The sequence below is a fragment of the Phocoena phocoena genome, chromosome 6 (genome assembly GCF_963924675.1).
Source record: "Phocoena phocoena chromosome 6, mPhoPho1.1, whole genome shotgun sequence".
NCBI classification, from domain to species: domain Eukaryota; kingdom Metazoa; phylum Chordata; class Mammalia; order Artiodactyla; family Phocoenidae; genus Phocoena; species Phocoena phocoena.
The window spans coordinates 88,206,480-88,342,327 of NC_089224.1; the positions used below are offsets into that span (position 1 = coordinate 88,206,480).

Consider the following 135,848-nt stretch of genomic DNA (forward strand, 5'->3'; position numbering starts at 1 on the left):
TGAGTTTTTCAGATATAACTATTCAGAGGTGGTTTTTCTCTCAGTCTTTTTGCTACATGCATTTGCTTTCTAAAGGGTTGTAATTCTTCCAAAAATCAACATAGAGTAATCTTTACCAAACTTAGGGAAAATGTGTTAAACAATGAGTAACACCCACGGTTATTGAGAGGAGTATTTATATTTTTAAAGTTGATTAAAATTTGTAACAAGTCCTTTGAGCCAAACTGAAAGTTGTAATTACAGTATTTAAGAATCCATTGAGCATTTTAAAGAGGTCTGGATTTGTATATCCCTTAATTTTTGAAACTTTTACTTTCTCATGTTGACTTTCTTTCGTTCACGTTTTAAGTATATTGTGTTATGACAACCTCCCTAGAAGTGACCATTGCTGCTTATTACATTTGAATTGCTTTCTACAGAAAGCCCTGTGGAATAGGAACAGCTCATTCTCTCTTAAAGTTTACTGATAGGATGTTTTTTGTTCATTGTAAAACAAATCTAAATAAGGAATTTCATTTGAACTGGGTATTGTTTTTTCAGAGGACATTCATATCTATACCATTGTCTGATGACATATTTTAAAGACTATAATGAAGTTTAGAGAATGACATTGTCAGTAGATATTCTTTTGATTCTCCAAATAAATATAATTTTGGTTTTTGTCTCTCCTAGAGATTTTGAAAGAAATTTTTGGATGTCCCTACAGCAGGGTCGTTCTAGGACCTAAGGAAACAGGAAGTTATAATTCTTTTTCATAGAGTTAAACCTGAAAACAGTAAGTTAGTGGTGGAGCTTTATGTGAACTGCTTTCTGTGAACAGTTATGTATATTTTAACAAGATGACACAGAAAAAGCCAGAAGTTCTTGTATTAAAAACTCTCACTGTTACGTCTGTATAATCGTATCCTCTCTTTAATTAAGTGCCTGCTTCCTCTAAGCATGCTCTTGCTCCATCCCCCATGCAGTGTCAGCTGATATTTAAACCAGAGGCCATTATATTATACTGGTAAGGGGCTTCTATTGCAGGGGCATGAGGAAAAGGAAATATTAATCGGGCTGGAGGAGTGCATATTATTCTTCCTGTGCGCATGTCATCATTTGAAACCCTTCATATAAAGTTTTCTAATATTCATTTGGAAAATTCATTTGAAGTAATACTATTATACCTCAGAATAAGAATCTGAGGTTTTCCTTTTACTGTGCTTCTTCTTAAAAGTCTCTAAAAAAAAAAGAACAAAATGTGTGTGAGGTTTTAGCTTAGTTGATTTAAGTTTATTTGTGTTAAGTTAAACTGGAGGAAGTTTCCTACCCTTATTTTCAAACTAGAAAATAGTCTAACTGTAGTGCCTATTTACATAGTCTCAAATTAAGGTAACCATTAACTTGACACACAGTATATAACATTCTCTTTGACATTTGAATTAAAAAATATTGAGATTTTTTGCACTCAATTGAAGACGTTATGGAAAGTTGGTATACCTTTTCAAATATTCTTTATTGTTTTTTTTTTTAACTCTTCGTTTTGACAGGTCAAACATGATTGATTTCTGTAAAAGAAATGCATGAGAGGTTGACGGTAATGTATGTTACCACAGGTGTAAAAAAAATTATGTTTTATAAAAACATACATTTAGTATTGCCTTTCTCTTTTAGCAGTTGAATCCCAAAGCAGTTTTAGTAAACTGGGTAAAGAAATGAAGGAATTGCCTTAAGCACTTTAGAAAAAGAATTCTTTTACAATTCATTTTGACTCTTTGGACTGACTGTCACATACATCTTTAACTTTTCATAAATATGTATATACCAAGCATTTACTAACTGAATATACATACACATTTAATATACAGTAATTCTTTGAATGTTCCAGGTGTAGGTAAACAAATTGAAAGTATTAAAGGCGTGCCTGTCTGTACATGGCTTTAACTGATGGCACCTGTACCATTTTGACAAACCATGAACTGCTGCTGTACAGCTAGACTTGACCGAATTTGTTCTGCAATCATTTTTTCCCCATGTTATCATCTAAAGAGACATACTGGCTTGGCTTTATTTGCTCATTTATGAAATTAAGGTGTGTACAGTATCGTGTATAATTTGAATTTTTGAGACTGATCCTTGGTGGTATAAAGAATAAATAATTTGTAATGAAATCTTTTAATTAGGCTAAGATACTCTATTCCATGACTTACCTAGAATGATTAGTTTTTTTATATATACTTTTCCCATAAAATTATTAAGTTACTTAGATAGTGTCTTTTGGAAACATGGGAAAAAATTGGAAAAGGATATATATGGAAAATGATTGTTTCAGAATATTAATTTTAAAGAGACAGTGTAGACTTCTATAAAATATGTGAATCTAGGCTAACTAAACTACAGACTATATGTAAAAATCATCATGATAATTCTTTTTAAAAAACTCCATATTTGTAAGGTCAGTGTTCATTCATTGGCTAATTCATACAACAAATATTTAAGTGTCTGGGATATGACAGTCATACTTCGTATTTGGATTTCCCAAATTAGTGAAGTGTGATTTTCTGTGCATATAGTAGTTTTGCTGCTTTTGCGTGGTAAGACATAGTTTGCATCTTAAAAACAATGTTTTTGCTAATAAGTCAGAAATTTTAAAAAGTAAATGTTAGAGTTTGTAAAAAAAATTCTAATTAACTGCATATAAAATGGTTCACTTATATGTAGTCACATAAAATGTGTCTGGAGAATTTTCTTCCTTGATTTTATTTTTACACCGGATATATTCTCTTAGGGAAGTGTATGGTCAGCATAAATTTACTCAACATCCAAATAACCATAAAGTTATTTGTTATTTTTAATTTACATTTCATAATGCCAGTACTAGAGCACTTATAAGAGATCATGAATGTTTCCTTAATCATTGCAGAAAGATTATTTCATATTCAGCATAGTTTTAGTTTTGTGTATATCTTACAGTATTCATATTATGCAAATATTTGTGATCTTGATATGTCACATATGATAGCTTTGTTACCTGGAATATTTGATTAATGTAAATACTTTAAGTTTTTTGAGTAATTTGGAGGTTAAGTGGATTATATTTGGTATATGTTTTTGTTGAAAAGATATTGTTGGGTATTCCATATAAAGGTTAGTATTGGCTTATAAATATTGAATAGATATCAGAGATTGTCATAGTACTTTTCTCCCCAGACTACTCACTTATTAAATTTAAACAGTATTTGTTAGTTCTGGGTCAATATAAGGTCCTGACTTTTGATTTGTAATCATTTGAGCTGTGTTAAATTGATATATTTTCTTTCTTTTTTTTTTTTTTTTTTGATATATTTTCTTAATGGTACCCGTTCAATGTAAGTTGGTCCTTGGGAAGGGACATATAGAGGATTTCACAGTATGTAGGACAGCAGGTAGGTGAATGTGTTTGCTTTGGCTTGGAGCTTCTTAAGTTTGGGCCAGTTTTAAAATAAGTCAAATTGTAAGTGATTGATAAAAGGCATTTTTATTAGTATTGGAACTTTTTGGAGAGTCTAAGGGTTATGAAAATGCTTTTTTTTTAAACATTTCCAGTATCTCTAAGGTACCAAAGCATTGAGTCTAATTTACCTTTTAAGGAAGACTCTTTAAAATCAAATTTATAACTAATTCATACTGTAAGATAATAGTAGCTAAAGTTGGAGTAATTTATATTAAAAACCATTAGTCTAAATTTTCTGGATGTAACAAAAAATATTTTGGCTTAATTTCTTTTAAAGTATTTAAAATGAATCACCTTAGCTCTACCATATACTAGATCTGTTATCTCTACCTAAATCATTTATCATCTTTGGGCTTCCATTGCCTTACATAAAATATTGTAACTTCTTCAGCCTACCTCACAGGGCTGTTGTGAGGAATAAAATGAAATGGAGTGTGTGAAATTGCTTCAACAACAGTAAAATGCTATGTAAATGTAAGGTATTACTTTCAGTTAATAATGGACTTAAGTGTTTGGATACCTCTAGATGCCATTTACTTTGACAAAGCATGTGTTTAAAGTGGTATCACCAGGACATGAAACATGATTTTTTTTTAAAAGAAGAAAGCCTAATTAAAATATCCTTTAGCATTTTTAGTTTATGCATGACTTGTGGCCTTTTTGTATTTTCTCATCAAGCCTGTTACTCTATTAAGACTTACAGAACTGTAAAAAATTTCCCACAGCATTAAAGTGTGTCAGAGTAGAATAGTAGCATAAATGAATGATTTAAGCTATATTTCCATCCCAGCATTTGCACTTTCAATTTATGACTGCTCAGTGCCACATGCAAAGACTGAATTTGGCCTAAATAATTCTTTCCAAAACAACAGTTTTGGAATGGTTCAGCAGTTTGCTGTCATCAGATAAATGATATAAGGTGAATATGCCCACTTAAAACATTTGACAACTTTTGTTGCATTGTCATTTTTTTAAAACATGATGAGGCATTTCAAAACTGTCAAACTGGATATCATTTAGTATCTCTCCTAACCTACTTGTTTTGCTTTAAATTGAATTAAATGGTTTACAGGTTGTCTTGATCCACAGATTGTTTGGTGTTTCTATCATCTGGACATGGTTTTGCTATGCAGTTCTGATAATAAAAATTCTAATTCCTCAGGTTTAACCTTTAAGTTAAGGATGACGAACATTAATGGACTACTTATAATTAAGCAGTACGCAGTGCTGCAAACTAGTGTTTTATAATAAGCATTTTGCCTCATTTTCCTTGGAAACAAGACAAAGCTTTTAAAATGTTTTTTTAAACTTTAAAATAGAGTATTCAAAGTGGAGTAACTTGTATGTTGAAATGATTGTATGTTGTGTATAGAATGACCAAGTTAAGTTCTTTAAAAAGCACCTGGAATATCTCATCTAAAAATTAAACCTTTTTTCCTGCTATCTTTTGCTTCAGTGCTTGCATTTTTATCCACTCTCATTCGATATCTACAATGTGCTGTTGAGCATGAGAAGATAAAAGTGTCATAGTACTTTTGACCCCAAAGATTTTTATTTTAGAGTAGTGCTGTTCAACACAATTGTACACAATGATGGAAGGTTCTGTATCTGGGCTGTCCAACACAGTAGCCACTAGCCATAGGCAGCTGTTGAGCACTTTCCATGTATGTGGCTAGTTCAGCTAAGGAACTAAAATTTTTATTGTAATTTAAGTGTAAAGAGCCACATCTTGCTAATAGCTGCTGTTTGGTACAGTGCAGCTATAGATGGAAGATGAGACATGCTATAAGTAACTATAACATAAACCGGGAACTTAGTTTCTGTCTTTGGAGCTTGTCACATCTTGCATTACATTTTGGTAGATGGTAGCTAGGAGGGAACCAGAACCTAAGATTTTTTTAAAATTTATATTCTAACTTGAAACCAGTTTAGGAGAAAAAAGAAAACCAATCTATGACCAGGTGAGGCTGGATCTCCTGTAACTAAGATCATTTTCACCAAGAGAAGAATGAAGAGATACTGGATAGTCTTGAGTCACAGGGAGAGGAATGTGACAAAAGATATTGAGAAGCCAGTACCCTCATATAGAAGATGGAGTGTGTGAATGAGTGCAACATTTCTGGAGAACAATTAAGTAATATCAAGGTATTAAATATACATACCTTTGAAAAGTTTAATTCCATTTCTAGGTATTTCTCTTACATATATACTCACAAATAAGTACTCACTGCAGCATTTTGATAGCAAAATACAAACAACCTAATTGTTAACTGAACAATGGGCTTACCAAGATTCTGAAGGCTCCCCTTTTCTAAGTTGCTACACAAGTTGTTATATACTTGTCTACATATATTCTGCATGCCTCCCTCCCAAAATGTTATAAATATGTAGACCATTATGGGAATTGGCTGCCTCAATTAGAGAACATTTTCTTTGGTATACCAGTCCTACTGTGCCTCACTGGATCTCGGGTGAGAGCTCAGGAAATTTTGTGCCTTCTACTTTTCTGTCCAAGTGCTTCCATTACTACACCTCATTTTACATTTATACTCCATGGTACTAGTAGTATGTTTATGCCCATTTTGCACAAGGTCATGGGATTAGATTGTGATGCTCCCAGGTAACCCTACACAGCTGATACAGAATATACTATTAATGGAAGCGTTTTCATGATTCTATGAGATAGAAAAAGCAAGTTCAACAGTATATATAGCGTGATACCATGGGGGGGGGTGTATACTTCGACTTGGGCAAGAGGGGTTCCCTGCCATGATCCTCACTCTCTGGCTGTGCCTCTCCATGGAATGAAAAAGTGAAGGAGCTAAGAAATCACGCCCACTTGCAGTCTGTGTTCCTGGCTATGAGCCAGATAGCTAGTACCCCATAATTCCCTGTCCCACCAGCCCAAAGCTTGCTTACACAGCACATGCAGGCCTCTTCCCCAAATCCATCCTGCACTGCACTACAGGTGTATACCCCTAGACTCAAGGGGAGGCAGTTTGGGAGGAGTGTGGATGGGGCTTGGATGTGCAGACTGGGGTGTCCACCTTCATGCTTACCAGGACCCTTGTGGCAAGCTGTAACTAGACGTTAAAAGGAAAAAGACCCAGGGACTTGTGGGGAGAACCTGGTTCTCGTGTTATCACCTTCCAGCACATGTCTGAGAATTCAGTTTTGAACCTAGATTTCTGTTCCTTGAGAAGAAATGTTTGTCAGGATAGAAGTGTGTGTATGTATGTATGTATGTGTATATGATTGACTCTTACCTATTTAGACACTTAAAATATATGTCAAGTTGGGCCTCCATTTCTACTCTTGCCCCGGGCCCCACAGTGTTAGGGTGGGCCAGGATGTGTATGTGCTTCAGCATCTGAATAATTTTTTAAAAGATGGATGTTTGCTTATACTAGAGGCTGTTTTTACCAATCCTTGTACCCCTTCTCCAACTGGACTGGCTAACCAGGTTAAAGCATACTGACTAGGATTCACAGTGAGTTGAAGGCTCACAGCTGGGCTCCCCCTTGTATGCTGGAGAAGTACTGCTCCCACCAGTTGCATGGTATGTATACCTCTAGTTAGTTGTTTGTTCCCAAACTTGTTATGCCAGTGGCATTGTTGTAATTATATAATTTAAATATTACATAAACCAATGAAATTCAAGTGGAGGGAACTTTAGCGATGAAGAGCAAGTGGCTGATAATTGTAAATTACAGAGGATTGCAAAAAGGAAATATACACATCTGGGACTCTGAGTTGAGATTCCTTCACTTGTATTGTAAGTTCCTGGTCCACTTGAAAGAAACATACCAGAAACTACAGGTGATCTATTATGACTGTGGCTTATGTAAGAAAAACTAATCAGTTGATCCATACTTAAAAAGGCCATAGTTCAAATCAAAAGACTGGCCAATGTTGGGAATTCCCTGGCTGTCCAGCGGTGAGGGCTCTGTGCTTCCACTGCAGGGGGTACAGGTTCGATCCCTAGTCAGGGAACTAAGATCTCGCATGCCACGCAGCGCAGCCAAAAAAAAAAAAAAAAAAGATTGGCTAATGTAATCTCTGCTATTACTGCATTTTTTAAAGCTTTACATGAAATAAGATTTGTTATGCCCTTTATGAACCTGATAATTTTTCCCTTTTCTTGTTATCATGACAATTTTCAAACATACGGAAGAGTAGAGAGGCTATTTATAATGAACACCTTTATGCTCATCACCTAGATTTATCAGTTGTTAACATTTTGCCATGTTTGTGTCATTTTTTTGTTTTAAAAAGTTTCACTCGTAAGTAGTACTGTAATATGCATCAATGATGACTTTTTCTTTTAAACACAGCCACATTCCATTAACATTCTTAGCAAAATTAATATTGTCTAATGGCCCAGCCCATATTAAAATTTCAGTTGTCTCAAAAATGTCTTTTTATGGTTGCTTTTTTCAAATCAGGATCTAGACAAGGTCCATGCCTTGCATTTGGTTATGTCTCTTACGTCTCTGATTTTGTATTAGTTCCCTCACCACCTTTTAAATGCCATTGATAAAGAAACTGGGGCATCTGTCTTGTAGAATGTCCCACATTCTGATCTATTCTCTATAGCCTTTGTTAAATCTAGAGTTATGGTTAAATGCAGGTTCAATTTTTTTTTTTTTTTTTGTGAGGTATGCGGACCTCTCACTGTTGTGGCCTCTCCCGTTGCGGAGCACAGGCTCCGGACGCGCAGGCTCAGCGGCCATGGCTCACGGGCCCAGCCGCTCCGCGGCATGTGGGATCTTCCCGGACCGGGGCACGAACCCGTGTCCCCTGCATCGGCAGGCGGACTCTCAACCACTGCGCCACCAGGGAAGCCCGCACTTTCAATTTTAAGGCAAGAATCCTTCACAGGTGGTGCTGTGTACTTTCTGTTGCGTCACATCCGCAAGTGCATAATGGCAGGTTGTCCCACTTAAAAAGATTGATCAGCGTGTTCAGGTGGTGCCAGCCTAATCCGTCTATTGAAAAGTTCCCCATCAGCGTTTCAACTTAATTTTAGCCTCTGCTGATGAGGGCTGTCCTTCATACGTCATTAGGAGTAGCAATGATTGTTCTATCATTCATCATTTATTAGCTGGAATTCTCATTAGTATTTTGGTTACACTGAAATCCTGTTCCAATAAGAAAGGCCAGATAAATGCTTGATATTTTTATCGAGTTTCAGGATAGTGAGGTGGTGCCCTGGCAATCTTCAATCATGACTAATGAGTTTCATTTTTAAGGAATCATGAAGTCAAGAATTTCATATATTTGATGTGTCTGATCAATAGCAGTTATTCATTTTGATGTTCAAAATTTACCATCTTTGGTCCCTCAGGTTAGCACCTGTGTCCAATGATCCTGTTAATCTTTGGTAACTTCCTTCCTCTGGGTGCTACCTACTTTTTTCTTTTCCTTCTTCTATGTCTTTTTTTTTTTAATCTTTATTGGTGTATAATTGCTTTACAATGGTGTGTTAGTTTCTGCTTTATAACAAAGTGAATCAGCTATACATATACATATATTCCCATATCTCCTCCCTCTTTCATCTCCCTCCCACTCTCCTTATCCCACCCCTCTAGGTGGTCACAAAGCACCGAGCTGATCTCCCTGTGCTATGCGGCTGCTTCCCACTAGCTATCTATTTTACACTTGGTAGTATATATTAGTCTGTGCCACTCTCTACCTACTTTTTAAATTAACCTACCAACTACCAGTTCTAAGTAATCAGAGGACTCTACATAAAACTGAGTTCCCTAAAACTGAGTTCCTCTGTCGAGTTTATGATTAACCTCTCTATCCCAAACCTTACTTCCTTTCTTGCTCCACACCTCAGGATTGAGGAGTATCAAAGAAAAAGGGGGATTGTAACCAAGCAGGACCCTATGGGGCGTTCCTGGGACAGACACTCCCACCCACCCCCATGTCCTCCACCTGCCTCTTCATTGTAGAAAAGCTTTAGTCTCCCAGAACTCCCCGATTCTCAGAAGGCTGGCTCAAGAGTGAATGATTAGGAAAAAGGAAGATGTAGAAACAAAGAATAGCTGTTGAGCTGGGAAACTGGCAACAATTTAGACTATAAACCAGTCACATAGAATCATCAAACTCCCGTTTCCCTGAAAGAGATAAATGAAGGTCTGACACACAGTCCTAAGTTATTTTAACAGGAAGCAGACCCCCACCAGATAAAAACTGCTGACCACAAGCACGTAGGCAACATACTGGTCGAAACCAGAAGATTGGTGATGCTGGAAACTTCACCTTGATGCCAACCAATCCAAGAACTGTGGACGAGCTGATCACGTGCACTGCCCCCTCCCTCACACTGCCTTTAAAACCTCTGTCTCCTAACTAGCCGTTTGGAGATGGTCTTAGGACATCAGTCCATCATCTTCCCATGTTGCTGGACTCCTGAATAAAGCAACTTTTCCTTTTCCACTAACACTTGTCTCTGGAGTACTGGCCTCATCTGGTTACATACAGCATAAACTTGTATGTACACAGAAAACTTCTGGAAGGAAAAACAAGAAACTGATAAAGATCATAATCCCTGGGAAATGAGAAGGAAAAGGACTTTTCATTTTATACTTTTCAAAAAAACAGTTTAGATTCCATGTGCTTTATTGAACATACATAATGGTACGTGGCGTTGTGCTAGAGGGCACAAAAATGTATATATCATGCAAGTTGGAAACCAAGTTAGCCCACTAAAAATAATTCAGGGTGTAAGAAAATGTATATACAACATATATACTACTACAATAAATGTATGTTATGTATACCAGCATTCTCTACTATTATGATAAAATGATTTCAAAATGCAAAAAAAAAAAAAGTTTAGAAAACAACTCAAATATATGAGGGGAGTATTATCAGTTTTCACCATGGGCTGGTAATAGTAATTTTTGTAGAAAGAACTTCAAATTACAGTAATTTGTTTAGTGCTTTATAGTTTTCAAGATTATGTCAAAATTGATTCATCTGTGATCCTTAACAATAATCCTTTGGATTACACAGTTAAACCACCAGGTCCGGAATTGAATGTGTATATTTCTAGTCCTTAAAACAGTCCGCGGGGGGCTTCCCTGGTGGCGCAGTGGTTGAGAGCCCGCCTGCCGATGCAGGGGACATGGGTTCGTGCCCCGGTCCGGGAAGATCCCACATGCCGCGGAGCGGCTAGGCCCACGAGCTATGGCCGCTGAGCCTGCGCGTCCGGAGCCTGTGCTCCGCAACGGGAGAGGCCCCAACAGTGAGAGGCCCGCATACCGCAAAAAAAAAAAAAACAAAAAAAAACAGTCCGCGGGAGCTTGCACGTCCCACAGACACCTCAACCTCAAGAGCAATATTAACTCGGCTACTGTTTCCCAATCTATCTCCCATCTCACCCGATGGTACCCAAACCAGAGTTCAGGGAGTTATTCTGAATCCCTCTGCAAAGCACACTCAAAAATTATTCGTTGTTTATCTGAAATTCATATTTAACTGGCATCCTATATTTTATCTGGCAAACTCACACACTTTGGGAAACACAGCTCAGCTGGTGCCTCTCCAATTCTAGGAGCAATTCCTAAAATCTCAGATCGCCTCAGTGCCCTGCTGTAGTTGTTACCTAGGCAACAGATAAAAAGAGCTTTGGCTACGTGTCTAAATCCCCAAAGCCAGGAAATCACCGGGCTCCGTAAACTTCGGTGAGGAAGCAGCGTTGGTAGTATACCAGGCGAAGGCCAGGGCTAACGGCTGCGACACCGACCAACCGGTACGTAAAGGCTCCGCGCTTGACGGCCCCTTTTGCAGCGGTTGCTGTGAGTGCCGTAAAGCGGCGTTGCCGCTGGTGTTGGCGGAGGTAAGGTGTGAGAGGCGCGGCTTGGCCTCCGGGGATGGGTGGGCGCCTCGGGCGGGTGTCGCCGGTGGCTCGGGTACCGTTACTGGGCATTCCTCCAGCCTAATGGGCACTTGCCTCGGCCCAGGCAGGCCATAGGTCGAGCGCGCTCCGGGCGGGGGATACTCAGTGAGGCAGTCCACGAGCACCTCGGGGTGGATGTGCGCTTCGGCGTCCCTCCCACGCTCTTGGGCTTGTCAGCAAGTAAAATCCTCATCCTGGGACAGGTCCGGTGTTGGAGGCCGATCGAGACCCTTGTAGGACCCGGCTGGGGTAGTGACGTTTGAGTAGGGTCCTGAGAGCTGTCTCAGGATTTGCAAGAGGATCTCGGGGGCAGGGGTCGTCGGGAGGGAGGAGAGCATTGCAGGCTGTGGGGCCCGTGTGTGCAAAGGTGCAGAAGCATGAAAGGGACTACCAGGTTTGGGCAGCACTGCGTGTTAGGGTAATGGCTGGAGGAATGGGTGCGGAGACGAGAGGGCCAGAAATGTGGCGGGAGCTACCGTTGGGTCTCAACTGGGACGAACCTTGATGCCCCATGAGGGAGTGTGGAGTGCTTCCTTGGGTAGTGGGGGAGCTACAGCAGTTTTCTAGAGTGAGGGTAATTTAATTAACCATCCCTTTCTTTTATGCTTTCCCCCTGGGTTCAGCTTTCAGTTCAGTTGGAGGAGTATTTACTGAAGCGTCCCTTTTGTGTGCCTAATAATGGAGTGGACACAGCTAGCCATGCTAAATGAAGTTTCATATGAGAGAGAGAGATGACCGAAGCTTTGGATAGGAATGTGGGGAACTGAGTTAAGATTTCATCACCATCACCAATTTCTCAAGTAACGAGAGAAGTCGCTTCTCTCTGGGCCTCAGTTTTCTCAGATGTAAACGGAGGACCTAGATAACAACAGGTTCTTTCTACTTTTGAAGATAGCAGGTTTCAAAAGAATAAACATCAGCCTATGAACAAATATAAAAGTGAGTGATGGAGCAGTGCATTAGGAATTGGGAAAAGTAAAAAAGGCTGGGATTGAGCTGTACTTTGAGGATGGATAGGGTTTGAGTCATCAGGAGCTATCTCTGCTGAGCACCATAGATAAAGATACAGAAGACAGGAATAGGCATTTTAGAGTATATTTGCGGAGGTAGGCTTTGAGAGGATGGAGGATTTGGGAAGTATGGCACTAGAGATTGAAGGAACCCCAAGTGGAAAGAAAATGCAGTACATTCTGAAAAGGAAGAGAAAAGGAATGAGAGAAATGTCAACAATATACAGTACTTGATTTCTTGGATCTAGGCGATTGTTATTTTGAACCTGTGTTTCTCAAAAGTGAATTTAACTTCTGTTGATAAAAATGAGAATTCTATCAGAATTTTAGCATGTGATAATGTATTGGGAGTAAGGTGATGCAGATTGTAGCTTTGCGTTGCCAATAACTAGCCTCTTGGGCTGTCATTTATTTCTTCCAGATCCTATTCTCCTCTGTAAAATGATGTTCTTGGATTAGGTGGTCTCTCTTCTCTAAAACCTGTAAAACAGGAGTCTGTGAGGATGGAGAACTATTCTCTTTGAAGGGGGCAGGGAGATAGTAGATGGAGAATAAAACTGTTAACTTTGAGGTGTAGGAAATAGAGTTGGTTATATAGACTGATGGGGTTTATAGACTGAAACTTAAGTGGTAAGTTTTCTCTCAGAGGTGGTATTTAAAATCTTGAAAATGAGTTTGCTTTGAGGGAGAGATTGTAAAGAGTAACTATAGGGTGTGTGCATAGATAGGAGACTAGAGAAATGATTGAAGGAGACATGTAGATCTCAGGGCTATGAGCTAGGACTCCTTTTCAAAAAGGATTACATTTTGGGGGCCAGCATTTTTATTAAAATAATTTAACAGTATTTACAGTAAATATTAATATTAAGCAATCATTTTTGGGAACTCTAGCAGAAAATAATTCAAACAGATACAGTCTTCATGTTCTGATCGTCTATTCAGAAGTAATATCATTTACATGCTTATTTATTCAACAAATACTTGTGTGTTTCAGGCACTGCTGTGTGCTAGGGATGTACAATGAAGAAGGCAGATATTGTTCCTATCGTCCCTGCATGTAAAGGCTGTAGTGTCCAAATCAGTGCTTTTCAAATTTTAATGCAAATATGAATCACCTGAGGATCTTAAAATGTAGATTCTGAATCAGTAGGTCTGCAGTATGGCCTGAAAATTCTGCATTTTGACACGCTCCAACATGATGCTGATGTTGCTCGTCTGAGGACCATACTTTTAAGTAGCAAAGATCTAGATCCTGTCTAGCAGGTATTAAGCCACTACTACTGCTTATCAGCTGTTTTTATTAATAATTTTATTGTTTTTATGAAAATAATATATGCTCATTATAAAAATTTTGGGACAATATAAAAAAAGCATAAAGAACAATGTGAAAATCATGCCAATCCCCACACCTAGAGATGACCATTATTTTATTTTTATTTTTTTGCGGTACGCGGGCTTCTCACTATTGTGGCCTCTCCCGTTGCGGAGCACAGGCTCCAGACGCGCAGGCTCAGCGGCCATGGCTCACAGGCCCAGCCGCTCTGCGGCATGTGGGATCTTCCCGGACTGGGGCACGAAAGCGTGTCCCCTGCATCGGCAGGCGGACTCTCAACCACTGCGCCACCAGGGAAGCCCCGAGATGACCATTATTGATATATTGGTGAACATCCATCCAGATTTAATGTATGTACATATATTCACACTTTATATTTTGTGCTAAGTACTTGATGCTTGCTGAGCCCTATGTTTGATTCTGTGTGTTTGATTAGCTTTATAGTTTTACTAAGATCAACACCCAGATATCCTCAACCAAGCAGTTAAGTACTTGCATTCTTGAGGGGAAGACTTTACTCAGTTAAAAATAGCTTGGTTTAACACTATTCTGTTACTCCCAAAATTGGAAGATAGTAAGATAATTAAAGCTTATAATGTGTGTGGGCTGTAGGATTTGTTAATTGAGCCACAGAATGAGGGAATTTTTTTAAAGTTTTTTTGAAACTTAGTACTTTTTTTTTCTCATTACAAAATCAATCGATATTCACATTGGATAAATAAAAAGGAAAAAGAAAAGCACCTACAGTCCTTCCAACCCAAAGACAGCCACTGTTTTTACACTGGTGTGTATGCTACTAAGGTAGCTCTTAAATGACCCATGAAATAATGTATGTAAATAATGTTTAGGTCAAAAGAAATCCTTGGTTCCTCAACTTTCTGCTGCCTTTGAAATAAACATAATCTGTTGTTTCTACTGTAGAGTCTTGTGACAGGGAACAGCTAGCAGATTGACTGGTGTCTGTAGGATGTACATAGGGCTCAGTGATATTTGTGAACTTAATGGAAAAATGAATGAATGAGGGAACAAACCAAACTGACCTGTGTGACATAAACTCTGGCTGTCACTCTTCACCTGCAGTTGCTCGCGTTCACCACTTACCTCAAATACTTTTGTATACTCTTCTGGGCACACAGAGCTCTTGGGGCAACAGAGGTCCATCGTAAATCTTTTAAAATCTATGTCTGTGCTTGAATTCTACTGTGGAAGACTACAGAATATGGAATACTGGGGAATATGGAAACATATGATAGCCTCCTGTCTCAAGGAACTATAACTAGTTAAGACTGACTGCAAAAATAGTACACATACACAATGCTGTGTGGATATAAAAGAGGGAGACTTTAGTTGTCTGAGAGCAGAGGGAATTACTAGTAGGCTTTTAAGGTGACAGTTATTAATTATTGCTGGCATTTATTGTATAGTTATCATGTTCTAGGTACTGTTCGGTGCTTTACATGTATTAGTCTGTCAGAACAGCCCTGTGAGTCAAGTACAATTTATAGATCCACTTTAAAGATGGGGCATAGAAAGATTAAGTAACCTGCCTAAGGACGTACATATAGGCTGCAAGTGGCAGAGCAGGGTTTGAACATAGCAGTCTGTCTTCGGAGCCTATGCTCTGAACTACTCAAAAGACAGTGAGGGGGCAGAATGTGGGGGAGAAAGCACTGTAGAGAGAAGGAATAGCATAGACAAATGCACCGAGGTGAGCAAGCACTATGTTGATGGGTTCATTTAGGGGATTAGTACTAAATAAGCCATAGAAGTGCTGAAAGCGGGGGAAAGTGACACAAAGTGGTACTATAGAAATGACTGGACTTTGGTCCCTAAGATGGGTATTTTGAGGAAAGCCTGGTGGTAGAGTACAGATCTTCCTCAATTTGATAAACCCATCGTAAGTTGAAAATGCTGTTGATACACCTAACCTACCAAACATCATTAGAGTTTAGCCTAGCTTACCTTAAACGTCTTCAGGACACTTACATTAGCCTACAGGTAGGCAAAGTCATCTAACACAAAGCCTACTTTATAATAAAGTATTGAATATCTCATATAATTTATTGAATACTGCAAATTAAAAGAGGAATGGTTATAAGGGCCAGTTGTTTCCTCTTGTGATCACGTGGTTGGCTGGGAGCTGTGCCTCACTGCCACTGCCCAGCATCGTGAGGGGTTATGTGGCATTTATTGCTAGCCCAGGAAAAGATCAAAATTCAAGTGCGGTTTCTACTGAATGCTTGTCACTTTTGCACCGTTGTAAAGTCAAAAACCATAAGTCAAACCATCGTAAGTTAGAGACTATCTGTACTCATGTAGGAGGCTTTCTATTTAGGCAGAGTTAATAAGCCTTTAAATTAGGCTAACTATACTGGAAATGGGAAAGAAATAACAGCTTGTAGAGGCACTAAGAAGAATGTAAGTTTGGTGACTCAGATGTGGAATTAGAACCACAAAAACTTTTGTTTTGAACATAAATATTTAGGGATACCATTAACAGAATAGAGGGGCAAGTCATGAAAGAAATCTGGTTTGAAGGTGGACAGTGATTTGTTTTAGGTGCTGGTGGAATGTTCAAGAGGACATCACCAACAGTCTGGTGAAATATTTATAAGTAGTAAGTAGCCAGTAGATATGGGAGGTATATCTAATAAAGTGATTAGGAGCAAGAGAATATAAAGAGAACATCCATCCAGATTTCATATCAAACACAGAATAGTAGGTATATTAGGCAATGCCACTTCCTTCACCCTTTCACTTTGCCCCTGTAGTATCAGTCCCTTCCTATCTTCACTTTCTTTCTTATCTAGGTCTTTCATTTCAGACACTCTCTAAAAACTCAGTACTCCATAGCCATTTCAAAAGGAGTCACTATATATTTATGATTTTTCTGGAGTATCAAATGGAGAGATTAATTTTTTAATCTTCAAGTGTCAGCGTATTGAGAGAGGTTACATTGCAAAGGGTTAAGAAGTGAGTGAGTGGTAAGCAGATAAAGAGACTTTTTAAACCCTTACAGTCTAACCTTTGCTTCCAGGCTACTGATGCTCTTTTGCAAATTTAGCAATGAAAGGAAAGGAAAAGGAGCAGCAGTATTTAAGGAAGATGGATAGCATCTGTTGCTACTGGGCTGTTTTTTTTGGCTTAGAGCAGCTGAAAATGTTGATTTTTTTTTCATCTTAACTCTGAATACCTCTTCAGAAGCATTTTCTCTTTATGCTTTCCAGTCTGCTGCCTTATCTCAAAACATGCCTTTGCCTATTTAGACTACCCTCCTTCTTCTCTGTAGTTTAGCCTCCTGTTTTATTTTGCAGTGCAGGGCATATTTGAATCTCAGTTCTGTCTGATTCATACCACCTATACCTTCCTCTCACTCCCCAGTGTTCCTGAATAAATTGGATCTAGCAGCATTGAGGGGACCAGGCTAGCACACATCATCTTATGAGCCTAAGTTCGGTGTCAGGGCTGATTATTTCTTGTCCAAGGGCCTCTGATATCGAGAGGTGATCCAGAAGGCAGTAGTGGGGAGAATTGGGATAAGAAAGTAAGGCCGTTTGACATTCTTTCAGACAGATCCCTACCAAGATGATTCTCAAAAAAGTAGTTGGAGAGGGGATGTCAGGTTAAGCCAGGTGCCAAAGTTTTTTGTGCCTTTATCATCAAAGAACAAATGATAATGTGAAAGGGAAATGGGAAGCTGAAAGAATATGAAATACTGCTCTTGGCTGTAGCAAGAGCCTGAGAGCTATCTTGAACTTCCCATCCTGTATATTTTTCCTTCAAATTTGTATATGGCTTTTATCTACCACTGTTTTTTTCCAACCTTTCTCATGCCTTGACACAAAGCAAAATTGATAATAAAGGGCAAAAGAAAGGGTAAAAGAATGTGTTTGTTCTTGGCTGCAGGTGACAGTCTTGGACTCTAGCTACCCCAGGCTCAAAAGACTGAGAGGATTGATAGCTCAGACACCCACAACCCGTTAAAGGTTCAGCTGGGAAGCAGATCTGACCATTCCTGTCTTCTTCATTGCCAGATTCTAGTTCATGCACTAGTTAGAGCCTGTTTCCAAGTCATCTAAGACTAATTCTGTGCTGTAATATACCATACTTATATTAACCTTCTCATATTTGCATTAGAACTTGAAGATACTTGGGTACTTAAACCTGGTAACTCCCCTTAGAGTCCCCGTTACATCTCCCCGCCCCCTCATTTAAATTTACATCTCTGCGGTACTCTTTCTTCTTTGCCATTATTACTATTTTCTTTAGGAAGCTTTACCTAAGTATATGTAAGAAAATACATTACTTGTCTTCTCTAGCATTTTTATTATGATAGCTAAAATGTCACATGTAAAGAGAAATGTATACACAAATAATGTTTTTATTTTGGTTCTATGCTGTATTTCTCCATATGTTATTTTAAAATGTTTATTGTTCAGGAGTTGGAACCAAGTATAGGCTTTAAGCTCTAAAAAAATCACTTTTTCGTATTTCATATTCTGTTTTATTATGAAAGTTTCTGTAGGACAGAAAACTTTTTAAAATAAAAACTTCTTTTAAATAGTTTTGTGTTCTCTTGAGCATTGTGCAATGTCTTTGAGTATACAGCACACTTATTTCTTGATAATAATTCAACCACTTTTAGGCTGGTAGGGGAGATGATTCATGCATTCTAATAGCTATAATTCAAAATAGAAAGTAGTAAAAGCCTTAGGGTTAGTTTCCTCTCCCTGTGCTCCATAGTAACCTGTATTTACTCCATGACCATTACACTTGAAATTGTCTCTATATTTATCTCTGATAGAGTCTATCACAATTTAGAACAGTGGTTCTTAATAGATGTGAGGGTGGTAAGGATTGTGCTTGTGATTTTGGAAAAAACTTCCCATGCTGTTCTTTAGCACATCATACCCTCTACCACCATTACCATCACCATTCTTCTTTTGAAAACTCTTACATACTCATCTCTAACATCTTAGAAGATAGGGAGCTGTATCATTTTCTCTCCAGCTTAGCATTTTATTGGCATCTCTGCCTGTTAAGGTAGACAGTAAATATTTATTCCCTTCAAGAAGGTAAGACTAGGAATTTAGAGCTAGGAGAGTTCACTTCTGACTTTGAAGAGCATGAAAGATTTCATAAAAGAAGGGTCACTTGAGAGGAGTGATGAAAAGAGGTGTAGAACTGGTTCTGTGGAAATGGATGCGAACATTTCAGACAAGAGGGAATGAGTATAAAGCAAAGAGGCAAGAAAGGTCGTGTGTATTCCAGGAATACCTGGGCAAAAAACAAAGAGTGTGTGAAGTGGGAGAAAGCCTAGAAAATTTGCGTGTGTTCAGTCAGATTGTGAATACCCTTGAATGCCATTACAGTTGACCCTTGAACAGTGCAGGTGCCAACCCTCTGTCGACTGAAATAAAAACACACAACATGAGAGCTGTGAGTTTCAGTTTTATTTGGGGACTTACTGAGGACTATAGTCTGGGAGACAGTCTCTCAGATAGCTCTGAGTAAGAAGAGGTGGTGGGGGAGGTCAGTAGATACATGATTTTGGCAAAGGGGTACATGCACTCAGGCACACATGTCTGTAGAAAGTTGCTGCTAGTCACGAGGAACGCATATCTCAGTTAATGATTTTAGTGCTTTTCTAAGTATGGGAAGATGGAAGGGTCCAGGTTCATAAACTGTTTCTCCTGAAATATTTCTAAGTATTTAAGGGCCTGTTTTGCCTGTTTCCCCAGAGCACAGAGTGCCTAATCCTCATCTTCACCCTGAATTCCTTTCAGATGTGTTGTAGGTCAGCAACTGCAGTGGCTAATGACTTGATTCTTGTAGAACTGGATGGTGGGCACCATTCTTTATTTTACACCTCCCTGCAGTCAAAAATCTGCATGTAGCAGAGTCAGCCCTCCGCATCTGCAGTTCCACACCAAAAGATTCAGTCAACAACAGATTGTGTAATACTATTTATTATTGAGAAAAATCTGCATATAAGTGGACCTGCGTAGTTCAGACCTGTGTTGTTCAAGGGTCAAATGTATGTGGAATTTGAGCTTTATTTGTAGGTGGTAGAGAACCACTGAAATATTTTGATTATGGTGTAATTTGATTCATTTATCAGCAACTTGGTATATCTGTCAATGTATAGGTGAGATTATGGGTAGGCAGAAAGTGGAACCTGGGACATCAGTTACAATTAAGACATTTGTACAATTAGAGTTCAAATTAGAATGACAGTGAAGAAAGAAGAGGGAGTTGGTGCCAGAGGGATTTTAGAGGTAAACTCAACAAGCCTTGGCCTCTCTTTTTTAAAGTATCACATTATTCATTTTAAAGTGGTAACTCCATTCCTAATGAAGAGATGGTGCTAGCAAATAGGAATGTTTTGACAGGCTAATATTCTTCCTTTGCAATAACTGCCTTGGCATTTATAGAAAATAAGTAATGAAGTAAAGTTAATTGGATATCATCTTGATAATAAAAATGTAGTTGTGATTGATATATTCTGGAGGTTTATTTCATTTAAGAATTAACTGTAGTTTAGAGATATATCCAAAGAAAGAACAAGATATTAATTTGGACTTTATGTTTCTGTAGTGGTTTATATAGGCCTTTCTTTCCACCTGTTAATTCTGGCACAGAAAAGGCTGGACTATATAGCACACTCCAAATGCTACTTTACATTTCACTAGGAATCAGTGTACAATATGTTGATGCACTATTTACTACAACTACAAGAAACTGAGCTGAAATACTGAAAATGAAGGATATTCTTTTTGTTATCTTGTGAGCTGTCCTTATCAGAGTACATATTTGACTGTTTTATTTTAGCAAGGTTTAGCTGACAGCAAAACTAATACCATCATCAATATTGTTTTATGTTGCTAGTTTTTACAGTTTTAGGAGATAGAACGTGATCATGATTTATTCAGTTATCTTTGCTTTATGCATTATCTGTAAATCAAGTAGATTACTCACGTCACTGGTGATATTTCTCTTAAGTAGTTTGTTGACTTTATATAATATCATGTAGTGTTTGCTTTATATAGGCTTCCACACTGGAAGCTCGTTTGGATTGTTTTAAAACTCTAAGACTTCTGATTTAAAGACGACAGAGTAAAGACATTTGTGCCTTCTTCTATCTGAAATTACCCTGAAACAGCAAGGAGAATGAGAGACAGAGATGTACAGTTGACCCTTGAACAACATGAGTTTGAACTGCTATATGTAGATTTTTTTTAAATAGTAAATACTGCAGTACTATATGACCCCTGGGTGGTTGAATCCACAGATGCAAAACCGCATATATGAAGGAACCAGATACAGAGGAACCACATATGTATATGGAGGGCCAACTATATGTTATATGCAGGTTTTTAAGTGCAGAGGGTTGGTGCCCCAACCCCTGCATTGTTCAACTGTAATTACATCTTTGATGGGACTAGAGTCCTGTATCCCAAATTGAAATATTTGAGAAATATTTGTCAAATGTAAGCAGAAAGAGATTAAAAGAGCATTCTGGCAGAAAGAGATCTCAGGTAGAACTGACAGAGCAACGAGAAATAGGTCTTCTGTTTACAGTGGTGTCAGGATGCATAGAAAAGCAGTGGGAGAAGCTTCCTTGGAATGTTTGGCAACATGAACTAGCAGGAAAGGAAGAGCAAATGAGAAAGCATACAGATACACAATCTTTGCAGGAAGCACTCTCTTGGTGAGGCAAGAAGTAATGGCTAAACAACTTTCTCTTGCTTGTTCTCACATACATTCTCTCTGTGTCTCTCACGCACACACATGCACAGAACACCCTGTATCATAAAGAGCTTTCTTGTATACTAAAGAGACTACCGGGGCTTCCCTGGTGGCGCAGTGGTTGAGAGTCTGCCTGCCGATGCAGGGGACACGGGTTCGTGCCCCGGTCCGGGAAGATCCCACATGCCGCGGAGCGACTGGGCCCGTGAGCCATGGCCGCTGAGCCTGCGCGTCCGGAGCCTGTGCTCCGCAACGGGAGAGGCCACAACAGTGAGAGGCCCGCGTACCGCAAAAAAAAAAAAGAGAGACTACCTTCTAGTCCACAACATAGCCTTGCTTCTTCCTTCCACAGTCCTTTTGCAAATAGTTGGCCTGAGTGGAGTTCATGTCATTCAAAGATTAATAATAATAAAAAGGAAATTAGCACGGCATCTACACAAAACTGTTACAAGAAGAAAAGCGAAAAGAAATGGAAAAACAAGTGACAAAGAACCCATGAGAAAACTGTATTGGCCTAACAAATTTAAGGAGACAATCACTTCTTTAAAGTAATAGAGAAAGTTAATTGGCTAGAAAGAAATAGTAAGACAACAGTAAATGGTGAGTAATAATTTGGCAGAAGTCAAGAAAGAAAAGAAAAAAAAAATCAGAAATAAAAGGCCAGGACTTCCCTTGTGGCACAGTGGGTTAAGAATCTGCCTGCCAATGCAGGGGACACAGGTTTAAGCCCTGGTCTGGGAAGATCCCACATGCTGTGGAGCAAATAAGACCGTGCACCACAACTACTGAGCCTGCGCTCTAGAGCCCACAAGCCACAACTACTGAGACCCGTGTGCCACAACTACTGAAGCCCACATGCCTAGAGCCTGTGCTCCACAACAAGAGAAGCCAAGACAATGAGAAGCCCATGCACTGCAATGAAGAGTAGCCCCTGCTCGCTGCAACTAGAGAAAGCCCGCGCTCAGCAACAAAGACCCAACACAGCCAAACATAAAAATAAATAAAGAGTCAATGAGAACATCGAGGAGTGGTCCCTCATAAAAAAAAATAATAATAAAACGCCACATACGAAGCAAAAAGGAGAATTAACACTTGAAAGCTCAGTAAGGGATATGACGACAGGCTTTTGAAAGTTGAGCAAAGTGAAATGGGAGTGAAAGGAGATGAAACAAATGCTTAATTGTAGTTCTGGAAATAGAGAACAACATTAGAACAGAAAAGTATTCAAACATATAACTTAAGAAAACTTGCCACAGAGAAAGAAATCTTGATTCTACAGATTGAAAGTACACATAATGAAGAAAAACTAATGTATAGTCATTAACATCATTTCATAACCTAGTTTTTAAAAAATTGGATTGCAAAGATAAGGAATGTGTTCTTTGCTCATCCCATTAAAAAGATCAGCTTATCTATAGGGGAGTGCCAGGGGAAGGATCAGATATTGTCAAGGGAGTATTTAGTATTGCAGGACAGTGGTACAAATTCTATAAGTCATCAGAGGAAAGAAAGTGTGACCTCAAAGCCAAACTATTAGTTTACACCCGTTTTTTGTTCTTTTTTTTCATAAATTTATTTATTTATTTATTTTTGGCTGCATTGGGTCTTCATTGCTGTGCACGGGCTTTCTCTTGTTGCGACCAGCGGGGGATACTCTTCCTTGTGGCGTGCGGGCTTCTCATTGCAGTGGCTTCTCTTGTTGCGGAGCACAGGCTCTAGACACACGGGCTCAGTAGTTGTGGCTCAGGGGCTCTAGAGCTCAGGCTCAGTAGTTGTGGCACATGGGCTTAGTTGTTCCACGGCATGTGGAATCTTCCTGGACCAGGGCTCGAACCCGTGTCCCCCGCACTGGCAGGTGGATTCTTAACCACTGTGCCACCAGGGAAGCCTGACACCCATTTTTGAACAATGTAGGAACTCAAGGTAAATAGTGCCCACAAGTCCTAAGGAGAAGATGAATACCAGCCATCCAGTAGCTGAACAGAGATGATACAGCAAAAGGATTGGCAGGGAATATAGTAGGAATAAGGCTAAAAAAGCTGTGAGATTTGTATTGCAGAATGCGATAGAACAATAGCAAAGTAAACTAATAAAAGTCAGGATTGAAAGAGGAGAGATGCAGAAGGTAGATTTTCTCTTATTTTTTAGCTGGAGAACTAAAGACATACAAAGTTTAGACATCAAGTAATAGAGGTGTTAGTAGATTTAAAGGAATAAAGATAAACATTTGAACTGAATTGAATATGTTTGACCAAAATCAAACAGTGGAGAGGAGGTAAGAAGAAGTAGAACTATATTAAATTTCTTGTTCTAAAGAAATAGTCAGATGGGACCAAAGATGAGAGAACAAAAATTTTTATCGTGGCTTTTTTTACACTTGCAGAAAATGAAAATGTATATGGGATATTTATAAAAACTGACCACATCCTACATAACAAAAGACAAAGAGCTATTATACAGGTGTTCCTTGACCAAAAACTTAATTTTTTTCTATGGAAGTGGTTCTTAGTATGTTCAGCAGCATCAGCATTGCCTGGGAACTCATTAGAAATGCAAATTCAGAGGGCTTACCCCAGTTCTATTGAATCAGAAACCCTGGGGGAGAAGCCCCCCAGTCTCTTTTGGTCAATTTTTATAGATATCCCATTTATGTTTTTTGTTATTTGCAACTGTAAAGAATGCTATGATAAACTTTTTTGTTCTTTCAAGTGTGGTCTCATATCTGATTATTTCTTTAGGATAGGAAATTATCAAATCAAAGAAGTTTCTGTTGAACTTTAGATAACTTTTTCTTGGTTAATAAAGGTGAAAATTAAATACAGGTTTTTGTCTCTTTAGAAATATCTTTTTGTTCACAGGAAACAAGATTATCTTCTTACCCAAAAAGATGAAACCAAGTGGGTTACTTTCAAAAGACAACCAAGTGAGCACCGCAGACTAATGAGTAGGATCAATAAGAACGTGATTTTGGCGCTTTTAACTTTGACAAGTTCTGCATTTCTGCTGTTTCAGTTGTACTACTACAAGCACTATTTATCAGCAAAGGTAATTTTTTCCCTCCTTTCTCATTATTAGACTTCATTTTAGCTGTATATTTTCCTAACATACTTCCCTTTTGCAGTACGTAAAATTAATCACAGTTTTTAAAATCCGTGCAGAAATAGTTCTTTGAGATTCTCATCCTTGTGAGTGTGGCAAGCACTTCAAAATTACAGTTAAATGTTATTAATAACATGCTAAAAGTCAGAGGTACCAGGTTTCAGTGATGTTGAAATTTTCTGATAGAGTTATGTGAAAATTGTTATTTTTCCAAACAGATCATCACTCATTGGAAAGAATTCAATGATAAATAATTTTGATAAAATATTAGAATTAGTTTATTTTAGTACAGAGTATATTTTAATATAGTGTCTAACAGGGAAGTGTAGTGTTATAACTTACCTTTATTATAAATCTATAGGTATAAAGATGTAGAGACAATAATTTGGAATCTGGTAGCTTCTGAAGATCATACAGAAGTCCAGATAAGAAATTCCAAAGTTGAGAAGGTATTCTTGAATTGTGAAAAGTTGCCAAACACTCCCACTGGGGTTAATTATAATAATAGCTACCATTATTGAGAATTGTGCTAGATACTGTCTATGCTTAATTTAACCCTAAAAACATTTTGGGGGGGAAATATATTTTTGTTTGTATCGTCATTTGATAGTTAGAACTATTCTTCAGAACGATTTACTTCCCTTTCCCTCCCAAAGGGGATGATACTTCCCTGCCCTAGTTAAGCTTGACCATGAGACTTACTTTCACTTGTGGAATGTTATAGACATTTGCAGAGATTTCAAATGGGCTTGTATGATGTGACTTGCCCTTTGTGCTCCCCTGACCTGCCAGGAGGAGAGTGTGCCCTGGGTAGATGCTGACCTCCAGCCTGAGCCCTGAATTAGATGTATGGAGCAGACCAAACATAGCTGCCCAGCTGACTCATACATCTATGAGGGAGAAAACAAATGCTTAAGCCTTCAAGATTGAGAGAGGTTTATTATGCAGCATTATTACATGAGGTTCCTAGACCTCATTTTACAAATATGAAAACCAAAACTCTGACAGAGATGTTAGATAACCTACCCCAATTACCCAGTTTCTAACATGCAAGCCTGACAGGTGTACCTAACTCCATTCTTTCCAGGCTATATTATTTTAAAAATAATTGACAAGTACTGAGGCTACCAGATGTCTTGGCTGTTGACCCAGTGAATGTCTTTGTGTTTCGTCTTCAACCTTTGCTGATTATTTTCTTAGGATAAAGTCCTAGAGTGGAATTTCTGGGTCTAGGATGTACATTCTAGATTTTGTTACATATTGCAAAGTCACCTTTCCTAAGGATAAGTAGTGTGCCTGATTTCCTATACCCTTTCCAAATATGGGAATAATAACAACAATAACAATAATTATGGCATCCGTGTCATGCTTTTGAGATGCTTTTGGCTAATAGTAGCTTAAACACATAGAGGGTTATTTGTGTCTTATACTTTTCAGTCCAGAGCTTCCAAAATTCTCTTGACATTTCCCTAGTGCTACAGTCCAGGCTGGAGGAGGAAATAGTGCATTCTAGGAGGCTTCTTCTTTTGTGACATGGCCAGCAGATTCCCAGCTGTAAGAAAGTCTGGGAAAGCAAGATTTTACTATTAGTTTTAATGCTGTTGTTAGTTAGGTTTTCCAGACTTTATATTAGAGATCGCAAAGGAGAAGGGTTTTGGGAGTGGGTGTTAGGTCAACTTACCTATCGTGTCTGCCATAGCAGTTCACGTTTTTTGGTGTGCTTATAGGCTAGGAACTATGCTAAGCAGTTCACATATATTTAATTCTTAAAACAACAAATTGAGTAGATCCTGTTGTCCTCATTTTCCCAGCAGAAAAAACTGAGGTTTAGAGAAACTTACTAAATTTGTCCAGTGTCACACAATTATTAAGTGAGGGAGATAGAATTTAAACCTGAGGAGTCTACCCCAAGAGCGCTTGTTCTTTATATTTCTGGTATTTTTGATGTTCAAGAGCCGAGAGATATTAAACTCCATTAGAGGCCATTTCTTTCTAATGAGGTTAAACATCTTTCCATATGCTTTTTGGTTCTTTTTATTTCTTTATTATAATTTCTTTTTATTCCTATCTGCATATTTTTCTGATGTTGTTGTCTTTTTCTGCAGCTGTTCTTTATAGTTTTAAGGATATTAAGCGTTTACCATATATATTTCAAATATCTTCCCCAGTTTATTAATTTGCCTTTTACCTTTATATTCACGATGTACCCCCTTAATACACTAGTGTTCTATTTAATTTCTAGGTAGACAGGTATCAAGATCTTTCTCCCTTAGGGTATCTGGTTTTTATGTCATAAGTAGCCCAAGATTATGGAAATATTCACCTGCATTTTCATCAGATACTATTTTATGTTTAAATTTTTATGTAAAATATAATTTATTTTAGTATGAGGTATGAGTTAGATATTTAATTTACAGTTTTACCCAAATGGTTAATCAGCTGTCCCAATGTCACTTATTGAATGACTTCATTAATTTAAAAATCCAATCTTAATTATATGTTAAATTCATGTAAATAACCCCTGTCCTGACCTTCTTCCTTGGTAAGCGATGTGGCATAGTTGTTAAGAGCATGAACTCCAGCCCAGGATTAAACCTCATCTATCCTGCTTATTAGCTGTGGGATCTTGGGTAAATTACTTGACTTCTGTTACTTGACCTCTACTTCCTCATCTATGGAATTGGGACAGTAACAGTACCACCTATGAGACTTGTGAAACTTATATGAATTAATATTCATAAAGCGTTTGGAACAGTGCAAGTCACATAGAAAGAGATCAGTACATATTAGCTATTATTTTTATTATCTTCAATTTTATAATGAAAAATAGTATTTGTTGTATTGAGTCCATGACATACAAACTGCTTTAGTAATAAGTGCCATATTCTTTAAACAAAATAGAATATTTTGAACAAAATAAAGCATTAAATTAAATAAAGTGCAGTTAACCTTTATATACTATTAAATTTGTGAAATTTGCATTATCTGTACTAGAGTTCTTGTTTTTTATGTTTAATTTTAATAATAGGTGGAAATTACAACATCTAAGTTCTAAATACCAAAGGTTATTTTTATTTTATTGCAGAATATGGAAATTATATTAAACAATTCCTAGCCAAGTAATTTTGCATTCTTTAAGATGGAATTTTATAACTTATTAATTCAGAAACTTTTATGTAAAAGTCATGTGTTGGGCATTTTGCTAAGGTGATAAACAGTGATTGGGAAGTAGTCTCTTTCCTCTCTATATTTATAATTTAATTGGGGACAGATGTTAATGGGACAATAAATGTTTCCTATATATTATTAATGTGAAGGTAAGATACTTTGTAACAAATACAAGTAGTTTCTCTATACTAACAGGAAAAAAAAAGCTTTATTTAAAAATAGGGTTAGACTAACTGCTGAAGCTACCAACTTTTAAAAATTTTTTAGTTTTGTTGTGGAAAAACTTTTAACTTTTGGCTTTTTGTTAAACTTCAAGATTTTACTTACATACAAACTTTAGGGAAGTACAGATGCATCCTCCGTAATCTAATACAGATTCTCCTGACATAGGAGGAGAACCCAGAATTTTGTGAACTTTGTTTATTGATCGTATCTGAATTGTCTTCCTCATTTGTTCAGTGAACAATATTTCGGGGGGATAATCTTAGATAAATAAAGAAAGTTCACATGAAAATGATTTTTAGTTCAGTCAAATTTGTTTGATTTGGCAAAAGAGTATATAATAGTAGCCTTGATCAATACTAAATAATAGGTCAGCATCATCAACAGAGAAACCTTGATTCTAGGTCATCCTTGAACTTTGAGGTGATTTAGAGAGACCCTTGAGATTATGTATTAGAACTAGGGCAGGCATGAAAAATGGGTTTTATCTTTGGTCCCCAACCCATATCTAGTGTAGTAAATGTTTAGGACTACAGAGTTTTTCAGGCTCTTCAATAGAGAGAAATACAATATCTATCATTGGTTAGGGAAGAAGGGCTATTTTCTTTCTTGGAGTTAAGGAGGGCTACTTCTGTCTATCTATTTCTTGGGCCTCACCATGGAATTCCTTTTGACCCTAGCTGGTTATGCAAGTTTAGTCTTTCAGTGTCCTCCTAAATGAGGTCTGAACAATCCAGTTATCTGATAGCATTGAAGACAGGAACTAGCAGATTATATCTGTTGGGTCTGGTAAAATTCCACTGATGGATACAGTCCACTCTTCAGATTCCATAACAACCATCCAAGTCTTTGAAATACAAACTCTTCCAAGGGAAGGACTTGTCTCTAGCACCCTCTAGGGAATGTCAGTTGTTCATTGTTTTTTGCTGCGTTTAATAGGATAGTGTGATTATGATTCTGTGTTGCTCATTCAGTCTGTATTTCTTGACTATATGTTACATAAAGGGCACTTGGTAGGAATACAGAGATAAGTAGAACACAGGTCCTAAATCTCAAGGAACTCAAAATTTGATAGAAGTGGTAACAGCAGTAATTCTTGAGTTTTGGGCCTAGATAGTCCTGAGTTTGAACCCTCATTCAGTTGTTTGGCTGAGCCTGCTCTCTAGAGCCCATGAGCCACAACTACTGAGCCTGTGTGCCACAACTACTGAAGCCAGCATGCCTAGAGCCCGTGCTGCACAAGAGAAGCCACCTCAGTGAGAAGCCCACGCACTGCAACGAAAGAGTAGTCCCCGCTCGCCGCAACTAGAGAAAGCCCGCGCACAGCAACAAAGACCAAACGTGGCCAAAAATTTTTAAAAAGTAAAATAAAAATAAAATAAATAAAAGAATACATTTTTAAAAAAAGATTGCTAAGTTCAGTTCCTAGAGCTTGTGTCTTCACTCATAGTGCTATTCCAACATGTAACTACAAGTATGTTCAAACAAAACACTATAACATTGATAAGAAGATATGAAATGAGATAGCTTTAAGGAGTTCTGCATCCCAAATGGAAGTCATAAAATATTGATACCTCAGTGGAAAGAAGACAAAGCCAATGAACCATGTTTGTGTAAAGCACTGAGTGAACCAAACCTTGATGATGTTCTTGACTTACAACCGTAAGCTGCACCGCTGCCTGTAGTAATCAGTTATTCTTATTACCTAGAAGGCCACTTACAGTGTTCTGTGCTGGGATATCGTTCTTTGCATTATATTTAGTAACCTGTGTGTGTTTGGTTAGAAGGCAGGGGAGGGAGTTGAAAGGGGAATTTGGATTTCAAATTTGGCAGTAGTCATTCACAGTGAACAATTTCATAATCCATTGTTAGAAATGGAAATGAATCTTATAACCATTTAGATCATGTGTAACAGGTTTTTGAAGTGTTTTCAGTTGGTCAGTTACTGAAGCATGATTTTTCTTAGATCTTCTTTGACTTCTGGCTAGTTCCGTTTTGTTCTGAAGGCTAATGTCTAGGTCATTGCTGAGAAAGAATATCATGCTTGATAGTCTCATCTAGTACGGTAAACTTTGATAAATGCTACTGTTCCCCCTTCCCATGCTTCCCCCAACCCCGCCACTCCTGCCATCATCCAGGAGAAATGTGAAAGAATTTCTTTCATTAGAATTAAAGGATATTTAAATTTTTTTTCCATTTATTCCCAGACTTTAAGCTGTGTAAGTTTTTGGCCAAGCAGCTTTGATTATTAATAAACATAGCTTTCCCACCAGTTATTGAAGACTTAAAAAAATTTCTTTAAAGTATTACCATTAGGTCCAATAGGCATGATTAGTTATCATGCTGAATTAAGAATTGTTTTTTGGTGTCTGTAAGAAACTGATTGTTGGCTACTATCTTTAAAAAATGACAGGATCATTTAAATCTTTACTTCTGTTTCCTGAATGCTTTTTCTTTGATGGCATATCTTAATTTGATTCATTTATCAGTGGAGTTCAGTAGCCACCAGACTGTTTCTACCAGTCCTGTTTGGGATCTGATTCTATCTCTCCATTCATTTATTCATTTCATTTAAATTTTCAACACAAATATCTCATAGGTAGTGTTTCAGAATATCTTTAGACGTTTTTAACCTCTTGACTTTTACCTTATGGCTTTTCTTTTAGAACATTCAGTCATTCGTCAAGCATTTGTTGAGAGTTTACTATGTGCTAAGCACGGTACTAGGCTATGAGACAAAATGATGCATCGAGTGCAGTCCTTGCTGCCTAGGAACCCACAAATTGGGGGAGTTTGGGGTTGAAGGGGAAAGGGGAAAAGAAATACATAGAGACATATAAACAAATGACATCAATATGATATGTTACTTCTTCAAATCACACATCATAAAACACTGTTCTGCCTACTTTACTACTTACAGCTTAAGAACTCTTCTTTACCTCTACCCTTTGTAATGCTCTTCAGGCAAAAATAACAGCCGTCAGAGTTATTTTTCTTAAATACAGATCTGATCAAGTTATTCTCTGCATAAAATACTTATGGAATAAGATCCCAACTTCTTACCATGGTGTGGTGGATAGTATCTGTTTGCCTCTCCAGGTCCTCTCCTCGCCATACTCTGTGCCTTGGGAGGCTGACCTCTGTGGACAACATTAGCTGAGCTCCCTTGCTCTTTGTTTGCCATTTGGGTTTAGCCAATGGGAAGCATCAGCTGGAGACTGGAGACCAGGAGGAAAGAGGCCAGGTTATTTATTCTCTTGGTTCTCCATTTGTAGGGCCATTGGTTGATAGTGACTGCATTCCTCCTGTACAGCAAAGTTGTAGCCACTGCATACCATTAACTGTTCCTACCGAGGTGGATTGACCATTAAGATAATGAAATTTAAACTGCAGCTCCCCTCACTTCCAAGGCTCTTGGAGGAGCCTTAGGAATATGTTACAAAACTGTGTATTTTTGTAAAGTTTGCAATAGATAATTTATTGCATTTTTTTTTTCTGAAAAAGGACCACCAAAATTGTATAATCTTCAAGCTCTATAAAAGTGGATCCTCTTATGTCCCTATCCTTGACTCTCTGAGCTTAGATAAGTGCAAAGTTTTCAGGGAATGAGGAACTGCTGAGTAACCTATTTGGGAAGGATATGGTTAAATATTTCATGGATAAAGTAATAGTTTGGATTGGTCTTATAGGATGAGTAGGAGTTCTCCATGTAAAGAAGGATGGGAGGGCCATTACAAATAGAGGAAACAGCCTATGTAAAGGGAATGAGCTATGTGTATGTTTAGAAGAGGAGTACACTAAGTAGAGACCAAAGGAAACACAAAGGTCCTGAGGCAGGAACTTGCCTGGCAGTTTTGAAACAGCAGAGAGATCACTGTGGCTGTAGAGGAGTGAGAGAGGAGAATAGTAGGTAAGGTCAGAGAGTTCTATATTTTTTATGGCCTTGTAAGCCACTGTAAAGGCTTTGGCTTTTATTCTGAATGAGATTGGGGACTCTAGGAAGGTTTTGAGCTGAAATGTGACACGACCTGACATTTTTTAATAAAAAGAAGTAGTGCGGATGCTCCGTTGAGAACTGATTGTAGGGGCAAGGGCTGAAACAGACCAGTTAGAAGGTGTTCTAGTAATTTACATGAGATGATGATGGCTTGGACACAGGAGCTAGTGGTGGAGTTTGTGAGAAATGGAAAGTAGAGTTATCAGGATTTGTTGATGGTCTAGATGTGGGGTATGAAAGACAGAAAAGAGTCAGGGATAATGCTAGGTTTTTGTGTGTGTGTGTGGCTGTGCTGGGTTTTTGTTGCTGTGCGTGGGCTTTCTCTAGTTGTGGTGAGCGGGGGGCTACTCTTCTTTGCGGTGCGCAGGCTTCTCATTGTTGTGGCTTCTCTTGTTGCAGAGCACGGGCTCTAGGCACGCAGGCTTCAGTAGTTGTGGCACGTTCGCTCAGTAACTGTGGCTCGTGGGCTCTAGAGCGCAGGCTCAGTAGTTGTGGCGCACGGGCTTAGTTGCTCTGCGGCATGTGGGATCTTCCCGGGCCAGGGATCAAACCCATGTCCTCTGCATTGGCAGGTGGATTCTTAACCACTGCGCCACCAGGGAAGCCCCAACGCTAGTATTTTTGACCTAGATAATTGGAAGGGAGAAGTTGCTGTTTAACAAGATGGGAAAGACTAGAGGAAGCAAGTTTGAGGAATGGTGAAGATCAGGAGTTTTTTTGTACATACTAGGTTTGAGATGCCTGTCTGACATCCAAATGAAGAAGGTGAATAGACATTTGAATATATAAGTCTGGAGTACAAAGGACTGATGTGGTTTGGAATATAAACTGGGGGTTGTAAGCATATAGATTGTATTTAAAGCTGTGAGTGGATGAGTTACCAAGGAAGTAAGCATAGAGTAAAAAGAGGAGGAGAAAAATCTCATGGTCTGAGCTTTGGGACCCTTCAACATGTCAGGGAGCTGAGAAGAAGTAGCAAATGGGACCAAGGAGTAGTTGGAGAGAAATAGCAGGAAACCAGAAGTATGGGGATCCTGAGAGCCAAGTGAATGAAGTGTTTAGGTGAGGCAGAGGTGATAAATAATTCTTGATAGATCAAATAAGACAAGAACTCATAGTTGACCATTGGATTTAGCAATATGGAGATTACTGGTGAACTTGATGAATACTTGGCAGAGTGAACTTAAGCTCAAGTAAGTACATGACAGGAGAGAAATTGGAGGGAGTGAGAACGGACTACCCATTAAGAGTTTTGCTGTAAAGGGGGACAGAAAATTGTTAGTTGGGAAAAGAGAAGTCAAGACGTGTTTTTTGTTTTAATTATTTAAGATAGGAGAAATAATACCATATTTGTATACTGATGGGAGTGATCCAATAGAGAAAACAAATTAAACAACTCAGAAATTTAGTTTTATCTACTAATGTAGGGCTATGGTGAACAACAAGTGGCTATATTATAGAATTTGCAATCTTTTTTCAAGGATGAGGATCACAAAGCTGCCTCTGATGTTGTTCTGTAAATATCCTTGGTATATTTTCTTTGTAAAAAATTAATTTATTATTCAAATATAGTTGATTTACAGTATTATATTTGTTTCAGGTGTACAACATAGTGATTCAGTATTTTTATAGATTATACTCCATTTAAAGTTGTTACAAAATATTGGCAGTATTTCCCTGTGCTGTACAATATATCTTCATAACTCATTTATTTTATACATAGTAGTTTGTTCTTCTTAATCCTCTACCCATATCTTGCCCCTCCCCACTTCCCTCTCCCCACTGCTAACCACTAGTTTGTTCTTTATGAGTCTGTTTATGTTTTGTCATATTCATTCATTATTTTTTAGATTCCACATATAAATGATATCATATAGTATTTGACTTTCTCTGTCTGACTTATTTCACTAAGCATAATATCCTCTAGGTTCATCCATATTGCAAATGGCAGGATTTCCTTTTTATGGCTGAGTAGTATTCCAGTATGTGTGTTTGTGTGTGTGTGTGTGTGTGTGTGTGTGTGTGTGCGCGCCACATCATCTTTTTCCATTCATCTGTTGATGGGCACTTAGGTTGCTTCCAAATCTTGGCTATTGTAAGTAATGCTGCTATGAACATTGGGATGTATGTATCTTTTCGAATAAGTGTTTTCATTTTCTTCAGACATATAACCAGGAGTGCTCTTGTTGAATCCTAGAGAAATAGTCCTTGGTGTTAAAATGTTACTGTTTAAGTTGCAGAGCTTGTGAGGAGAGACCAGTTCTGGTTCTACCTTAATCACTCAGTATACCTTTCTTCCTTCCTTCCCTCCAATTAGCAAACTGTTATTAAGCATTTTACTAGTTGTCAAGCACTATGCTAGATACTGGTGATACAAAGGTGGATTGGATTTGGTCCCTGCCCTTGCGTTTACAGTTTAATGGGGAAATGAGTCTCCTGTTTAGGAACTTGGAGCACACTTCATTTTCAGGGTGATAATATTCTTACTGCTTTTCAAAATCCTTCCATCTAACAGATAAAGAGCATATTCAAGGCATAAGAAACTTCTTTGAGCTTGAAACATTCTTCCTCTTGTCTCTAGACCATCAGACATTCTTTCTCCTGTGACTTTCAAAGTGTTTTGGTAATTAACACATGAAGAACTGATAATACTTTTTTCCTTCTGATTCTCTAGACCTGAATGTTTTAAAAAATATTCTTTAAAAAATAACATTTGCAAGTATGATATATGTTATGAAAAGTGTGGGCATTGGAGCTTTCTGTGGAACAGAAATAATAATGCCTACTTTGCAGGATAGTTATGCGAGATAGATGAGAATACATAATTCATATGTGGAAGTACACTTAGAAGCTGCTCAATAATTATTATACTTTCTTATCACTTTGCCAAGGTCTGCAAACACTAAGTCAGTGTGTGGAGGTAAGCTGAAATTAGGGATATGGAGCTAAATGGATAAACACTAATTCTAAAGAGATAGCAAAGAGTTTACTACTCATTGATGGAAATTAATTGGTTCAGAGATGTTGACCATATTTATTTACTTAAGTGATGGCACTTAATTAAATTATAGCAATCTGTCAGTGTTTTCCGTCTTGGGTAGTTGTATTATGTACTTGTAGAATTCTTAGCTCATGACTGTATGAAAATAGGTATTTAGATAATGCTTTTTAATGATTATGAACCAGTTATATAGATTGAATCATACCTACCATAAATGTAATGTTGCATGCTGGGCTTTGAATTTACTACAATTTTTTTTTTTTTAATCTTCCTAGAATGGAGCTGGTTTATCAAAATCCAAAGGAAGCCGAATTGGATTTGATGGCACACAGTGGGTATGTATGATAATCAAGAACTTCCTCAATTGCCATGTTCATTTAGTTCATTCATTTATATACTTAATAGGTATTTGTTGAATGATGACAATGATAATAGCTAGCTTTGTGAAAACAGGTAGTAGGTGATAGAAAGGAAGAGGCAGACCCTGTGCCAAGTGCTTTACATGCAGTATCTCATTTAGTCCTTGTGCAAACTTTAAGAAGTCAGTACATATGTTTATCCTCAGTTCACTTAGAAAGATTAAGGTTGGTTGGCTAATAAGTGGCTGAGTCCAGATTCTAACTGCTTGCCTCCAAAATCCTCATTCACTGAGCTGTGATACTTCCCCAAGTGAATAAATATGTGAATCAGAATTGAACCAAGAATAAAGGTAAATAGGAGTACCTATTTACCTAGTAAATTTACCTAGTAAATAGGAGTTTAGGAGTAAAAATCTATTCAACATGTTTTCTTTTTTTTTGGCTATGCCGCAGGGCTTATGGGATCTTAGTTCCCCAACCAGGTATCGAACCCAGGTCCCCCGGCAGTGGAAGCACAGAGTCCTAACCACTGGACCACCAGGGAATCCCATGTTTTCTTTTTAAGATAAGGAAAATTAGCAATATGTACAATAAATCCTTGTTTCACAGCCTGTACATTTATACAATTTATAAAATATATTTTCTTTTTTCTAATCAAATTTAGAATGAAAAACAATGCTAAAAAATTACATTTATCCTGTTAGCATACATATTGGATATGACTAGTTATTTCTTGTGGATACACTTCAATCTTTGGCTTCTCTTTAACCAGAGACATGAGAGGCTTTAGATTAGAAGTGAGTTTTCAAATCACCAAGCAGCTATAAAGTAGTGATAATTTTAGGTCATTGCTGATACCAATTGGATTTGAACTATTGTTTAAAAAGTAAAGTCTGGGATATCCTATATCAGGCTCCTCAACTATCAGGTCTAGAAGTATCAATGTAAACTTTTAATTTATTAAAAGTAACAGTTCTGCTTTGCAAACTTAGGGTAGTCTGATGGGAAAGGGAAGCCCTATCTCTTTCATTCAGGGAATGACCCTTGAGGTGGGAGAAAATAACAGATTGTTTTAAAAGGGTTGACTTCCAAGATACATGAGCAAAAAATTACGGAGCAGCTTACTACATTCAGTGAGTTCTCTTTGTTAATTATATTGCATGGTACTGAAAATCACTCTGTATAATATTTGCAAAGTCATAGGGAAGGGAGAAGTAGTACTAAAATACTTTTGTTCTAATATTTTAGAAGGAATGAAAAAGTGAAATGTCATCAATAGATGTGATACTGAACCCGGATAAAATCCTAGAATGAGTTATTAAACAGATAATTTGAGGGGCTTAGAAGAGAAAATATGATGATTATTAGGAACTAGGTGTTCACTAAGAACATGTCCTGCCAAGCCCTTGTAGGAGAATGGACTGTTACAGTCTCATTGTATCCTTTTTTCAACAAGACGTTTTTCTTTCCTGTAAACAAAATGAATTACTGAAGGTCAGATGATAATAGTCATGTTGATCAAGAATTAATTGAATTTAGAGTCAATTGGACATCTATGTCCAGGGAACCTTGATGATTGCATTGATAACAACCTGGAAGGCATATTTAGAAGGTGAGTTGTAGAATCTCTCCTTGACCCTGCCCTAATCTATATTTATATCAATAATCATAATGAAGCTGTGTGTTCATCAAGTTGAAAGAGATTCATTCAACAAACACCAAGCTGAAAGAGATTCATTCAACAGACATTTATTAAGCACCTTCTATGTACTAGTATCTGTCATCTCATCATCTTTCTTCCTCTTTTATTCTCCTAGTGTAAAGCACAGAAAGTAATAGCCATGAAAGAAAAAATTTTTGATAAATTAGGCTCTCAAAATTTAAAACTTCTGCTCATCAAAAGCCACCATTAAAAAATGAATAGCTAATGCCACAGATTACAAAATATTTGCAAAACATGTATCTGATAAAAGATTGGTATCAAGGATAAATGAAGAACTGCAATTCAGTAATAGACTTTTTTGTTCATAATCTTTATCAAATTCAACAAGTGTTGTATTCCTGATTTGCTAAGAGGTTTTAATCATAAATAGATATTGAATTTTGTCAAATATATTTTGTGTTGAAATTATCACAGAGTTTTTCCCCTTTACTCTGTTGATACGGTGAATTTTATTGATTTATTTTCAAATACTGCCTTTCATTCCTGGGATAAACCCTACTTGGTCATGATATTTCCTTTTTTTTCTTTTTTTGGTCCTTTTTTTAAAAACTACAGGAATTGATTTTTTAGTATCTTGTTAAGTATTATTGCATCTGTGTTCATGAGGGATGGTGGTATATAATTTTCTTTTTTTGTAATGTCTTTGTCAGGTTTTGCTATTAGGATTACACTGGCCTCATAAAGTGAGTTTGGAAGGATTTCCTCCTGCTCAGTTTTCTGAAAGAGTTTTTGTACACTGGTATTATTTCTTCTTAAAGCTTTGATAGAATTCACCAGTGAACCATCTGAGTCTAGAGTTTTTTCTTGTTGTTTTGATGGCAGGTTTTTTTTTTTTAATACATAACAATTTCAATTCTGTTAATAGTTATAGGGCAAGTCAGATTTCCTGTTTCATCTTGTGATAGTTTTCTTAATCATGTTTTTAAAGAAATTTGTCCATTTCATCTGTTATTGAATTTGGGGGCATAATTGTTTATTCTAACTTTTTACTTAGTTGGCTTTCCCACTAAAAGATGATAAACTCTTCTAGAATAGAGATTATTATATTCTTGGTATTTGCATAATATTCTACAGTAAAAACAAAGGATAAGAGACGGATTCCTGCCTTTATCTCATTTTTTAAATTTTTATAATTCTTGATACTATTTATTTATCTTGTATATGTTTTTATAAGTTTCCTCAGATTTTGTAAATAAGAATTTATCCTTAATTCCCTGAAACATCTTTTTTTGATGGCATACGTCCCTTTGAAATCATTGAAATCATGCTTTCACTAAAGTAGGCTTTTAAGCAATAATGTATTTCAGTTATTCTATTTAACTTGACTACACTTAGGTATTATTTACTCCTAAGTGTGATTGTTGTTTCAATTCTAATTTTGAAATGTATTTTTTCCAGTAGGGTGTTCTGCTTACCGCTCAACAGAATTATATTTTTAAATATTACAGTATTATTAGAAAATCAAACTGTAGATAGGAATGGTCAGGCAGGCGATGTATTTTAGTTTGTCTTTTGACTGGCAAGATTATTAAGCAGTATTTCAAATATGAAGAAAAGTGGCACATACTACTGATTTTTGGTTTCAGAAAGGTTGACATGACTGATTTTTGAAAACTGAAAAGGCTGGTATTTCCTGTCCCACTTTTGCTTGAAAAGATTTAGCTACTACCAAGGGAATAATTTGTAAGCCCAAAGTTCTCATTTCAGATACTACTTCCTCTATGAAGATTTTGTTATCCTTTTGATGTACAGTTAATTAGTAGCTATTGTTCTGTACTTTGTAATATGTTGCATATATTTTTACTATAGCATATTTTACGTTGTATTGTAAATATTTGTTCATCTTCCTTAGTAGACTGTGTACTTCTTGAGAACAGGGACAATGTATTATTTATTTGTGGGTTTTATTCTTTTAGCAAAATAATAAGCATGCAATCTACTGAGTAAGCAGTCTAGATATCCTTATAAAATTAATGAATAAAAATTTAATAAAATAAATTATTGTATTGGTTTAGAAGAATTAAGGGGATTCTTTTCCTCTCAAACAGCGCACAGTTAAAAAATTTATTATGCTAACATCCAGTCAAAATGTACCTGTGTTCCTTATTGATCCTTTGATTCTGGAATTGATTAATAAAAACTTTGAACAAGTCAAGAATGCTTCTCATGGCTCTGCTTCAGAATGCAAGTATTTCTGTGTTCCAAGAGACTTTACTGCATTTGCACTACAGTATCACCTATGGAAGAATGAGGTAAGATGATTTGCTTTCAGATAATGGAGTGTCTTTTACAAAACAGTATGGGATTAAACCAATTTAAACTGTAAAACATTTTAAAATTTTCATAAAGACCTTTATAGATTGTATCAGGAATACTTTAAGCAATAGTAACAAAACACAATAGTGGCTTAAGCAAATAGGGGACTTATTTTTCTGATACAACAAGAGGTTAAAATGTTGGTGGCTGTTGGTATTAGTGGAGCTGTCCACTGAAGTCAGCATGTGCATCACTGAAATTCTTTCTGCGTTTCTCTCATCCTCACAAGGTAGCTGTTGTAGCGCCAGGGTATCATAGTTACACTATCTATCTTTTTTTTTTTAATTACTAATACTGGTGTTTATTATCACCACAAACAAGATGAGAGTACCATTTTTTTGTACCTTTTTAAAAACTGACTTTTTTCAGCCATTGCGTGAAGAGCCATCTTTTATGTCAAGTTATATACATGAATAGGCCAACTGTGTCTCATCCAAACTTTGTCCAAAATTTGGATATCTAATCATTCTTTTTTTTTAATTTCTTATTAGTCATCAGTGTTATACACGTCAGTGTATACACGTCAATCCCAATCACCCAATTCATCACACCACCACCCACACCACCCCGCCGCTTTCCCCACTTGGTGTCCATACGTTCGTTCTCTACATCTGTGTCTCAATTTCTGCCCTGCAAACTGGTTCATCTGTACTGTTTGTCTAGGTTCCACATATATGTGTTAATATACGATATTTGTTTTTCTTTTTCTGACTTACTTCATTTTATATGACAGTCTCTAGATCCATCCACGTCTCAACAAATGACCCAATTTCGTTCCTTTTTATGGCTGAGTAATATTCCATTGTATATATGTACCACATCTTCTTTATCCATTCGTCTGTCGATGGGCATTTAGGTTGCTTCCATGTCCTGGCTATTGTAAATAGTGCTGCAAGGAACATTGGCGTGCATGTGTCTTTTTGAATTATGGTTTTCTCTGTGTATAGGCCCAGTAGTGGGATTGCTGGATCATATGGTAATTCTATTTTTAGTTTTTTAAGGAACCTCCATACTGTTCTCCATAGTGTCTGTATCAATTTACATTCTCACCAACTGTGCAAGAGGGTTCCCTTTTCTCCATACCCTCTCCAGCATTTGTTGTTTGTAGATTTTCTGATAATGCCCATTCTAACTGGTGTGAGGTGATAGCTCATTGTAGTTTTGATTTGCATTTCTCTAATAATTAGTGATGTTGAGCAGCTTTTCATGTGCATCTTGGCCATCTGTATGTCTTCTTTGGAGAAATGTCTATTTAGGTCTTCTGCCCATTTTTGGATTGGGTTTTTTTTTTAATATTGAGCTGCATGAGCTGTTTTTATATTTTGGAGATTAATCCTTTGTCCATTGATTTGTTTGCAAATATCTTCTCCCATTCTGAGGGCTGTCCTTTCGTCTTCTTTATGGTTTCCTTTGCTGTGCAAAAACTTTGAAGTTTGATTAGGTCCCATTTGTTTATTTTTGTTTTTATTTCCATTACTCTCGGAGGTGGATCAAAAAAGATCTTGCTGTGATTTATGTCAAAGAGTGTTCTTCCTATGTTTTCCTCTAAGAGTTTTATAGTGTCTGGCCCTACATTTAGGTCTCTAATCCATTTTGAGTTTATTTTTGTGTATGGTGTTAGGGAGTGTTCTAATTTCATTCTTTTACATATAGCTGTCCAGTTTTCCCAGCACCACTTATGGAAGGACTGTCTTTTCTGCATTGTATATCCTTGCCTCCTTTGTCATAGATTACTTGATCATAGGTGTGTGGGTTTATCTCTGGGCTTTCTATCTTGTTCCATTAATCTGTGTTTCTTTTTTTGTGCCAGTACCATATTATCTTGATGACTGTAGCTTTATAGTATAGTCTGAAGTCAGGGAGTCTGATTCCTCCAGCTCCTTTTTTTTCCCTCAAGACTGCTTTGGCTATTCGGGGTCTTTTGTGTCTCCATACAAATTTTAAGATCTTTTGTTCTAGTTCCGTAAAAAATGCCATTGGTAATTTGATAGGGATTGCATTGAATCTGTAGTTGCTTTGGGTAGTATAGTCATTTTCACAATATTGATTCTTCCAATCCAAGAACATGGTCTATCTCTCCGTCTGTTGGTATCATCTTTAATTTCTTTCATCAGTGTCTTATAGTTGTCTGCATACAGGTCTTTTGTCTCCCTAGGTAGGTGTATTCTTAGGTATTTAATTCTTTTGGTTGCAATGGTAAATGGGAGTGTTTCCTTAATTTCTATTTCAGATTTTTCATCATTAGTGTATAGGAATGCAAGAGATTTCTGTGCATTAATTTTGTAACCTGCAACTTTACCAAATTCATTGATTAGCTCTAGTAGTTTTCTTGTGGCATCTTTAGGATTCTCTATGTACAGTCTCATGTCATCTGCAAACAGTGACAGTTTTACTTGTTCATTTCCAATTTGTATTCCTTTTATTTCTTTTTCTTCTCTGATTGCTGTGGCTAGGACTTCTAGAACTATGTTGAATAATAGTGGTGAGAGTGGACATCCTTATCTTGTTCCTGATCTTAGAGGAAATGGTTTCAGTTTTTCACCATTGAGAATGATGTTGGCTGTGGGTTTGTCATATATGGCCTTTATTATGTTGAGGTAGGTTCCTTCTGTGCCCACTTTCTGGAGAGTTTTTATCATAAATGGGTGTTGAATTTTGTCAAAGCTTTTTCTGCATCTATTGAGATGATCGTATGGTTTTTCTTCTTCAGTTTGTTAATATGGTGTATCACATTGATTGATTTGTGTATATTGAAGAATCCTTGCATCCCTGGGATAAACCCCACTTGATCATGGTGTATGATCCTTTTAATGTGCTGTTGGATTCTGTTTGCTAGTATTTTGTTGAGGATTTTTGCATCTATATTCATAGTGCTATTGGTCTGTAATTTTCTTTTTTTTGTAGTATCTTTGTCTGATTTGGTATCAGGGTAATGGTGGCCTCATAGAATGAGTTTGGGAGTGTTCCTTCCTCTGCAATTTTTTGGAAGAGTTTGAGAAGAATGGGTGTTAGCTCTTCTCTAAACGTTTGATAGAATTCACCTGTGAAGGCTTCTAGTCCTTGACTTTTGTTTTTTGGAAGATTTTTAATCACAGTTTCAATTTCATTGCTTGTGATTGGTCTGTTCATATTTTCTACTTCTTCTTGGTTCAGTCTTGGAAGGTTATACCTTTCTAAGAATTTGTCAATTTCTTCCAGGTTGTCCATTTTATTGGCATAGAGTTGCCTATAGTAGTCTCTTAGGGTGCTTTGTATTTCTGCGGTGTCTGTTGTAACTTCTCCTTTTACATTTCTAATTTTATTGATTTGAGTCCTCTCCCTCTTTTTCTTGATGAGTCTGGCTAATGGTTTATCAATTTTGTTTGTCTTCTCAAAGAACCAGCTTTTAGTTTTATTGATCTTTGCTGTTGTTTTCTTTATTTCTACTTCATTTATTTCTGCTCTGATCTTTATGATTTCTTTCCTTCTGCTAACTTTGGGTTTTGTTTGTTCTTCTTTCTCTAGTTCCTTTAGGAGTAAGGTTCGATTGTTTATTTGAGATTTTTCTTGTTTCTTATAGCTTGTATAGCTATAAACTTCCATTTTAGAACTGCTTTTGCTGCATCCCATAGGTTTTGAATCGTCGTGTTTTCCTTGTCATTTGTCTCTAGGTATTTTTTGATTTCCTCTTTGATTTCTTCAGTGATCTCTTGGTTATTTAGTAACGTATTGTTTAGCCTCCATGTGTTTGTGTTTTTTTCCCTGTAATTCATTTCTAATTTCTTAGTGTTGTGGTCAGAAAAGATACCTGATATGATTTCAATTTTCTTAAAGTTACTGAGACTTGATTTGTGACCCAAGATGTGATCTATCCTGGAGAATGTTCTGTGCACACTTGAGAAGAAAGTGTAATCTGATGTTTTTGGATGGAATGTCCTATAAATATCAATTAAATCTGTCTGGTCTGTTGTGTCATAAAGCTTCTGTTTCCTTATTTATTTTCATTTTGGATGATCTGTCCATTGGTGTAAGTGTGGTGTTAAAGTCCCCCACTATTATTGTGTTACTGTTGATTTCCTCTTGTATAGCTGTTAACAGTTGCCTTATGTATTGAGGTGCTCCTATGTTGGGTGCATATATATTTATAATTGTTATATCTTCTTCTTGGAGTGATCTCCTGGTCGTTATGTAGTGTCCTTCCTTGTCTCTTGTAACATTCTTTATTTTAAAGCCTATTTTATCTGATATGAGTATTGCTACTCCAGCTTTCTTTTCATTTCCATTTGCATGGAATATCTTTTTCCATCCCCTCACTTTCAGTCTGAATGTGTCCCTAGGTCTTAAGTGGGTCTCTTGTAGAGAGCATATATATGGGTCTTGTTTTCATATCCATGTAGCAGGCCTGTGTCTTTTGGTTGGAGCATTTAATCCATTCACATTTAGGGTAATTATCGATATGTATGTTCCTATTACCATTTTCTTAATTTTGGGGGGTTTGTTTTTGTAGGTCCTTTTCTTCTCTTGTGTTTCTCACTCAGAGCAGTTCCTTTAGCATTTGTTGTAGAGCTGGTTTGGTGGTGCTGAATTCTCTTAGCTTTTGCTTGTGTGAAGCTTTTGATTTCTCCATCGAATCTGAATGAGATCCTTGCTGGGTAGATTAATCTTGGTTGTAGGTTCTTCCCTTTCATCACTTTAATTATATCATGCCACCCCCTTCTGGCTTGTAGAGTTTCTGCTGAGAAATCAGCTGTTAACCTTATGGGAGTTCCCTTGTATGTTATTTGTCGTTTTTCCCTTTATGCTTTTTTTTGTGTGGTACACGGGCCTCTCACTTTTGTGGCCTCTCCCGTTGCGGAACACAGGCTCCAGACGCACAGGCCTAGTGGCCATGGCTCACGGGCCCAGCCGCTCTGCAGCATGTGGGATCTTCCCGGACTGGGGTACGAACCCTTGTCCCCTGCATCAGCAGGCGGACTCTAAACCACTGCGCCACCAGGGAAGCCCTGTTTGCTTGTTTTTTCGTTCCTCCCAATTTTATATTGATATTTTGAAAATATTTAAACTTATGGAAAAGTTAGGACATGGCATTTTAATCAAAAGAATACTAGTACTAGGTTTAAAAAGTCAGATAGTAAGGCAAAGCTCATAATGAAAAAGATCAGTATCTGGCTCTTCTTTCCTCCCCAACCCTTATTCCCACTCTTAGAGCCAACCACCTTCAACTCTCTCTACCTTGTTTATCTTCTCCTTTATAAATGAAATGTTTATGCTTCTATTTTTAAAATATTTCATATTTAGATTATGAATTATGAGAATTTAGCTGTCATATCTATTTTGTCTCATGTAGACACACGTGCACACACACACACTCTTCTCCCATTACCATGACTATATCATATTTTGTAGTTAAATCAATAGTCATTGTTTATCTTACTATGAATATATAGATAATCACATGAATGCTACCTAGTTTACTCTGAATATTTTCCTTTTCTTATATGGCTCTCTTTCTCTTTTTTTGTTTGCTAGTTTTCTATATATTTATCAATAATCCATGTATGAACTCTGCAGCAGAAACATAAAACTCTCAGTAGGATCAAATACATCAGATCATTTCTCAGTTCCTTTTTTTTTTTTCTGGAGACATCCCTCCTAGATCTCGTGGTCTTTCTGCCCTAATACAGTCTGATCTGCTCTGCAGATACTGTTGTGTAACTCCTCTTCACAACATTTTAGGAGTTCTCTTCGGAGAAAGGTTGAATGGGAGGTTGAAACCTTGCATATCTGAAAATGTTTCTTTTTACCTGCACGTTTGATTTCTAATTTGCTCCTGCTGTGTAACAGTTGTCCCCAAATTTAGTGGCTTAAACAACAACCATTTATGTAGGTTATGATTCTGTGACTTAGCAATTTGCATAGGATTCAGCTGGGCAGTTCTTCTGGTCTCAGCTAAGTTCACTTATACAGCTGCCACTCAGCTAGGCAGCTCTGCTTCTTCAGGATGGCTGGCTGTCAGATGAGGCAGTGGAGGTGCCTGGGCCATGTGTCTTTCATCATGTAGGTTAGTCTAGGCTAGTCAGAGAAAGCAAAAGCATGCAAGGTCTCTTTACATTGTTAAAATATGAAGAGTTCTTATCCATGAACATGAAATATATCTCCTTTAATTTAGGTGTCCTTTGGTGTTCTTTAATAGAGTATATTTTTCTTACAGATTTTGTGCATCTTTGTAAGATTTATTTCTTGCTACCTTATAGTTTTATGTGCATGGGGGGTGTTAATGTAGATACTTTTCCTCTTCTTTTGCCAATTCATTATTATGTGTGAATTAGAATGCTGTTGTCTTTTGTGTTTTGGTCTTGTTTTCCAGCAACTGTACTGAACTCTGAACTCTATAGGTAAACTCCAGTAGCTTCTCTCTCCTCCCTCAATCCCCTACCTCCTTTTCCTCCCTCTCTTTCATTTTCTCTCTCTTTGAGTGTAGGTCATTGTATTCTCTGCACAAAAAGATAATTTTGTCTCTTCCTTTCCAACTCATATGCCTAATTTCTTTTTCTTGTCTTATTGGTTTAGGTAGGACCCCCAGGATAATGTTGAATAAAAGTGTCTTTCTTTTCTGAACTTATTACTTGGATGTTGGACTTCCAAAGTTTCATTTTCTTATCTTTGCTCTCTGATTTTTTTCATCTCTTTTGTTAACTGTTCTACTTTTAAACAAAATCTTTAACAATGCCATTGATTTTTTTCATATTTTGCTTAAAATTTAATATTTTTATTTTCTAAAAGCTCTGTGTACTCTGTTTCTTATAGTAGCATTCTTATTTTATGGGTGCAATTTTGTCTTTTTCCCTCTTCAGATTTTAAAGGTTTATTGTTTTTCTTTTTTTAACTTTCGTTTTAATAAATAAATTTATTTATTTATTTATTTTTGGCTGCATTGGGTCTTTGTCACTGCACCCAGGCTCTCTCTAGTTGCATCAAGAGGGGGCCAACTCTTCGTTGCAGTGTGCAGGCTTCTCATTGTGGTGACTTCTCGTTGTGGAGAACAGGCTCTAGGTGCATGGGCTTCAGTAGTTGTGGCACATGGGCTCAGTAGTTGTGGCATGCGGGCCCTTAGAGCACAGGCTCAGTAGTTGTGGTGCACGGGCTTAGTTGCTCCATGGCATGTGGGATCTTCCCGGATCAGGGCTCGAACCCGTGTCCCTTGCATTGGCAGGCAGATTTTCAACCACTGCGCCACCAGGGAAGCCCCAAGGTTTGGTGTTTTTAAAAGAAAGTCTTTTGCTTTCTACCGTATTTTGTTTTTGAAATTCCCTTCTTTGTGGGTGTTTGGGTTTTGGTATGGTTATTTTATTTTGTCTGTTTTTCATGATACAGGTTTTCTATAGTGTTCATTGATCTTTGTTCATATTTAAGAATGAGGCACTGAATACCAATTGGAAGCTTTTTTTTCTGGTTAGGCCTCATTAACTGGTGGACTTCACTATAGGGTAATAAGAGTATGCCAGCTTTTTCACTGCAGAGACTCCTAAATGTCAGTATTTGTAGGTCATTGCTATTGGACTGTTTGAGTTCCTCATAGAAAAAGCCTACAAAGCTTATAAACCTTTTTTACAACAAGTATTTTATCATTCCTTTATTTTCCCAAAACGAAGTCTATAGAAATTATAACTTACCTACATACATAATCTCCCAAATCCTGTAATGTCTCTACTATAGTATAAAGTAGAAATGAAAGGAAATGTATATTTCAGTGTGTAAATGTCCAGGCATGACTACACTGGAAGACATAAGGAAGTAATTCAGATGCTTGCACTTATCCTACTTATTTAGTAGGACCACTGAATGTGATAACTTCCAATATATACTCTATTGTGAATGATATTGTTTTTAGTAATACAGTTTTCCAAAACAGTAAACAAGTTTCCAACAGCAGAAAAGTAAAATTGCCTCTCCTTTAACATGGCGATTGTATTCCTCGGAAATGGAGGCTCACATAATTACAAATACGTTTTTCACTACGTGACTATCTGATAGAACATTTGAAATTATGCAGGACACAGGATAGATTTCCATATTTTGGATTTTAGGATGTCTCGTGTACCCGGCCTAGACCTCTAAATGCCAGTTGTGTCTTCAATCATTATGATAACTGAAAGTATCTCCACGAATTTCTAAAATGTCTCTTGGTTACAGTACCACTTGCCTTGAGAACCAGTACTTTAGAAGAAAGAGAATATGCCATAATTGGCAAAACCAGAAAGACCAGAGTCAGAAGCAAAAGGTCAGCAACACCCAGAATAAGCACACAGGGTCATGTTTATCATTTTACATAAATGACATCATACAGAGCCCTTGGGTAGTCCTCCCAACACCTTCTCCCAAGGTAGAGCTAATTCATTAGATCACCAGATCTGATTACTATAGACTTAATTTGCCTGTGATTTTTCTTTGTTAATATCATTACCATGAAGCGAGCAAACTACTGCCAAGGCAACTGGGAGTAGATGTGTGCAGTACAGTCTTGAGCTAGGCCTTTGCTCCGTTTGATTAGAGCAACTACTTTGTTCTTGACTTTCCTCTGCCATGATTATGAAAAGGCAAAGCCGTTTCATAGTTCTGCCTATTTTGTCTGTCAGTCTTTCTTCCCACAACCCAACGTCTCATTCCTCTTCAAGTTCTGTCTGGCCTTTTAAATTTTTCCCAAATTTACCAAATTATAATGCTTTTCTTTCATCCTGTACAGTAGATTCCTTCTCTGAGTTGGCCACTCTTACACTCAATCAGTACTTTTCACCTCTTAGGTTTATGAAAAAGGGGAATCCTACAGTCGATAATTCTAGTATAAGGAGTACCAAGGTGAAATTGTATTAGCCAGACTAAGTTACATTAGTTGCTACTAAAAACAACCCGAAAATCTCATTGGCTTAGGGCAAAAAAGGAGTAATTGTCTCTAGACAAAATCCAGTGTGGTTATTCTTGGTCAGCGATATTCCTGGATGACTTTCCTCTAAGCAGTGACTTAGGGATGCAGGCTGTTTCATTTGTATGGTTTCCCCATCTTGTAGTTCTTTGCTTCCCTACATACAAATGGAGGAGGGAAAGCAGGGAAGGTCTTATGGGACATTGTAAGGCCAGGCCTGGAAGTGGTATCTGATACTTCCATCCACATTCCTTTGACCAAAACACGATTTCACTCTATATCCAGAAAGGAGAAGACAGTTGTTATTGATACTGGTTAGCATTCTTTACCAGAATGGTCACTTTCTCTTGTTTAACAATATCAACAACAACAACAGGTATCTATTGAGCACCTGCTGGTACTAGCCACTTTGTTGATTCTTAAGGTTGAGGAACTTTCAGTCTATTAATGAAGTTTAAACAACTAAAAAACAGTACAATCAGTACTATGATAACGGTTTGTGTGTATTATAAGAGCATAAATGAGGACACAGCTAATCCAAATGACAACATTCAAAGACAGTAAGTGATGTAAATAAAGTACTCTTGAAAAATGTTTATGAATGCTGTGGCTCGTAAGACTTTCAGATGCACTTCCATCCTTTAATAACTTTAATGTCTGGTATTACCACTTTATTTTCCTTAACTGTAGACTAGGTATAATATCGTCCTTGCTGACGTCACATAATTTCTATGGACATCAGATGAGATAATTAATGTGAATGAGCTTTGTACACATTATATAAATATAGACTTAAAGAAATAGTATTGTAGAGTAGAAAGAACCTTGTATTTGGTTAGATAAGACCTAAATGCTGGCAGTGGCTTTGCCTCTTATTAATTTTGTTTCTTTGGACTTCTGTGAGTCTGTTTCTTTATCTATAATATCTGTGCTCTATAAGATAGATGTCATATGTAAATGCAGTAATGTTTATAAAAGTTCTTTGGAAACTGTACATTTCTATTCAAATATAAGGTGTTCTTAATAATTAATACTGGTTAATCATCTAAAGCACTGGTGTCCAGATTAGGATTAAAAATCTACCCTATAGATTAATCTTGTTACGTGAGAGTTATACTATAACTAATGCTGTTGGAAAATGCACCTTGTTTTATAGTATATTTCAGTCTATTTTCTAATAATGTGCATTATGATAGGCTTCTATTTTAGTAGCAGTTTAAGGTGTTGGGATATAACTATGAGATGAAAACCCTGCTTTTATGAAGCACTTTTGAAGGTTATTAGAAGTGAAATTGAGAATTAGAGGTTTAATTTTAAGTGCTATCCTTATATTAACGTTTACTTTATAGATACTAACCAAAGAACACTATAATGAGTGGGCATTCTCATTCCAAGGAAGAAATTTGTGTTAATTTTCATAAAGAGAGTCTTTGAACATGTCTTCCATGCTATGTGGTTTCTCTTTTTGGTACTTTCCTTTATTCTCCCACTACCACCTTTCCTTCCCTACCTTCATTTTTTAATCTTCAGGCAAAGAGCAGATTAGGACAAAAATATGTATGACTTAATTCAGTGTAAGAATCATTTTAGTTTCACTACTAGTATTTGGTTTTAAATATTCAAGTTTGATGTTTCTTTGGTTTTAGGAAAGCTGGTTTCGGATAGCTGAAAATATGGGATTTCAGTGCCTAAAGTTCGAGAGCAAGGACCCTCGGCTAGATGGGATAGACTCACTTTCTGGAACTGAAATCCCCCTGCACTACATCTGCACATTGGCCAGTCATGCTGTCCACTTGGTGGTCTTCCATGAAAGGAGCGGCAACTACCTTTGGCATGGCCATCTACGGCTCAAAGGACACATTGACAGGAAGTTTGTTCCTTTTCGAAAGTTACAGTTTGGTCGTTATCCTGGAGCTTTTGACAGGTAAATTCAGGGTCTAAAGGGGAGATGTGAAACCTGTCTTGTTCAGTCATGAATTCTTATTCTTTCTTTTACATTTAGTAATTAAATCTAAAATGTAATTCATGTAAATCAGTTTTGAAATGTAAATATTCAACAGGAAGCAACTCATGCACATGTGCCCCAGGAAATATAATATATATCTGAATGTTCATAGCAACATTGTTCTTAATGCCCCACACAAAATGTATGTGTGCATAACGAGAAGAATCGTAGGGCAGGGAAACAAGGAACTCTGAACTCGCGCTCTGTGCAACAACAGAGATGAATCCTACAATGTTGAGTGACAAAAACAAGGCATAAAAGAATACAAATCTTTCTATATATATAAAGAGTTCAAACACAGGGTAAAGTATGTTTGTGGATTTACATACTTACAAGTAAAAGTGTTCAAAATGTACAAACTTCCAATTATTATGAGATAAATAAGTTCTGGAAATCTGATGTACAGCATGGTGACTATAGTTAACACTGCTGTGTTGTATATTTGATAGTTGCTAAGAGAGTAGATCTTTAAAAATGATACCTGAGGTAATTGAAGAAAATATGCTTGATGTTTAACTATTTGCTTATATTGTATATTTTGAAGAGGCTGCCAATATTCTGAGTTAAATCCTTATAATAAGTCTTAACTTTTGTTTTCAGGCCAGAGTTACAACAAGTTACTATTGATGGATTAGAAGTTCTCATTCCAAAAGATCCAATGCACTTTCTAGAAGAAATACCACACTCTAGATTTATCGAGTGTAGGTATAAAGAAGCTCGAGCATTCTTTCAGGTTAGAGATAACCAAATATTGTACTTTTCAAATTAAAGGAAGTGTATGTATAATATTTCTTGGGGGGGGGAATGAAGGAACTTTTGGAAAGTAAGTAAGAAAACATCTTTTCTGATTTGTCTGTTTTCTTCTAGATGGTTTCAATTTTTTTAAAGTAGATTAAACATTAACCTTAAGGAACAATTTCTTCCCCAGTTGAATGGTTTGATATCTATGGAGACCTTGTTTTATTTGGAGACTTTGACAGGTTCATCACTGGCCTCCGCTTTTAGTTAGGATAGCCCATGAACTTTATAAAGATGGTATATTCTGTTCTTGAAGCAATCTGAGTAGGATGAAGCCATGTAGAATATGGACCATGCGGATTTAGAGAGGACTTCATAGAAAATACAGTTTTTCTTAGAGGGTTGGCACTGAATATGAATTTTTTGTGTTTTTGAAGGTTTTTGAAGATAAATGCTACACAAAGACCAAGTGCTTTTGAACTCTACTTTATTCTGCTGCTTTAGCTTTCTACTCAATAAACATTTATTAAAAGCCAGCTTCCCAGGAACTCTCCTGACCCCGGGGAATATAAAGATGATTTTAAAGGACATGAAAGTTCAGCTGTAAGAAATGACATGAAAGAGAAATACAGTGAAATCAGTCAAATATATGGTGGGGTTTTGGTATCCTAATTTTTCCACTTGCCCTTTATTTTCTGGGGTTCCCTTCCAAGAAAGCTGTGTACACAAGGATAGGAGTGGAATAGGAAAATGAAGTACCAGCTGTATCATCACTGGCCAAATGCCCAGCACCCACAAATGCAAGGTTTTTTCTGGTAGGCTGTACTGGCACCCAGGGCCTAGACCTGACAGCCTGGGTGGGCCTTCCTAGCCCTGTTCCCTTAAATCTATAGTTATGTGACTGTGAAGCATACCCAGTCAGCCTCGTGGATGAAAAGCTGGAAAACCGCATGTGTGGCTGGGCCAGCAATATTAGGCAAGTGCTGCCCATCATATCCCCACCACAGAGTAGTAGGAAGCAGAAGAGATGCAGACTGGTGCTTGCACTTGACCACGCATTCACTGTTCCTGCCTCGGGAGTTTTTTTCTGGTTGCCACCTCTGTCATAGCAATTATCACAATTAATTGTGAATGTCAGTCTTGTCCCCCTACAAGATTATGTGAACTTCTTGATGGCAGGCATCTTATTTTACTCACCTCTATAGCCCCAGTATCTGGCACAGTAGCTGGCGCAAAGAAAAGCTCCTATAGTGATGGAAAAATGCATGAAGAATAAGGTGCTCATCCGAATCAAATGGTTTCTTTCCAGGACACTTATTAGAGCTACTCTATTACCTAGCAAGCATTTGCCCAAACTCATTTTATTGAACTTTGTGAGAAGGCAGTGTAAGATGTTTCAAGATATTGAGAAATCATGAGAATAGTGTTATATTTTTTTAATTGCATATTTTCACTTTTGCTTTTTAGATTTTAAGGGCAACCATTCAGTCAGCATTAGAGTAAAGAATACTGATGACAGATGCTCAGAGGGCTAATCAGCTTATCGTAGCCTCATACTATTGGTGCTTAAAGTACCATCACATAGCAGGGCTATAATGCTATCGAGAGGTTTCTCTTCATAACAGGATCAAGTGGAACTTTGTATTCATTCTCTCTTTTTTAATGCTGAATCTTTTTTTAAAATTTTATTTATTTTTTAATTTTATTTTTGGCTGTATTGGGTGTTCGTTGCTGTGTGCAGGCTTTCTCTAGTTGCCGTGAGCTGGGGCTACTTTGGTTGCGGTGTGTGGTCTTATTGCGGTGGCTTCTCTTGTTACGGAGCATGGGCTGTAGGCTTCAGTAGTTGTGGCATGCAGGCTCAGTCGTTGTGGCACACGGGCTTAGTTTCTCTGCGGCATGTGGGATCTTCCCGGACCAGGGCTTGAACCGCTGTCCCCTGCATTGGCAGGCGGATTCTCAACCACTGCGCCACCAGGGAAGTCCCAAACTTTGTTTTCATTCTTCATCATGTTATTTGTGTCCTTCACTAGTAGCAAGACAGACTCGTGATTACTGATTTGTTTTCCTCTTCTGCTAATGTACTGTTATTACTGATATAGAGTACCTAATGGGATTGATAACTTTTTTTAATCCTTACCCTCGTAAATGTTTCATTCTTCATCATTTCTTACGTTATAACCACAGGAAGGTCAGTTTTCAAATTAAGGTGAACATACATAACTTTGAACGCTTGATGGCGCCAAACAGTCTTAAATACAATGCCTGGTGTTTAAAAAAAAAAAAAAATCAATGAATCTACTAGATCTCACAAAGCAGCCTCCTAACTTTCTTTTTTTTTATAATAATTTTTGGAAACGTTTTCAAACTTTCAGAAAAGTTACAGATGCAATACAAATAATTCTTTTTCCTGAACCATTTGCAAGTAAGTTGTCAACATCTGCCCCACAACTTCAAATAATTTAGTATTTCTTGAAAACAAGAACATTGTCCTACATGTCTTAGTACAAAAATCAGGAAATTAATATAAAGATTATTACCAGGCTTCCCTGGTGGCGCAGTGGTTGAGAGTCCGCCTGCCGATGCAGGGGACAGGGTTCGTGCCCCGGTCCGGGAGGATCCCACATGCCGCGGAGCGGCTGGACCCGTGAGCCATGGCCGCTGAGCCTGCGCGTCCGGAGCCTGTGCTCCGCAACGGGAGAGGCCACAACAGTGAGAGGCCCGCGTACCGTCAAAAAAAAAAAAAAAAGATTATTACCATTTAATCCTCGTTCAAGTTTTGCTAATTATCCCAATAATGACTATTATAATAAAAGGATTCTGTTCAGAATCACATGTTGCATTTAATTTTTCTGTCTCTTTAGTTTCCTTCAGTCTGGAACAGTTTCACAATCACTTTTTAACTTTTATGACTTTGATACTTTTGAAGATTACAGGCCAGATATTTTGTACATTGTCCCTTGTTTGGGGTTTGTTTGGTTTTTCCTCAAGTTAGATTTAGGTTATATACCTTTAGTAGGAATAACACAGAAGTGATTCTGTGCTTTCACTTCATCCTGTCGGGCGCTGCATGATTTTGATTTGTCCCATTACTATTGACTTTTACATTGATTACGTGATTAAAGTGCTGTCTGCTGGCTTCGCCCTGGTGAAGTTTCTATTTTTCCCTTTGTAATTAATAGGTATTTGGCATGAAGGTACTTTAAAAGTCTGTAAATATTGTCAATATCTTCCTCAAACTTTCAAGTTTCTTTGTTTATATCTATATGAACTCATGATTTCCTATTTTCTTCAATGAGTTATAGTGCACTATTTTCATCGTTTATTTTGATCCTCAAACTGTTCCATATTTGGCCAGTGGAAGCCCCTTCACGTGACTTCTGTGTCTTTTTGACATGTCTCCATCATTTTCTGAGCACCTTCTTGCTTTTTGGCTCAAGATATTCTAGGTTCATCTTGTAATTTCCCTGCTACAATCCTGGAATCAGCCATCCCTCTGGCTACTGATTCCTTTTAGAAGCCAAGCCTGGATGCCAGGTTTGCTTGCCTGCAGGGCCTCTCAGTGACAGGAGTAGAGTGTGTGTGTGTGTGTGTGTGTGTGTGTGTGTATTTACTTCTGTATCTTATCTGTCACAATCCATGAATCCACATTGATGTCTTCAGTCTAATTTATATTTCAGTTAAACAGCATAGGGTTCATTTCCATATTTGTGACTCCCTTCTCAAACAGTGAGAAACCTGACTTATACTACCCTTAATATATTTACTTATTTGTTCAGTCTCCCATTATTTCTGCTGTTCCCTCTCCCACATGGATGCTATCCTCATCCTGCTTAGGTGTTGCTCTCCCTGACTGGGCTACTCCCATATATAGACACACTTCTCATCTGGCTCAGGCTCTGGCTCCCCACACTGGACTCTTCTCCATGTGGATGCCCTCGATGCCTTCTCAGGCTCCGATACCCATGCCAGGCCACCACTGTGCGCTTTCTTGCTCTGCCTCATCTAATGGCTCTAGTTTAGAAGAGTCCAGGGAGGGAAGGAGAACAGAGGGGAAGTGCTCTCCTGGCTTACTTTATTTACTTTAATTATTTTCTCAATCTACCAAGAAGTTTAGGACTAGGATAATACACATTTTCCTGCACTTGATTTTGTTTCGGCAGTAACCATCCAAAAATAATTGATGAGCTTCAGTTTGTTGAGTTCCAGTAAAAAACTAGAGAGGAGTATGGAAATATCTGGACCCCTGGCCCAGAAATATCTAGAAAGCCACATTCATATCCTCTTTCTTCTACTAAGTTGCTCTGAGACCTGGGGCAAATTTCTGAGCCTTAGTTTCCTCATCTGTGAAATGAGTGGACACCTTCTGTCATTTTATTGTTTTTCATCTATATTTTGGGGAAAGATTTGGGGAAAGGTTGCCTGAACAGGAAAGATCATATGGACTGATATTTAAATTAGGATTTAGTCTTTTTCTAAGAGGCATGGTAATCCCAAGATTTATGTGAGACATTTTTAAATGAAAAAAAGTATGCATAACTATAACTTTTAAAGTCTGTAACAGATGTATAAGGTATATAGGTATATACATGTTTATACTTTAACGCATATGAGGGTCAATTCTAAGAAATGGAATTTCTGGGAGTGTCATGTTATTTATTAAAGGTATGTCAGAGCTGGGAGTGTATCTATGCAGGGGCAGCCTCAGTTGGACATAATTGTCAGAGTAATGTTTTTGTAGAACACAAAGTTTTCATTTCTGTTACTTAATTTGATCCTTTCAGTTACTCTGTGAAATAAGCCAAGGATTCACCATTAACTGATAAGAAAACTGAGGTTTCAAGATGTAAGTTACATAGTCATTATTGGCTGAGCATGGAGTAAATTCTGGGTCCCCAAATTTCTAGCTCCAGGCTTTCTCCCCTACAAAAGGGATATGAACATGCATCTCTCATGCCAATCATATGTTCTAAGAGAATTGTGGCTCTGAGGATGTTTTCATATTGAAAAGATCCTACATACTTTGTGTATTCTGGAGAATGTAACTTATCTTCAGGAATCCGTCTTTTTTCCTAGGGATACTTTTTGCTTGAGATATATGGTCCTTCTAGGAACTATATTTCCTCCTACTATATTGTAAAAGAATGCCAGGATATTTTAAGATATTGTGGGATGGGAGGGGATTAGGCAGTTATTTACTCATTTACGCATTTATCAATATGTGTTGCTCACATATTATATACCAGGCACCATTTTCAATTTGTATATACAGTGATGGAGAGATTCAGTACTTGCCTTAAAGGATTCATGTTTACAACCTATTGGAGGAAATATAAATAGAATCAGCAATTAGAATGAAATATGATAAGGGGGATGGGTGAAATAGGTGAAGGGGATTAAGAGATATAAACTTCCAGGTATAAAACGAATATGTCATGGGGATGTAATATACAGACTAGGGAATATATTCAGTAATATTGTAATAACTCTGTATGATGACAGATGGTAGCTAGAGTTATCATGGTGATCATTTTGTAATGTATAAAAATATTGAACACTATGTTGTACACCTGAAACTAATATGATATTGTATGTCAATTACAATTCAATTCTAAAAAAAGACTTTGATCTTTTGTTCTGGAACAAAAAGAATTAAATATGATAAGAATTATAATAAAAGTATATATAAATGGTAACTGTTATAAGGTCACTGAACAGATTATTTTATTTGTCTCTGTCTATATCTAGTACCAAACGTAATTTCTTGCTCTTTAAATGTTGAGCTGAAGAGGAGCCCTGGGAGAATAAAACATTTGTGTTCCTGGGAAAATCAGGGAATGTTTTTCAGAGGGTGGAACTGAGACCTGAAAGATTTTGTTAGTCAAGGGCATTTCAGACAGAGGAAACATGTTGACACAGAGGCTTGAAAAGTTGTGATATATTTGGGGAGTGAAATATGAGAAGGGTGGAGATAAGGCTGGACCAGTACTCTGGCCCTAAACACAGTGTCCTTGTCTGCCATGCCAAGTTTAGATTTTGTCCCGTAGGTAGTGAAGCATCAATGAAGAATTTTCAGTGCTTTCTTCAGTTCCAGAACACCCTAAAAATGAAGAAAAGCAAAAAGACTATAAGTAAATGACAGTAATATTTGTATAGAATTTCAAAATTTGTGAGACATTTTTCTGTCATTATCTCATTAAATCTTCACAGCAGTCCTGCAAAGTATAATTATTATTCTTTAATTATTGATGAGAAAATTATATCTGAGAGAGGTTTGATCTTTGATTCTCTCATTCATTCAAGTACTGTTTTAGACATTGGAGATATAGTGCTAAACAAAATGAAGTCACTTTTCTCGTAGAGCTTATGTTCTTCTGAGGCACTATGCCCAGGGTCATAGCTAAAATGAAGTGAGTTTAGACTTGAACACAATCTGATTCAAAAATCCCACATTCTTTGTACTATACAGTTCTGTCCTAAAGACCATTTGCACCAGTGCATGATGAAAACGTCACTGAAGGCCTTGTGCTTCAGATATGCCTGTAGCTCTCTTAATTAACCTTCTTTTCCCCTAACTACCCAATCTGCTAAATTGTGATGTAGAGGAGGGAGTTGGTAAAGGTATAAATCTCATCCTTTGAGAATCCTGGGTATAGCCCTTCCCCTTTAACTTGTCTCTCCTAGAATCCACTCTTATAGTCTTATTTTAATGTGTGACTAACAAGGAATTCTGAAACTTGATTTTTATAATCAAAAAATATATAATATGGGGTTAATTTTCAAGTTTAATTTGGATGTCACAGAAATATTTCTGGCAACTTAGAAATGGCTGTTATAGCTGACTATTTATTATATCTGTAGCAATACCTTGATGATAACACTGTGGAAGCTATGGCCTTTCGGAAGAGTGCAAAGGAATTGATGCAACTAGCAGCCAAAACATTAAAGAAATTGGGAGTACGGTTCTGGCTGAGCAGTGGAACTTGTCTAGGTAAAATTCTTGTTACTTTACGTTTGTCTTTTTGACATTTCATCCTCTTTGGCTCTAGGGATGACTGCTTGAGATGACAAAACCTCAGTGGTATTGGAAGCATCATATTTATAGAAAGAATAAGCATAGTGCACGGAGCAAGGATTTATTGATTTTTTTAAAGAAATAACTTCAGAAGCATAAAACAGAATTAAGGCCATGTCGTGTGTCCCAAAATTATAAGTAATTTGTATAAAATTTATATCAGAACATGTAGACTACATGTGATTCTCAGATAATCTTTAGATAATCATTTTATTATTTCTATCCCAAAGGTTGTTATTACCTTAAAAAAAAAAAAAACTGTATTCTGTTTCTTTACTTACACATAATACAAATAACTTGCATTGCACCAGGAGTTTCTAAGAGGAAAGGGAATGTCATAAGGCTTCCACGAATCTTTTCCAGATCATGATTGGACGTCACTGTCTTACCACATTCTGTTCATTCTGAGATGGGGAAATGTAGAATCCAAGAAAGATTTCTGGATCTCTTTCTATTGTGCATTAGCTCAAACTCCTTTGGATTTTAGAATTATTTAGAATTTAACATATTTTTGTTTTTATTCCCTCTTGTTTATAACTGTAGTTGATTATATCTGTATTTGTTCTATCTTAATTATAACTATATTTGTACAAAAATAAATTTTGTTCCTGCTTTTATAGGGTTACCATATAATTTATTGTCCAATTCAAGAGACTTTTTGAGAGTGAAAGGAGTGCCGTTAGTAATTATGTTGGTACAACAGGTGTAAACAGGGATGTGTGGTTATCCTGTCAATTAGGCTTTGAGGAAAATTCCCATGGTTCTTCCTGTCAAGGAGCTTCCAGCTAGAGTAACCCCCACCCCCCAAAAAAAGAGTACATCTCATTTATGTGATACATGCTTTAAGGTTTAACTTTCTGGAGTAAGATTGTTTTATAGACTGTCATCAAAAATATTTCATAATCATTTATCATGATATCTTTTGAGTTCTTAGCCCCATGGTTTTCTTAATTTAAGGGCATTTATAAAATGAGGGCGTTGGATTAGATGATACTTAAGGAGTCTTCCATTTTTAGTAGTTCATGATTCTTTGATAGATGTGGATTGTAGATTTTTCTTAAACTAGAGATGAGATCCCATGCTAAGCTTCTAAAGATCTATGTTAAAATGAAGTTAAAGTTTAGAATTCCAAACAGTATTTCTCAAAGATAATCATAGACATTTATTTACTTTTTGAATACTTTGAATGGAAGGATTAGAAGGATAATAAGAGAAACTCAGAGCCCTTAGTAATATTAAGGTATAAATTTTGCCTTTTTAGAACATTATTATAGCACCCAATTTAGAAGTAGATACATAGTAAATATGTAGGAATATCTTTTGACAGTATGCTGAAAATTGAGGCTGGTACTGCTCTTCTTTTTCATGTGATCCATCAGACATGAGCTGTTCAGAGCTGTTAAGTTCTACAAATTACTGCTCAGGAAAGGGATATAGCTTAAGCAAAAGAATTAAATTATATTGTTTAGCATATCTTAAAAGCAACCTTCATCATAAGAGATTTATGATTAAACATTTTAAAAAGTAGCTTAATGTTTTAAATGGATGGCCCAGTCCAAGCTAATAGTTTATTCAGAAATTACAGTACATCATGAAAGTTTTTGAGGCTGCTGAGTGCTCAAACCAGTAAAAATGAAGGAAGGAAGGAATAAAAGAAATGTTCTTCAACAAGTGGCTCCTATAATCACAGATATTAAGTTGGGATCTAATTTTTTTTCAATTTTGGTAAAGCACACTAAGTCTAATCCTGTGAAATAAAATACACTGTTACAAAGACTATCCATTATAATAATGACTAATTTTTTCCAAACTGCAGTTTTTAAAAAAGTTTTCTCATTCCTTTTTTTTTAGGATGGTATCGGCAGTGCGGCATTATTCCTTATAGTAAAGATGTTGACCTAGGAATTTTTATACAAGATTACAAATCTGATATTATTTCAGCATTTCAAGATGCAGGACTCCCACTCAAACACAAATTTGGGAAGGTCAGTAAAAAAAATCTGATTTACTTCATTAGTAACATGTCTCAAAAGTAAAGTTTATATTAAGCAAGTCACAGATGTTTAAAAGCACTGTATGTAGCATTTTATCACTCATTATCGACCAGGATGAGTTCAGCAGAAGACTATTACCACTTGTGACTTCCGCACTATTTAAGGAAAACTAGAAAATCTGGCTTTCTATTGACCATGAGAAGGCAAAAAGGAGCTTGGACTCTTGCAGAAGAATTTATTGCCATTATATTAGGCAATAATATAACATAATTAATTAATATATGATTAATAAGTAAGAATCTCATCTACCCTACCTGAAGTTATGTTTTTTCTCGTGAGTCATTTAATTTTATGTTCACTTAGGCATCATATTATTATCAACTTGAAACATTCCATTGATTGCTAAGAATTAGAAATACAGGGACTTCCCTGGTGGTCTGGTGGCTAAGACTTTGCCTTCTAATGCAGGTGGTGTGGGTTTGATCCCTGGTTGGGGAGCTAAGATCCCACATGCCTCTCGGCCAAAAAAAACCAAAACACAAAACAGAAGCAATGTTGTAACAAATTCAGTAAAGACTTTAAAAAATGGTCCCCTTAAAAGAAAAAAAAAAGCTTAAAAAAAATATGGAATCATTTCAAACAGTACTTGGGTTTCTTGTTTATTTCACATGTCCTCGTCCATAGCCGTTTTCTCACAGGTCAACTAGGAATAGGTCATTGTGGCTTAGATGAAATCTCCTTTTAGACAATTTGATTCCTATGCCCTAAGCCTATGATCCCGACAATGACCTTACTCTTAATTTGGTTGTTCCCAGAGAGGTGTTGACCTGGAAAGCAAGTAGAAGTATGTTTAGTCCCTGGAAAATTACTTCTCTCATCATAATCACTCCAGTTTATTTTAAAATTTAATCAAATATCTTCCTGAGGTGAAAGGCAAAGCAATAGAACTCTAGTCATTCAGCAATTGTTTCCTTAACACTCAGTCTCTGCCTGGCACTGAGCTCTGCACCCAGGACACAAAGATGAATAAGGTACAGTCTTTATCCTTGAGGAGTCCACTGTCTAATTGGGAGAAAACAAATTCATAAACAATTAAGTGATTAGTGCTGCCACAGACAGATGCACCAAGTCCAATGGGAACATGATTATTTGTAGGATAAGTTTCTTAGGGAAGTGCTCTCAGAATTCTTTGTACTTTTTAACTTCTTTTTTCTTTTTTTCATGTATATAATGTATTGATATATGGGTTTCTATGCCACAGTTACATAAGTACTCATTTATTGATTGTGATGAGAGACTTACTTCCTGATAGTTTTACTTGCTTATTAAAGGGAATAATTATTCTTTGATTACTTTCCTTCTTTAGTCAGAAAGGGGCTCAGGAACAGGATGTTTTGCCGAGTGACCATTTAACTACTATAAGTCATTTACTCTGAGTTGTCATCAGTTGTAAAAAGCAACATTATTTTATGTGCATTTAATTAAGAAATCAGTGCTCGCTTCGGCAGCACATATACTAAAATTGGAATGATACAGAGAAGATTAGCATGGCCCTGTGCAAGGATGACACGCAAATTCGTGAAGCGTTCCATATTTTTGCAACCTAAGTGTCCATTGACAGATGAATGGATAAAGAAGATGTGACACATATATACAATGGAATATTACTCAGCCATAAAAAGAAATGAAACTGAGTTATTTGTGGTGAGGTGGTTGGACCTAGGGTCTGTCATAGAGTGAAGTAAGTCAGAGAAAAACAAATACCATATGCTAACATATATATATGGAATCTTAAAAAAATTAAAAAGGTTCTGAAGAACCTAGGGGCAGGACAGGAATAAAGACGCAGACGTAGAGAATGGACTTGAGGACACAGGGAGGGGGAAGGGTAAGCTGGGACAAAGTGCGAGAGTGGCATGGACATACATACACTACCAAATGTAAAGCAGATAGCTAGTGGGAAGCAGCCGCATAGCACAGGGAGATCAGCTCAGTGTTCTGTGTCCACCTAAAGGAGTAGGAGAGGGAGACTTAAGAATGAGGGGATATGGGGATATATGTATACATATAGCTGATTCACTTTATTATATAGCAGCAACTAACACAACAATGTAAAGCAATTTTACTCCAATAAAGATGTTAAAAAAAAAAAAGAAATCAAACAATGGTGTGCTACTGATGCATCCCAATTTCAGAAGTGCTCCAACTTGAAAAACAGTATCTTGAAACCTATACTCTCTCTCTGTATAAAACATAAGAATCTTTTGTTTTTTTAATTTTAAGAAATGTACTTCCTTTGTTTCAGTCTGTGAAGATGTTCATCTTCTCCCTAGGTAGAAGACAGCTTGGAACTATCTTTCCAGGGAAAAGATGATGTAAAACTTGACATTTTTTTCTTCTATGAAGAGACTGACTATATGTGGAATGGAGGCACTCAGGCCAAAACAGGAAAAAAATTTAAGTATGAATCAGATAAGTACTTACAAAAGGGGCTGTAGTAATAACTGCAGAAGGTAGAAATAAGGAAGTAACTGAAAATGGGGGGGGGGAAAAAGACTGTCAAGTCTCACTGTTAGCTTATACTTTCTCAGCTTTCCCAGAGAGCCCAGTTATGCTTGAGAAGTGAGGACTGCCTATAAGGACAGTCCCTGAGGAGCAAGTGCCCCTGGGTTTGTCAGTCCATAGAGTCATTGTGATTGGAAGCCCTTGAGTCATCAGAAAGGGAAAGCCAAAATAAGGAACAGAAAAATCAGGCCCAGAGCCTGAGCCAAAAAACTGATTGGCTGTTAGAGCTGTAGGAGCTTGATAATTTGATGAGAATGGGTAAGGGTCAGTAAGAAGGAGATTGTTAAGGTCACGTGAAGTTTAAGTGAGGAGATTGGGATTGGCTGGAGCTGAGGTCATGAATGCTGGGCAAGCTCTGGAATGTGCCTTTAACACATAGACTGAGGGCTAATCCTTAAAGGATAGTGATCGGGCTTAACAGCTACCATATTTTGTCAAATGTAAGGTGATACGCATTGTAAGATGTACCATTATTTTATGTGCTACCAAGAAAGGAAAGACACTGCCAATTATAATCTTAAGACACATGATTCAGATAGAAAATTGCAGGGGGAGAGTGTCTCAATTCTGAATTAATTGATGGACTGTAATATGTTAGATTGGCATTTTGAACATTTTTTTTTTTAATACTGCCATAGTCAAACTCCTTGATGACGAAAGACAAAAATGAAGTTAGAGTAACTGAGTGCCCTTTATGATGCAGTTGGCCTGTTCACAGTTCTGAGAGAGAGAGAACGAATGCAAAAGAGAACCCAGAGAAGGGCTCTGGAATCAGGCAGACCCGGGAAGCCTCAGCTTCACCCTAATTGTGGCCTTTAGCTTTTCTGAACATTAATCTCCTCATCCATTAAATTTGAGTAGTACTACTGTGTATCAGGCACTACTATGAACATTTTTCACGTATTAACACATCTAATCCTCATAACAACCACAGATAGTCTATGAGGCGCTGAGAATTTAAGTCGTTTGTTCAACATCACAGCGAATAAGTCAGACAGCAGCCTGTCTCTAGAGTTCATACTTTTAATCACTACCCCCTACTGCCTCTGTAATACACCTGACAGTATGAGGCACTTAGCGGAATGCTTAGCACTTATTATCAGTAAGTGGTGGTTACCATTGTTATTATTATGTAATATTATTAATATTATGATTGCTAATGTGATTGCTATCGTTGTCGTCATTCTTATGGTTGCTATATGACCAGTAGCATAAATTTCCCTCACCAACTAGCTGAGATTGGGGCTCCTATCATTGAATAAATTTGAGCCATTGGGAGCATTGGGGAATGTTCTACATAGCATAGAAGAAGAATTCCAAACTTGGACTGGTTTCTCCTGGGTACTTAGACATACCCTACTGGGATCACTGAATCCGTTTGAAGGCAGGGAGTCTCCGTGTAAGGTTAAACTGGTCCTGGAGGTTTGAGAGTAATCCAAGCCTTTTTCTCAAAGTAATAAATTATCCCAATTGACCCTGATCCTGGAGCATATTCCCGAAACTCATTTATTATAAAAAATTATTTTGCTTTATGACAACAAACACCTTCATGCTGAGTAAGCTCAGATTATAAGACAGAAATAGTAAGTTAATGAATTTGTAATTGACACTCTCACTATGGCTAGGTGAATAGGGAGCTAAGTGTTTTTGACATTTAGCTATAGTTTGTTTATTCAAATATGATAAAGATGCCAAATTTAACACATAATTTAGAGGCTTTTTTTTAAACTAGGAGATAGTGTAGCATAGAAATTAAAGGCATGGAGCCAGTCTGCTTGCTTTTGAATCCCAGCTCTCCGTTTTATCAGCTATATTATCTGTACCTAAGTTTCCTCAAATGTAAAATGGGAACAATAATAGAAATTCCTGCATAGAATGGTTTTAAGAACTAAGTGAGTCAATACACAAAAAGGGTTTTGAAGATAATTAAGCATGTCCTGAGTGCTAAGTAATTATAAGCTGCTATTATTAATACTCTCTATAGCAGTAGTATTTCTCTTCTTAGTCTTACAAGGAATTTACAGATCAGAACCTATATAATTATCTCAATATTAAACTGTCACACCTATTCTTAGAGAACTCATATGAGAATGTCACCTTTGTTCTAAGAAAAGTAATTTCTGAAGCTTGTATTATAATCATGTTAGTCTTAATTTTTCTTCTAAGGCTTTCTTAGAAGGATTTCTTTCTTCTCACTGACATGATCCCATGTCAGACCTCAAAAGAACTGTGCATTTCTAACCACTACATCTCTGGCTAGAAAAGTCTTCTTTCATTGTGCTTTAACTGCTCTTTATGGTAGCAGTGTTTGGGAAGTGGAAAGTGTTCTGATTATTTAACGAGAGAAATGAGCAGTGATAGAACTGCCTGAACAGATGGTGTGAGTCTCAGATTTTCTATCATGTTACCGTAACCTTAAAAGGCAGAGAAGAGAAAAGGGGATGGTTGTGTGGAGTAGTTTCTTTGGAAGATTCCCCCAGCCATATGCCATTTTCATTCTTTTCACTACTATTTACTTTAAGGAACTATAGAGTTTTCACCACTATTGTTCCTAGAGGGAAAAATCTTTAAAGCTAGTCTAAGGGTCTTTTTATCTTTATAATATTCTACTTTTTATTCATGTGTAGTTTATTCTGAGAAAAAGCTTAATAATAATATAGGATGCTTACCATTTTTTGAAAAGGTGAAGAGGAATGAGGAAGAAAAAAGTTTCCCCTTTCAAAACTTTATTCTGCATGCCTTCAGAATGATGTTTTTGGTCATAAGATTGAATAATAATTACAATATTGATGGCAATGTAAAGCTATAGCTACCAGGTATCAGCTATATATCAGGCACTATGATAGGTAATTTATTATTTAATCTCAGATCATCCTCACATTATCCCTGTGGGTTAGGTGTTCTCACTCCCAGTTAGTTATGAGGAAACTAAAGCCCAGAGAAGGGAAGTAACTTGTCCAAGGTTCTCTGGCCATTAATGGTAGGGCCAAGATTTAACTTCAGACCTGTTGGATTCTTAAGCCTAAATGCTTCCATCTAAGAATTAATAGGTTAAATGAGTTAATGTATGTAGTAATGCATTTAGAACAGTACCTGCCACATAGTACTGTGTAAGTATTAGCTACGGCTGCAACTATCATTACCATTTTATTATTCTATTACTATTACTACTCATGTGTTGCACTGATACAAAACACTGGACCTTCAACACAGTGGTAACTTGGATTAGTTACTCTTTGGGCAAGCATTTTCTTCCCAGGTCCCATATTTCTTCCATCTTCAGTTCTTACTCTAAACCTATACTTTCAACTAAAATCTAAATTCCATTCTTAAATCTTGTCTGGATTTTTAATATTTATTTTTCTTCTCCAAGTTCCAATCACCAATAATAAAAAGTGATGAATATATTAACTATGCCTCCAGATGTGAAATTGTCATTCCAGAACTTCAGAGTTCTTACAGATGCTGCCCAGATTCCTTTGGGTTATTTCTTTCCTTCACATCTGAATCAACTGAGAGGCCAGAAGTTTAAGAGGCAATAATAATAAAAATTAACTTTTATTGAGTATTTACTTTGTGCTTGGCACTATGCCAAGCTTTTATATGCATCATCTCATTTAACCCTCATCACAAGTTTATAAGGGAGATTTACTGTCATCTCATGATATGGATGAGGAAATTAAGGCAGAGCTAAGCCTCAGACCTAGGGCCATATCACTTCAGAGCTCGTATTCTTACCCATACACAATGTTAGTGTTACCACAATCTCTATCATATTGTTAATACTCCCTCCATGAAAGTAGCCCTTCTATTTATCGACATTGTCAGAATATTACAGCTACCTCTGTATCCTCTGATAGGAAATCTGCTACCCCTGGGGCTACCTGTGGCTTACTTAGGCCTTCTGATATATGCAGCTTCTGCTTAGTGTATAGATCTTCAAAAAATTTGGATTTGTCCTCTGTGAGACTAGACTCATCCAAGTGTGACTCCTATATAATTTAACATTTCATTTCTGCAAAATTTATTTACTAACTGCTATGTGCTAAGGATTCTGATGTGAATATAACTTAGTTTCTACTCTCAAGGATCTCATAATCTAGACCATGAAGCAAATATTAAAGTACTCTGTCTGCAGGGTGTGATTTAAATAGGTGTCATGTATAGTTGTGATACAAATCCACTATCTAGAAGCAGCGACAAGGAAGTGTGGCATAAAAAATAGAGAAGTTTGTTAGGGAGACTTAGGAGGAATATGGAGAAAGGTCTAATAATAGGTTTATATAAATATTATTCTATTTAGATTATTCTCATTTTTTTATTATTAAAAAATTCTGTGAACATCTTTATATATAAAGTGAAAGCTTTATTAGGGGTTGTTTCTTTGAATAGATTCCCAGAACTGGAATTATTATTATTGTTTGATTGTGCTATTTGAGAAAAAGAGGAGTAATTGGTCAATGTTCTGATAAAAGTACAAGATTTTACTGCTCAGTGTCTTGGTTTTCCTTTGACTCCTTAAGTCTCTTTGCAGCTGTACAGGTCTCCTCAGTCATCTTTGTCAGCTTGCTTTATTTTACCTGCCTTTTTTCCCCCTATTTTTAAAAAATAAACTTCTAGTTTTGTGATAATTTTAGATTCACAGAAGATAATACAGATGAGTTTCTGGATACAGTCACCCAGTTTCACCCAGTTTCCCCTAATGTTAACGTACTGTTACTGTGGTACATTTGTCAAAACCAAGAAACCAGCCTCGGTGCATTACAGTTAACTAAACTCTAAATATTATCTGTACTTCACCAGTTTATCTAATGTCCTTTCTCTGCTCTAGGATCAAATCCTAGACACCACAGTGTATTTAGACCCCAGCCTTTCGAAACTTGATTTCAGTCCACGATTTTAAGTGTGTCACTAGTAGTGCCAGGTTATTTATTAGACGTCATCCCATGTCCCAGTTCTGCCATTCGAGGGCATCTGCCATTGAGTTGCCTCCATTTTGAGGTTGCTCCTCAGTACCTCTGAATGGAAATAATCTCCCCTTCCTCTGAATTTCCATAGATTTTTCTTTTCCCTTTACCTCTCTCATGCTGTATTTGGGTACTTCTGCTGATTTTTCTGTCCTTTCTGAGTTATAGGTAGAATCAGTCCTGATAAATCTGTCAGGCTGAGTGAGACCTGAACCCTACTTGAAACTAAAACCAGGTCCTCTTAAGCACAGTTTACAGTGTTTCGTTAAGATGAAAGGGTGACACCAGATTGATAACTTGATCCAATGAAGCACCTTTGGAGAATCAAAGCCATAAAGTTAAGTCACCCCAGTTGTTTTCAGTCACTGCTTCAAAAGAAGTTAAAGACTGGTGTTGGTTGTCGAATCCCCACTCGTAGCCTCTCTCAGCTGCATGGATTGATACTATGCTTCCATAGTTCTAGCTCTCAAAAAACACATTTGTCTTTTAAGTACTTACAGCTGTGAAGCTAAAAGGCAAATTTGAATAATTTCTTTAAATTAGTGCATTTAAAACATTAGCTTTTCTAAAAATGATGTCATATTTCCTACTTTGTTTATACCTTCATATTTTACAACATTTAGATTATGTCTTAGGTCTCCTTAGTAACACCTCCAAACCATGGAGGGAAGAACATTGAATGCATGTTATATGGTAATTGTATTCTTATACAATATATAGAAGTGGCAGTTCTTTATATAGTGAGCTTTATTTGTTTTTTTAAGAGAATATTACCTCAGAATGAATAAATAGCGGGCCTTTCACTTATATGAAGTAAATTTGGTTTTTTAAGACTGCGATATGTTTTGTTGTTTGAACGTAATTCTGTAAGAGATTCTATATGGTAGTATTCTGAGAGAAATAAAAGGAAATTTTCACTAAATGACTTCTACACAAATGTTCACAGCAGTTTTATTCATGGTAGCCAAAAAATGGAAACAACCCAAATGCCCATCTTTTGGTGACCAAATAAACAAATTATGGTATGTTCAAACAGTGGAATTCTACTTAGCAACAGAGAGGAACCAACTACTAATATATGCAATAACGTGGATAAATCTCCAAAAGTTCTGTTACGTGGAAGAATTCAAATAGGAAGAGTAGGTACTATGTAACTGCATTTATTTGAAATTGTAAAGCAGGCAAAACCAGTCAAGAATGTGAAAAGGTCATTGATCACCAGGGGCCAGGGTGGACTGACTGCATGCCTGCCAAAGAGCACAGGGAGCTTTGGGAAGCAGGGTAGTAGAAATGTTCTGTATCTTGATTTTAGTGGTTACCCAGGTATATGCACCTGTCAAAACTCAAAATGGGTGCATTTCATTATGTGTAAATTGCAGCTTGAAAAACTGATTTAAGAGTTTGAAAGAGAAAAAAATTCTGTGACTTAGAAAATTGATACTAAGAGAAAAGAGCTCAAGATCACAAGTAGAAACAGAAGGATATCTGGGACCAGAAGCCATGAATTTGATCAAGGCAGACCTAATTGCAGTGATAAACTTGGAGCCGTTTGCATCTGCTTGGACAAATTAGATAATCTGAGATCAAAATAAACGAAACCTTTTGTATTTAGCATGAAATTTGAAATCGTAATTTAATCTCCTTTTTTCATTATCTATTATATCCAAAAAGGAATCCTATAAAAATTGTCTGAGACAAAGCAAGCACAGCTGGAGTCTAATTACTTGTTGATGAGCTATAGATATAGTTTTTGGAAGTTACGCAGTAGAAATAAAAATGCCTTGAGGTTTTTCCCTCTGGCCTTAAAGAAAAGTCTTGTGCATGCTTTAAATGAATAGTCTTTGATATGGTCATTAAGTATGTGCATTCAGGTGTTAAATGATAACTATCCATACAAGCTTTAATTTGTCTACTCATTGGTGATATAAATTTCTTCTACTTCACTAGTTCTGTCCTATGGAGATTGCATAGGAGAGTTTGTCAATAAGATAGGTGGAATCACTCAACTTACAGTGGAAGTCAGCAGAAAAACAAGGTTCAATGGGTAGAATTTTATCTTATAAAACATGTATATGCTATATGTATACTGATTATGTGTTAGAAGTTTGGGACAGGATTGGCATATGGGATCTACAAAGACCTCAGAGAGACTATATTCCAGTCCAGTCTCTGAAGAGTGTTAGCCATTCCTCTGTTACCCCTTTGCTTCTGTATAATCAGTGGTAGGATTGTGAGAGGTTTAGTGGAAGAGATGGTTAAAAAAATACTAGTCAGCATGCTGTAACTTCGGTTTTCAAGTGTTGGTTTTTAGGGAAGATCCAGTGGTTAGGACTCCACGCTTCCACTGCAGGGGGCCCAGGTTCAATCTCTGGTCCGGCAACTAAGACCCTGCAAGCCACATGGGGCGGCCAAAAAAATCAAAAACAAAAGAAAACAAAGAGGGGCTTCCCTGGTGGCGCAGTGGTTGAGAGTCCGCCTGCCGATGCAGGGGACACAGGTTTGTGCCCCGGTCCGGGAGGATCCCACGTGCCGTGGAGCGGCTGGGCCCGTGAGCCATGGCTGCTGAGCCTGCGCGTCCGGAGCCTGTGCTCCGCAACAGGATAGGCCACAACAGTGAGAGGCCCGTGTACCAAAAAAAAGAAAACAAAGAGTTGATTTCTTAGAAATGCTTAGAAAACTATGGGCAAAATTGATGCTGATGACATATAATTAATGTGGCACAATAATTCCTCACCTTGCCATATTCCCTTTGCTCCAAACACAAATCACTGATGAATAATGTCTAAAAGACATAGCTGAGCTAAAAGAGAATGAAGTAAATGATGAAGAAGGAGCATATGAAGAGAATTTCCAAATTAAAGACAGGCAAGCAGGATAAATAATAAATCTACATCTAGATACTTCTTAAGGAAACAGTAATACCAAAACCAAAAAAATTTTATAGGCTACCAGATAAAATAGATTGCTCATAAAGGAATAGCAAATATACCTTGGCTACAATAGAGGACAGAAGATAATGGAGTAACATCTTCCAAAAGCTGAGGAGAAATAACTGTCAACTAAGAATGTTATGTACAATTAAAACTAATACTCAAGAGGGAGGTCAAGATAAAGGCATTTGCATATGTACAAAGACTAAGAAAATTTGTGTCTCACAGATCCACACTTAAAACTGTATTAAAGAACACAGAAGGAAGATATATGTGAAAAAATGGTGGACACACAAATGGATAAAATAAGTCAGTAAATTTGTTAGCCATTACCTGTTTACCAAAAAAAAAAGACGTGTCAAAAATAAGTTGAGGAGGAGGTGATTTGTTAAGTGTTCAAGGAATAAAGTATACGAAGTCCCATGTTTAGGAAGAGGATAGAGGTTCTGTATACATTAAGTCTTTATTAGAAAATGTTGTAATGAAACATGTTTTTTGAAAAATAAACAGTAAATATTACAAACAGTAATTACTACTGGATAGAAATATTATTTATAACTTCCAAACAAGCAGAACAAAAGATAATTTATAAACCTTTATCATTCTAAATGAAAGTAGGAAAGGTAGAGCAAAGAAAAAGTATGGTAAACTGAAAACATGTAAAAATAATCATAAAACTAGTCAGCATTGTTATAGTACTTACTATGTGTGTTAGATACTATTCTGAGCACTTTACATTTATAATATTTTTCATTCTATGCTAACATCTCTCTGAGGTACTACTAGTACCCTCATTTTATACATGAGGTTAAGGCGCAAAAACATTGACCAAGGTCACACACGACAGTAATTGGTGAAGCCAGGATTTGAGCCAGATAGTCTGGCTCTAGAGTTCAAAATATGTCCAAATACATAATTTATTGCAATAAATATTCACAGATTAAGCTAACCTACAAAAAGATAAACAGTATCAAATGAGATAGAAAACATTTAACTATAAAATACTTGGAAGAGGCACACCTGAAGCAAAATCACATGGGAAGGTTGAAAATTACAGGAATAGAAAAAATATACCCCAATATTATTAGCCAAAGAAAATTCTACTGTAATTTTACTATCAGACAAAATAGAATTTTATCGGGTTGTGGTGGGGGAGACTGTTAAAGGATTAAAAGGCCCACTACATAATTTTACAAAGGAACAATTCACCAAGAAGAAATAATATTCATGACCTTTATGACTCTAACAATATAGTCTTGAAATATATAAATTGAAAACTGATGAAATTCTGATGAATATTTGACATGTCACAATTTTGGTGGGAGATTTTGGTATACTTTTATTTTAAAAACTGCTGGGTCAAGCAAAGAAGAAACTAGTAAAAATATGCAAGATATGGACAAAATCAACAGGCTTGATCTATTTGACATATATATATATATATATGTAAAAGTATTATTTATATATATATATATGAAAGTATTCATCCAGCAAATGCTACATGTACTTTCTTATCCACTATCAATGGAGCATTTATAAAAGTTGATCATGTACTACAACGTGAAGGCAATCTCAGTACATTTGAAAGCATTAATAAAATTCTTGTGAGGTGTGTGTGTATGAGTGTAATTCTCCACATTAACAGATTAAAGGGGAAAAAAAACTATGATTATTTCAGTAGATGGCATTGTATGACCACAGTGGAATTGAATTAGAAATCAAGAATTAAAAGACATCTTTAAAAAGTGTGGAAGCTTTAAAATGCCCTCTTTAATAACTAATGAATTAAAAAGGAGATCATACTGGAAATTACAAAAGTTTTAGGATTCAGATAGGATGCAGTTAAGAGGATAGAGGTAAACTTGTAACCTTAAAAACAATAAGTATTTCAATGGCTGTTGTGAGGTACCCCGTATGGGGGCCTCGTAATCTAATTCAGACTTACCCACACCCCCAACCCCATCCTCTAAAAAGTAGGGCAGAGGGAAGCCCATCAGTGGGGCACAAGCTGAGTGCATTTAGTCACTCCATCCCATGTCCCTTGGAATGGTCTGAGACTAGGAGGAAAAAAAAACAAGTATGAAAGAATAGGTTTGAAAAAATTAAGCTACCAACTGAAGAGATGAAAAGAACAGCACAGTCAGTCTAAGGAAAGTGAAGGAAGGAAACCAAGAGAAGAAATTAATAAAATAAAAACCAAACAGTATCATGGGAATTCCCTGGCAGTCCAGTGGTTAGGACTCCGTGCTTTTGCTGCCAAGGGCCTGAGTTCGATCCTGAGTGGGGGAACTTAGATCCTGCAAGACATGTGGCTCTGCCAAAAAAAGAAAAAAAGAAAGAAAAACTCTCAAAGATGAACAAATCCAAATGCTAGTTCTTAAGATAACAAATTATAAAAGTAGTAAACTAAGTAGACATCTAGCAAGATTGATCCAAAACAACTGTGTTACACTGACTCAAAAGAAAATGCTATGGACAACTAAGACAACAGTCTAAAATGCGATATTAGATAAAATGTGAAAATGACAAAATTTTAACTCAAGAAGTTCTAAATAACTTATTAAAGAAATTGAATTACTAATCAAAAATCCTCCTTTCCCCTTTTTTTCCCTACCAAAAGACCTAGAATGTTTACAGGAAAGTTTTACCATGCCTTCACAGGATAGATTATTCCCTTATTTTGGGGAAAAAAAAAAAAACTGCTTTAAGCAATTCATTTTATGACTGATAGCAAAACTGGACTCGGACAGTACCAAAAAAAAAATTTTAAGGGAAATTACTGTCTTAGTGAACACAAATGAAAATAACCTGAATGAAAAACAAATGAATAGAATTTTGTAGTGTGTGTGTGTATTAGTGTAATTCTCAACACTTGAAAGATTAAAGGGAGAAAAAAGTATGTGATTGTTTCAATAGATGACATTAAAAACATTCGATACATTTCATAATTAACAACAACAACAAAAGGCCTTTTAGTAAACTTGGACTAAAGGGGATCTGAAATTTTTTTAACCTAATAAAGGGAATATGCCAAAAATCTAGAGTGAGCAATCGTATTTAATGGTAAAACTTTAGAAGCCTTTCTGTTAAAATCAGAAAAAAACATAAGAATGCATGCTGTCCCTGCTTTAATTGTGCTGGAGGGCTTAGGCACTGGAATAACACAAGAAAAAGAAATTAAGAGTTAAAAGAAGAGACAAAATTGGTAATGAGAATAAACTATTGTGTTGTTTTGCAGGAAATTCTTGTTTAAAAAAGCTCTGCTGTTCCAACTCTAGAGTTTAATGCAAACTTATGTTTTAAAAGGTCAGATTCAGTTGTCATTGATGATATCTCTCTCTCACTTAGCTTAGCTAACTAATTAACAGTAAAAACAGCGCTTTTCATTTAGCAATTATGTTTTTAGGTGGTACAGTTAAACTGATGAAATTACTTTATCCAACCACCAATAAGTAGTTTTACAGATTTTAAGAATGTCTGTGAGGGAAAAAATGGTCTTCTCCAACAAACTCTTAATTCTAACTACTGCTTTTTGCAAAAATAAAAAGAAGTAAAAGTGGTATGAACTAGAAAATGAATGGAAGGATTTTGTGTGTGTGTGATAAGATCCCTTGAATTTATATTCTGATTTGGGGTTGTTTAGTCTGAATTTAAATCTGTTCACATTTTGGATCCTATCTCAGAGCTTTAAAGTACAAACTACTTAGCAGAACTTAATGTGGGCTTTAAAAGCTAAGGTAACATTGCCTCTAATTATAGTCTTAGTCATTATTTACTGGTAACCTGGACAGGGTACATGGCATGTGCTGTTCTGAGTCACTCACCCCCCCTTTTCCTCTCCACAATCCCGTTTTACAATCAGTTTTCACATTTTATTGTTTATCTTCCCTCTTCTCCTAGGAAGCTGGAATTTTCTTTTTGCTGAAAGGCTTGAAAATTATTTGGTGAAAATAAAACCACAAAGATAGCTTAGGGATGTTTTTATTTAGGAACAAAAATTAACATTTGAGTTAAATTGTCTTTGAGTAATTTTAAGATTGCTTATATATTTTAAATGTTTTGTTTTTGTTCATAAATCTTTCATTGTTCAATGAAAGCTTTGAACGTTTCATTTTATAAAAGCTTTTATAAAATTTGTAGTATTCTCATCCATTGTATCATCCTGGACTTAAGGTTTTTCTTTCTTTCATCCCTTTGATGAGACTGTAGAGGATTATATTTAAGAGGGACATTTCTTGGCCTATGTTACTAGATGGACCATGATTTCTGCCTCATTTCAGCTTCAGTGTGTCAACTTGATAGGATGGGACAGGTGGACATTCTGCTGACCAGCGTCTTGATCGGGGAGGGTGGAGGCTGATGATGGATGGATATGTCTCACGACAAAATAAGCAAGTCCATGAATATGAGCGTGTGGAGTAAAATTGGGACCAGCAGATGGTGGAGCTGTGCTGTATCCTATTTCTTCCTCAGCTTTGAGCTTTGCTGTGGCCTTCTTTTCACAGAAGCCAGCTGGTATTGTCTGTGAACTGCCAGCACCTATTGGTTTGTGTAGAAGGGACTTGTTGCTTTCTTTAGAAATGTTCAGCCTCTCATTTTCATCTGTGGCTTTATGTTCATCTGGTGGTAAAATAATACTGAAAAGCAAAATATCTGAGAACTGACCTTTCCTTGGAGAACATCCCAGTTAGATCCCATTTCTGTAATCTGATTACACTTTGACATCTGGTTTTTCTCTGTTCCTTTTTTCTTTAATCCTCTGATATTTTAAATTTCTTTAATCTCTGCTATTGCCACTTTTAATCTCATTACTGAAGGTTCTTGCCATGTTGTGAAGAGAAGAAACATTTCTCAGAAAGCAACAACACAGAATATAGCATTAAAATATAAACTTAAATCTAACGAACCTGCTAGTTTTAACTTTCCTTTGTAATATATAGAATTTCATTTACTGAGCCAAAGTACCTTTAAGAAACATGGGGTTTTTTTAGTATAATTTCTGAAACTTACTAATTGAAATAATTCTGCTATAAGTTGAGTTAAATTCATTATAACTAGTGGGCTAGCTTAGAGATATTCTTTTACATTTGAGATTAAAAAAAGAAAGGCCAAAAAAAAAAAAGGTGGGTTCATGTGAGGGATGGAAGCAAGGGAGGAGCCTGGGAGAGCATCTTGGAGTTGTGCTTGCTCTGTTTCCCTGGAAAATCCATGCTGTGAAGGAAAAGAGTCACCTTACACATGTGATGCTTATTTTGGTTTTCTTTAGTTAGGTTCTTTTAGTAGCAGTTTGGATTTGATGGAGATTTAATGAGGTGTAACCTATTAAAAATAAGCAAGAAAGAAGTAAGTTTGAGGCTGAGAACAGAAATTGAGAAGGGGAGGTGATAAAATAAAAGGCAGAGCAAGCAGGAAGAAGGTGGTTTGTATAACTGTTTCCTTTAAGAGAAGTATTGTTGAAGTACAGTAGATCCAAGCATTAGATCTCTATTCCTGCATCTGAGGAGGGGGTGGGGTGTGAAGCTTTGCTCAAAAAGCCAACATATAGTGGGTCTTACCATGTTCACATATTGTGGTATGAAATTCTTATTACTGTGCGAGTTAGGAAAGGAGTTTGAGAAATATCCTGACTGATCCTGGGAATTTCTCCTTCAGCTATCTAAGGTCATCAAAAGCCATCTGGGACCACAGTGAAACCCAGGAGACAGGAATTAACATGTCCTCTCACAAACACACAAGCATTTATGATGCTGTTGCTGGAGAATGTCATACATTGCCAGGATTGATTCAGGTTCTCTGGCTAGCTAGGAGGGTTTTGTTTCCTCTCTCACTGCTACGTGCCTCCCTCCATGTACTACGAATTCCAAGTATTAGAAATGTAGTCAAAAAGAATATTTATCAGTATTTAAGGAATGGCCACAACCAAATCCAAGCACTTCCCCAGGGTTTTCTGACCTCTATCATTTTCCTCCATCTTTCGACAACTTTTTGCTTTGACTTCATTCTCAGACCGGCTGTCCCTGCTAACAGCAAAGATGGCCACTAGCAGTGCTCAGTTTCCATCCTACAGCTTAGAAACCTCAGCAGAAGAACACTTCTTCCCCTGATAGTTCCAAAAGAAATTCTAAGGCTGATTTTCATTTGCCTAATTTGTGTAAATTTCCATCCCTGACCCGATCACTATAATTTTCTGGTTAGGCCTGAGTCTTTTTTACCCATCTCTGGGGCCTAGGGGTCAGGTCAGCCCCTCCTGACCCATATGGACTGGGAATAGGGGAGATAAATTGGGGTGCTATTGCCATTAGAAGAAGAAAGAGTTACTGGACAGTCAGAAACAGCAAAAGGTCCCCTGTGTCTATCCCCAAAGCTATTTATTGGAAGAGGACTGTCCTTTAGCCAAGAGTACACTAGTTGTGGCTTCTTTAGCTAAAACTTCTGCTGTTGGAGCCTAACGCCTCTCCACATTGCCTGTTTTGCCACAGATACCTGTTTCCCAAGTTTACACTGTGCTGGACCGAGTTTGTAGACATGAAGGTTCGTGTGCCCTGTGAAACCATCGAGTACATCGAAGCCAACTATGGTAAGACCTGGAAGGTTCCTGTGAGGACATGGGACTGGAAGCGCTCTCCCCACAACGTGCAGCCCAATGGAGTCTGGCCCATTTCTGAGTGGGATGAGGTTATCCAGTTGTGCTGACACAGTAGGTTGAAATGGTGGAATTCCCGTCCTACACAAAAGGGAGATGACTGTTTAAAAAGATACGTGTCTACTTGTCAAACATAAGTAGGAGCCAAAGAAAAATGACAAGTTTGAAGATACAGAGAGAGTCCTAACTCCTAAGCCAACTGATTTAATTCTCTCATTTTACATTTATTAAAGAGTCTCCATGTACCAGGTACAGTGCTAGGTTACAGTGGAGAAGCAGAGATGACTGAGACAGATGCCTGCCTCTTTTCCCCCTACCTTTGGTAAGCACCCCAATTTTCCTTGGAGGGAAACACCCTCACCCTTTGAAGAGCTTATATAGAATATGAAGTGCTCTGTAAGTGCTTTCAGAATGTTAAATAATTAACATTTTGGAAGATGGGCTTACCAGGTTCAGCTAAGGAAGGATATACTAGTAAAAAAAATAACCCGTGTAAGCTTGTTTGTTAGGGCTACTTTTAAGGTGTGGAGGCTGAGTTATTATTCAAGTGATCAGACTTTAGGTGACATCAAGAAAAGATGCTAGCAGATTCCTGTTACAAGCACCCTGATGTGGAATTGATTTAGAGCACAGAGCATTGTATAAGAGAATGACAGCTTATTTCTAGCCTTGTCAAAGGTATGTAAATTTCCATACACCTTCTATTTTCATATCTGAAGTGAAAAGAAAGCTTATGCCTGTGTGATGCTTAAATTTCCAGCGATTGTGAGAATATTTTCACTGACCTGATAATACTTGTTTGACAAATCACTCAAGTGAGACCATGCTACCAGACATGATATTGAAAGGGTGGTGATTTCATAAAACATATTTTCCTTACTTCATTCTCAATCAATAGGTAAACTATGAGCAATTCATGGTCATGTAATATTTTCTGAGTTTATAACCCTTGTACTCCAATTCTAATGTTAACCCTAAAGTGTTAATAGAAATACCTCCACTTTTTCTGAAGGCACTCCTCAGCGTATTCATTCATCAACCATAGCTCCATATCTGTCACTTACAGCCTATAAACCAATTTCCATGGTATGTAAACCTGCCTGTTCACTCTCCTCTTCCAGCACCACATCAGGACTCCGAAATACAGATAAGTGGCAGACCTGGCAGCTGTTCCCCACCCCAGATCATAGTATTTGCAAAGTTTGTATTGGTTCCTAGTTGTCCTATCTATTGAATATCAATGGGGCAAGAACTCAGACATCCCTACTTTGTCAAGTAGCGCCCACTCTGAAACCCTCCAGTTTCCTTTTTCCCCTCAAGATATGTCCCTGAGTGGACTGGGATGGCTGTGTCTCCCTATCTCTTCACGAGTCACTTTAATTATATATTGTAAGTGACAGGTAAAGGGATATTAGGCACAGAGCATTGCTATCTTTTTCTTTGCCCAGGATAGGAAGCTAAGTCTTACATTGTATGTAGGTTGCTTAGGACCACTTTCTGGACCAGATTGGCAGATTTTCGTGAAAACTAGAGAATAATAGGAATGTCAGAAATGGAAACCAGAAGGTCTGAGAGAATGGACTGATAGTTTTCCTAAAACAAAGTTGGGGAAACCTACAAGCTACAACCACCCCACTCCAAATTTTAAAAACAGCAAAAACTTTTTTTTGATAAATGGTAAGCGATGACCTTCCTCTCTTAGGATGAGCTTTCAGTGGGTCTTCTTATAAAAACCTAACATAATTTAGGTTTTCAGGTAACCTTTATAGATTACCAGTAAACTTGTCCCCAAATGACAGGCCATTGTAATCAGCTTTCTTTTTGCTAGAAAATCAGCCCATGGAAATCATACCCAAATTCTAAATAGTTGAACCTAATTTTTTTTTTATGGTTGAAAAAATGTAACAGGTAATAATAGTGTTCCCGGGCAAAATCCACCCTGTTTATTGAGGACCATTTGCTCGTACTTAGCGTCTAAAAGTGCATACACTACGCATTTCTGCCCATTTCAAATTGGGACTCCCACTGTTTGCCAGGGGGTGTCTTACCCACCCCCTGTTTAGGTTATTTCTTTTTATCTGTCCCCGGAGTTCAAGGTCTTGAAGCATTCAAATATCTAAGCTAACTTGGCTGCATGGACAGAGGTTCCATATATATCCCTCTGTAGACCACTGGCTGCTAGAATACCTTTTTTGACTGCCTTCTGGTTTCACAGAGTTCAGATAGTGGGTCCTACCCTAACTTGGGAGAATGAAAGCCCTTCCCCAAACTCTGAAAGCCACGCTTGCTGTGTTACAGATTCAGCTACACCTCATCCTATACTTCTTAATTGTTGCACTCTGCTGAGTGTCCAGAGACCTTGGCTCTACCATCAACACCTTATCAGATCACTTTTCTTTCCTCACCTGAGTATTCCAATAATAATTCTCCTAATCTGTCCACTTCCAGGTACAGTTTGCCTGGCTTACCAGGAGAAAACCTCTTATATTAACTTGTTTAGCACCCATGGATGTCCCCAGAGAGGTCCTGAGAGTCAAGACTGATAACCTCTCACTTGACAACCAGGTGACCACTCAGTCCTTCTCTAAGCAGGGAGCACTTGTCTTTCTCTCCTCTGCTGCAGCTGCTGACATCTGGATCCTGGAATAAAACCTCAGTTCTCCAAATTGAGCATCCCTGAGAAGCTGGGCAGTGGGCAAACCCTGAAATATGACCACTAGGTGGCAGAATGTGTGCCACCATTCCCTCCAGACAAGTTAACACTCAAGTGAAAATCATCTTGCTCTTGAGTCTTAAGGGCCAGAGGGGCCCTCACTGCAACACTCATTCTAACCCTTTTATTGTATAGATAAATAAATAAGCACAGAAAGGAGTGATTTGAGCAAGAAAGAGTTGAGGCTCTAAGGGTGCCATGACTCCCAGCACATGCCTGTTTCACTGATCACAGCACAACATCTTTAGCCCTGCTTGACATGCTTGACGGAGAAGTTTTCAGGATGTTTTTGCCATCACCCACTTAATATCTTTCTGCTCAAATTTAGAGTCTGAGGTGACGAAGGAAGAGTGTTTTGTCCAAAATGCTTACACTGTCTTCATACCTTTATCTAAAACATGCCTTATCTCCAAAAGGTGAAATAGTTCATATTTGGAGGCATCAGCCTTTGGTCATTATATTTTTAATATCCAGGAGTACCTGATTCCCTTAGGATCACGATGTGTTCCATTTCTGCTTACCTCTCTACTTCCCCAGGAAACCATTAGCACCAATCTAGTAAGTGCTCATTTCTGAAGATTCCCTCCTCTTCCTCTTTACTGATAGTCTCTTATGGAGGATCCAAGAAATTGAGAATAGATTATGCTCATTTCTCTTTTTTGTGTGTGTGACCCTAAACCATTGTTTCTAGCCTTACAGGCTACAAAGCTTCAAATGGCACATAGGACAGCAAGGTGTTACACAGGAAAGCAGGGGTAGACTGGGGACCAGAGCTGCATCTGGGAAACACACTTGGAATGAATTCCCACACTCCAATAAACCCTCACCCAATGTCAAAAGCCTAAGGCTGCAGATGTTTCTAAGTCTCCCCCTAGTTTCACCTTCTGAAAAATGAACAGTTCCTTCATTCTTAGTATTATAAATCCCCTGGGGAAACTTCCCCTCAAAACACGATCAGAGAAAGTGCCACATTCCCACCTTCTAAAACACAGCCATCATTTGTAACAACTTTAAAGCGTGGGGAAAACTCTATTTCTTGACCATTCAAAAGAATTTCTCTGAAGAAATGCCCCAGCAACTACTTCTCTTTCCTCCTCCTCTGTCACTAAGACCCGGGCTAAGTCACCTCTAACATGTCACTTAGGGAAAGTGCCATGTTAGCATAAAAGGGCACAACGTTTTGAATTAGGCCTGAGTTTGAATCCCAGCTTCATTGCGTGGGATTTATGGTGGGGGACCTCTTAGCCTCAATTTCCACATGAGTGAATTGGCAAAATGAAGAATACTTCTAAGGGGTTTTAGTTAGGATTAAATGAAATATAAAGTGCTTAGTATCAGGCCTAGAATTAGGTAATACTCAAGAAATGTTCCATTTCTTGTTTCCAAATCCTTTTTCTAATTATTCTTCAAATGGGATTAAAGAAACTGTGGTAGGACACAAACCTCACTCAGAAGGTTGCATGACTGAATTTGCTTAGGGGAAAAAAAAATCATTTCATTATAACAAGGCATTAAAGGACAAATTGTATGGTTGATGAATTCAGAGACATGACCAAGTTGCCTCCTACTTTAAATAGAACAGATATTTTCATTTTATTGGTGAAGCTGTTGTCCTCTAGGGTCTCCTTATGCTATCCCCATATGCTACCTAGTTCCCGGGTCCCAAGCAGGTCACTCTCCGTACCTCCCTAGATTTGGTGCCTGGTCTGCCCTGGACTTCTGTTTCAGTGATCTAGCTTTTCATGGAGGTGAACCCTCACCTTCTTGTTAGAAAATCTCTGCCAGCCAAAGTCAGATATAAGCCATGATTTGGAGAGGGAAAGAATTTGGAATACTTAGTTTCACTTACTTATCTGTGCTGATGAATGCTTATGTCAGTATTAATAAATGGGAATTGAAAATACTCTTTTCTACCTTCTTCCCCCACATTTATGTTTCTGTCTCAACTAGGCAAGAATCAACAGGGTATGTGATACTATTTTAAGCTGCTCCACATCAGACTGAAATCCTAATTATAGTTTATAAGTCAAACAGACCAATTCAATAGTGATGCTTTTTGTATGGTACCTGTGCTAAAGTAGACAAGTATACATTTTTCTATGAGAAATCTGTTTCTATATTCTCAGAACTTATATCTTAGAATGCCTTCCTTGCCGTCCTCCAACCCAACCAATGCAGAGATTATGTCGGAACCCATGAGCCACCCAAGCTGCTGTGTTCTTATGCACAGCTCTCACAGTGGGGTTGAAAGGCAGTATGAGGAGAATTAGAAGTGCTGTACTTTGTTCTATAAAACAATAAACTACTGTCTCATATACCATTAAGAAAATTACAAGAGTATGCAGACTTATGATGACTCATTCAGAGCATGGGGGATAGTTCATGTGTTTGTTAAATGAAAATCATATGTAGCTATTTATGTATCCCACATCATACCCAGAAAAACGTGTTTGTGAATTTTCTAAACAAAGTGATATTTTAAACATGAGTAAATTTCAGTGTATGCTTACCAGTTTACTTTGACTTTATCTTCAGGTACAGATAGTTTGTGGTACTACTGAAAATGCCTTTAATATTATTATTTTGATCAGAATTTGTAATATATAATCCAGTTTGGGACGATGAATAAAATTTTTCTAATCACTTGAGATATTTTGTGTTTATTTTTGCAGCTTGCAGTAGAAATAATAGCCCCTAACATTCATAAGCAATCTAGTAAAATAGTAATCTTGCCACCAGTACAGTTCTTCTAAATTAAGGTGAGATAGGTTGTATGGGTGGACCCTAATCCAATATGATTGGTATCCTTATAAGAAGAGATTAAGATACAGACAAACACAGAGGGACGATCAAGTGAAGATTTAGGGAGAAGATGGCCATCTACAAGCCAAGGAAAGAGGCCCTCAGAAGAAACCAGTCCTACCAACACCTTGATCTTGGACTTCTAGCCTCCAGAACTGTGAGAAAAGAAACTTGTTTTAAGCCATCTGGTCTGTCATACTTTGTTAGGCAGCCCTAGCAAACTAATGCAGTAATCAAGGCAGAATGGTATTGGTAGAGGCATAGACACATAGATCAATGGAACAGAAAAAAAGGACCTAGAAATTGGCATACAAATATGCTCAACTGATTTTTAACAAAAGTGCAAAAGCAATTCAATGGAGGAAGGATAGTGTTTTGAACAATTGGTACGAGAGCAATTGGACAGCCAAAGGCAAAAAAAAAAAAAAAAGAAAACCTCATACTTTATATAAAAATGAACTCAAAATGTATCATGTACTTAAATGTAAAATATAAAACAATGAAACTCTAAGGGGAAAAAAAGAAAATTTTCGTGATCTGGGGCTAGACAAAGAGTTCTTTCTTAGACTTCATACCAAAAGCACAATCAGTAAAAGGAGAAATTGATAAATTGTACTTCATCAAAATTGAAAACTGCTGCTTTGCAAAAGGTTACAAGAAGAGGATGAAAAGTCAAGCTACAGACTAGTAGGAAATATTTGCAAACTACATATCTGAAAGAAGACTAGTATCTAGAATGTATTAAAGAAAACACTCAACAGTTTTTAAAAAATCCGATTAGAAAATGAGCAAGAGATATGAACAGACATTTCACTGGAGAGGCTATACAGATGGCAAATAAGCACATTAAAAAGATGTTCAGCATCGTTAGCCAAATAGCCAAAGCAATCCTGGGAAAGAAGAAAAAAGCTGGAAACATCACACTTCCTGATTTCAAGCTATATTATTACCATATACAATGCTGTAGTAATCAGAACAGTATGGTACTAGCATTTAAAAAGACACATAGACCAATGGAATAGAATTGAGAGCCCAGAAATAAACCCATGCATATACAATCAACTAATATTTGACAGGGGAGCCAAGAATACTCAATAGAGAAAATATAGTCTCTTAAATAAGTGGGGCTGGGAAAATTTGGATAATCACATGCAAAAGAATGAAACTAGATCCCTACATCACACCAGTCAAAATTAACTCAACATGCATTGAAAACCTAGATATGAGACCTGAAACCATGAACTCCTAGAAGAACACATAGGGAAAAAGTTCCTTGACATTGGTCTTGTCAGTGATATGACACCAAAAGCATAGTCAACAAAAACAAAAATAAACAAGTGGGACTACATCAAACCAAAAAGCTTCTGAGCAGAAAACAACAAAATGAAAGGCAACCTATGAGTTGGAAATAAATATTTGCAAATCATATGTATAATAAGGGGTTAATATCCGAAATATATAAGGAACTCATACAACTCAATAGCAAAAAAACATCCAATTTTTAAAGTGGGCAAAAGAACTGAAACAGTTTTCTAAAGAAGAAATTCTAATGGCTAACAGATACATGAAAAATTGCTCAACATCACTAATCATCAGGAAGATGGAGATCAAAACCACAGTGAGATAGATATCACCTTACACCTGTTAGAATGGCTATTATCAAAGAAGTCAAGAGCTAACAAGGGCATGTGAGGATGTGGAGAAAGGAAAACCTTGTATACTGTTGGTGGGACTGTAAACTGGTACAGCCACTCTGGAAAACAGTTTGGAGTTTCCTCAAAAAATTAAAAATAGAACGATACGATCCAGCAATTCCACTTCTGGGTATATATTCGAAGGGAATGACATTACTATCCTGAAGGAATATCTGCACCCCCTGTTCACTGCAGCTTTATTTACAATAGCCAAGGTATGGAAATAACCTAAGTGTCTATCAACCGATGAATGGATAAGAAGATGTGGTATATATATAGAATGGAATATTATTCAGCCACAAGAAAGAGGAAGTCCTGCCATTTGTGACAACATAGGTGGACCTTGAGGGCATTATGTTAAGGAAAAAAAGTCAGAAAAACACATGCTGTATGATTGCATATGTAGATTCTAATAAACAAACAAACTCAGAGAACAGATTGGTGGTTGCCAGAAGCAGGGGGTAGGGGCTGGGGTAATTAGTTGAAGGTGGTCAAAAGATACAAACTTCCAGATATAAGTAAGTTCTGGGGATGTAATGTACAGCATGATAACTGTAGTTAGCAATACTATATTGTATATTTGAAAGCTGCTAAGAGAGTAGATCTTAAAAGTTCTCATCACAAGAAAACAAAAATTTCTAACTGAGGTAATGGATGTTGACTTATGGTGGTAATCATTTCACAATATGTACATATATCAAATCATCGTTGTACACCTTAAACTTATACAATGTTATATGTCAGTTATATCTCAATAAAACGGGGAAGGGGAAGAAGTTACAATTTTTCTTTGTCATAATTTCTCCCATGAACACATCATGTGATCTTCCTGAAGTAAATATTAATAAACCAGATCTTGCTCAGCTAATAATTAGAAACCATTTTCTGTGTTGTCACTGGTATGAGCTTACAGGTGTTCAGCTGGTGTCAGCTCTGCCACATCATACTTTGTGTTTTGGGATCTTATTTTTTTTCCTTGGTCACAAAAATACAAAATCTGCTGAATTTCAGCATATTCCTCTTCCTTTACTGAAAATTACTACTACTCTTCTTTTTTTTTTTTTGGCCATGCCATGTGGCTTGTGGGATCTTAGTTCCCCAACCAGGGATTGAACCCGAGCCCCAGCAGTGAAAGCACAGAATCTAACCACTGGACTGCCAGGGAATTCCCTACTCCTTTTATTTCTAATCTAAATTGGTATCTTCCCAGTTCCTCTTTAATAAAGTTTCCCTTACTAGTCCCCCTGTAACAAATACCAAAACTATATATAAACTTCTAAGTAAAGGTGGTAAGTGTAAAAACATTTTCTGGAAGGAGTTAAAGTTGTCAATGATAGAGAAGTAAAGATAGAGGACTACAGTACTGATAACTAATAAACTTTAAAAAAAATGTTCAACATTGTTAACCATCAGGGAAATGCAAATTACAACCACAACGAGATATCACTGCACAGCTATTAGGATGGCTAAAATTTTAAATAGTGAAAACACCAAATACTGTAGTTGTCTCTCTTATGGTTTCTTTTTAAATGTGTTCTTTGCACCATTGTTTGACTATGATTTTACTAGAGTGTCCTTAAACATTTTATAAACGTTCATAATATGTAACACTCTGCATAATAAAATTAAAAGGAATAATCTTGTCTCAGTCTTTGGAAGACAGATTTTTAGCTTTTTGTTTTGTTTTTCTCTTTTTCTCCTCCAATTCTTTATTGATTTACTCTGCAAATTTAATAATCCTCTTTAAAATTTATTTTCGCATTCTGTTGTGTCCTTTATAGTTGACTTTTCCCCAAGAATATTTATCAGCAAAAGCCCTTTAGCAGCTGGTGTCATTGTTTTTAGGTCTCTAACTTTAACTAATTTCATATTTATCACCAGTTTTTTTTAATTTAAATTCATTTTTTTTTCTAGTTAGTCTCAATACTTTGGAGAATATTTTCTAGAGAATACTGCAGGAAAGGTGACTGGTTGACTAATTTTCTGAAAATGTATTACCACCAAATGTCTTTCAGGTGTCTTAGAAGAACGATCGTCGCATAGTTGGAGTGTGTATGAGTTTGTTTTGGAGCCTAAACTGTGCAACTGTTTAATCCAGCCAGATCCTGCTTAGAAAAACTGAAGGGTGAGCTCACAAAGCAAAAGGCTTAGCTTTTAAGAAGCTGTCCTCTCCTCATGTCATGCGGTCACAATTTGCTAGGAACCAGGTTTCCCCTATATCCTAGTGGAAGACCAGAGAATATCTACAACAGTGCTGTCAAACAGAGCATTCTCTGATACTAGAAATGACTCTGCCTGCACTGTCCAAGACAGTACCCACGAGCCACATGTGACCTTGAGCACTTGAAATGTGGCAAGTGCAAATGGGGAACTAAATGTTTACTTTGATTTTTTTTAAACATCTTTATTAGAGTATGATTGCTTTACAATGGTGTGTCAGTTTCTGCTTTACAACAAACTGAATCAGTTATACATATACATATGTCCCCATATCTCTTCCCTCTTGCATCTCCCTCCCTCCCTGCCTCCGTATCCCACCCCTCTAGGTTGTCACAAAGCACCGAGCTGATCTCCGTGTGCTATGCAGCTGCTTCCCGCTAGCGATCTATGTTATGTTTGGTAGTGTATATATGTCCATGCCACTCTCTCACTTTGTCCCAGCTTACCCTTCCCCCTCCCCGTATCCTCAAGTCCATTCTCTAGTAGGTCTGCATCTTTATTCCTGTCTTGCCCCTAGGTTCTTCTGACCATTTCTTTCTTTCTTTTTTTTTTTTTAGATTCTACATGTATGTGTTAGCATACGGTATTTGTTTTTCTCTTTCTGACTTACTTCACTCTGTATGACAGTCCATTCACCTCACTACAAATAACTCAGTTTCGTTCCTTTTTATGGCTGAGTAATATTCCATTGTATATATGTGCCACATCTTCTTTATCCATTCATCTGTTGATGGACACTTAGGTTGCTTCCATGTCCTGGCTGTTGTAAATAGAGCTGCAATGAACATTGTGGTACATGACTCTTTTTGAATTATGGTTTTTGCAGGGTATATGCCCAGCAGTGGGACTGCTAGGTCCTATGGTAGTTCTATTTTTAGTTTTTTAAGGAACCTCCATACTGTTCTCCATAGTGGCTGTATCAATTGACATTCCTACCAACAGTGCAGGAGGGTTCCCTTTTCTGTACACCCTCTTCAGCATTTACTGCTTATAAAGGTTTTGATGATGGCCATTCTGACCAGTGTGAGGTGATACCTTAATGGGTTTTTGATTTGCATTTCTCTAATGATTAGTGATGTTGAGCATCCTTTCACGTGTTTGTTGGCAATCTGTATATCTTGTTTGGATAAATGTCGGTTTAGGTCTTCTGCCCATTTTTGGATTGGGTTTTTTGTTTTTTTGATATTGAGCTGCTTGTATATTTTGGAGATTAATCCTTTGTCAGTTGCTTTGTTTGCAAATATTTTCTCCCATTATGAGGGTTGTCTTTTTGTATTGTTTATGGTTTCTTTTGCTGTGTAAAAGATTTTCAGGTTCATTAGGTCCCATTTGTTTTTATTTCTAGTTCTCTAGGAGGGGGGTTAAAAAGGATCTTGCTGTGATTTATGTCATGTGATGTTCTGCCTATGTTTTCCTCTAAGAGTTTTACAGTGTCTGGCCTTACATTTAGGTCTTTAATCCTTTTTTTTTTTTTTTTTTTGCGGTACGAAGGCCTCTCACTGTTGTGGCCTCTCCCGTTGTGGAACACAGGCCCCGGAAGCGCAGGCTCAGTGGCCATGGCTCACAGGCCCAGCCGCTCCGCAGCATGTGAGATCTTCCTGGACTGGGGCACGAACCCATATCCCCTGCATCGGCAGGCAGACTCTCAACCACTGCGCCACCAGGGAAGCCCCTTTAATCCATTTTGAGTTTATTTTTGTACATGGTGTTAAGGACTGTTCGAATTTCATTCTTTTACATGCTTTCCAGTTTTCCCAGCACCACTTATTGAAGAGGCTGTCTTTTCTCCACTGTTTACTTTGATTTTAATTAAAATAAATAGCATCATATAGCTAGTAGCTAGCATACTGGACAATGCAGGGCCAGAGGATTTGATGGGACCAGCAAGAGCTTTGGAGTTGTAGAGATCTAGACTCAGATCCAGGGGTGTCACTTCCTAGCTTTGTGATATCAGGCTGGTTATTTAACTTCTGAGTTCCAATTTTTTTTTCAACTAATGAGGCTAAAATTAATACCTGCCCATAAGAGTTATTATAAGAATTATAGGAACCCTGGTATATTGCTTAGTACAGAGTAGAAGTTCAATAAATGATAGCTATTAATATTATTATCTTTACTTTTATTTCAACCTTTGGCATTAATCCTCTGAACTTGTATTTTCCTAATAATCCCAAGTAATATTTCTGTAGATAAGAGCCTTTCTGTATTTCAAAGTATTCCTGGTGAGAGGGCCCTGTCCTGAGGACTGGTGATGAGAAGTGAGAGTGGCCTCAAGGGCACAGGTACAAGGCCTGTCCTTTGGGGAGACAGATGGTAGGATTAAAACATAACACTTGGATACAGCTTCAAGACAGCAGAAGAGTAAGACGTGGAGATCACCTTTCTCCCCACAAATACATCAGAAATATATCTACACATGGAACAACTCCTACTGAACGCTGGAAGAAAACCTCAGACCTCCCAAAAGCCAGGCATCGGGGCTGTACCTCTGAGGTGGGAGAGCCAACTTCAGGACACTGGTCCGCAAAAGACCTCCCAACTCCACGTAATATCAAATGGCAAAAATCTCCCAGAGATCTCCATCTCAACACCAAGACCCAGCTCCACTCAATGACCAGCAAGCTACAGTGCTCGACACCCTATGCCAAACAACCAGCAAGACAGGAACACAGCCCCATCCATTAGCAGAGAGGCTGCCTAAAATCATAATAAGGACACAGACACCCCAAAACACACCACCACACGTGGACCTTCCCACCAGAAAGACAAGATCAGGCCTCATCCACCAGAACACAGGCACTAGTCCCCTCCAACAGGAAGCCTACACAACCCACTGAACCAACCTTAGCCACTGGGGACAGACACTAAAAACAACGGGAACTTCAAACCTGCAGGCTGCAAAAAGCAGACCCCAAACACAGTAAGTTAAGCAAAATGAAAAGACAGAAAAACACACAAGATGAAGGAGCAAGGTAAAAACCCACCAGACCTAATAAATGAAGAGGAAATAGGCAGTCTACCTGAAAAAGAATTCAGAATAGTGATAGGAAACATGATCCAAAATCTTGGAAATAGAATAGAGAAAAGACAAGAAACGTTTAACAAGGACCTAGAAGAACTAAAGAGCAAACAAACAATGATGAACACCAAAATAAATGAAATTAAAAATTCTCTAGAAGGGATCGATGGCGGAATAACTGAGGCAGAAGAACGGATAAGTGACCTGGAAGATAAAATAGTGGAAATAACTACCACAGAGCAGAATAAAGAAAAAAGAATGAAAAGAATTGAGGACAGTCTCAGAGACCTCTGGGACAACATTAAACACACCAACATTCGAATTATAGGGGTCCCAGAAGAAGAAGAGAAAAAGAAAGGGTCTGAGAAAATATTTCAAGAGATTATAGTTGAAAACTTCCCTAATATAAGAAAGGAAATAGTCAATCATGTCCAGGAAGTGCAGAGAGTCCCATACAGGACAAATCCAAGGAGAAAGACACCAAGATACATATTAATCAAACTATCAAAAATTAAATACAAAGAAAAAATATTAAAAGCAGCAAGGGAAAAACAACAAGTAACACACAAGGGAATCCCCAAAAGGTTAATAGCTGATCTTTCAGCAGAAACTCTGCAAGACAGAAGGGAGTGGCAGGACATATTTAAAGTGATGAAGGAGAAAAACCTACAACGAAGATTACTCTACCCAGCAAGGATCTCATTCAGATTTGATGGAGAAATAAAAGGTTTACAGACAAGCAGAAGCTAAGACAATTCAGTACCACCAAACCAGCTTTACAACAAATGCTAAAGGAACTTCTCTAGGCAGGAAACACAAAAGAAGGAACAGACCTACAATAACAAACAGGAAACAATTAAGAAAATGGTAATAGGAATATACATATCGATAATTACCTTAAACATAAATGGATTAAATGCTCCAACCAAAAGACATAGACTGGCTGAATGGATACAAAAACAAGATCTGTATATATGCTGTCTACAAGAGACCCACTTCAGACCTAGGGACACAAACAGACTGAAAGTGAGGGGATGGAAAAAGATATTCCATGCAAATGGAGATCAAAAGAAAGCTGGAGTAGCAATTCTCATATCAGACAAAATAGACTTTAAAACAAAGACTAGGACTTCCCTGGTGGCGCAGTGGTTGAGAGTCCGCCTGCCGATGCAGGGGACACAGGTTCGTGTCCTGGTCTGGGAAGATCCCACATGCCATGGAGTGGCTGGGCCCGTGAGCCATGGCCACTGGGCCTGCACGTCCGGAACCTGTGCTTCGCAACGGGAGAGGCCACAACAGTGAGAGGCCCGCGTACCGCAAAAAAAAAAAAACAAAAAAAACCGAAAAAACAAAGACTATTACAAGAGAAAAAGAAGGAAACTACATAATGATCAAGGGATCAGTCCAAGAAGAAGGTATAACAATTGTAAATATTTATGCACCCAACATAGGAGCACCTCAATACATAAGGCAAATGCTGACAGCCATAAAAGGGGAAATTGACAGTAACACAATCATAGTAGGGGACTTTAACACCCCACTTTCACCAATGGACAGATCATCCAAAATGAAAATAAGGAAACACAAGCTTTAAATGATACATTAAACAAGATGGACTTAATTGATATTTATAGGACATTCCATCCAAAAACAACAGAATACACACTCTTCTCAAGTGCTCATGGAACATTCTCCAGGATAGATCATAACTTGGGTCACAAATCAAGCCTTGGTAAATTTAAGAAAACTGAAATGTATCAACTATCTTTTCTGACCACAACGCTATGAGACTAGATATCAATTACAGGAAAAAGTCTGTATAAACTACAAACACATGGTAGCTAAACAATTCACTACTTAATAACCAAGAGGTCACTGAAGAACTCGAAGAGGAAATTTAAAAATACCTAGAAACAAATTACAATGGAGACACGATGACCCAAAACCTATGGGATGCACCGAAAGCACTTCTAAGAGGGAAGTTTATAGCAATACAATCCTACCTTAAGAAACAGGAAACATCTCAAATAAACAAGCTAACCTTACACCTAAAGCAATTATGGAAAGAAGAACAAAAAATCCCCAAAGTTAGCAGAAGGAAAGAAATCATAAAGATAGGAACAGAAATAAATGAAAAATAAATGAGGGAAATGATAGCAAAGATCAATAAAACTAAAAGCTTGTTCTGGGCTTCCCTGGTGGCGCAGTGGTTGAGAGCCTGCCTGCCGATGCAGAGGACACGGGTTCATGCCCCGGTCCGGGAAGATCCCACATGCCGTGGAGCGGCTGGGCCCGTGAGCCATGGCCGCTGAGCCTGCGCGTCCGGAGCCTGTGCTCCGCAACGGGAGAGGCCACAACAGTGAGAGGCCTGCGTACCGCAAAAAAAAAAAAAAAAAAAAGAGTTCTGCTTTGACCGGTAGGGAATGAGATAGATGCCGTTTAGACATATTAGATAATATGCTTTCTACTGTTTACTCCTACATTTATTCATTCAAGAAAAAAAAAAAAAAAATCTTGTTCTTTGAGAAGATAGACAAAACTGATAAACCATTAGCCAGACTTATCAAGAAAAAAAGGGAGAAGACTCAAATCAATAGAATTAGAAATGAAAAAGGAGAAGTAACAACTGACACTGCAGAAATACAAAGGATCATGAGAGATTACTACAAGCAACTATATGCCAATAAAATGGACAACCTGGAAGAAATGGACAAATTCTTAGAAACGCACAACCTTCCAAGACTGAACCAGGAAGAAATAGAAAATATGAACAGACCAATCACAGGCACAGAAATTGAAACTGTGATTAAAAATCTTCCAACAAACAAAAGCCCAGTTCCAGATGGCTTCACAGGTGAATTCTATCAAACATTTAGAGAAGAGCTAACACCTACCCTTCTCAAACTCTTCCAAAATATAGCAGAGAGAGGAACACTCCCAAACTCATTCTATGAGGACACCATCACCCTGATACCAAAACCAGACAAAGACGTCACAAAGAAAGAAAACTATAGGCCAATATCACTGATGAACACCAATGCAAAAATCCTCACCAAAATACTAGCAAACAGAATCCAACAGCACATTAAAAGGATCATACACTATGATCAAGTGGGGTTTATCCCAGGAATGCAAAGACTCTCCAATATATGCAAATCAATCAGTGTGATAAACCATATTAACAAATTGAAGGAGAAAAACTATATGATCATCTCAATAGATGCAGAGAAAGCTTTTGACAAAATTCAACACCCATTTATGATAAAAATGCTCCAGAAAGTAGGCATAGGGGAACTTACCTCAATATAATAAAGGCCATATATGATAAACCCGCAGCCAACATCATTCTCAATGGTGAAAAACTGAAACCATTTCCACTAAGATCAGGAACAAGACAAGGTTTCCCACTCTCACCACTATTATTCAACATAGTTTTGGAAGTTTTAGCCACAGCAGTCAGAGAAGAAAAAGAAATAAAAGGAATCCAAATTGGAAAAGAAGTAAAGTTGTCACTGTTTGCAGATGACATGATACTATACACACAGAATCCTAAAGATGCTACCAGAAAACTACTAATAGTAATCAATGAATTTGGTAAAGTAGCAGGATACAAAATTAATGCACAGAAATCTCTTGCATTCTTATACACTAATGATGAAAAATCTGAAAGTGAAAGTGAAATTAAGAAAACACTCCATTTACCATTGCAACAGAAAGAATAAAATATCTAGGAATAAACCTACCTAAGGAGACAAAGTCCTGTATGCAGAAAACTATAAGACACTGATGAAAGAAATTAAAGATGATACAAACAGATGGAGAGATATACCATATTATTGGATTGGAAGAATCCACATTGTGAAAATGACTCTACTACCCAAAGCAATCTACATATTCGATGCAATCCCTATCAAATTACCACTGTCATTTTTTACAGAGCTAGAACAAATATTTTCACAATTTGTATGGAAACACAAACGACCCCAAATAGCCAAAGCAGTCTTGAAAAAGAAAAACGGAGTTCGAGAAATCAGGCTCCCTGACTTCAGAGTATACTACAAAGCTACAGTAATCAAGACAGTATGGTACTGACACAAAAACAGAAATATAGATCAGTGGAACAGGATAGAAAGCTCAGAGATAAACCCACGCACATATGGTCACCTTATCTTTGATAAAGGAGGCAAGAATATACAGTGGAGAAAAGACAGCCTCTTCAAAGTGGTGCTGGGAAAACTGGACAGCTACATGTAAAAGAATGAAATTAGAACACTCCCTAACACCATACACAAAAATAAAGTCAAACTGGATTAAAGACCTAAATGTAAGGCCAGACACTATCAAACTCTTAGAAGAAAACATAGGCAGAACACTCTATGACATAAATCACAGCAAGATCCGTTTTGACCCACCTCCTAGAGAAGTGGAAATAAAAACAAAAATAAACAACTGGGACCTAATGAGACTTAAAAGCTTTTGCACTGCAAAGGAAACCATAAACCAGATGAAAAGACAATCCTCAGAATGGGAGAAAATATTTGCAAATGAAGCAACTGACAAAGGATTAATCTTCAACATTTACAAGCAGCTCATGCAGCTCAATAACAAAAAAACAAACAACCCAATCCAAAAATGGGCAGAAGACCTGAATAGACATTTCTCCAAAGAAGATATACAGATTGCCCACAAACACATGAAAGAATGCTCAACATCATTAATCATTAGAGAAATGCAAATCAAAACTACAATGAGATATCATCTCACACCAGTCAGAATGGCACACATCAAAAAATCTATAAACAATAAATGCTGGAAAGGGTGTGGAGAAAAGGGAACCCTCTTGCACTGTTGCGGGGAATGTATATTGATATAGCCACTGTGGAATACAGTATGGAGGTTCCTTAAAAAACTAGAAGTAGAACTACCATATGACCCAGCAATCCCACTACTGGGCATAAATCCTGAGTAAACCATAATTCAAAAAGAGTCATGTACCACAATGTTCATTGCAGCTCTATTTACAATAGCCAGGAGATGGAAGCAACCTAAGTGTCCATCAACAGATGAATGGATAAAGAAGATGTGGCACATATATACAATGGAATATTACTCAGCCATAAAAAGAAATGAAATTGAGTTATTTGTAGTGAGGTGGATGGACCTAGAGTCCTTCATACAGAGTGAAGTAAGTCAGAAAGTGAAAAGCAAATACCGTATGCTAACACATGTATATGGAATCTAAAAAAAAAAAAAAATGGTCATGAAGAACCTAGGGGCAAGATGGGAATAAAGACGCAGATGTAGTAGAGAATGGAATTGAGGATACGGGGAGGGGGAAGGGTAAGATTGGACAAAGTGAGAGAGTGGCGTGGACATATATACACTACCAAACCTAAAAGAGATACCTAGTGGGAAGCAGCCACATAGCACAGGGAGATCAGCTTGGTGGTTTGTTACCACCTAGAGGGGTGGGAAAGGAGGGTGGAAGGGAGGAGATAGGGGGACATGTATATATATATAGCTGATTCATTTTTTTATAAAGCAGAAAATAACACACCATTGTAAAGTAATTATACTCCAATAAAGATGTTAAAAAAACAATAGGGGCTTCCCTGGTGGCGCAGTGGTTGACAGTCTGCTTGCCGATGCAAGGGACACAGGTTCGGGCCCCGGTCCGGTAAGATCCCACATGCTGCGGACCGGCTGGCCCCGTGAGCCATGGCCACTGAGCCTGCGCGTCTGGAGCCTGTGCTCGGCAACGGGAGAGGCCACAACAGTGAGAGGCCCGCGTATCGCAAAAAACAAACAAACAACATAACACTTAAAAGAATTGAATTTCAAAGACCAGGCTTAGGTAGGGGAACCAAAGATCCCACACTTTGTAGAAGGTGGTCTGAGGCTACAAAAAGCTCCGGGAAGGAGGACAGGGAGAGGGACAGTGAAGTTCAGCTGGATCCTAAGACTTAATGAACAGAAAATTTGAATAAATGAAGAAAGGGAAGAAAGTATTCTTGAAGAGAAGGAATCAGTACAGTCCCAGAATGGGCTTTATGGAGCAGTGAAAAAGACCATCTGTCTATATATGGATAAGTAGCAAAAAATACAAATAGAAAGGTGGGCAAGGAGCAGACTGTGGGGGCAGTAAATATCGTGCTGTAACATACAGGTGAGAGAAAATGGAGAAGGTTTATTTGAATCAGAGCATGATGCCTTCAATAAACACTTCTGACTAGATTACTACTCACAGCCACAGTGCTAAGGGCCGAGGTTCATTCATTGACACAACAAACATTCATGAAGCTCTTTCAAGGGTGGAGTAGGGATTTGGGGAAATTTAGGTTCACACAGACTCATCCCCAAAACCCTGGGATCCGTACAGTTGCAGGACAGAAGACAGAGACTTAGCCAGGTGGTCGTAAGCCACTCAGGTGACTCAGGTAAGGTCAATCCTAGGAATTCCCAGCCAGTTCCAGGCACGGACACAGGGAGTCCAGGGGCAGGAAGTGCTTGAGGCTGAGGGGCACTTGGTGTTGCTCTGGGAAGTGGGGCTCAAGATCAGTGCTGCTGGCCTCAGAAAAGCACGCTGGGACCAGGGTAGGGTCTTATCCAGGGGGCTTCAGGAATTAGAACAGGCATTTGAGGGCCAAGGCTCAGTTAGATGAATTGGGGCAGGAGAGTCGGTAGTGAGGTCCTAGGCTCTGGGGAAGTCAGCATTAGGCCTGGGCACCACAGTGTAGGCAATGTGAGAGCTGTGGGGAAGAGGCTGGAGCTATTTCTACACCTGCTGCTTCAGTCAGAAGCCAGGACAGGATGGGCTGTCCCTGTGGGGACACCACAAGGCCTAGCTCTGGGATCTGGGGGAACTGAAGCCAGGAGAGGAGATGGGCCCAGTAGAGGTGTTCAATTCAGTGTCTTAACCTGGTCCTCATTTCCCTATTGTCTGTTCACCTCTGAAGACTCTGGTCTCCAAAGGGTGAAGAAGAGGTATTCTAGTTGTACTAGAAGCACAGCTTTGCTAACAACTGACATCACTCTCTCCACCCTACCTCCTATCCCCCCAGGAAAGTTTGGGACCCCATCTGCTGGGATCATAGGGGTGGTGAATGGAGGGGAGCCAAGCACAGGTATATCTTGTTAAACAGTCTGCTTCAGCTACAGCGTAAATCTCAAAATCGGGTCTGAAACCTCAGCTGATAAACCCACTTGTTTCAGACAATTTGCAAAGAAACCAAATCTCCACCAGCTAGAAGAGATGGATGTGCTCTTGGGTAGTGCAGAAGTATCTGTGTTATGAAAAACAGAGGTGAGAACTGTGGTGAGAAGTCAGGGTTTCCTCTGAAGGTTTTTTATTGGTTAGATTTAAAGTAACATCCTTTAATCTTCCTAAGATGCCCCAGGGGAGCCTCCTGAAAACATCTGCTGGATTTGAGGGGTCAGGGAGTGCCTCCCTCATCCCCTCAGTATATGTGTTTGGTTTGGGATTTGTCAGTCTGGGAAGCTGAGGGCTCTGGGCAGCTCAGGCCTGGCAGATTTCCCCCCACCTGCCTAAAACTCAGCCCAGGAAGACAGAAGACCCTCACCAGCCCAATTCTGCACCTTCACTCTCCAGCCCCTGGAGCTGTGGCCTTTATTTCAAGTCCTGGTCCCCCGGGGCTGCATGGGGAATGAGGACAGCTGATAAGCCTGACATTATTGACTTTATGGGGAGTATTCAATGAATTTACTTTCTGCAAGAAGGCTGCACTTGTATCTGCTGCCCGCAGAGCATCTAAATCCTCATCTAGGGGACCCGCTGATGAATCATGTCTCTTATACAAAGAGCAGAGAATGTAAAGTGGAAGAGGGGAGTCGCACCCCACCCCTTTCTTTTCTCCAGTACCTGGCTCTGCCCACCCTCACCACCCTTGCTTTCCCACTGCACTTCAGTTTATTGGCTGGAAATAGAAGCACTCACAACTCCAGGCCTACAAAGTTGAGGCCAAGCCAGCCTGGTCTTGAGAGTGTCAGCAGCTGGGCACACCCAGGGCTGTGCATCCCGCTACTTGGTAACTAAGGGAAGAAAAGCCCACTCACTTGAGGCAGTTACATGTCCTGGTTTTTGCTGCGACGGTCAACATTTGCTCTGGACAGAAATACCCGCCTGGCCTCAACACCAGGTGTCTTGGTGGAGAAATGTGTGTGTGTGGTGGGGGGCAGTTACCAAGGGGTACTGGGTCTGGGGAACTGGAGAGTGAAAATTAACTGGAAGAGAGAGCCTGATGCTCAAGGGAAGCTTTTCTTTCCCCCCTCTCTGACATCTCCTTAATCCATCCAGCCCTGGGATGTTGGCTTCAATTAGTGGAAGGAAATAAATGCTTCTTAGTAGCACAGGACCCAAAGCAACTGGAAGGAGAGAGGTGAGAGCCAGGATACTGAGTTGGACAAATGAAAGAAAAATATCAAAGTACCCTTTGGAGAAAATTAGAGGCATGTGTTCATATTCCCCATCTAGTTTTTGGGTAGAGTTTTCTGGTAATAAAATGATTATTTATTGAGCAACTATGACTTTATTAGATGCCTATTACCACTGTTTTAAAGCATTTACTCCTAGTCACTAACTTCATGTACATTAGTGCACTGAGTCTTTACAATAATCCATGAAGTTGATATTATTTCCAGTTTACAGCTGAGAAAATTGAGACTGGGAGAAGTTAAGTAACCTGCCCAGGATGGCAGCTGGTGTCAGAGCAGGAATTCAAACACCAGTCTGCCTCCAAAGCCTAATGAAATGCCTCTCAGCTTCTATACAAAGCTGCTTTCCATTTGGTATTTCTCAGTACCTTTTCCCACTTAGTCCACAGCATATCAATGAGTATTTATTACTCCCAGTTTATAGAAAACAGGCTCAGAAGAGTAATTTTTTTTTGCAATTTGACCAGCTTTTTATTTCTTAAATAAGTGGCCAGTTTGAGAAAGTTACAATGCAGCAGTGAGCCTCTAGACCAATTAACAAATTCCTCTACTTAAATGCAAACCAGTAGCCTCATCATTGTGCTTATCCCAGGCAAGGCACTGGGTTAGCAGACAGAAGAGGGGAGACAGGAAGAAAGGGCATCAACGGGGCAGAAGAACAACAGTACAGGGAACCTTTGCAAATCTGATTCCGGATTGTGGTTGGATCACTCTCCTCACCTCCACCTTCTTTATTCAAACAGGGCTCCTTACATGTGGATCCAGTTGAGGACCATCCCTGAGATTCAACGTTCGTTCACTCCTTCGTAGATGGAGGATGTTTGGTAACAGGCTGTGGCAAGCTTCCAAGTAAGGATAACTTATTTACAGAGTAATATTGTTTCTCCTCTTTTGTCACTGAAAGTCACAGTGTGCTGCAGGGGGGAAAAACCCAGTGGACAGCAGGTGTGCTTCCTCGTAAATCGGTATAATTTTTTTCCTTTGTTGTTCCTATCTATGAGTGTGTCCAGGGCCACAAAACCTGTGTGCCTCAGGGACTCTGGTCTAAAGATTCTAGCAGCTTTACTTTTCTGTCATGACTAGGGAATGACCTCAGGGAAGTCTCCAAATGATGATGAAACAGCCAGATCTCTCTTTCCTTAGGAGAGAAGATCAAAGCTCTCATCCCTCCCAATGCTCGGGTAAAGATGTGGGCCACATCAGTGTATTTCTTCCTTCCACGTACCCTGGTTTCCCACATCACCCGCTTTCATCATAGAGCAGCTACTTGTTCTGTTATTTTTTTCATTCAGGGGAGGTTAGAGTAGGGGAGGCGGGAAGAGGAGGTTAGCTAATCAGTTTGCCCTGTGAGTCCTGTGAATGGAGTGACATTAACGTCCACGAGAATTTATAGCCCCTGCTGGCTCTGAAAAGATGTTTGTGTAAAAATTGCTAGTGAAACAGTCAGCTGTGTTTGAAAGCTTGTTTCTTTGGGCATACATTTTAGAATTTAGGTAAATACTCAATTTATTTGGGAGCTAAATTGTGGGGGAGTGGTATTTTGTCTAGGATAACACCTTGTTATGTAACTTTATAATGAAAATATATAATTTCTCATATTAAATGAGAAAATTGGGTGAAATGCCTAGTGTGACACCTAGTACTTAGTGCTACATAATAGCGGTAGAGAATTCAGTGTGTGGCCCAGAGTTGGTGCTCGATGCCACCCCCTAGGTCAAGCCATCATCCTCTCTCGTCTGTATTCCTGTCACAGCTTCCTAGTCTCCCCATATCATTTCTTGGCCCCCTCCATACAGCAGCCAGAATGTTCTTCTCATCTCCTTAAAAAACAAATTAAGCAATCACCAGAAACTCCTTCCATGGCCTTAGAAGCGTTCATTTCACAGAAACAAGCTATGTGACTTCTGACGGAAAGCAGGGCAAGCTGAAGGCAGCTGTTTGGAGAAATGAGTCAGTGCTGTCTTGCATTCATTCATCAAAAGCAAGTAAACTAGAATGAGACTTGCTTTAAAGAATTCAAAATGGAGATGGGGGCGCTTTTAAAAAAGAGGAGGGCTTCCCTGGTGGCGCAGTGGTTGAGAGTCCGCCTGCCGATGCAGGGGACACGGGTTCGTGCCCCGGTCCGGGAAGATCCCACATGCCACGGAGCAGCTGGGCCCGTGAGCCATGGCCGCTGAGCCTGCGCGTCCAGAGCCTGTGCTCCACAACGGGAGAGGCCACAACAGTGAGTGGCCCGCGTACCACAAAAAAAAAAAACCCAGAGGATTCAAAGGAGTTTAAATTTCCCAAATAAAATATCACAGAAAGATAAAACCTATGACCAAAAGTAACACCCACATACTGACAAATTTAGTTGTCAAAGAATTGGCACAGTTTTATTTGGAAAAAGCAAAGTTATAAACAGGAGTTGTAATATCACAAAACAAAATGGAATTCATGAGAAGAAGCAAGGCAAAGAAGATCATTTTGTTGACACAGGGCACAATTCTCTTAAGTCAATAAAACTTCCAGGAGTCTTTATGTGCAAAATGCATTGTATCTCAAGATATAAATATTTAAAGCAAACACTCTTGGAAAAACCAAAAGGAAGGAACAGACACTAAACAGTAGAGGGAGATTTTCACATAACTCTCTCTAACAGATCAAATAGACCCAAACTCCCATGAATATAGAGGATCAATTTAATGGATGTATATAAAAATTTTTTTATTTTTCAAACAAAAGATATATCTCCTTTTCTATTACCTACGGATGATTTATAGAAGTTTTACCTAGAGAAACTCTTTATAAATATTCCAAGGCAAAAACAATATGGAGCATACCTTTGACTACACTGCAATAAAATTAGAAGTTAATAGCACATGGTTACCAAAAAATACGATAAGGAAATTTTTTAAAAGTTTCAAAAAGAAAAAATAAACAACAGATGTTAGAGGCTAATGGCAAAGATACTGCACATGGAAGTGAAGGATGACACCAAAGGTATATCAGAAGAAAATTCATAGCCTGAAATGCTTTTCTTATTAAACAAGGAAGAATGAAAATTAATAAACAATCTAAGAATGGGAGATGGAGAAAGAACAAAATAAACATAGGCAAATGAAAAAGCAGATTTAATAAAGGTATGGTAGAAAGTGAAATAAGTCAGAAAGACAAATACAGTATGATTTCACTCATATGTGAAATATTAAACAAGCAAAAACTAAAACTTAGATGAAGAAAATGGAATAGTGGTTACCAGAGGGGAAGGGGAGGGGGCGATATGGCTAAAAGGGGGTCAGCTCTATGGTGACGATGGAAACTAAACTTTCGGTGGTAAGCACACTGTAGTGTATACAGAAGTTGAAATAGAATGTTGTACACAGGAAACTTACATAGTGTTATAAACCAGTTACCTCAATTAAAAAAGATGAAACCTGGAAAGTCAAAAAAATAAATAAAGATATAGTAGAAATTAATACATTAGAAAATCAGAAAAATGGTGAACCACAGAGGTAGTTTTTTAAGAGAAAAATAAAATGAACAGCTCTGCAAAGCTAATAAAGGAGAGAGAAGTCCTAGACACATAACATGAGGAATGAGAAAGTTGATAATGTAAATACAGAGATATTTTTGAAAGCATTTGTTACCGACCAGCATTCTTGGCCTTCCCCAATCAATGAAAATTGACTAGAGGCCATAGAAGGAATTCAGGCAAGGCTTTATTGGGGCCCCTGTTGCAGCAGTGGGGAGCGAGAACAAACCACAGGTTCCTTTGTTTGCTTGCTCCCTGAGGGGGCGGTGAGCTTGTTCCTTATATGGGGCGAGGGCAGGGGTGTGTCCAGGGGTCTCGCCGGAGGGGTGGCTGGGGTGGCTTAGGTGCTTTGCCCACCCCTTAGGTGGTGGGGTTTTCTTTATTTTTTTTTATTATTTTTAAAATTTATTTATTTTTTATTGGGGTATAGTTGTTAGTTTCTACTGTACAGCAAAGTGGAGTTCCCTGTGCTATACAGCAGGTTCTCATTAGTTATCTATTTTATACATATTAGTGTGCAGAGGGCATGGGCAGTACCCTGCTTTTGCTCCAGGCTCTTCAAAAGTGGCAGTTGGGTTTTTTGGTCTCTTTGTATCTTTTGTCCAGAATTTGTCCCAACTGCGCATGCACAGTTATTTTTAGTCCCAGACAGTTTCTTTGTATTTTGCTGCTAGAGGAGAGGTGTGCCCAGGTGCAAGCATTGCAGCACTGCAGCAAAGGGGCCCAGGTCCCAGCCTGTCTCACTCTGAATAACTGTATATAACACTTTATTAATGAATGTGAAAATGTCAAAGTTCATATGTCAAAATACCAAAATTGACTTGCAAGGTAGCACACTTGAAGGAACAAAATCTATCTAGGATTTACTAGTAAATTTTATTAACTATCAAGAACCAGCTAATTCATGTGATGAATAAATTGATGGAAGCTTAACAATAGATGGATGGCAGGGGGGCTGAATGTATGACTGGATGAATGGAGAAATAGATGGATGCTTTGGGGCCTGGATATGCAGAATTGGGGATTGGGAAGGGGGTTGAGAATGAGCGGGGAAGAAGGGAGTTTTAAGACTGGATGGAGCTGACGCTTGACCTCCAGCCAAAATGACTTTGGTCCACAACCACCTGGGCTCACAGGAGTCCCTTCTGAAAACCTCAGGTTCGTCTTTTCTGAAGCTAACAGCCCCAGCACACAGGACTAGAGATCCAGCATTCACAGGCTAATCCAGACAGATCAATTAAGACAGCAGAACCAGAGAGGCTGACAATGCCCCAGCCCTCCTAGGGACCTGCTCTTCTCTCCCCAACCCTCTCGTCCCTCCCCAGGAGCCCGCAGGTGCAGTCTCTCCAGGGGGCGGTGAGAGCCATGAATAGTAAGGGTTTTAGCTCAAGCACACAGAGGCGTTTAGCTGCCCAAATCTAATCCCCCAATAATCGGATTATGTAAATTCCTACTTCAACCCCTTCCCCTGCAAGACCTCGCCCCTAAACTCTCCACACTGGGAGACCAGGATGGGAGACCAGGATGGGAGAGGGCCCATCACGCTGAAGCATCACTGCTAGTGGAATGCTGCACCAAGACGGTTTCCCCCATTTCAAAAATTATAAAACCAACAATAACATGGAAGAAACTTCAGAGAAGAAAACAAATGTCGACCCTGGTTGCACTGTGCCAACACATCTGTGCTCCCTTCTCCACAGTCCTCATCTTTTCCCTCGTCCTGTCTCTCAGTCCTCGTCCACTTGTACACAGGTCCTATTTTACACTTACTGCTGCTTACCTTAGCCTCACACATTTCCAGTCTTGCTTCCTAGTTGCTACACTTCATTTTTACAACTGTAGAACGTGCCATTAAGAATATATTACCTCGCAGGCTTTTGGCCGAGAGGAAGGGTAATGTAGGTCCTTGGTTTAAATTCCAACATGCCCTCTATCAGGATTGAGGTACAACAGGTCGGGTGGGAGACCTGGGCACCATGAGGCACCATGAGGCAGCAGTTCCCCTCAGTGGCACACAGAGACAGATGGCAGAAAGGACAAATCAGGGCTGCTCACTGCAAATATTAGAGTATGTTCCCAAAGGCCCCTTTTGTGCCTATGCATAATTGACCCATTCATTCTCTCCAACCCACCCTCTAATCCATCCGCTGACTGCCACCAGAATGAGGCTTGTAACTGTAAATCAAAACATATCACTCCAATGTTCAAGGCACACAGTTGCCTTCATATGGACTGCCCTCTCCTGCACTCATACGTGTGTAGTTCCTATCCAGCATTTCCCACTTTTGCACCCAGGTGATCGGGGACCCTGCCTTGGATTCTGTGCTTTAGATGGACCTGCTCTGGTCCTCCTCCAATGCCCACCAGGTGCCCATGTCCCACATTCTAGACCACACCCAGGGTATCAGGGACCCCTGAATTTATACCACACTCTGTATATCCAGAACCCCTGCATTTCTGCTCAAGTGGCCCTGAGCCTATTTTCAGAACCTTCACAGGGCTCTTCCTTAGGTCTGTGTGGGCTGGGATTCCACGTCATGTACACAAGACCCTTCACAGAGAAGGGGGTGGGAAAAGAATGGGAATGTGGATAGGTCAGGAGTCTCCATTTGTACCCTTGTCCTGAGCCCCACATATGTCAGAGGCAGCCCTGCCTCAAGGCCTAGTTTAAATGGCATCCCTCCCACGAGCAATTGCTGATCCTCCAGCTAGAATCTTTGCCTCCTTAACTCCAATTTCATACTCTCTGGCACTCAGGACTGTCTGTCTTGTATTTAGTCATTTTTGTCATGTCCTCTTCCTCCCAAAGACTGTGAACTCCTTAAAGGCAGATACAGAATTTTCTTCACTTTCCTGCCCTCTGAGAACTAGCAGTTTATGCAACAACTTTTTTACTTATAATAAGAACTGTATGCATTTTTTTTTTGAGGAGGAGGACAAACAACCCCCAAATCTCAGTGGCTTACAACAGCAAAGATTTATTCCTCACTCATGTGATGTGAAGGCTGTGGTTGGCTATGGGTTTGCTTTATAGCTTCCAGGCTGAGAAAGCAACCCCAAACATTACTTTCTCACGACGAAGCCCAACCAGCAATCACTCTTTTTTTTTAAACATCTTTATTGGAGTATAATTGCTTTACAATGTTGTATTAGTTTCTGCTGTATAACAAAGTGAATCAGCTCTATGTATACATATATCCCCATATCCCCTCCCTCTTGCATCTCCCTCCTTCCCACCCTCCCTATCCCACCCCTCTAGGTGGTCACAAAGCACTGAGCTGATCTCCCTGTGCTATGCGGCTGTGGCTGCTTCCCACTAGCTATCTATTTTACATTTGGCTGTTAGAGCTTCTGTTCTATCACCACCACGTCAAGTTTGCTCACATTCCATTGGCTGATGCAAGTCACATGGCCAAGCCTGGAAGGGAGTGAGGAATTGCTCTCCCTTCACCTACAGGGAGGCATTGCCAGTCACATGACAATGGGAGGGGCTATGTAATCCTCTCACAAGGAAGGGAGCCAGTAGTTGTAACAATAATACAATTTACCACAGTAAAATTTATAGTAGTCTGACCGTGTACTAGGTACAGTGCTAAATTTTACAGATGAGGAAATTGAGGTAGGGAGAAGTTACATGATTTACCTAAGGTCACATAAATGGGTACATCAGGGATTTCAACCTGGGTAATGCAAATCCAGAGTCCTTTGCTCTTATCCACTAAGCTTTAATGCACTTGTGAATTTATTGTGCCAAATCCTATGCTGGTACCTTCAGAGAGTGTGATGCCTAGAATTTTGTTACTTACCCATTCATTTATCAACCAACATTTGAAGAATGCCTGTTCACTGGGTTTGAGGAGGAGACAGACAAGATAAACGGGTAAAATATTACTAAATGGGGGTGAGTGCTAAGGAGAAGAATAAAGCAGGGCAGGAGGATGGAGAGTCCTGTGTGTGTGAACGTGCAATTTTAGATACTGTGGTCAGAGAACCCTCATGGAGAAGGTGACATTTGAGCAAAGACCTGAAGAATGTCAGCTCCTTGAGGGCAGAATTTGTGTCTGTTTTGTTTGAACTTGTATCCCCAGTGCCTATAACAGGCACTGGCCCATAGCAGACACTCAATAATAATTTCTGAATGAATGAAAGGAGGTGAGGGAAGGAACTATTTGGATAACTTGAGGGGGAAGAGTGTTTCAGGCCGTAGAAACAGACAGTGCAAAGGCCCTGAGGCAGGAGGGTGACTGGAGTGTTCCAGAGCTGAGTACACCCCAAGGAGAGAAGGAACACATGGGGTCAGGTAAAATCTGGGAGCCATTGTTAAGACTTCAACTTAACTCTGAGTGAAATGGGGAGCCAGGGGAAGGCTCTGAGTGAGAAGTGACAGAAACCTGACTTGGGTTTTCATAGGATCATTCTGGGTGATGTTGGAGAATGGACGGAAAGAGGAAAGTACAGAATCAGGAAGACCAATGAGGAGGCCCTGAAATACCAAGTGCCCAGGGCACTCTGGAAGCTGGGATGAATAAATCTGGGGATCTGTCCAGTGCAGTGATTGTTAAATTTCTTTGTGCGTCTTCATCTGCTGGGATACTTAGTAAAAACGCAGATTTCGGACCCCATCCCCAGAAAACCTGATATGGTGGTCTGGGTTGTGGATATTGAGATCTGCCTCCCCTCACCCATGATTCTGAAGCAAGTGGTTCTTGAACTACAGTTGGAGACTTACTGGGCCTTAAATGATTGACATCTGATGAGTTAACCGCGTGGCATGGACTTTCCGAGGTTTGTAGACGTGGAAGAGGGTGGGTAGGTCACACGCCCGGCTTTGCCGTGGTCGGGTAGGTGGCACCACCCCTCCCGTCCCCAAGCCTTAGGCAAAGCACGGTTTTCCTTCCGCCTCTGCTCCGTTTCTAGAACACAGGGAGGCTGGTCCTGGGAAGCGGGCGCGCCGTGGGGGGAGGGGGGAGGGAGGGACCTGCGGAGTCCGGGTCAGAAAGGGGCCCCCTGGGTCCCCGAGACAAAGGGCGGTGTCCTATAAAGGCAGTAGCGGAGGCGCGGCGCCCAGGCGAGGGCGACAACTACGGCGCGCGCGGGCTCCTGGATCTTGGAGAGGAGGTGCGTGGACTCCGAGAGGGACGTGGGCACTGCCGGGGCTGGTGGGCCAGCGGGTCTCCGGCGCAGCTCCCCGAGGAGGGCAGGGGTGTGGAGTTGACTTGGTGGCAGCCACCAAGGCGACTCGGTGAGAGAACCTGGGGGCTTTTCGCGGAGCAGGGGCGGTGGTGCGGCTCCGGGGGAGCCTGGCGGGTCCTCTAGCGCGTGTTGGCGGGGCTGCTGCGCCTTGGTGTCCGATGCCCGGGCACCCCTTGATGTGTCTCCGAGGGCCGCTTAGGCAGCTTCTGCGTCGGGATGAGCGACTCCTGGACACCTGGCACGTGCGAAACTTTAGCCGAGATGCTTTCCCGGACGCCTGAACTTCATCGCAAGGCAAGCGCTGCCTGCGAAGGGGAGCAAAAGTTATACAAAGAAAAAGGGAAAAGCCGGGAATGAAGCGGTCAAGGGCAGCAGGTTGGGCGGGGTGGGCGGCGAGGCGCGGGTGTTGAGTGCGTTTTGGAACAGGTGGCGCTCCCAGTGTGCCGGGAGCGCACCCAAAGACCCGCATTCATAGCAAATGTACTTATTTAGAAGAGTTGTCTACTGAGAAAAGTAATTGCATAATAGTATGTATTTTGATTTTTAAAGGATACATATATTTTATATAAAAAATATATATGTGTGTATGTATATATATATATATATATATATATATACATACACACATATATTATATATACACACACCAAACTGGCTACTGCTGGGAAATGAGTTTGAATAGGTAGATGGATAAGGATGGTCTTTTATTTTTTGCTTTATCACTTGTGTACTGCTTGAATTTTTTTTTCTAAAGTTATCATGTGTTATTTCTATAGTAACTTCAAAAGGCAAAGCTGTGCCTAGTGTTGGAGGTTAGGCACCTTCCCCTAACGAAATTGTATAAACCACCCTTCACTGCCCTCTTTCTGGACGGTGTTTCCGCTTACTTTTAAAAGAAAGATGAAGGAGACAAATACACAGGACCAAAGGCCAGAAAGAGAAATTTAAAGTTTTATGAAAAAGGAGCAGTGTGAGTCTGAATGCCTGGGACAGGCCACCATAGAAATGTTAGCTGTACTTCAGTGCTGCAACCTTTCTAGCTGACCTGGGCTCTGTGTCCAGGAAACACCCACACGAAAAAGCAGCACCTTTTCTGGGGGCATAATTGTTCTTTTCTCCAGTAACCTGTTACCTTCTGTGGTGACAGTATAAGTAGAAGTTTGTGCACACCTACATTCCTATTCAGTTTACTGTGACATTCCTCCTGTCCAGGCATTCTTAGCCTGGGGCCTATGACACACACCCACTCGGCTGTATGGATAGAATTCAGGCGTTCTATATATTTAGGTGGGAAAAAATTACATCTTTATGTCTACTGACCTTTAAATTTAGCATTTCCTTTATTTATGAATGTGAGTAATAAACTACTTTGGCACTAGTCGTGCTGATGACTTTGTCACCAATAAAAAATCATACTTTCAACTCATGTTGCAGATCTTCTGAACAAATCATTTAAGTATCACCACTTAGAAATGATGGTAACAAATCTGTTTAATGTGTTAAGAGTGAAGCACAGGTATTACTGTCTTGCTTTTTAGAATTATCTTAATACCTATGAAGTATAATTGGTTATTTTATGTGTCTATTTTAATTCATACATTTAAAACTCTTATTCTGAGAAGGGAACCAAAGGCTTTTTCCTTCATGTATTTGAAATCATTGTTCTGAGATGAAATCCGTCCCTAGGCTTCCCCAGACTGCCAAAAAGGTCCATGGCACAAAAAAGGTTATGGACCCTGACTCAGCAGGAGTCAGTGGTGACATAGATGCATAAATACTCAGGCTTGGGACACAGGCTCTGCCACACAGGGATGTGTGACTTGGGACAAAAAAACTTCACACCTGTTTCAACATCTGTCAGATGTTCTCTGATTCTGTGACATCTGGGGTACTTTTTAAGTTCTTAAATTACTCTGAATCAAGATTAGCAGCCATCAGTCCTTGCAACAGGAAAAACACTAAATGCCACTTTCCTTTGATTTAATAAGTCCTTAGCAATTTTCCAGTGACCTCTACTTTGAGTTTTTCCAGCTTGTTAAATCACTGATTTCTATTTCCCCCTGTGGAGAAGGACAGTATCACACTTGAGGATAAGTCAACAAGTAATTATTAAGCACGTCCTGGGATGGCAAGGCTACGTTTCAGAAGCCTTCTCTTCTCCCCATTTCCTCTGTCTGCTTCTCACAATAGGATGGAGCCCTCTCAGAAGAGAACACCAGTTAGTTTATCCTGCCTAATCTTTTCTTCCCAGCTTGAAAAAGACCCCCCATGGGACTAGTGAATGAGCTAAAGCCTCTTTTGACAAGAGAAGCTTAAAAGTGACTTTGCTTCCACAGTCCTGGCTGCAAAGCAACCAGCCTTGGTGTGAGCAAAACTGAATAGTTTTTAAAATCCCCTTGATTTAGGTTCAAACCTTCATATTTTAGGTATAGTTGGATACAGGTCTGACAAAGCTCATATTTTCATTGTAGATCCAAAGGCTAGGTTATTTAGAAATAACTTAGGTAGATAAAAGGCAAGGGCAGGGCATTGTGGCATTTCAGCATAGAACGAGGCCTTGGGAATCACCCCGTTCAGTTTGAAAGCCCCCTAGAATGCCTGAGTTCGGTGCTGTTTCTCTGCTCCTATAGCCCCTGTGCTTCCCTCTCTGTGTCCCAGGGCAGTGGGCTCCTCAGTGTCCAGCAGTGAGCACAGTGTCTGGCACGTAAAGTCAGTACGTGTTGATAGTGAAGCTTAGAGCGCATGTGACTGTCTTGGGTCCAACTAGGAGTGTCTCCACAGAGAGAGGAAATAGGGTTAAGTGGCTTATGGAGGGAGCCTAAGGCCAGCTGGTGAACTTGAGCCGTTATGATTCTGCTCACCACTGGCTTCTCAGCACAGCACTGGCCTCTCCAACCCAGGCAGAAGCAGGAAAGGCATCAAGAACCTGCATGGGGAAATGTCCTGGGGGGCATATATCCTTGTAGCTTATTTTATACATAATAGTTTGTACCTCTTAATCCCCTAGATACTGCTTCCTTCTCAAACATAGTTTTGCTAGGTCTCAGAACTCCTGTTTGGAGAGTAGAGCAGTGTTCTCAGCATTGGGTACACGCGGAGATCACACAGGGGTGCACTGCTTGGATCTCACTTCAAGAAAAAACTTGCAGTTCAGCTGCAGGGAGTGCAGTTAGCTGACAGCCTTCAGTGGCAGTGTCCTCAGGATGGGGCCTCCGTTCTTCCGGCAGCCCCCGGCCTATGAGTGAGCGTGGCAGCGCTGCCAGGATCTGGTGATTTCTGCCCAGCAGGGTCTCCTCTACAGTCACTCTTTGCCCTAGAGCTCCCTGTTGGGTTGACTGCCATTTTCCCAGGTCTGCGTCACAGCCCACCCTTTTGTACCACATGTGCCAATTTTTAACCCTCCAACTCCTTCCTACAACGTGGGCTGTTAACACAAACAACAGGTGTGGAAGGAAACTGGCACTCTGAGCGGCACCTACCAAGTGCCTGACATTCTACATGGCGCTTTATATAACTTTTCTCAGATATTCGGGATGTTTACCGACAAACTCGTGTCCTCAGGAAAGCCCAAATAAAACTAGGAGATTGGGATTGACATATATCCACTAATATGTATAAAATAGATAACTAATAAGAACCTGCTGTATAAAAACATACATAAAATAAAATTCAAAAAAAGAAATAGACAAAAGGTAGAACTTAGGGGAAAGTTCAGTGGCATTGACCCAATCATTTTGGTCTTGACATGGTTCTTTTACACCTTTCTCTAGTCAGCAGGTGTAGCTCTGGACTTGGCCCTTGGTGTGTGGGACCTTCTGCTGTGATTTTTAAGTGCTTATGTATGTGCTGCCTCCTCCACCAGACCATCCAATAAGCTCCTTGAGCACCAGTACCCAGTCCAACCATGTCCACAAACCCATGCAACAGAACAGGTCTACAGGAAGGGTTAAAATAAAGCAGCAAAGGCAACAAGAGCCAAGAGATTACAGTAGAGGCTTGGTTACAGGAAAACAAGATATCACCCCCCAGGAATATTCAGTACCTCACAAGTCATTTTTATTTATAAATATATTTATTATTTTGGTGTATTTATTCCCCAACACTTTTATAGCCATTACTATGTGTCAGGCACTGTTATAGTGATTTACAAATATTAACTTATTTAATTCTCCTAATAGCCTTTGTCTTCCACCAGTGGCTGTGGGCATGGGGGGGCTCTGGGATGGCCTGGAAGCCTTTATAGGAATGAAAAGGAGGATTGGATCTGCTCTTTAAAGAATGTGTAGACATAGGCAAGAAGACAGCGAGGAGGGAATTCAAGGGACAGAAGATGGCATGTGTGAAGGTGTGGAGTTAGGAATATTTACTACGCTTTGTGGGCACAGGAAGGGACCCTCCGCCTAGGTTGCTGAGACTGGAGCAGGCGGCAAACTGATAGCCATAAACCAAGAGCACCAAACATTGGGTGCTGGGCTGTGGCTCGTTTGCTGATGCGTCATAAAGGTTCCCATTAACGTAGATTAATCCAAGCCACCTGAACAAAGCGGCCTATGCCTCTAAATGTTAAAAAGGGCACAATTAAGAATTGGCAATATGCGATAATAATCACCTCTCCCAGGGTTGGAAAGGTCATCCAAATTCAACCTTGGAAAGCCTGGGTATCTTCCGCAGCATCCACGCCAAATCGTCACACATCCCCCCCCCCCCCCCGGCCCTTTTCTTCTTTTGTCCCGCTAAACAACCCCGCTTCTGCTCCTCACACAGCCGGGTTTCAAGGCTCATCACCCTGTTCACCCCCCTCTAAATGTGGTCCAGTCTAGATATTTTAGCTCTTACACAGCGGGCCCAATCCTGCAGATGAGGTCGGCCAGCTAAGAGGAGAGTTGTGCTGTCTCCTTCTTCACTCCAAATATTATCTCGTTAATGAAACCTAGGATCTCAGCACCCCCCTTTTTAAAGAATCTATATTCAACTCTCTGTTAGCAAATATATGTTTTATTCACACACGTACTCAATCCTACACTGTGCCTGGTTCTGAACAATTAGGAAGAGTTGGTTATAAAAGTAGTAATAGGGGTATTAAGATAAAACCACCTTTTAACTGGAGGCTTCAAAACACCCAGGGAGAGAAACGCGGAAGGAAGGTGTTCTTATCCTGCCCTTTCTTCTGCCATGTTTTCTTCCCTTGTCAAAGGAAGATTCAAAGCACCTGGAAGTGAGGCAGTGCATTTCCTAAGATCTGAGTGGAGAAGACTAACATCTCAAGTTCCTGGCAGGACATGTGCTACCCAGCAGGCCTCTGACAAGGTATTGGCCCTCAGGGCCCTTTCTCTTTCTCGTCTCAGGAGCTCCAACATGACCAGAAAGATCTTCACAAACACCAGGGAGCGGTGGAGGCAGCAGAACGTCAACAGTGCCTTTGCCAAGCTGAGGAAGCTCATCCCCACTCACCCTCCCGACAAGAAGCTGAGCAAAAACGAAACGCTTCGCCTGGCGATGAGGTACATCAACTTCCTGGTGAAGGTCTTGGGGGAGCAAAGCCTACAGCAAACGGGAGTGGCTACTCCAGGAAATATTCTGGGCCTCTTCCCCCAAGGACCCCACCTGCCGGACAGGACTCTCCTTGGTGATTACCAGGTTCCATCATCCAGCCCAAGCCACCACATTCCATAGTGGGGCTCTGGCTGTCGTCACCCCAGGCAGCACTGGTTCAGAAGTAACTAGCTTACCGACAGCCTTTTGCATGTTCCAGAGTCAACCTGGTGAATAATTTGTGAGGCATGAATTTAAGCTTCATAGGAGGTGGCTCAGGGTCGGCTTCAGGGTGCTGAAAGGGACCATGAGGAACGTGGCTTGGGCGTCTGTCACCCCCCACCCCCAGGGCTTCAGTCAGATCAGCCTGTCTCTGTCTATGTTATAAATCTGGGTTCTGCATAAGATGTTGTTTGAAAAAAAAAAAAAAAAAAGACCCTTAGGTTAAAAACTGGTTTGAAAATCACTGTTTTACTCCGTATGTTTTCAGTTATAAGAAAGTTTTCTCAAAATGGATCTCAGATGGATGAGTAGAAAATGCTTCCCTCCGAACATATTTTAAAGTTTGTTTTGAAAAATGAGGCATATTTGATCAAGGGTGAACAATGTAAGACAAATGAAAAGATAGCCCTTGCAGAAACCAACCTGGAGACTTGCAGGAACACCTGTGAAGAAAAGACCCTCCTGGCATGTGAGGACCACAGGAAGGCAGCAGATACCTGTGGAAGAGCTCTGCATCCTTTATCTCTATGGACATGTGAGGTGTCACTTGCATAGGGCTGTGTATGTATATGTTATCTCTAAAGCCAAATGGTGGATTATACCTGTGAGAGGAAAGGACTTGATAATTTACGAGAGTTCATAGTTTTCTTATGAAAACCAGCTAGCTAAAATAGGTTTTCTACCTTAGTTTCCCATGTCAGGTATCAAAACTTTTAATTTAGCCTGAGTTTCTGCTGACTTAAGACCTGTAAAATTCAAATATAATGATGAAAATCTAAATATTACCATTTAATAGAGAGCTTAACAAAAGATTTAGAGTAGACAGTAGGAATGTTAATACCAGACTCTAATGAATTAATGAACATGTGATTTGTTTTCCCTGCTATGGAGCATTAGCTCAGTCTTACGCTGGGAGAGGTGGTACCCACAATGAGTGAAACAGCGTGGATCTGGCAGAACTCACCCCCTTGTGCCACCCTGATGATGCTTAGATTCAAAAATGAATCCCATAGTTGAGCCCAGAATACAAATAATGTCATTTGATTGTCTATGGGACATTTTATTTCCCCAGAGCTCTTGGTGGTACATTGGTTTCAAAACCGTCTGAACTACAGGTAGGAAATAGATGGATTTGAGATCATGTATACACAGTAGAGGAATTTAAATTTTCTGCCACTCTAGAAAGAAGGTATTTGATTTATGAAAGGCTGAAATGAGCCTCTTTGGTTTGGTGCTTAGAAGAAATCTGGATGAGATGCCCTCAAAATCTCATTCTCCCAAAATAGCAAGGTCATAATGTCTTTAAACTCTACACAGCGTTGACACTTGTAGAACAACACATTTATCAGAAACAATACATTTTCCATGTAGGTCCTTTCTTTAAACTGCATTCAATAAATGTCCCCACAGACCCAGAATAGTCCTGGGAAACACATAAGCACAGAGACCAGGGGATTTCCCCTGAATTTGCATTTCTTTCTCATGAACTTATGTGGACTTAAATTTGTCCCCAAACTACCAGGTGATAGTACATCTCAAAGCTTTGATGACAGTTTGTCAATTGAGTAATATTGCTTATTCTCTCATCTGTCATTAACTCAAAGTAAGATTTTTGACAGCATTTTTATATTAGCCTCATGTTGCTGAGGAAGGCAGAGAAGACCTCTTTGCCTGAACACGGGATTTTACTGCTCTTCTCAGAATGAGTGCACTTCTCTGCTGCTGGGGCCATGTCTGTTGTGCACAGAAGGCCTTTCCACTGAAAAGTAACCGAGTACCGCCAAAAAGTCGTGAGGAGATTGAGTATCATTAAACTAAACGAGGGAACAGTTATTTAAAGAAACCCTATAGGAAATTCCTACGATAAATGAATAAACATTTAAAATATTACTTAATGTAATTCATCTCTTAAATGATTTCTTTTGCAAGTTGGATTTTGGCCTATCAAGTTGTGTTAGGTTAAAGTGACTGTCAAAAGGAATTGTAGTTATATGGACCAAAACCTTGCCAAGGTATCTGTGAGACTGGAAGCTAATTCTAAAATCACTCCACAGCCTTCCTTGGTGTCCTGTACTTACGGCTTGGTGATTGCAGTAGTAAGAATTTATGGTTCAAATGAATTCTAGTTCACTGATGGTACATCTCTTTATGGGCCATTTGCACCCAAAAGAAAACTTTAGACAGATTATATCATTTATGCTACTCTGTTACTTGAAAACAAGTGTTTGTTCCACTATGGGAACCACTGGAAACTTCCGGAAGCCAAGTATAAACAGGCCCATTTATTATACAGATCATTAGATTGGCTAATTCTACTCCTCCTTTTACAGAGGAGAAAACAGTCCAGAGGGTTTTGAAGTAACTTTCCAGAGGTCACATGGACAGTTAGAGCAGCCCAGGACATAGTGTGAGATCTTCTGAGCCAGCACGTCCAGCCTGTCTACAGCCCTGTTCGGCCACTAAGGATTTTAGGATTGAAAATGGCCAAGCACCTCATTATTAGACTCATCTCTTTTCAATAGTGTTCAGTGATCTTCATATGCCTTTTAATTGAAATTGAATTATTGTGCTTTGTAGAATGTGATTAGAGGTACCAACCAAAGATTTTATTTGGTGATGTGTTTTGTGAGTTTGTAATCATTGATTCTAAATTGCTATTTAACTATTAACTTATTGAAAATAAATTATTTAAGAAAAGAAATTGTTTTTTTTTTTAGAAAGTATTTCACAAATTTACTAAGCACATCCACCCATTCTGTCCATCCTTTGAACCCCACTCCCCGTGTTATCTTGAGTCTAAAAAAAAAATCTAGGGCTTCCCTGGTGGTGCAGTGGTTAAGAATCTGCCTGCCAATGCAAGGGACACGGGTTCGAGCCCTGGCCCGGGAAGATCCCACACGCCGCGGAGCAGCTAAGCCCGTGCACCACAACTACTGAGCCTGAGCTCTAGAGCCCGCAAGCCACAACTACTGAGTCCACGTGCCACAACTACTGAAGCCTGAGCACCGCAACAAGAGAAGCCACGGCAGTGAGAAGCCTGCACACTGCAACGGAGAGTAGCCCCCACTCATTGCAACTAGAGAAAGCCCACGCACAGCAATGAAGACCCAACACAGCCCAAAATAAATACATTTATTATTAAAAAAAAATATCTAGCATCCCCTAATTAGTCCCTCCCTTCACTTCATCTTTCACACAGCTTCCTAACTGTCCTTCTCAAATCACAGCTATGGTCAGGTCGTCCCCTGCTATCAAAGTTTCAGTGTCTTGTCCACCAGACTGAGACAGATGCCATACCCCAGCAAACCAAGCCCTCTGCAGCCTGGCTCAATGTACTATTCCCTTTACTTTCCACAATTGCCTAAATATTTTATACCTGCTAATGAAACCACTTCACTTGGTGGTCCAACAGGCCAAACTCTAATACCTCTGACTTTACTCTTGTGAGTCCATCTGCTTGCACTCAATTCCACTTGCTAAAATCCTTCATGACTGATCTTAAATACCACTCCTTCAGGAAGCTTGACTCATCTTAAACACCACCTTACATGAAGTCCTCCTAGATTTCCACCACTCAGTCTAATTTCTCCTTTTGTAGAATCCTCTTATATGCTTCAAGACCCTTACTTCCGCTCCCCTGTGTTATATACATCTTGTGCATATTCTGTCCCCAGCAACAAGTTAAGATCTCCTTGAGGGCAGTGACAGTTTATAACATTGAGTCTTCACAACAGCCCTGCCAGTGACCTCACTTTTAAAATGAGAAAACTATACCGAGACTAGCTCTATTAAGAATACTCCTCTAGGGCTTCCCTGGTGGAGCAGTGGTTGGGAGTCCGCCTGACAATGCAGGGGATACGGGTTCATGCCCCAGTCTGGGAGGATCCCGCATCCCGTGGAGCGGCTGGGCCCGTGAGCCATGGCCACTGAGCCTGCACATCCGGAGCCTGTGCTCCGCAACGGGAGAGGCCACAGCAGTGAGAGGCCCGCGTACTGAAAAAGAAAAAAAAAAAAAAAAAAGAATACTCCTCTAGCCTCCCCTGAAAGACGACACTGAAATGCAACTTGAACAGGCTGAATTTTCGTGAGAAATCCCAAGTCTAAAGCTCTTCTTTTTTTTTTTTTAATTTTTATTGGAGTATAGTTGATTTACAATGTTGTGTTAGTTTCAGGTGTACAGCAAAGTGAATCAGTTATACGTATACATATATCCACTCTTTTTTAGATTCTTTTCCCATCTGGGCCATTACAGAGCATTGAGTAGAGTTTCCTGTGCTATACAGTAGGTCCTCATCAGTTATTTATTTTATATATAGTAGTGTGTATGTGTCTATCCCTAAAGCTCTTCTTAAAAGTTTGTTTCTCAAAATATCCATTCACCAAGTCTCTTGCAGCACCTGCCTGATGAGGTTTCACCAGCTAAGAATGGCTTGAGATGACCCAAATATGTATAAGTTACGCACAACAGGCTTTGTCCTTAAAAGGCCAAAGGATGAAAGGGGTCAGGAGAATGGACAGCTTAACTGCTGACCTGCAGGCCAAAGGTTAGCTAAAAGTCATATCCTTAAATAAAAAGGTCAAAGATAAGGAGGGAATCTAAAAGCTTAATGGCAATGCAAAGTGGGGGATTTAAAGTGGCAGGTGTTAGGAAGGAATGCCAAGGGGAGAGCGTGGTTCACGATTATAAGAAGCCAGGGCATGGGCTCCTAAACACACCCTCCCTTCTATGACTATTGGAGTTGACTATAAACAGGGAAATTTCTGTTCTGTTTTCTCTTTATTGCTAATGACCTATCATTAGCATTAAAAATCACTAGGTTTAAAAGATTTTTAATCTAGATTTTAAAAAGCACTAGATTTTTACATAAACCTTAGTTAGGTTTGTAATCTACCAAATAATGTTTACTCTAAGAATTTAATTTCCAGAGCTCAAGGGGGTAGTCGAATGAGACAAGCTGTAGACTTGCCTTTTCTGGATAATTTTAAAAATCAGGGTTATCCAATATGTTCATACACTTGGACCTTAGTAACTCTCCTTCGAGGAAGCTATCATAAAGAAATAATCAGAATTATGGTCAAAGGATTATATATACGGGTATCTATTTCAGAATTGTTTACAATACAATGTAAGTAAAAATAAAGTAAATTTATGGTAATAAAAGAGCCAAGATTTGCTGAGTGCTTACGATATGTCAGGCACTGTGACAAGAGCTTCCTGCATATCAGCTCACCTAATCTTCATAACAATATTATATTACTAATATAATATCAATTATATGTATTGTTCTCACTTCACAGATGATGAAACTGAAATCTAGGAGATTTGTTTTTAATGGGTGAATTAAAAAATTTTTTTTTAATTTTATATTGGAGTATATTTGATTAATAATGTTCTGTTAGTTTCAGGTGTACAGCAAAGTGATTCAGTTATACATGGACATGTATCTATTCTTTTTCAAATTCTTCTCCCATTTAGGTTATTCCAGAGTACTGAGTAGAGTTCCCTGTGCTATACAGTAGGTCCTTGTTGGTTATCTATTTTAAATATAGCAGTGTGTACATGTCAATCCCAAACTCCCAATCCATCCCTTCTCACTCCCCCCTTCCCCCTGGTAACCATAAGTTCGTTCTCCAAGTCTGTGAGTCTGTTTCTGTTTTGTAAATAAGTTCATCTGTATCAGTTTTTTTTAAGATTCCACATATAAGCAATATCATATGATACTTGTCTTTGTCTGGCTTACTTAATATGATCATCTCTATGTCCATCCATGTTGCTGCAAATGGTATTGTTTTATTCTTTTTAATGGCTGAGTAATATTCCATTGTATATATGTACCACATCTCCTTTATCCATTTATCTGTTGATGGACATTTAGGTTGCTTCCATGTCTTGGTTATTGTAAACAGTGCTGCAACGAACATTGGGGTGCATGTATCCTCTCAAACTGTGTTTTTCTCAGAATATATGCCCAGGAGTGGGATTGTTGGATCATATGGTAGCTCTATTTTTAGTTTCTTAAGGAACCTCCATGTTGTTCTCCATAGTGGCTATACCAATTTACATTCCCATCAACAGGGTAGGAGTGTTCCCTTTTCTCCACACCCTCTCCAGCACTTATTTTTTTGTAGATTTTTTGATGATGGCCATTCTGACTGGTGTGAGGTGATATCTCATTGCAATTTTGGTTTGCATTTCTCTAAAAATTAGGAATGTGGAGCATTTTTTCATGTGCCTGTTGGCCATCTATATGCCTTCTTTGGAGAAATGTCTATTTAGGTCTTCTGCCCATTTTTTTTTTTTTTTTTTTTTTTTTTTTGCGTTATGCGGGCCTCTCACTGTTGTGGCCTCTCCCATTGCGGAGCACAGGCTCCAGACGCGCAGGCTCAGCGGCCCAGCCGCTCCACATGTGGGATCCTCCCGGACCGGGGCACAAACCCGCGTCCCCTGCATCGGCAGGCAGACTCTCAACCACCGCGCCACCAGGGAAGCCCTGCCCATTTTTTGATTGGGTTGTTTGCTTTTTTGATTTTGAGCTACATGAGCTGTTTGTAAATTTTGGAGATTAATCTCTTGTTGGTCACATTGTTTGCAAATATTTTGTCCCATACTGTGGGTTGTCATTTTGTTTTGTTTATGGTTTCCTTTGCTGTGCTTTTGAGTTTAATTAGTTGCCATTTGTTTACTTTTGTTTTTATTTCCATTAGTCTAGGAGATGGCTCGGAAAAGATATTGCTGAGATTTATGTCAAAGAGTGTTCTGCCTATGTTTTCCTCTAAGAGTTTTATAGTATCTGGTCTTACATTTAGGTCTTTAACCTATTTTGAGTTTATTTTTGTGTATAGTGTTAAAGAATGTTCTAATTTCATTTGTTTTACATGTAGCTGTCCAGTTTTCCCAGCAGCATTTATTGAAGAGACTGTCTTTGTCTTTTCTCCATTGTATAATCTTGCCTCCTTTGTAGTAAATTAATTGACCATAGGCACATATCTGGGCTTTCTATCCTGTTCCATTGACCTATATTTCTGTTTTTGTGCCAGTACCACACTGTTTTGATTACTGTAGCTTTGTAGTATAGTCTGAAGTCAGGGAGCCTGATTCCTACAGCTATGTTTTTCTTTCTCAAGATTGCTTTGGCTATTCAGGGTCTTTTGTGTCTCCATATAAATTTTAAGATTTTTTGTTCTGGTTCTGTGAAAAATACCATTGGTAGTTTGACAGGGATTGCATTGAATCTGTAGACTGCCTTGGGTAGTATAGTCATTTTGACAATATTGAGTCTCCCAATCCAAGAACACGGTATATCTTTCCATCTGTTTGTGTAATCTTCGATTTCTTTCATCAGCATCTTATGGTTTTTGTAGTACAGGTCTTTTGTCTCCTTAGGTAGCTTTATTCCTAGGTATTTTATTCTCTTTGATGCGATGGTAAATGGGATTGTTTCTTTAATTTCTCTTTAGGAGATTATTTAACTTGCCCAAGTTTCCACTGTTGGAGCCAGAATTCAACCCTTGTCATTTTTACTCAAAATCACTGCTTTACACAGACATTTTTTTTTTCCCCATCAGAGTTCTTGATTCTTTTTGAGCCTAACTACCTTAATAGACCCTCACAGACCAGGCATATTATCCAATAACATTATTGGGTAAACAAACACAACTCCAAAAAAACCAAGCTTCCTGTTCAGAAGCACCAGGCTGGGGATAATACAATAAGTCCCCGGCAGGTAGACTGTTCTATAGAGGCAGGATTGAATGTGAGCCCACAGTGCCACTGGACTGTGCCACAGTCTGGACTTGATGGGGTGCCAACATGAGCTGGCTTCATCTTTTCTCAGTCACTGTGGCAAACTAAAGAATGTCGCTCACCATCTAGTTCTACAAGAATGAAGTCACTAGCCGTGGCAGTCACTGACCTTTAATACACCCTGAAAGGAGTTCAGCGTGGAGATCAGGAATGAGGCACTGTATGCTTTGGTAAGAACTGGGAGAACAGGCCTTCAGATAGTTCGATATTTTCAGGAGAAAATTTTATGGACCCAAGTTCTTTCATTTTCTTTTACCTAGAAAAGCACTAACATCATTAATGGAGACATATGCTTAGCCCAGCGGCAACCTTCTACTGAGATGTGTGCTTGATTGCACGTACCCGCTTCACCAAAATCACATGTACATTGACCTCCCCCGACCCTTCTCTTTGGAGAAGTCCCTCAGAGCTATCCGAGAGGCTGTTTCCGGGCTATAGTCTTCATTAAGCTGCCCAATAAAACTGAAGTCACAGCTCTCACGGTGTGCATTTTTTGGTTTTTTCTCAGCTGACACTGCTTTCAGCCATGCTCTGCCTGATCTTCCTTTTCCATGCTCTAATGGCGTTTGGGCAGAGCCCATGTCTTTCAGGAATAAAAAGACCAGTTCAGGCCAATTCAAAAGCCCATCTCATCTCCTTCCCACCTCCACCATATATTGTAAAATACTTGGGTGTAAAAATTAGTTTTTAGAAGACAGTCACATATATACTTGCAAAGAGAACTTTCTAAGCAAAAGTTTAAAAATACACATCTTCTTTCTTAAGCACTTCGATTTAAAGAATAATTGTGTAAGTGTTACATGGTCAGATAAAATGTTTAAGTGAATATGCTAAATGTGTATAAATTTTAAAAGCTATACATTTTATCATTTGTGGTTATAAGTATACTAAATTTAAATGGACTCAGTTCAGCTGCCATGCTTTTATAAATTGATAAAGTATTCTAAAATCTATAGTTTTTGTATTCCAGAAGTAATGCTTTTGAAGATATTATTGATATAATGGGGGGATATGGTAATATTCTCAGAAAATTGTTATCAAAAAGTTATTTTCCAAAGCTATTTTTAATGAAAAAAATGGAGAGTGGAAGTGGGGTTAGTAACAGTAGTATTTATTCTTTTAAAAATATTTTTGAGCTCTGCAAAAGACAGTGTCAGGAGAAGGAGAAAGCAAGCCACAGGCTGGGAGAAAATATTTGCAAAAGACACATCTGATATAGGACTGTTATCCAGAATATACAAAGAACTCTTAACACACAACAAGAAGAAAACAAACAACCTGATTAAAAAATGGGCCAAAGACTTTAACAGATACCTCACCAAAGAAGATATGCAGATGGAAAATACACCTATGAAAAGATGCTCTGCATCATATGGCATCAGGGAAATGGGACTTGAAACAATGGAATACCACAACACACCTGTTAGAATGGCTGATATCTGGAACACTGACAACACTAACTGCTGGAGAGGAAGGGGAGCAACAAGAACTCTCATCTGTTGCTGATGGAAGTGCAAAGTGGTGCAGCCACTTTGGAAGGCAGTTTGGCAGCGTCTAACAAAACTAAATATATTCTTCCATATGATCCAGCAATTGTGCTTTTTAGCATTTACCCAGAGGAGATGAAAACTTATGTCCACATGAAGACCTTTACGTGGACGTTCACAGCAGCTTTATTAGTAATTGCCAAAATCTGAAAGTAACCAAGATGTCCTTTCAGTAGGTGAATGGGTAAATAAATTGTGGTACATCCTGACTATGGAATATTTTTCAGCACTAAAAAGAAATGAGTTATCAAGCCATGAAAAGATATAGAGGAACCTTAAATGCATATTACTAAGTGAAAGAAACCAATCTGAAAAGGCTACATACTGTATGATTCCAACAATATGACATTCTGGAAAAAGGCAAAACTATGGAGACAACAGAAAGATCAGCATTGCCAGGGGTGGGAGGGGGAGGGATGAATAGGCAGAGCACAGAGAACAGTGAAAATACCCTGTGTGATACTATGATGATGGATACATGTCACTATACATTTATAGAAACCCTTAAAATGTACACCACCAAGAGTAAATTCTAATTGTTTTTCAATGGGTCTTTGTGCAAATATATTCTTATTTCCTCTTTTCTTATATCACCTTGCTTTTTTCTCTTAACACTATATTCTGGAGTTCTTCCCACACCAGAGAACTTTCTCATTCTTTTTTTTTTTTTTTTTTTTTGGTACGCAGGCCTCTCACTGTTGTGGCCTCTCCCGTTGCGGAGCACAGGCTCCGGACGCACAGGCTCAGAGGCCATGGCTCACGGGCCCAGCCGTCCCGCGACATGTGGGATCCTCCCGGACCGGGGCATGAACCCGTGACCCCTGCATCGGCAGGCGGACTCTCAACCACTGCACCACCAGGGAAGCCCTTTCTCATTCTTTTTAATATCTGCATGTATTATATCATATGGATATACCTTAGTTAACCAGTACCTTATGAGGGACACAGGTTTTTTCCAGTCTTTTGCTGATACTAACAATCCCATGATGAATAGCCTTCACCATACATGATTTCCCAATTTTGCAGGTATATCTGTAGGATAAATGCATTCTCAGCAGCAATGTATCGGAATTCTTTTTTTTTAAATTTTATTTATTTTTTTTATACAGCAGGTTCTTATTAGTTATCCATTTTATACATATTAGTGTATATATGTCAATCGCAATCTGTACGGGAATTCTTGTTTCCCCATGGATTCACCTGCAGAGTATGCTGACAATTGCTGGGATATTTGCCAGTCTGATAGGTGATAATGCTATTTCAATGTGGTTTTAATTTGCGTTTTTCTTTATTTATTTAATGTATTTATTTTTGGCTGCGTTGGGTCTTCGTTGCTGTGCACAGGCTTTCTCTAGCTGCGGTGAACAGGGGCTACTCTTTGTTGCAGTGCATGGGATTCTCATTGCAGTGGCTTCTCTTGTTGCAGAGCACGGGCTCTAGGTACACAGACTTCAGTAGCTGTGGCACGTGGGCTCAGTAGTTGTGGCTCATGGGCTATAGAGCGCAGGCTCAGTAGTTGTGGCGCACCGGCTTAGTTGCTCCGCGGCATGTGGGATGTTCCTGGACCAGGTATCAAACCCGTATCCCCTGCATTGGCAGGCAGATTCTTAACCACTGTGTCATCAGGGATGTCCTTGTGTTTTTCTTTTATGAGTGAGGCTGACATCACATGTTTATGGGTCATTTATATTTCTGTTTCTGTGAACTGTCTGTAGATTTTCTTTTTTTTCCATTGGGTTGTTAGGCTTTTTTCTTCCCAATTTTCAAAAGTTCTTTTTATATACAGGAGATCAACCTTTTGTCTATGATGTGAATTACAAGTATTTCCCCCAAAATTTTCATTTGTCTTATGACTTTATTTATGGTGCTTATTTGCCATGTAATAAGAATTTTAATTTTATGCTGTGTAGTTTATCAATTTTATGGTTCTGGGTTTTTGAGTCACATCTAGAAAAGCCTCCTTGACTCTGAGGTTTTATCCTTCTAGGTTCTCTTTAAAATCTTGCCATGAGACCTCATCTCTGAAGTTTCTGGGGTAAGAAATGGGAGGGGTGCTGAATATTCCCTCCTTTTTAATAAGAAGGACTTATTAAGAAGTTTAATATTACATATTTCAAATAAATTCAAATTGGATAAAAATCGCTCCTTCACCAAACTCTAAATTTTCCTCTAATAAAGAGAAATTTCAAAAACTCACTCCCTGGAATAAGAGGATGGGAGAAACTCAGGGGCCACCAGGTCTGAGACAGATTAGCACCCACTATCCTGACCTGTCAGAGCTAAGAGGACATATACTCTTGGGCTGGAAGAAAAACATCCAAAAGGCAGGAAGGAAAAAACACATAATAGAAGTTCAGAAGGGCAACTTTCTCAAAAGTGGATGCCCCAGGGCTTCCCTGGTGGCGCAGTGGTTAAGAATCCGCCTGCCAATGCAGGGGACACGGGTTCGAGCCCTAGTCCAGGAAGATCCCACATGCCATGGAGCAACTAAGCCCGTGTGCCACAACTACTGAAGCCTGCGCGCCTAGGGCCTGTGCTTCGCAGCAAGAGAAGCCACTGCAATGAGAAGCCCTCACACTGCAACGAGGAGTCATCATCTCCCGTGACCCCTGGTCTCCCCAGTGTAACTGGAACCCAGCTCAGATGTGGCCATACAGAGGGGATGCCTGACAGGCCAGAGTGGTAGAGGCCGAGATGTGTGCTTCCTGGGGCACAGAGCAGGGCAAAACCTCTACTGCCCCCTCCCCCAAAGAAGGACCAGGCAATACATTTTAATAAAAGATTTTGGGGGTTTTTTTTGGGTTTTTTTTTGGTTTTTTTTGCGGTACGCGGGCCTCTCACTGCTGCAGCCTCTCCTGTTGTGGAGCACAGGCTCCGGACGCGCAGGCTCAGCGGCCGTGGCTCACGGGCCCAGCCGTTCCACAGCACGTGGGATCCTCCCGGACCGAGGCACAAACCCATGTCCCCTGCATCGGCAGGCGGACTCTCAACCACTGTGCCACCAGGGAAGCCCTAATGAAAGGCTTTTTGAAATCTATTGAGATTGATATGAGATATATAATATTAATACATTGCCTTGCCTTGCTGGAATAAATCTTTACGTGGTCATGGTATAATTGTATTTTCATATACTGTCAAATTGTGTGCCCCATCTATATCTTGACCGTGATATAAGGCATCTCTGAAAAAGTCAGACTTTTTCAAAAGGAGCCTTTACTAAAACCTAAGTGGGTATGCAGAGCACCTTGTCTAAGGACACCTTGTGCCATTGCCTTTTCTGCCACCCCATCACTCTATGTAAGAGGATGTGTGAAATGCAACTGTTTCAACCCACAGCCCAAGAGAGACAGGGGCTGTCGGAGCTAATCAGTTTCTCAGGCCTTCCTTGATCTGCTTCTCACCCCTTTCTCTGGATATCAGGCCTTCAGATCCCCAGATCACACTTAAGGTATTTTGCATGTTCACTTTGGCTTCTGGCAGATAGAAATTCTTTTCTTACCTGCCTCCCTAGACTAAATTTCTTCCCTAAGCTCCAGAGCTTCTGAAAACAGCCTTGCACTGTCTCCTTTGTCCTTCTCTGAGAGGCTGTATGACTCTAGGCTCCAGGAGGAAAGATGCTCCATCACAGAAACTGAGAAGGATGGATGTACTGGTGAAAAGACAGAGGAGATAAAGCAGAGAAAAGACAGCTCTTGGGAATAGAAAACTACACTGTGCTTGGGTATCAGGATACATCTACTTGGACATATAAAGAGAACTGAATACAGCAAGATGGGGATGGGATGGGAAATATAAACGCCTCAAGGAAGGGTTATTAATATTCACTGAGTGCCTATTACGTGCCAGGCATTTTATAAATGCCATCTTTGATACTTCTAACCTTTTAATGGAGGTATTTGCTTTAGTTTACAGTCGGGGCAATTGTGGCTTAGAAGAGTCTAGGAGACCAACTTGAGATTAACGCAATGAGCAAGCAGCAAGGCTAGGCTCTGAATTCAGCACAGGCCAAATTTCTGTGTTCTTCTACCTTGAAGAATAGAAACCTCCCATGAAGGAAATGCTCACTGCATGTAGGCAATGATTGAAATGGATATTTTCTTTTTCTTTTGCGGTACGCGGGCCTCTCACTATTGTGGCCTCTCCCATTGTGGAGCACAGGCTCCGGTTGCGCAGGCTCAGCAGCCATGGCTCACGGGCCCAGCCACTCTGCGGCATGTGGGATCTTCCCGGACCGGGACACGAACCCGTGTCCCCTGCATCGGCAGGCGGACTCTCAACCACTGCGCCACCAGGGAAGCCCTTGGATTTTTTCTTTTTAAAGCACAGAGTAATTTGATTGGTGATCTAGGTTTTCTATCCAGAAGAATTCTTTGATGGACCATAAATTATCCAAAGGAAGTGATGGGGGTTCCATTCCTCTCAGCATTTAAATTATGTTGAACAGCACTGCAGAAGATGTATCAATAGAAATGAGCCTTCACTAATTGGCCTTCAATGTTCATCATGTTGTAAGTCAGGCTTAAACAAGGTTTCCTTTTACTTCCATAGAATCAGACGCATTTAGATGTTCTCTGAGCATCGTGTAAACTGGTGCAGATGATGGTTGGTCCCCAGCAAGTACATGGACATCATTTCAGGACTCCTTCATCTTTAAGGGTAAAAAAATCTTTCTTCCAGGTAAGAAGGATAGAAGTAATCACTTGCTTGAAACTCAACATTTACCGCACACATAGAGTCCTTCTTAGTTTTCAAAATAATGAAAATTTCAGTTATACCCATCAACTCTCTATAGCAGAGAAAGGTGCACTCAGTCAGAAAATTCCCTGGCTTCCCCTATTTTAACAAGTTGATAGTTGAGTTTTTCTCTTGTGGTTTCTAAGCACACATCACCCACAGGCCTAAAGCAACTACCACCTCCCAGCTTTTTTGTTTGTTTGTTTGTTTTCTTTTCTGGAAATAAAGGAAAGAAACAGAAGTCCAATTCAGAAAGTACTGAAATCAGACATCCAGTGAACTTTGTTCCCTACAAGTAAACCCCTTATCAGTCTCTTGCAGAGATTCTAAAACGCTTATCTCAATAGACCTGATTATGGGGCTGACCCACTCGCAATGCTGAGTAGGAATCAAACGGGCTTTCTCTTCTGTCAGCAAGCCCCGCTTTGCGATCCAGATAAATCAATTAATGGATGCAGAGCCGCTGTCTTGCCTTTCTCTTCCCCGTGCTTACCTCCCCAAGCTCCCCCGGACTCCTCAGTCCCCTGTTTAATACCATCTAAGAGTCCTTATTTATAAGAGGGCTTGTGCAGGTGCAAGCTTTCAGGCCAGCAGCCCAGGAGCAATTGTCGCCCCTCCCCTTCCAAGCTCCAGGCTCCCCTCTTTGTGAGACACTTTTCTTTTCTCTGCCTTTCAGACCAAAAAAAAAAAGCCCGCCCCTCAGCAGCTCATCTAATCGGATTATGCTAATTTGTACTTCATGAACCTAAACAGCATGACTAGATCCGCAGAGAGCTAGGGCCAGGAAGAGAGGGACAACAACTTTGTCAGTAAACCTATCCCCCAAAAGTACCAAAAGAAAGTACGTCCTGTGTTCAGCTACACAAAGCTGCTAGTCCGGGAAAGCCCACCAAGCTCTTGACAACTTAGAGTGTCCAGAAGCCGGCTGCGTTCAGAATAAAAAAGGCAGCACATTGAAGGCACAATAAGGACCACAACAAGGCTGTTTTCCCCATTGTGAAGTAGGGTTTCTCTTTGCCCTCCTTCCCTCCTTGCTCACATTTACCCTCTTGGCTTCTCAATATATAAGGCTGGAAGCTGAAGCCAGGTGGTACAGTTCAACAAACGTTCATTGGCGCCTACTACCCATTAAGGATGACAGTTGGGGGTACGGGTGGTGCAAAAGTGTCTAAAACTTAATTCTTGCCCTTCAGAACTTGCACTCTGGTAGGGAAAGATATTCTAGGTACAGAAATTAGAAAACACCTCAATGAGGCGATTGCAGTTCCTCTATTTGTTCTCTGCCTCGTGTTTGCTGACCCTGCTAGGGGGCATCTTCCAAAATCTTCCACACATGATTTTTTAAATAATTTATGTTCATATAAAGCTTTATGTTTACTCAGAATATGTAAGGTATAACTTAATCTTCATAATGGACAGTGAGATCAACTAAACTGGTATTTTCAAGCCCATTTTCATGTGTCAAAACTGAGGCTTAAGAAATGTTAAAGGGCTCATCCAAGAAGAATCCTCCAGTTAATGACTGAGCTTCTGATTGCAAATCCAGCGTTCCCTGCCCCCACCCACTGCATGCTGCCTCACATTGAGTGGACAGGACCTTAGGAGGCCAACTTCTCCATTCTGTGAGGAAGATCGTACACAAAATGTTCACATTTCACGCTAATAGCTTCAAAAAAGCCTTCATGCAGAACACTCTATGACATAAATCACGGCAAGATCCTTTTTGACCCACCTCCTAGAGAAATGGAAATAAAACCAAAAATAAACAAATGGGACCTAATGAAACTTAAAATCTTCTTCACAACAAAGGAAACCATAAACAAGACAAAAAGACAACCCTCAGAATGGGAGAAAATATTTGCAAACGAAGCAACTGACAAAGGATTAATCTCCAAAATTTACAAGCAGCTCACACAGCTCAATATCAAAAAAACAAACAACCCAATCCAAAAATGAGCAGAAGACCTAAATAGACATTTCTCCAAAGAAGATATACAGATTGCCAACAAACACATAAAAGGATGCTCAACATCACTAATCATTAGAGAAATGCAAATCAAAACTACAATGACACCTGACACCGCTCAGAATGGCCATCATCAAAAAATCTAGAAACAATAAATGCTGGAGAGGGTGTGGAGAAAAGGGAACCCTCTTGCACTGTTGGTGGGAATGTAGATTGATACAGCCACTATGGAGAACAGTATGGAGGTTCCTTAAAAAACTAAAAATAGAACTACCATAGGACCCAGCAATCCCATTACTGGGCATATACCCTGAGAAAACCATAATTCAAAAAGAGCCATGTACCAAAATGTTCACTGCAGCTCTATTTACAATAGCCAGGACATGGAAGCAACCTAAGTGTCCATCAACAGATGAATGGATAAAGAAGATGTGGCACATATATACAATGGAATATTACTCGGCCATAAAAAGAAATGAAATTGAGTTATTTGTAGTGAGGTGGATGGACCTAGAGACTGTCATACAGAGTGAAGTAAGTCAGAAAGAGAAAAACAAATACTGTATGCTAACACATATATATGGAATCTAAGGAAAAAATGGTTCTGAAGAACCTAGGGGCAGGACAGGAATAAAGACGCAGATGTAGAGAATGGACTTGAGGACGTGGGGAGAGGGAAGTGTAAGCTGGGAAAGTGAGAGAGTGGCATGGACATATATACACTACCAAACGTAAAATAGATAGCTAGTGGGAAGCAGCCGCATAGCACAGGGAGATCAGCTGGGTGCTTTGTGACCACCTAGAGTGGTGGGATAGGGAGGGTGGGAGGGAGATGCAAGAGGGAGGAGATATGGGGATAGATGTATATGTATAGCTGATTCACTTTGTTATAAAGCAGAAACTAACACACCATTGTAAAGCAATTATACTCCAATAAAGATGTTTTAAAAAAAAAGGTTTCATGCATTGTGAAATTGGAAAAGCCAATTTGAATTTTCAAATAGGTAAGTGAAATTGTTCTAGAATAATGTAGACAAGTGTTTTCGGGTAACTTCAGCTCATTTTTAGCCCTTAAATTTCCTGCCACTGTTCTTGTATATTTATACCATTGACTTTCCTCCTTTCTTGGTCAAGACATAGACAAATGCTCCCTGAATTGGTCTCTTCCATCCATTCTGGAGTCTGACCCTTTCACTCATCAGGTTCTTGCTGCCCTAGGTGGTTAGCGCTCAGCTCTTGTGCTAGTTAGTTCCTACACTGGTTACACCCTTGGGTGATGAAGCCCCAGCAGTTGCAGATATCTTCCCTGGAGATTGCCACATACCTGTCTCTGTCACAACTTTCTCTTATTCCAAAGCCCTCATTCCCTCTGGGATCTCACGTTGAATTCCTGTATCTGATCTGAGAAGTGCTTGGGGTTTTGTTTTTATTTTTTTAATCTGCGTCAGGTCATAGTTGCAGCACGTGGGATCTTCCTTGAGGCATGCGGGATCTTTTGTTGTGGCGCACGGGCTTCTCTCTAGTTCTGTGGGTTTTCCCTCTCTAGTTGTGGTGCGGGGACTCCAGAGCATGTGGGCTCTGTGGTTGTGGCGCACGGGCTCCAGGGCACATGGGCTCTGTAGTTTGTGGCATGCGGGCTCTCTCATTGAGGCGCGTGAGCTCAGTAGTTGTGGCACTGGGGCTTAGTTGCTCGGCGGCATGTAGGATCTTAGTTCCCCGACCAGGGATTGAACAATGCAGGGATCCCCTGCACTGGAAGGCGGATTTTTTACCACTGGACCACCAGGGAAGTCCCTGAGAAATGCTTGTAATTCACATTCATTTACAGAGATGAAAAGATGGACTGTCCTGAAATTAATGAATGGTTGAGGCCTTCTCAGTTCACATACTCACTTAACACCTCCATCTCCATCACCCCTAAGATAGCCTAAATATGCAGCAGTAATGTTTCTGTCAAGAGAAGAAAAGCAAGACATATTTCATCTCTGCTGTCCCCTCCCTCCTTCCCTCCGCCCCCACTCTTTGCTGTTTATTTTTTTAATAAATTTATTTATTATTTTATATTTATTTTTGGTTGCTTTGGGTCTTCATTGATGCACGTGGGTTTTCTCTAGTTGCGGTGAACAGGGGCAACTCTTCGTTGTGGTGCGCGGTCTTCTCATTGCAGTGGCTTCTCTTGTTGCGGAGCACGGGCTCTAGGCACACGGGTTTCAGTAGTTATGGCACACAGGCTCAGTAGTTGTGGCTTTTGGGCTCTAGAGCACAGGCTCAGTCGTTGTGGTGCACGGGCTTAGTTGCTCCACGGCATGTGGAATCTTCCCGGACCAGGGCTCGAACCCGTGTCTCCTGCATTGGCAGGCGGATTCTTAACCACTGTGCCACCAGGGAAGTCTCTCTTTGCTGTTTTTTAAAAGCTAAAAGATTTTTCTTATGATCTCATAGCCTCAGATCCTGGTTAGGATGGAATGTGGAAGGGCAGAGGGTTAGAGGTGGAAAATTTCAGGTGTGTTTAAATAAATCATTTCTTACCCCCAAAATGTTTTTCTTACTCAACTTACAATTGATTTAAGATCTTTTTTGTCTGAAAAGTGTCCACCAGTAGTTTTGAATTAATTTTCTTATGCAGTTGAATATTATAGGCCAATTTCAGACTTCCTTTTGCTAGCAGTCCAATAGTCAGCAACCTAAACAGTAATGAATATTTAAACATCTTAACCTTGGTGTTAAGTTAGCTGCAAATGGCCTTCTTTTGCCACTGTAATAATGCCCTATTGGGTTTTTAGTGCTCCATCCATATTCTTTCATCAAATTCTTATAATGAACTAAGGGTTAGGGGTTAGGGTAGATGTGGGCTGAAGTCTTGGGACTTTGCCAAGCCAACTGCCTTGATCTCATTCAAATCAAGTATCACAGACATAGCTTTGTGAAAAAGATGACTTCTTTATAAACATTGTAGGGCTAATAGATTTTTTTTTAAACCTAGAAGATGAAAAAAATTGGCTAACATTAAGAAAACAATGAATAGGAAACGCTTGAAGTTGGATATTTCACAAGATATACTAATATATATTATTATTATTATGGTAGAAGATTATTTCTGAATTCATGCTGGCAGTTTTGTGTAGCCCTCAGGAGTTCCTAAAGCCAGAACCCAGCAAATCTCTGAGTGTAGAATACCATGTGAATGAGCCTCTCCACTCCAGTTACATGGCAGAGTGCACTCTCTAAGAGATGCTAAAAATGGGAAAAATGGGAAAGGAGTTTTATATCAGGTTAGAATACACAGGATACCAAAACAAAATCCAAATACCTTTAAGTGTTTTGCCTAGGATCCAAGTTTCTAAGGTCACAATGGAAATTACCAAATGCAAATGCAACATAAGAATCAAAGTCCATTGTCACATCTGGGATTAAAGCCAGAGAAAGTTAACGAATAGGAAAGATCAGAGGAGTAACATCAGCAAGAGGGTAGACAGGAGGTTCCAGACCTTGTCCTCCTCCCCAACAGAAACATCAATTTACAACCATCGGTGAATACCTTTATCAGAGTTGTGGAATCCAGTGAGAGGTCACAGCATCCCAGTGGAACACAGACAATAGACAAGATGCAGTGAAAGGGTAAGGATAACAGTTTCACTTCATACATGTTACCCCTCCCCCAGGCCAGCACAGCACAACACTGAAAGAGAGATCCCTTGTCCACCATGAGGGAAAGAGAGGGCAAAGTGAGAGCCTGATTTCCCCTGCCTTTCAGGCTTCTACTTGGGAGGCCCTCTTCTGTCGCACCTCACCCAGAACCTGAGAGAACTGGCAAGGCTAGATCTCCGGGAAGTAGCTAAGAACAAAGAAAAGGGGTGGAAGGGTCGCATCAACCAGTGCACAGATCTCAACAGCTGGCTTGCAACCCCCAGTAGCAGACCACACTTGATCCCTGGGACCAGGCCCATCTGCCTGTGGAGCCCGCCAGCTGGGCCACCTGCAGACACCACTAGCCAGCCCACACAGAATCTCTGGGTGGGCTAACCGGTGGAGGGCTTTCCCTGACAAAGCCAGTCTGGTAAAATTTGGAAAAGGTGACGGTTTCTTTATATGTGCAGACACCAATGGAAGGCTACAAGGATCATGAACAAACACCACCAAAGGAACAAAATAAAGCTCCGGTAACTGACCCTAAAGAAAAGGAGATCTATGAATGATCTGACAAAGAATTCAAAACAATCATCTTAAAGAAGCTCAGTGAGCACAAGAGAACACAGATAGACAACTAAATGAAATCTGGAAATCAATACATGAACAAAACAAAAAGTTAAACTAAGAGAAATCATAAAAAAGAACCAAACAGAAATTCTAGAGCTGAAGAATACGACTGAACGGAACATTTCAACAGAGAGCTTCAACAGTAGATTCAATAAGAATCAGAAAACTCAAAGACATGTCATTTGAAATTATCCAGTTAGAGAAACAGCAAGAAAAAAGAAAGGAAAAGAGTGAGGAGAGCCTACAGGGCTTATGGCATATCTTTTAAAGAACTAATGTATGCATGGCGAAAGTCTCAGAAGGAGAAGAAAAAGAAAGGGGTAGAAAACTTACTTAAAGAATAATGTCTGAGAATCCATTGATGAATGGATAAAGAAGAGGTGGTGTATATATGTACAACGGAATATTATTCAGCTTTAAAAAAGAAAGAAATCCCGCCATTTCCTGCAACAACATGGATGAACATTGAGGACATTATGCCATGTAAAATAAGCCAGACATAGAGGACAAATACTACATAATATTGCTAACATAAGGAGGCTAAAATAATCACTCATAGAAGCGGAGGGTAGAATGGTGGTTTCTGGGGGCTGGGGGGTGGGGAGGGGGAAACGGAGGTATTAGTCAAAGAGTACAAAGCTTCATTTATACAAGATGAATAACTCCTAGAGATCTACTGTACAATTTAGAGCCTATAATAATAATACTTATTGTACTATACTTAAAAATTTGCTAAGAGCGTAAATGTTAAGTGTTCTTATCTCTCACACACACAAATATTAATAAATAGGATGGGAGGAAACTTTTGGAGGTGATGGATGTATTTATGGCATAGACTGTGGTGATGGTTTCATGGATGTATACTTACCTCCAAGCTCATCAAGTTTTATTCATTGCATATCCACAGCTTTTGTATGTCAATCATACCTTATATTTTTTTAAGTAGGAAAGATCCAATAGTTGTCAGATCTAGTGGTTCGGTGTATTTGGGCTTCTTATAAAGATATGAAGTCCCAGCCCTGTGACTGTCTTTTACTGTGCGTAAGACCCAACTCTCTGGACTGGTATGTGACACTGGCTTCCGACCATGGTGTTCTTTCCTGCAGCTCTATGCCAGTTCTTCAGCCTACGTAGTGGCTAGGCTTTGGACTTGTGGGAAGGTGGTAGTAGAAGAATCTCATACATTTGAGGTATTGTAGAAGTTGGCAGCAAATTTTCAGTTTCACTCTTTGGCCATTTTCCAACTCCCAATTCCCATCCACTAAATACTGCAATTGCTCTGCTACTAGTGGGAGTCCTTGAGCTCTTCACTATTCTGTAGGATGTAAAAGATACCTGCTTTCTGAGCCTAGTCTTTGGTAGATGACTATGTCATGGAACAAGGGCCGTATGCGGTACCAATAGACATAGCAGTGGGCCTTACAGAGCTCTTAATATGAGGCTGGGGACAGGTGAGGGGAGCATGTGTGGAGTGCTTGGCCCATGGACGTATAAACAGGAGCATGAGAATTAGATTGCTCTACAACAAAACAGGCATTAAATAATGGTGACTTGCCTGCAAGACGACTGTTCTTCCACCTACTTTAAACAGAAACTGTTGCATCAGTTCATGGACTTGCACTTGGGTTTCTAGGAGACAGCTGTTACAAATAGCTTGTAGCCCAGAGTCCTGATCAAGTTCCAAATCTCTTCTTTTAGTTGGAAGCTAGATCTGGGAGAATATCTACTGTTAAGATCTGGGAATTAAGATCTGGGAGAATATCTACTATTCAGTGGCCTAATTTGCTGCCATGTGATTGGCTAGGAGCCTCCTGAAAGGAATCCTCTGCTTCATAGCCAGGGATGGCAGGCAAAACACTGTGGTGTACAAGATGGGGTTAGGACTCTAGTGCATTTGCTAAACAGCTATTTCCCAGACTTTCTCAACCTTCTGAGTCTGGACTAGAGGCTCATCCTCCAAGAACTCTCATTGTACCTTGTGCTTCCTGCTGTTTACTTACCAAGCCATGTAAGCTTTGTTCATTGGTCCGTGTGCCATTAGAGCAAAGCTCCTGAGAGCCTGGAGGTGTTCTTCATCTACACATAAAGGAGTTCACCCACATATAAAGATGCATGAACCAGCCTGTTGGAGTTTCCTCACAAATATCTCACAAGAGCCCAATGTAGAGAGTGGTGATGATGGTCATTTTTCATATAACTATTGAACCATTCACCATTCCCCTTCTGAATGGCAACCTTCGGGCAAGTTGCTGTTTTCTCATCCCCACCCTCACTGGCTCTCATGACCTAGCAGCCTGGTGGAGAATAACCGTTTAATGAATTTTGAGCCTGACTTCAGGTTCCCTAGCCACCCAGCCCTGAATTGGAAGTACCCAACAAAATGTGCATGCCTGGAGCCCAAATTACATTTTTTCAAGCAACAAGACAAGACTCTTACCCCTACTTAGCTAAAATTACTTCCATTTCAGGGAGGAGAAGAGATCTCTTATAACATGCAGAGGCACACAGTTGAGGGGCCCCACAGCAGACTTGGTGTCTGGCGACCATCCCCATCCCTCACCCCAGCTCCCACTTTTTAAGCAGCTCTGTCCCCAGTGTAAAAAAAAAAAAGTAAATGATTCAAGGAGCCGGTCATTCTCCTTCTTTTCTTCTTTCTTTCTTTCCTTCTTTCTTTCTTCCTTCCTTCCTTTCTTGGGTCTTCGTTGCTGCACATGGGTTTTCTGTAGTTGCAGCGAGCTGGGGCTACTCTTTGTTGCGGTGCACAGGCCTCTCATTGCAGTGGCTTCTCTTATTGCGGAGCATGGGCTCTAGGTGCGCGGGCTTCAGTAGGTGTGGTACGTGGGCTCAGTAGTGGCCCGCAGGCGTTAGAGCACAGGCTCAGTAGTTGTGGCGCACGGACTTAGTTGCTCTGCAGCATGTGGGATCTTCCCGGACCAGGGCTTGAACCTGTGTCCCCTGCATTGACAGGCGGATTTTTAACCATCTGAGCCACCAGGGAAGCCCCCG

The 135,848-nt window shown here is 39.1% G+C and overlaps 2 protein-coding genes and 1 non-coding gene across 3 annotated transcripts; all 3 read left to right on the top strand.

Moving 5' to 3' along the window:
* The first annotated feature begins 24,416 nt into the window (after positions 1-24,416).
* On the top strand, positions 24,417-106,334 carry FKTN (fukutin). The gene is made up of 11 exons (XM_065879927.1): positions 24,417-24,521; positions 35,239-35,298; positions 39,094-39,297; positions 49,907-50,184; positions 50,866-50,998; positions 57,862-57,991; positions 59,927-60,060; positions 62,403-62,530; positions 77,011-77,108; positions 81,838-81,852; positions 106,186-106,334. The coding sequence occupies exons 1-11, from the start codon at positions 24,417-24,419 to the stop codon at positions 106,332-106,334; spliced, it is 1,434 nt and encodes a 477-aa protein (XP_065735999.1).
* On the top strand, positions 61,562-61,667 carry LOC136125240 (U6 spliceosomal RNA). The gene has a single exon (XR_010656008.1). It is a non-coding gene; the product is annotated as a U6 spliceosomal RNA (small nuclear RNA).
* Positions 106,335-112,135: 5,801 nt separating the features above from the next.
* On the top strand, positions 112,136-112,453 carry TAL2 (TAL bHLH transcription factor 2). Its single transcript, XM_065879774.1, has one exon. It carries the CDS (start codon positions 112,136-112,138, stop codon positions 112,451-112,453), a length of 318 nt encoding a protein of 105 aa, XP_065735846.1.
* The last annotated feature ends 23,395 nt before the right edge of the window (positions 112,454-135,848 follow it).

Excerpts from the sequence above, each read along its gene's own strand:
- FKTN (XM_065879927.1), top strand. The coding sequence starts at position 24,417 with ATGAGTAGGATCAATAAGAACGTGATTTTGGCGCTTTTAACTTTGACA. Across the intron at positions 24,522-35,238 it reads AGCACTATTTATCAGCAAAG|AATGGAGCTGGTTTATCAAA; the intron begins GTAATTTTTTCC and ends TAATCTTCCTAG. Across the intron at positions 57,992-59,926 it reads GAGCAGTGGAACTTGTCTAG|GATGGTATCGGCAGTGCGGC; the intron begins GTAAAATTCTTG and ends CTTTTTTTTTAG.
- TAL2 (XM_065879774.1), top strand. The coding sequence starts at position 112,136 with ATGACCAGAAAGATCTTCACAAACACCAGGGAGCGGTGGAGGCAGCAG.